Raw genomic sequence first — 144,179 nt, 5'->3', positions numbered from 1 at the left:
GTGCTTCTCAGCAAAGCAAGGGCTGAGACCATGGGTGTGTGCCTGTGTTTCTGCACTTACTCTACTGTAAAATGAGTACCCTGGCTAGAGGTGATGTAATTTGGTAAACCATGGCAATGAAGAAAACATTCCTCAGACACATGGATGGTGGGTTGAGCGTTCCTGAAATATGAATCTAGCCTTGTAAGGAGAAAGCTATGCCGTCCTTATCTAGAGAGTCAAATATAGCTAGTATGCCACCAGGTTGACTGCTGGTCCTCCCTTGAAAATGGTGCCTGGTGCACCTGGGTGGCTCAACTGGTTGAGCATCCAACTCCTGATTTTTGGCTCAGGTCATGATCTCAGGGTCTTGACATCAAACCCCCCGAGTAAGACTCCTTGTTCAGTGGAGTGTGTGCTTGAGATTCTCTCTCTCCATCTGCCCCCACCCTGCACTCACACTCTCTCTCTCTAATACATAAATCTTAAAAAAAGAGAGAAAGAGAGAGAGAAAAGAGAGAAAAGAAAGATAAAGATAAGAAAGATAAGAAAGATAAGATAAGAAAGAAAGAAAGAAAGAAAGAAAGAAAGAAAGAAAGAAAGAAAGAAAGAAAGAAAGAAAGACAATGGTGCCTTAGGAGTTCATTGTTTTGGTACATATGGTTGATGGTTGATGGTTTGGGTGGTCAGGAGTGGCAGCAGCCAACTGAAGGGAAGACCACAAGTTTGAACACATGCATAACTTTCATCCCTGCCACTCTAAATACTCTGTAGTTGGACTCATTGGGTTAGAAGTAGGTGACTGAGGAAAAAAGACTGGCAATCAAGGGAAAGAAATCTCGTCCACCTCTTCAGTGGATGTCCTCTGATGTGCGCTACATGGAACATGAGTATCGTCATATGCTGTACCCATTCTGAGAGATCCATTCATACTTCTCTCTCAGAGATCCTTGCCACCAATTTTTCAGCATTGTTATCTCCAAAGCCCTGATCGGTCCACCAGCCCGTAGGCTACTGCCCATGAGCCAACTATATGTCTATACTTTAGCTGTCTCCATTTTCACACAAAATAAACAACCACAAGTTCTGATCCTATGGAGGATTTCTGTTCACTTCTGTCTTTCAGGCCACCCTGAGTGGGACTGCAGTGTAGCAGCCAAATTCTTCTTACTGGTGCAGACATACTACACAGATAGAAGCATACACTGGGCTTATGCTTTTCTCTCCTCAATCCACAAGTCAGGAAACCAATATGGAAGTTTTTCCAATGACTAAGTATATGTTTTACAACTGGGAAAAATAACCTCAGGATGGGTTCCTGGTCCCTTTGGACACACCTTTAGACAGACAGTGTGCAGGACTCCGTATCACCTGAGCTCCATAAACTCCTATTATGACTCGTGAACTACCGTGTCATTTCGGGTCTCTAAGGATCTTAAGTTCAGAGCCAGTACCCAATAAACCCTGAAGAGCTGAGTTCCATTTTCCTGCATGCACAGTCACCCTGGAATGGCTCTAGGAATATCTGAAAAAGGTTTGTGGGTTTGTTACACAGTTGTTCCTCAAAGGGACTTTACTTCACTTTCACTTAAGGGACTCTGGGGCTATGCATTGACTTAGGAAATGGATAAATCCCACTTTAGGCAATTGTTTTCTTCCTAGGCAGCCCCCCCCCCCTCTTTTTTTGCTATGTATTTCATATGGTTCAAAAAGCATTCTATTAGGCTGCCCATCTATATCACTTCTAAGGAGAAATTGCCAGAAATTCCTGCAGGTCAAAATGCTCTAGTTACCATTTTAGACATGGTGTTATTGTAGTAATTGCATTACCACCTGTTCTCTACAACTTCATATGACATTATTCCCATTGAGATAAAAAAAACCCAAATCCACTAAAATGTCTCTACGTTGTATACGACCAACAGAGAACTGGCAATTCAGAAATCTTCAAAAATGGTGGTGTTCTCCTTACCAATGATTTCCTAATGCTTCAGGGAAGGCAATACCCTCCACATTCTCCCAGAGTGGTGATCAAAAGTGGCTGAGCTGGTTGCATATAACAAATCCATTCTGGCATTCCTATTTCCTGCAACATCAGACTCCTACCTCTTTGGAAAGCAGGCATGGGGAAGAGCTAGCATTTTAACCTTATTAACTGTAAGCCAACTTTGGGTACAGATTTAGATCAGTCAATCCAGCAAACTACTCATGCCTCTACCAAGTGTTGAAGCCAAAATATTATATTTTGAATTCCAGTGGGTACTCGCTTCCATGAATTTATCCTTCTCTGATTATATTTATTATGTTCAATTAACCAACATATAACACATCATTAGTTTTTGATGTAGTGTTCAACAATTCATTAGTTGCATATAACACCCAGCGCCCATCACCACACATGCCCTCCATAATACCCATCACCCTGCTACCCCATCCCCCCACCCTCCTCTCTTCTGTAATCCTCAGTTTGTTTCCTGGAGTGCAGAGGCACTCGTGGGTTCTCTGAGTATATTTTATCAGTGTTTCTCAAGCACCACAAGAATTCACTCATAGCTTACTTTTCAGGTGCCCAATGATAGAGAATGGCAAGGCCATTTTGCTGTTTTGTGGGGTTTTTTGCAACTGTATTTCTTTTTCATTTAGTTTTTTTATTGAGATATAACTTCAAAAATACATCATGAATGGTATGAAGAACTTTAATATAACCTTTACCTAGATTCAACGAGAATTAAACTTTTATCCAAGTCATTATTTTGTTCCTCTTTCTCTACATAAACATATCCTCATTCCCTATTTTTTCTAAATTATTTGCCATTTGAGGACACTGCAGACATCATGTACTGTTACCCCAAAATACTTCAATATGTATTTCCCAAGAGCAAGGACATTCTCTTACATAAGTACTATACAATTACCAAAATTAGGAAATTTGATTTAGATACATGTTAATATAATTCATTATCTGTATTTGAAATTTGCCACTTGTTTCAATAATATCCTCTATAGCTATATTTTCCCACATAATGAAATACATATTGTTTGGAAATAAACTTCTCTTTCTTTTTTTATTATTGCATTAAGAACAGTTGTGAACTACCTTAACAAATTTTGAAGTGCACAATCCAGTATTGTTAACTATACACAGAATTTTGTACAGCAGATCTCTATAACTTCCTCATTTTATACAATTGAAACTTTATATTCAGTGGATAGCTACTCCCCATTTCCTTCTCCTCTAAGCCCCTGGCAACCACCATTCCAATCTCTGTTGCTAGGAGTCTGAGTATTTTAGATACCTCACAGTAATGGAATCATGCAGCATTTGTTATTCTGTGACTAGTTTATTTCATTTAGCGTAAAATGCTCCACATTCACCCACGTTATCATATATTGCAGGATTTCCTTCTTTTTTAAGACTGAATAATGTATTTATATACCATATTTTCTTTATCTATTCACCTATCAATGAACATTTTGGTTATTTCCATGTCTTATCTATTGTGAATAATTTCGCAAAGAACGTGGCAGTATAGATACCTTTCTGAGATCCTGATTTCAATATATAGTCAGATGTGGGGCACCTGGGTGGTACAGTCAGTTAAGCGTCTGACTCTTGGTTTTGGCTCAGATCATGATCTCAGGTCCTGGGATCAAGCCCCATGTTGGGCTCTGTGCTCAGTGAAGAGTCTGCTTGAGATTCTCTCTCCCTCTCTCTCCGCTCCTCCTGTTCTAAAATAAATAAATCCTTATACACACACACACACACACACACACACACACACACACACACAGATGTGAGATTGCTGGATATTTTCTACTGTATTTTCTACCAAATTTCATAGCATAATTCTACTTTCAATTTTTTGAGAGTCCTCCATACTATTTTCCATAGTGGTTACACCATCTTACAGTCCCACCAAAAGTGTTCAAGTGTTCCAATTTCTCTACATTCTCACCAACACTTATTGTCTTTTGTTTTTTGATAATAATTAACTTACCATCCTAAGTGTTAACTGATATTTCATTGTGGGTTGATTTGCATTTACCTGATGATTAACAATGTGAGCATCTTTTCATATTCCTGTTGGCCATTTTCATGCCTTCTCTGGAGAAATGTCTATTCAAGTTCTTTGCCCTTTCAAAATCAGATTACCCATTTTTAAGCTATTAAGTTGTAGGAGTTCCTCATATGTTTAAAATATTAACCCTTTATCAGATACATGATTTGCAAATAATTTCAACCATTTCATAAGTTGCCTTTTCACTCTTGATTATTTCCTTTTCCGTGCATAAACATTTTAGTTTGACATAATCTCACTTGTCTGTTTTTGTTCCATGTGCCTTTGATGTTATATCCAAGAAATAAGTGTCTAGACCAATATCATGAAGATTTCCCCTATATTTTCTTCTAAGAATTTTAGTTTCTTACGTTTAAGTCTTTAATCAATTTTGAATTGATTTTTGTGTATAAGATAAGGTTCCAATTTCATTCTTTTGCATATGGATAGCCAGTTTTCCCAGCACCATTTGTGGAAGAGACAATCCTTTCCCCATTATGTATTGTTAGCAGCTTTGCTGAAGATCAGTTGACTATATACGCATAGGTTTATTTTTGGACTCTATTCTGTTCCATTGGTATATGTCTGTTTTTATGCCTCTACCTTTGCTCTTCTTTCTTAAGATTGCTTTGGCTATTTCAGGTTTTTGTGTTACCATATGAATTTTAGAATTTGTGTTCCTATTCCTATAAAAAAAAAAGTCACTGGGATTTTGGTAAGGATTGCATCGAATCTGTAGATCACTTTGGGTAGTATGAACATTTTAACATTAAGTCTTTCAATCTGTGAACATAGGATATCTTCCCATTTATTTGTATCAATAATTTTTTTCGTTAATGTTTTAGAGTTTTCGATGTACAAGTCTTTTATCTCCTTGGTTAAGGTTATTCCTAAATATTTTATTCCTTTTGGTGCTATTATAAGTGGCATGGCTTTCTTAATTTCCTTTTTGAATCATTCCCTTGTAGTGTATAGAAACATAACTGATTTTTGCATGTTGATTTTGTATCCTACAAATTTATCAAATTCTATTTTCGTTTTCATGAAGTCTTCAGGGTTTTCTATATATAAGATCATGCCATCCGCAAACAGGTAATTTTACTTCTTTCTGATTTGTATGCCTTTTATTTCTTTTTCTTGCCTAGCTGTTCTGGCTAGGACTTCCAGTACTATGTTTAATAGAAATAGTGAGAGTGAGCATCCTTGCCTTCTTCATGATCTTAGAAGAAAACTTTTTTTCACCATTGAGTGTAACATTAGTTGTGGGATTTTCATATACGGACTTGATTATGTTGAAGTGAATTTCTTCTACGCCTCATTTTTGTCATGAAAGGATGCTGAATTTTACCAAATGCTTTCTTTGTATCTATTGAGATGATCATGTAGTTTTTATTTTTTATTCTATTGTTTCCCTTCATTCTATTAAGGTGGGATATTACATTAGTTGATTTGTGTATGTTGAACCGTACCTGAATCCCAGGATTAAATCCTACTTGGTTATGGTGTATGATCCTTTCAATGTAGCATTTTATCAAGGATGTTTGCATCTATGTTCATTGTGAGTATTCACCTACAGTTTGTTTGTTTGCTTGTTTTGTAATATCTTTGTCTTATTTTGATATCAGGGTAATGCTGCAAATACTTTGGACAATTATACACCAACAAATTGGATAACCTAGAAGAAATTAATTCTTAAAAACATACACCCTAACAAGAATGAATCATGAAAAAATAGAAAACCTAAACAGATCAATAACAAATAAGGAGATTGAATCAATAATAAAAAAAAAATTCCCAACAAAGAATAACCCAGGACCAAATGGCTTCATTGGTAAATTCTACCAAACATTTAAGAAAGAAAGAACACCAAGCTTTCTTAAACTCTTTCAAGAAATTTAAGACAAGAGAATACTTCCAAACTCATTTTATAAGGCCATTTACTCTTACGGTATATAGGCTTTTTTTTTTTTTTTTTTTTAAAGCAGTCCTGGGCAATGTTGGGATCTAACTCTTTTCATGGACCACAAGGAAATGTGCAGGGGGTGAAGGCCCAAGAAAATGGACATCAACTTCTGAAGCAACTGAAACACTATCTCAAGGGCAGTCATTGAAAAACTTTAAACAGAGGAGAGTTACTTTCCTCAAATGGAAAAGGAATGAGAACAGGCTCCCTCTTCAAGAGGGAGCTCTGGGAAAATCAGAAGTAAAAATTTCTCAGTCTTGCTCATATCTAATCTCGTTCAATTACTTAGGGTCTCACCACTTCGCTACCAATTCCCTAACTTTAGCGTAAGAGATTTGGTAGTGTTCTGTGTTTACTTAGCATGGCAGTTCTTCATCCCTTATAGTCAGAACCTCGTTGACAAACACAGCAGCCCAAGGTCGACTTCACAAGGAAGGGACCAAGAGATATGATCTCACTCTCCTTCTTCTGTTCTCCCATACAAACTCCGCTCTGTCAAAACCCAACCAGAAACCAGAGGTAAAGAGAAACTTCTTGATATAGTCCATTCAAGTCAGCCTCCTGGACAGACACACAGCAGGGTGGAGAACAGTCAAAATGCATCTGGGAACAGGAAACAACAGATATTCCGTATAGTAGTACCAAAAACTCAACTCAAGCTAACCTCCCTCGGGTGAAGATTTTGAAAAATAACCTCAGGAAGGTTAGAGCACCAGACTCAGAAATGAGCAGAAACCAAGACTGGAAATAGGAACTGTAGTAACAATCCAAAGAGGATGAATTCTGTCACTTTATTCTAGATTTCAAATTCTAGAGTAGATTTACAGGTTTAGCATAGCTTAGTTAATGTGTCAAATTTAGTTAAGAAGGACACCAACACTAATTCAGTACCATCAGATTATACTCAATGGGTAAGAAATAATATCCCAAATGGAAAGCAGAAGAAAAGTATGCTACCTTGCCACAAAACATCAATTGCCTCCTTTAACCACGGAGGGATCCTCTGCTGGACAGCACTGCAGTGGAGCTGGACACCCAGGAAGTTCTGCTGTTCACAGTGTAGCTCCTCAGACTACACAGCACAAGGAAATGGAACACTAAGCAACAGTTCCAAAGTCTCGTCAAGGTAGGAATATTTGGATGCTCTCCCCACACTGAATATCCAGGGCACTTTGGCTGAACTTCTTCTGTGTTTATCAATTTGTTAGATTATTTCAGTTTAAGAATGTGCCACATCATACCTACTCAACCACACATGCTGGTGAGGCAGGATCCTGAGTTGTTTTTATATCCCCCTTGCACCTAGCTTCATGACTTAAGCACAAAGCTCAGTAAATACCAATTGAACAATGAATAAATGGATGAAAAGAGTAACCTCTTGAACCACTCAGAAAAGATCAAGTTTGATTTAGTTTGAGATACAAGTACATTTTATTATGTCTTCCCATTCTTCACCCAGGGTATATGCGTCACTCTTTTAAAATAAAAAAAAAATGATTTAGAAATAATCTAGTCCAGAAAATTACGTGAAAGAAGGCTTCAGTGTAAACTCCTATAGCAAATGGAGACTGTGATTCAAGTGGCCATTTCATTTCCACTGTCTCTGGGGACCAAGGGAAAGCCTTTGGCTCAAGTTTCCCCCTCTCTCAACAGATCTCTCTATAATATTTCCCAAAGGAGCAAAAAGCTCTTTAAATTTTTTTTTCTGCTGCTGAGAAAATCAGCTTGTATGTATCACATATCAGTGCTTACAAGAAAAACATTTGTTAGCTGACTTAAAAACAAGTTAGAATTAGCTACAGTTATGATTCAGTTGATGACCCACTGTAGCTTCTGGCTGGATTTTAAACAATCATCCTTTAAATATAGTCTTGTAACAGGACAAAATCAGTTGTATCCTCATCCTAAATCACTCAATTACTGTAATATCACAAATGAATTTTTTAAAAATAAAACAGAAGAGAAAAGAGCATGCCTGGGTGTACACACCAAAAAAAAAGTTCATTGGGTTGAAAACACATTACATTGGTCACTTTTTACATACATACACTGGCTGTGCCATTTGCTATCTTATCATTTTGTAGTGTTTTCCATGGTATGCTTTTTTGTACATATATATGCTAGCTGTGCCATTTGGTATCTAAAAGGAAGGTTTATGTAACTAAAATACTAAGATTCCAATATACATATAAGGGCAAAAGACCTAAACAAATAATTTTAAAAGAGAAAACACAAGGCAACATATTGAAAACTAGTTGATTCATTAATAATACAGAATAGAACGAAAATTGGAAGGTAACACTTTGACTGTGAAGCAAAGCATCTTTTTAAATAATAAAAAAGAAATAATTGCTAACACCAGCAAAGATCCTATAAAATAGGAGCCCTCAGACACTTCTAATTGGAGTGCAGATTACAATCTGACCTAGCTATGAAGAGCCTCAAAATATTGATACTTCTGACCCATCTATGCTCACCTGAGGAATCTACCCTAAGAAATGATTCTAAATGCCTATGATACAATCTGTAAACAGGTATTCACTTTGCCAAGCCTCTCCTTGATTAAAACTTTTTATAAAAGACCAAGTTTGGTTGCCATCTCCCTGCTGTACCTTTCACCTCTTCACTGATCCCTCTTCCCCTCTCTCAAGTTCCCAGAGTCTTCCATTTCCTATCCCTTTGCTGCCCAGCCCCAACCCCACTTCATAAGGCATGAACTACAGACCAGGAGTGGTATTAGGTTGAGAAGAGGACAGACCTGGCTAGCTTCTGTGAAATTACACCCATTCCCACAACAGCTACTCTGTCTACTGATCTCAGAGTCCTGCTGATACTGAGCCTTGCCAGACTCGCACCTGCCATATAGAAAGGAAAGAAATCACTGATGAAAAACAGGGGATATGAAAATCATTTCCAAGAAGCAGGAACTAAAGTAGGCCAGGGGGCAATCAGTTATACACACACACAAAATCCCTCAACATAGTTTCACCCTGAGCATTAAAAGCATGCCTACTGGGCACCTGGGTGGCTCACTTGGTTAAGCAACTGCCTTCGGCTCAGGTCATGATCCCGGAGTAGTCCCAAGATCGAGTCCCGCATCGGGCTCCCTGCTTGGCGAGGAGCCTGCTTCTCCCTCTGACCCTCTCCCCTCTCATGTACTCTCTCTCTCTCATTCTCACTCTCTCAAATAAATAAATCTTAAAAAAAAAAAAAGCATGCCTACTGGCATCTTACCTAATTGCCTTATCCATTTGTGCAGACCATCATTTCCAAAATCACTTTCTTGATTGGGCATATGTGTGCTGCCTTTGGCATTCTTTGTCCCTACAAAGATTTAAGAAGATTGAAAAAGTGGGATGTAATCTGAGGTTGGCCTTTGGGTTTTAGCAAAAAGGAAGAGGGCCAAAGCTTTGAAGCAAATCAAGAAAAAATAAAAATTTACTTATATAGCCAGAAGCCTAAAATTCACTATGGAGGTATACTGGTGGATATGGTGGAGGGGACTAGGTTGTTTGGCACATGTCTACACTAACCCACACCTAATATTTGCAGGTACAGGGCAAGAGTACCAACAGAGACCCAGCTCATAGGTCATTCACTTCCCTGTCTTGTTCATACCAGCGACTGTATGGTGAAGGACCTCACAAGCATACTCGGGACGTGCAATTCAGAAATCCAAGCTCCATCCACACACCCCTGAAACAACTGTCCTTTGTCCTCAGAGAAGTCTTAGAAAAAGGCACACAAAATCCCTGGAAGTGGATCTGGGGCCAGTCAATACCAGACTGTGGGTACCTAGAATATGGTCTACAACAGGAGAGTAGGTTTTAAACAGACATGTTCCCTTGGCCCCCAAGGCACTCGTCTCCTCATCAGAAGTGAAGCAATAAGAACCAAGACTAGAGAGGGTTCCACTGAAGCACTGAGCCTATGGCAAAAGTCACAATTGTCCAGGTCTAAGACGGTCTTTGGTCTGTTATACATTCATTCATTCTGAGTACTGAAGAAAAAGAACTAAAATGTCCCTACACTCATCATAATGACCCATAGTTATGTATTTCATTCCATTCTTTCCTTCTGACAGTGATGACAATATATTGGCAAGTTATTCAATATGGATTAATGTCCTAATGATGGTTTGGTTCTTGAAGGTTTACCTGGACTTTCTCACATATGAAAATAAGATGATTATCATTGCACCTGTAAATATCAGGCCAAGCTAATAAAAGAAGAGAAGGAATCACTGCCCTCAGTCCATGTACCAGATGCCAGGAAAAAAGGTGGGCGGAAGCAGGAAGGGAGGTAGCAACTTCAGTATCATTAGTTTGTTGTAAATAAGCCTCTATACTGGGGACATTACTATTAAGTGGAAATCACAGCCACACATTTTTCTGGGCTTTGAGGACCCCATATGCTTCACAGCATAGTCAGTGAAAACACTGATACTCATATCCAGAAAATACGATGCGAAAGATTGAGTACGCGTCCCTCTGATATAGAGGTGTATTCCATTACTCCCAATAAATGTGCTAAATTGCTGAACTGGGAGGTCTGCCAGTTCCCAGATAGCTTGGACGTATACAATGCTCCCTGGGCCACAAATTTCTCCTGCCTCTGTTACACTTCTCTCCCACAGTACAGCTATGGCATGATAGAGATTAAAATAAGCAGTTCCTTTACTGTGTTGATGAGCCACTGACACGCAGGAAACAAATGGTGGTTAGACTGAATCCATGAGCTAGACAATCTTTCTCTTGGTAACTGACTTCTCATTTTATTTCTTAATAATAATCCATATACCCAGGCATTTTTTTTATTATTATTACTAACCATGATCACTCTATCCTTGAATCTAATTTTTACACTTAATGTGGCTCTGGAGAAAAAGCCTTTTCTGCCAGGCAGCCCAAGCCTCCTTGCCTTTAATTCATCATGCAGCACTGCACTTCAAGTTCAAACTTGGGGCTGAATTTCCAAGTATTGTTCTGTTTCCACACTCAGAGCAGGCAGTTAAGGCTGGGTTTGCACAGCGGTCACCCTGTTGCTGCCAGGGCTTGTGAAATGTAATCAGGGAGTAATGTTGTGTGTCGGCACTGTGAGGTCCCCAGAGCCAGGTGCTACATAAATACAAGGTATCAGAATATTTTGACCCGTGGTGGTGGATGGTGCTTTGATACATACTCATCACACTGCTTTGCCACAGGCCTTTGCAAAACACCACAAGACAATCAGCAGCTGAGCTTATCTCGCTGTGTAAACCTCGGGGGGAGGCAGGCTGTGTAAACCTCGGGGGTGGGGGGGCAGTCATAGCTGTACTGCAAGCTGACTTCCAGAGAAGCCATGATCATCTCCATCTCTTATTAATTTCCTTTTCACAACCGAAAATATGCAACCCCCAATGCTGCTCCGCATTAAACAGATCCTGATATGCTTCAAATGATCCATAAACTCTCTTCTGTGCTTTTTCTGAGTAAATGAACATTTAGGGAGAAGAAACAATTGTAGTCATATTCTTCCAGAGATTAGGTCTTATTGGTTCAAAAGATGATTCTTGGTTGTGTTCACTTTAAATACTGAGGCATTCAGAGCTCTCCCTAAGAACAGAATTTGTAAAGCAGAAGCATCTGAGTGACCTAGCCAAGGATTATATTCCTCACCTACATAATAGCTAGGTGATAGGGATCTAGAGGCAATTCCAGTCAATATTGAATCTGTAATAACAGAAACACCATAACAGTATCTGCTATAAATGAAATTTCAGATGATAGTGGTACACACCCAAGTTATTTTTATTTATTCATCTTAAAGCCATGTGAATTTTTAAAGGGCAAAACTCCTGGCTTGTTCATGTTTGCAAAAAAAAAAAAATGTACTAGACTAGGCTTTTACTACGTGTGGACTAATAGCAACACAAACTGCTCTGGAGCCCATCACTGTCTTCATCAAATACCTTGGCAAGGAAGAAAGAAAGAGTAAGTGAATGCTTTGGCCAGCATTTCATAATAACCCAAAACAGAGCCAGCTTTGGGATCGGCATTACAATCAATCTTTCAGACTGCAGAAAGGGTAAGAATGGGATCTATGGCAAGACCTGTACCACACTCCTCATGCACTATTTCTGCTTCTCACATACACAAGTACACACGCACAGACTTTTAAACACAAGCACCTATTCCATCTGGAGATTGCAAGTCTTATCTTAAACCAGAATTTCAGGGAAAATGAGTTACACAGTCAGTGGATAGTAGAGTTATCAGCTACTCTAATTCAAAGGTAAATGTGAACATGTGAACCCAGAGAATTATCACCCAATATCAATAACTGGATAGTCCGTTTTTCAAGAAGAGATGGGAATATGAGCATGAGTAGAGATGGAAAACCTCCAGGGAGGCATTTTGGTAGCATGCCAGGAGGTTTAGCAATGGAGGGTACGTTATTTTCCCTTGGGACCCTAGTAATTCCCATATAAATGTGCCCTTCCCAAAGTCCCCTCAATTTAAAATGTTAGCTCCCACTAGACAGCAAAGCTTTGAGGCGAAAATCTAACTATCTACACCTTCTTTTAAATGAATGAATTTTCATAATATATGATTCCAAGAGCAGATGCAACATGACTGAATAGCTGCATTTCCCAGAATGTTGTCCTGACAACAAGTTCAACGTTCCTTCTTTAATCAGAAACCTGACCACCAGATAAATGTGTTAGCTTTCAACATGACCCTTCATTGATTAAATTTTGCCCAACTTAGAAAATTAAATGGAAAGAAAAGGGAAAATAAGATTGGTTTTACTTTGTTTTCAGCTGAAGTGTTTTATTTGTCAAATTACTTCAAATAAAAATATACATGTATAACGTTTAGACTTTATCTGAAATACAGAAAGTTTATTTGTAGTCAAAATGGATTTGAGTTCCTGGGTTCCCAATGGCTTACATTCATTAGATTGGTAATTGTTACTTGCTGTGTGGTTGATCAGATAATTATTGCTAAGTAAGACAACGCGGGTGAAAAAGAACCGATTGAGTACTTAACCAATGACAGTTTAAATCATTAACTGTAGGAGTTACATTCATGTGCACATTAGGTTTTATGAAAGCTGTGTGTATCTTGGGGTGGCTAATGGAAGAAAAAGGTACACCCTTCTGTTAAAACAGAACCATAGAAATAGCCCTCAGTTTTAAAGAATCAAGAATTGAGCCATATAAAGATTAAGTGACTTTTTTCAGAATCACGTCACTAGTTAATAACCCAGGCAGGACTAGAATGTCCTCTCAATAAATATTCTTGGAATGAATGAATGAAACGCAATGCCTTTCAAATAAACTCTTGCGCCACCACTGCAGATTTACATCTTAGTCTCCTAAATAATAGGCAGAAATTACCTCCTATACCAAATAATCAATACGTATATGATGACAGATTGATAGGACAGATGATAAAAAGAGAGATTCAGGGAGATAGATTCCTTAATCCCTAAATTTGGGAAATTATATTATTTTTCCCATTTGGGAAAAAAATTTTGCTCTCTTTGAATATTTCCAGGTGATCTGGAACAAATACTCTGCGTAGGAATAACACGAGTAGTATTTAACCATATGTCTATGTAAAATGTTTCTAATTATCCAATCCTGTTTTCCCAGTGACAATGAGTTTCAAACAAAAAATTCCATGTGGATCTCCTTGCTTTCTTACAGAAACTCCAGAGGCTGCTATTCCCATGGTCCCTTTAGGGAAGAAAATTATCATCAAGGAAAGAGAGTTAGTAGGCTTAGATAAGAGACCCAGACTCTTAACATATTCAGATCACTTTATGATGAAACAATACAAACAAAGACCATTGACGCAGGGCTTTTCAACCCTTCCTTTCACTTACCTTCCTTTTTCCCTTCTTCCTTCTTTCTGTTCGTTTTTTAAGCAGCAAATCACATTTTAAAAGCACACTGAAACTGGAGCTATCCACTGAATCAGTGGCATTCCATATCATTAGGAGAGGCCAGATACTGACGGGTTTCAAAGAAGGCAATTCTTACATTTAGGGTTTTGAAATTCATGGCAGAGTTAATAGCTTAAAAGACAAAGTTTTTCTATTTCAAGAGGAAGGATTTTGAAAGAAGAAAGCATTTATTGAAATGGCAGTTTTGAAAAAAATAAGAGCATTAATTTTATACTATATACAATGAGGTTTAAAAAAAAAATGCCAGATTACATAGGAGCTATTTTCCACTCTTACAAAGAGATAAATTTCAACCAGGCTCGGAGCAGGAAAGGATAGTGGAGGGGACGACAGTAGATGGCTGCTGGTGGAGGTCCCTGCAAAGGAAATCTAGATAGGACTGGGGGGTCTGAGAGCTGGAGAAAAATGTACGCCACTTCTCAGAGCCCCATGAGAGGTGCCAGGGAGCCTTACAGAGAAGTCCCCCTCTCCATCATGGGACCAGAACCATGAGTAGAAACAGTGGCAGATCAGGTACAGGCAGAGAGGATCCGAGAGAGCCCTGCCCGGAGGCTCCACAGCCCAGAGGGTAAGGGAACAAATCTGAAAATTTCCAGTGACTCCCCCAAATGGGAACACAAATGGCTGAGGGAATGAACCAGACACAGCTCTGATGAGAGCATGCTGTTGTGCATGCTGTGAGGCCCTTGAGCTGGTGGTTATGGCAGGTCAGGGACAAGAGCAGCAAGAGAAACTGATGATTCAAGCTGAAAACTTTTGTCCACACAGAAACCTGCACATGGATGTTCATAGAAGCTTTCTTCTTAACCGCCAAAACTTGGAAGCAACCAATATGTCCTTCAGTAAGTGAATAGATAAACTGTGGTATACTTAGAGAATGGAATATTATTCACAACTAAAAAGAAATGAGCTCAAGCTATGAAATGACATGGGGGAAGCTTAGATCCATATTACTCAGTGAAAGAAGCCCATCTTAGAAGGCTACATACTATATGATTTTAACTCTCTGACATCCTGGAAAAGGAAAAACTATGGAGACAGCAAAAAGACCAATGGTTTCCAAGAGTTAAGGAGGAAGAGGGATGAACAGGTGAACACAGCATTTTGGGGGGCATCGAAAACACTTCATGTGACACCGTAATGATGGATATGTGTCATTTTGTGTTTGTCCAAACCCACAGAACGTACAACACCAAGAGTGAGCCCTAAGATAAACTATGGACTTTGGGTGACTATGATGTGTCAGCGTAGGCTCATCAGTTGCAACAAATACCCACTCTGCTGGGAGATGTTGATAATTGAGGCTGTACATGTGTGAGGGCAGGGGGGTACATGGGAAATCTCTATACCTTCCCTTCAATTTTGCTGTGAACCTAAACTGCTCTAAACAAATGGAATCTTAAAGAAAACAAAAGCAAAACAAAACCCTGATGGCAGAAGACTAGCAGAGAGGGCTGCCTGAATGCAGAGAAGAGTGTGGCATCAAAGGTGGTAGTGGACTAGACCTGCATGCACTTCTTCCAATGACAGGATGATTTTTAAGCCCCAGAGACAGATTCAGAGCTAAAGAGAAAGAGAGAAAGGAGCAGAACTTTGAAATACCTTTGTGTGAACTCTGAGTCGACTGAGAACCACAGTGGGGGGATTAAGATATAATTTAAGCTCAATTATAGAACATAAGGTTCCAGTTTGCACATTTGTTCACTGCCTGTCAAATTCATGCCTGCTGTACCCAGCAAATAGATGTAAATGTGCTTTGGCGTTAGTGGGTTAGGGGCCCAGAGCCCCACCAGCTCAGGCTCCTACACATCTCCCACAGGAGGGTTTCTCCACCTGAGTGTTTTTAGCAATTGGGGGCCACATAATTCTTTGTTGTGGGAGCTACCTCATGCATTGTAGGATTTTTAGCAGCATCTGTGGCCTCTACCCACTAGATGCCAAAAGCAAACACATTCCCCAAGATATCATCAAAATGTCCTCTGGGAGTGAAGGGAAGGGTGAGGAACTGCCCCCGGTTGACAACCACTGTTCTAGAATATCCCCTAGGCAACCTTGAGAAAGGAATCACAGAAGTCCATGAAACACAGTTTATAAACAACAGATGTAGCCAATTTCTCATTCACAAATGTGGAGGTGAAGCCAAGGTAGGTAAATTGACTTTCACATTCTGCCTCACTATAAATTGAGAGAGCCAGGATTATAACCCAGATTTCCTGACACTAAATTCTGTGCTTTATCTTCCTGGAATTTGAAATCTGAGAAAGCTAGCAAAAAAAAAAAAAAAAAAAAAAAAAAACCTGGCACATAAGTAGCAACTTCTAATTATGTACTGAATGAATGAATGGCTTAGCCATTTGGGTCATGCCATGTCATTGGACATTTTAGAACCAAAGAAGAACAATGACCCAAGCCTTCCAGCAAGTGGCAAAGACACTTCTAGGGGTCACACTATTCTTTTCAGTGCCAATTCTAACTCATCTGTACATCTATGAGTCCAAAGTAAATGTGGAAACATATTACTGGCCAATTTTTGACTCAATGCTGATAGTCATGCCATATTGAAAGATTTTGAAGATGTGAACATGGAATGACATTATCTATTTCCCAGGGCTCATGGACAATGGGGGAGTTGTTGAAGCAGAAACGTGTACTACAAAACTCCTCTAATGAGCATTATCTGAACTACACACCTTGAACCTTACCCACTGCGCCTATGTACTATCCCTTAGTTATTTCCAGTGTGTTGTCATGTTTCCCCTACAAAATTGCAGATGGCTCTAAAACCGATCATAGTATTTTTCTCTTTCTTTTATGTTTTCCATTATCTTTATCTAGCACAGTACTGGGCACAAAATAGCAGATGCTCAGATTTGAACACTGCTCACCATAATTCTATAGTAATCGCTTTGATTTGTTCAGAAACTGGGCACGTCCTGAGGGCCAGTCTGTCTGCCACAGACAGGCCAAAAGCTGTGATTCTATTTTCTGTCCTTATTTATTAATGTGTAGTTGGATGGCACACTATCTGATATCAGAAGCCAGTGGCAACTTTCCAATCTGTGTCTCTAATAGAGATAAATGTGGAGCAGAGGTGGCAAACTGGCTGACAGCCCACCAAAGGCAGCCCTAGGATAAGTTCTGTTTGGCCATTTATTAAAGGCTACAGAGGTAGACACGGGGTATGCCTGGGCAGTATGAGCAATGTGGCACCAAACCCACCTCACCAGTTACTTAGCTTCTCTGTTTTCTTACATAAAATCAAGTATAAATTATTTAAAATGTTCAACTCTTACAAATGAAGATAGTCATAGAGCTATTCATCAATCAAAATATAAAAAATTAATGTTTTAGTATTAAATGACATTATTAAATGATATGAAAAGCCTTTATTCTTCCTGTCTCTGTTAACTCCACCTCAGGTCGTCAGTGTCTCAGTAGACACATTTCACTATACAAAACACCTGAAACTAACCCCCCGGCCTCACCCACTCCCCGTGGCCCACAGCTCTTCCGAAAGGCAGAAAATGATACGATTTTCTTATGGGTTTTTAGAAGAAGGTCATGTGTACCCAGGGACAAAACTGTAACCATTAAAAAAAATTATTAAAATATAAGTATTCCCAGCCTTTCTTCTCTCCTGCAAAAGAGAATTCTGGCTTTGCCCATTTGGCTCATTCTGTTCCTCTAAACAACAGAGCAAGGATGGTTCCTGGGATTTAGTGTTGGGGAACTCTGGCAATGCTTAAGGGGTGGAACTAGAAAAAAAATCAAGGGAAAGAGGGTTTGCACCAAAACAAGATATAGTCCTGATTTATATATATTACATAATTTATATATATCCTATATATATGTGTGTTTGTGTGTATATCTATATATATTTAAAGGATTGAATGTAACAGAACAGAAAGAGGCAGTGGGTAGGAGAAGAAAAGAAAATCTGGTGGCTCCTGTGTGCTGGCTGTGCTGAGGGTATCAGTTGGCTGGGAAAGGAGACTTAATGAGGAGTTTGGGGCTAACATCAGCCCTTAGCATAGAGGCTAGTAGAATGACAAAGACCGAGCAAGATTTTCACTGCATCCACGCATGTTTTAACTTATATCTCCTACTCTTTCCACTTCCCATCTGATGTCTTCTGAGAAGACTAAATTTGGAACTGTCTTCAAATGCAGTTTTCTTTCAGACTATTTGTCTTTAAATCAACACCTAGGAAATATCTCCATGTAAGACCTTCCATGGAACGTCACAGAAAATGCCACACGTACAAGCGCAATGGGGAGGAATTACGTTTGAATTGTAGAAATGTCTAGGAGTACAGATTTAATCAAATTTCAAAGAAAGTGGCATTGTGAACTGTAGAGGATGACTCTGTTGGAAAGGACTTAACAGTCGCTGCACTCAAGTTGCTGACACAGCACAGCAGGAACTCTTGGAATCTGGAGAACAATGGAGGACTGACCTGGCTCCAACCAAAACCCTGGAGGAAAACAGCAGAGAACTCCCTGTGCCTTCCAGTTCCGTGCGTGCACTGAGAGGCGGCGGCGACGGCAGCAACTCTATTAGCAGATACAGCTAGTGTAGCTCTGTGGGCTAGAGCCCAGCTGCTCTCTCCCTTCTCAAAATTAATTTGCCAAAACATCCAAGAGTCATCTTTGTACTAAATGATGCATGATTAAAAAAACACACACTGGCTATGCCTGTCCTTGCCACATTCATTACCATGATTTGCTAAACATTTATGAGCCCGCCACTATTCTGGGTGGCAACCGCTCAGTAAAAGCAGAAAGGACCCTGGAAATGCACTATGCTGTTCCTTCTGGAAGGCAGAGCTTCAGATTTATTTGTTGCTATTTTCAAGCAAAATATTTCAAAGCAATCTAAAGGCTTGGGAGAGCAGGCTTTCCTAATAACCCTATCAATCCTAAACCCCATAGTATGCCATGGTCTCAAGTGATTTAAAAAAAAAATAGTAACACAGAAAAGTAGCAGCTAAATATCAGGAAATACAAAACAAACAAACAAACAAACAAACAAAAAAAACCCCTGAACAGTAGGGAAGGGGGGGGAGTGGAGAGAGAGAGAAGACTATGTAGGGGATTTAGTCACAGTTTATAAAACATTGATGACTTTTGGCTACTGTGCTTTACTCCTGCAAATGGGAGAAATTCATGCATAACCTATAGAGTAGGATGTCTTTAGAGTGAATGAAAGCAGCTGAATAATACAGTTTCATTCGACTTTGAGACTCCTTTCATCTTACATAACTACCAGGAGAAGCACTGCTGCTCATATCCCTTCAGCTGATTACGTGGTGAAACGAGACTTGTTCAGGCCCCATGTGTTCCTCAGAGATCCTCAAGAGAGGGACTCACCACACTTCCTCTGTCCCCAGAAGGCTCAAGTCTGAGGAGGGACAGATACTGCCCAAGCAATTCCTCCTGACATAGGCATCTCGGGCTCCAATTCCCAGCAATCCCGAGATGCCCTTGTTTCCTCGCCTACACCCTTGTCTACTTTTTAGAAGTAGCTAGCTTTTACTCGGGGGGCCATGAAAGTCTCCACTGTAATTAGAAAGTACAACAGCAAAGTTAGCTCTACCTCTAGCTAGTCAGAGGCTGTGTTAGTCAAAGATCTTTGTTCCTCTCCGTACAGATCATCAAATTCCATTAAAAAAAAATGCAAAGAAGAAAAACCCTACAAGGCAGAACAAGAACTATGCTGAAGAAAAGTCAATAAAACAATTTGCTCTTCAAGGGGCCGGCAGAGGTAATTTCCACTTTGATCTTCCATACCTGCATCCTGGTTTGTACCTGATTTATTCAACTTTTCCACATTCAATTTTTTGATTAAAGCCTGTTTTGTGTTGGTTGAGGGCAAAAGCCTTTAATTATCCTCATGAAGAATGCCTTCATTGGATTCCAAAACAGAAGGGACACCTAAGCCGTGGGACAAGGAGCGGATAAAGGTGTCCGCATTCATAGGGATGACATGGAACTTCTTGTCAACCACTTGAACCTGTGAGGCAGGGAGTACATTAGAAGTCAAAATGAAAATAGCACAGAAGCCAAATGTATGGCTTTATGTTAAGTTATTCAGAGTCCTGAGGATTTTCCTTGCCAGTCAGCTCCAGATTTGCAGGCTTTTGCAATTTTCAAAAAAGGAAACTGAGGCCCACACAAATTAACTCACCCGAGATTGTGCAATCTACCCACGCTTACCTGCGGAGTGCGAGAGCCAGCATTGCCTCCTAACTCCCAGCCACAGCCATTCATTCATTCACCATGAGACGGCAGTAAAGAGCTCTCTTTGAAAGCACTGCATGCTGAGGCAGTGGGCAAAATGCCAAAACATCAGGATGATGTGGTCAAGTGATTTAAAAATGAAATCAATCATCTGTATGTTTAAGTGGCATAATGCCAAATAGCTAACTAACTAAATGTTTAAATGTTTAAAGCTTGGCCACTGCCTAAGTCTTCGTAAACTCCTAGGGTAGCTTTATATGAATTGCTGTTTCCTTGTATTAAATGGCGCTCCTCTTGTCTTTTGGGGAATTCTTCTTTCTCAATAGTTCAAAAGGCTCCGTGCCTCCCAAAAGTGAAAAATGGACTTCCTTTTTCATGATCACTAATATGACTAATTATGGCTGAATCCAGAAAAACACAATTACATATCTGAGGATTGCTTGAGGAAGCAGGACACTGCTGACTTGCAGTGTCATATTCTACATCAGTGATGACCTCTATTATCCTAAATACATGTACACAGTAAAATGCATGTCTTGCATACACGGCTGCAATAGAGTGTGGCATATAACGGAGGTTGGTGTTCAGAGAAGTGATGAGAGAGAGAAACCCCCAGAGGCTCCTGGGGGTAGAAGGCGGTCACAAAGAGGGCCAGAATGGACCCTAAGCAGCAGAGAAAAAGTATCTAGGAGAAAGTGAGAAAGATGATGGTGATCACGAACAGAAAGAAGCAAGTCATCTACCACTGAAAACCCCAGTGGGGTAGCAATGTATATCTACCTACCATCAGTAAAACTGATTGACTTCAGAGATTTGGGAAATCAAACCCAAGTATCAGGACGGCATGCCTTTTGTTGGGGGAGGTAGAGTAGGAAGGGCCCTCTTTTATTCAGCCACTAGAGACTAGATGTATCCAGCAGAAGTTCTAGAATTTGGCAGAATATAGGAAGGAAGCTTAGCCAGCTTAATTAATATGGCTTTATGCTCATTAACCTTAAGTCTATGTTACGAGTGCTTTTCAGATATTCCCACGAGGGTTGGCAGAGGAGAGGAAAATGCTGAGGCATCAGTATTCGTGAGCTAATTATCTGGGGGAATCTGCAGAGGCGTCGGCTGACTCTGATGACACTCATCCCTCTCTAGGTGTTCTGTCTTTAGACAATTCAGCTATGCATCAAATCAACCAAGGTTTACTGAGAACCTACTTTGTCCCAGGACTCTCAAGATGCTGAGATTAAAATGCTGAAACATTATCAAGTTAAAACATGATTATGATCACTGTCAGCTGTTTCAACAATCCCTAAGCCCAAAGTCAGGACAAGCTCCAGGTTGAAGGATACCCTCTGGTTTCTGGCCCTTGTTTGCTTACAGAATGAAGTTTCAACCCTTTCAGTAAATGGAATCTCACTGAAGCTTCTCCCCCAGCTTTTGGGGGTAGGGAGTCTTAGTGTTTTTGTGCAGTAAAATATACCATGAACTTGTAAGACAAAAGAAATACTATAAAAATATATGTGCGGGTTACGACGGATAAATATTAACCTCAATTCGAGTGAGCCCTCACAAATCAGTTAAAAAAAAAAAAAAGTAAACCCCAAGTGCAGTCTTTCTGAGTTGAACATTTTTCTACTTTTGGAATTCTTACATTAGTTCCCTGTGTAAGGACAAATAAAAAATTCAAAATAAGAGGCTTAATTCTCCCTGTTGAAAATAAGGGCAGAGAGTTCCCTCTCTTCCTTCTTCTTGGACCATTCACTTTAGACAACTTGTAAGCACTTTCTCCTCTCTGTGCAACGTATATAAAACCTTTTGAAAACTAAATGGGCCCAAGGGGCACCTGGGTGGCTCAGTCGGTTGTCTGCTTTCAGCTCAGGTCATGATCTCCGGGCCTGGGATCCAGCCCTGCGTCAGGTGCGTCTTGATAACCTAAAAATGTCTTTCTCAAACACCTGAGAGCTACCTCTTTGAAATATAAACATCAAAGGAGACAGCACCCCTATCTCCTAGTTTTTATGGGAGGGTAGGAGCCTAATTTTGGTGGGCACTTTGCTCCACGTTGCAAAATCACCACCCCATGTCATAAAGGTATAAAAAATTTTTCTTCTGGATAAAGCCAATAGGCTAACACAGATGGTCACCCCAATTACCACATACAGTTTGGACAAATATGTGTGACAAATGGTGCTGTCAAGCCCTGTTACTTGAGGATTAGTTATTATCTTGAAAACACGTATGAATGGGTTGTGTCCGCTTGGCTACCGAAAGGGTGAGATTTCTTTCTGTCTTTACAGTCTCCTAGAGGATTGCCTGTGGTGCATGTCCCATTCTGGTCTAATATTTATTCAATAATTAAACTATTTTCTGCCTCTACTACTTTGCGGGAAGGTTTTCTAGGTTGGAAGAAGATTTTGTTTTTTAATTATATTTCCCTCATACCTGTAATTGTTTTTTGTTCATTTTCTCCACTAGAACATAAACTCTGTAAACCCATCTGCCTTTCCCCATTGCATTTCTCTAATCTTTGGCAAAATCAAGGTACTCAATAAATTTTAAGGGATGGACGTGATGACTGTTCTGAGAGGAGAAGCTTGAGATGGTGGGTTTCAGAGGAAAACTGTGACTTTCTAACATAGCGGGGCTTGTCCAAAAACAGTGCCAAGTGAAATGGAGCTGTGAAGAGGCTGCTGGTCTGCAGGCTTCTCTCATACTTCCTCCGCTCTCCTGCCTGACTTCTCAACAAGGAGTAAAATCCCCATAACAAGGGTTAGTCCCACTTGGCACAGCAAACATGTTAATTCTTCTCTGGGACTGCTGAGGGAGATGAAATCCATTCTCCAAAGAGAAGAGTTAAACCGGTCATAACAGGATCTAGCAAAGTAGGCAGTCTAGTCACCTCTGTGTGTCTGGGAATTACGCGAGGATACCACCTCTCTGTAAAGTAATCGTGATAATAACCCCTAACACTGATAAATTTATTCACGACTTGCAGTTGGTTTGATAGCCCTTATCTCATTGATCCTGGAATCACTTCTGTGAGGTAAGGAGGCCAAGTATGATTATCCCACACCAGAGACACAGAAACCAAGGCTCACGGGACTTAGCACTTGCTCAATATTTGGCATGTAGGCAGAGGAAAAAAAAAAAAAAAAAAACCTGATGCTAAGACTCTGACCTTTTGATTTTTATTCTAGCGCCCCTTCATTTATTCACGTTATCTCCTAACCCTAAACAAAAGAGCAAGGGATAGCCACAAAGCCTTTCTTAAAAAGACCCTGGTGCCCACAGCCTCTATCCTATCCTGACTTGCAGAGCCTCCTGTACCACGTCCCCAAGTGTACTACACTGGGGCTTCACTTACATGACCTAACATGAAGAGGACAGGAATTTGCCACATGGGATTCCTGGTACCTCCTCTCATTTGGCTGCCCCTGCCCTGCAGTTGAACCCCATCGCTGGTGGAGCATCATAAGCACGGAGCATATTGTCCTCCCAGTGTCTAGGGTTCCTGGTTAGAGAAGATGGGGATAACTATAAAAACAGCAGCTCTTTAAAGATACAGAGAGGTGGGATCGAAAGACCATGGAAAACAGGAGAGCTGATTTCAATACTTTTACAAGGAGATGAGAGGTTAGCTGGAAAAACAGGAAGGTATTTGTATTCATTCAATCAACAGTCAGTGCACACTGTGTGCCAGGTATAGGCTGGGCAACCATGAAAAGGATGTGGCCCCTACCTGTGGCACTTCACAACTCAGCGTGCTAGACAGAGGAGCAAATGAATCATGAATATCATTCCATTTTATAAGTGCTTCAGCCCAGCAGCAACTATTAATCATCGTCCAACTCGCAGTAGAATATTCATCCAAACAGAAATTCAAAGTTTCACAAAATTCCAGAATCAAATAATACATCTGCCCAATGTAAACACTTCTGAAAGTGAGGAAGATAAATAAATGAAGCAATTATTTATTCTGGATTTAATGGAGGGGCCTAAAAAGTATTGAGAGTTAAATCCTTTAAAGCTACCAAGTTCTTAATAGAAGCCAGGCTCCAGTCTGGGCTGTGGACATAAAAACTGAATAAGACAAAAGGACCCACAGTAAAATGAAAGTAGATGTGTAAACTCTCTATTACAGAGGGTGTGATTAAGTGTTATGACAGAGCAAACCGTATAATGATATAAGAACAGAGAGGAGACATTTAAATAGGGAAGTCAAGAGGGACTGCCAAGATATATGACCCTTAAACTGAGCTTAAGAGTGAGAAGTTTACTAGTTGTTATGGACCGAATGTTGTCTCCGCACCCCCCCCCCAATTCCTATGTTGAAGCCCTAACCCTCACTGTGATGGTATTAGGAGGGGAGAGGTAATTAGGTTTAGATGCGGTCATGAGGGTAGAGTCCCTATAATGGGGGGGGATCAGTGTCCTGAGAAGAAGAGCAAGAGACCAGAGCTTACTTATGCTCTCTCGCTCTCTTCCCCTCTCCAAGTGCACACAGAGAAGAGGTCATGTGAGCACACAGGGAGATGGCAGCTGTCTGCAAGCCAGGAAGAGAGTTCTCATCAAGAACTGAATCTGTCAGCACCTTGATCTTGGACTTCTCAACCTCCAGAACTGTGAGAAATAAATGTCTGTTGTTTAAGCCACCCAGTCTATGGTATTTGGTTATGGCAGCCTGAGCTGGCTAATATACTAGGTTAAAATGAAAAAAAAAGAAAAAATAAAAAAGAAAAGAAAACCATTTTAGAAAGAAAAAAATAAGTGAAGAAATCACAGATGCTCAAGATAGCATGCCAGGTTTAAGAACTAAAAGAAGGTTGGCATGATTAAAGGGTGGGCATACATGTGGCTTAGTGAAAGAAGATGATGCTTCAGAAACAGGAAGCCCAGGAAAGCCATATATGCTAAAGTGGGTACTTGAACTTCACGCAGAAAGCTACTGAAGGATTTTGAACAAAATAGGACTTGTTCAGAATTGCTACTTAGCCTACTCTAGAGGAGGGCTAACAGGATGGATTAAAAGAGACAGGTCTGAAGACAAGGAAGAAGTTAAGTGGGAAACGTGGTGGACACAAGTTCTTTCTTTAGGGACAACCCTTCCCCTAATTTACAAGCCTGGTCAGGAGACATCGTTCAAGTGGGCTGATGGGTTCTCCCTTACCTAGCCGAGGGATGGGCAAGTGACTTCATTCTTGGCCAGTCAGAATACTCATTCACCACAATTTAGGACAGGGCTCAACATACAAGATATGCTTAAAATTTTACTGAATAATTAAAAACAGCATTATAGAAGTGATCAAGTGATCCAGAGAGTTCCTGTAATTCTTGCAGTGTAAGGCTTATAGTTTATGGCAACTGTAAGAGGAAAAGATAAGGAAGCAAATGTTATCATTCAGTCTTCAAGTTAACATTATTAAGTGCACTCTGCATGCCAAGTGTAAAATGAGGTTCTGGAATAGGGTTGGTAGAAATACAAATATAAGTAAAACACAGTTCTTGTCCTTAAATATCATATTTTTAAAAAGGGAAACCTTTATTATTCGAGATCAAAAATTTTTAAAAATGCGTAATTATACAAATAAAGGAATATGGTCATCCAGAGAAATTTGCTAACTAGTAGTTCTTGCTGCAAGAATCAGGAAAGGCTGTGAAGAGAGAGTTTTTGAGTTGACCCTGGAGCAGATAAAACTTGGACAGATGGAGATAGGGACAAAATTAGTATTCAACTGAATCAAGGAGGATTAGGGTCATTAACTTGAATCCCAAAATGGCAGAAGAGAAAGAATTGCACAAAGCATTAAAATTACTAAGGAAAAGGAAACAAGCAGAGGCAGTGAGAGATGACAGTGTCATCATTTGAAGCATTCAAAGTGTAAGGATCATCTATGGTTCAGAAATGGTTCTGGAAAGCAAGGAGGTTCATATATGGGAGAAGGGAGGCAGAGTTTCTACTAAGAGAAGGAAAGGAGCAGGTGGGTACGAGACAAAGCACTGCCTCTCCACAGCAGGAGGAGGATGCAGGAGAAAAGAAACGGAGGAGCCTGTGTGCCGGCCCCATATCAGATCCGTGTGAGCCTCAGACTGGGGATGGCAAGAATGAGCAAATTGTTGGCAGAATGAGAATGAGGTCAGCAGAGTCCTGCTGAGTGGAGCAAAGACACCTCTCCAATTGAGAGTCTGACTTCAGAAATACAGTCATCCATCTTCTCATTAACGCTCGGCCCTCCATCACTCTGGTTGCTCTGTTCACCATCCCTCTTCGCACTAGAAAGCAATCATATACGCAGTGGGGTAGGAGTAAGACTTTCTGCTGCTTTTCTTTTGCCCTGATTTTTAGCTTTAATGTCCTAGAATCAAATGGAAGCAAAGTTTACTGCCGGGCTGTAATTGTTGATGGGAGAAGGTCCTTGGCATAGTGAGCTTCCGCAGTCAGCATTTGTCTTTTCCTGGTTTCCCCAGCTCCTGACTCCCCCTCGAGCCCCCACACCCTTACCAACCTCATCATTCCCAGACTGAGCCATTTCCATCTCCCATGAAGCACAGCTCCTGGCATTCGTTCTAAAACTCCCCACTTAAAATCCCACCTGGCCGGTATTTTGTAACACGGATGAACACCTGCAGATTAGAAGAAATGAGAAACCGAGGGAAAGAAAGTAACATTATGGTGTTCCTGCTAAGCACATCAATACACATTCCACTTCTCACAAAAACTCCCGGAGCTAGATATTGCTGTGTCTTTTCTATCTGAATATTACTAAATGCTGAGGCAGGAATTCCAGAATGAAACCCTGAATGGGAAAAGAAATGGGCAGTATGAAGTCAAATCCAATCCAGTTTAGGAAAGTGAAGTGAAAAGGGGGAGAAACCTATACAGCTTCCCTCACTCTTGGGAACTGGTGTGCGGTGTCTAAGGCATGGATCTGAAGACGAAACCTCATGAAGGTGTGTGGGGGAGAATGATCAGGTTATTCCAAGCCACAGAGCCTCTAAGAGTCTCTGATGGTGTTTTTTTTTCCAAAGGGCCTAAGGACAGGCAGTTGCGTTGGTAACAGAAGGGGTAACCAAAGAGGCACCAATCAAGGATCCAGCCTGAGAGGGCGGGCCTGAAGGAAGCCAATGCATAAAAAGCTGAGGGGTGGAGTAGGAGAGAAGGCACTTTGGTACTGCTGTTTTCTGGGTCACTCCTGGCTGGACACTTGAGATAGATACCCTTACTCTCTTAGAAGACACACCCAAATGACTCATTGGATGCCAACAGCAGGAAATGTGCTCTTGTTATTACCATAGTGTTATCATATCGAATTCTAAATGAGGAATTAGGTCATCGTAGCTTGTTGAAAGGTGATGTCACATGATCACTTTTGTAATTATCAAAGGAGACAGTTGAGTGAATCTAGTTTTCTTTAAAAGACATACTTATGAATTCACTAGTGCTCCATCAACAGTCCCACCAAAATATTTCTAAATTTACCTATAATTGTTTTTGCTCTCAGAATTGATTTGTTAGCCTTTTTCTTCTAAGTTCTTTTAGAGTACTCTGTGGGTTTTTTTTAAAGTTTTGATAAATTTCCTCATAACTGTGCCAAAAACCCCTAATTTGGGAATTATTCCCAATAATCTCTAATGATTATGGGATATTGGTCAGCAGGGAAGGATGAAAAGTTTTTATCTATTTCCCTCACATAAACGAGAACAGAAACAAAGAGGAGCAGTTCAAGCCAAGCAATTGCCCAGGGAGCCAATCCAATTTCTTTTATAATTTTTAATTACACAAGTAATTCAAGAAATATTCTCCTCATAAAAATTTCAATAATACAAAGCAAAAGTCCCCAGTTACCACAATACTTGATCCTACTCTCCTCTTTGGAGGAATCCATTATTATTAGTTTGGTGTTTACCTTCCAGAACTTTTTTTATGCATTTATACATGTATTAGGCAATGTATTATTTAATATACATACTATCACATGCTTTCTTCACTTATGTCTTTGAAATAAAATTCAGTCAAGACATAGTAATCTACCCCCTTCTTTTTAACTGTTATGTATCTTTCTAATTAGGGTAACAGTAGCTACTTTAACAAATAAATCCCAAAATATCAGTGGCTTAGTACAGTAAAAGTTTATGTCTTATTCACCTACCAGCCCATTGAAAGTACTGCAGGCTAACAGGTAGCTTTCCTCCATTCAGGAAACAAGCTCCTTCCATCTGGTGGCTGGACATCTCTGAGGGTCTTACTATTAACTGCATCCAGTCAGGAGAAGAGCCCAGAGAAGGTACATCTACTTTTGAAAAGATGTAACCTAGACGTGATGCACATGACTCCCACTATTATTACACTAATAACTTCAAGGGGGGTCTGGAAATTGCTAATTTACCTATTCTGCCATTGATGCGTTGTTTCTACGTTTTGTTCTTCTGATTAATGGTCCAATGAATGTCTTTTAGCCTGTCTTTGTATGTACAGGGTGCAAAGTGAGGTATATAAGTGATGGCTCAAAGAACATGCACTTTTCTTATCTTAATGGAGATCGACAGATTGCTCTCCAGAAAAGACTATACCAATGCCTACTCTACCAACAATGTATCGCATTCCTAGACGCCACTAACACTGGCTGCTATCAATCATCTACATGTCACCAATATGATAAATAAGCATGATATCTAATTGCTCTAATCACATTTCCAAGATTACATAATTACGCTGAGCATCTTCCACTATGTGTGTTAGCTATTTACATGAATGCGTCTATGAATTGATGAGCCATAACTTTTGCCAATATTCTGTTTGGTGGGAGATGAACCGAAATGTTCAAACGGAACTACTGCAGTACAGTTCTGACTGGGGCCCTCAGATGTGGGATCGATCCCACCTACAAAATGAGCCATGAAAAGGCAAAAGCAAGGCTTTCTAAGTAGGTGGCTGAGAACCAGCTTTGGGACATTTAGATGAACATCTCCCTGTAGACCTTAAAAGAACTTGGAAAGGCCGAGAAAGAGTGGAAATAATGGAAGGGAATTTTGAGGAGAGGTAGGGGAGGTGGAGGAGCAGGAGACACATGTCTCTTGCTCAAAACAGTGAAAAGGTCTTTAACGATGCCCTCCCCTAACATGAAACTGAATCCATGTCTTAAAGGGCTTAGGGACAAAGGGGCCCCATGTCTCAATCCCTCCTGAGAAAGCTAAAGGGAGATTATGTGGTAGCCAGCCACTCAGCAGGCTGATGACAAGGAGGCCTTTCCCAGACCTTCAAGAACAAAGAATTTATTGGACAAGATTTTTCTGGACCAGAAGTGGTCCATGCGTAGCAAGGGCAGGCTTGAGGTTGTCTTAAATTTTGTTCCAGAGGCCGCTTGTAGAGGTAAAGTAATCCTAGTACGGAAAAGCTGAAAGCATGTTACTACGTGCCTTGCGGTTGAGGAAGGAATGAGAAGTAACTTACCTGAAGAATTCATTTGCCGATACCAGAGTGAAATGCGAGGACAGCATCTCTCAGTGACAGAGTGGGGGAGGTCTCCCAAAACTCCACAGATGTGCCCCACGCTGTGCCCATGTCAGTCAGCAAGAACATATATACCCACCTCCTACTTCCCACCCTTTCCCTAATCTCAACCCTGCAGGAGTCACAAGCATCCTAGTAAGTAGAAGAGGAGGAAAGCCAGGTGGAGAACAGTGGAGTTGTGGGGAAGGACTGGCCACACACTAACTCCTATGGGGGTTGACTCAGGTGTTTATGCTTTCCACATCATCTGTCTGGGTTAAAAACCTCAAGGATAGCAGCAAGGACACCGAGGGTGCATAAGCAGAGGGCTCTACCAAATATGCCAAATTCTGACACTAAACTTATCCTGCACTTCACAGTGTGCTAGATTTGGGGAAGATAAAGTGCTACTAAGGAGAGGAGACACGCACGTCAGTTTGCACCCGTGACGGGGGATGGGAGAAGAACAAAGACCCCCTGACTCCTCCCAGAGAGGGAGAGGGCCACGTGCTGTGCTGACGGCTCAGGGAGGCCCGTTCTGCTCAGCCTACTTCTAGGTCCCGTGGGGGACAAAAAGAGAGAGAAAAAGCATTTATCCTGAACAACCTAAGAGATGTGAATCTCCAAGAAAGTATAGTGTTGATGATCATCTGAATCAGTGGACACACAGTGCTTGCCTACATATTTTTTCAGCTTTATTTAGTGTCTTTAAATGAGTTAATACCTTAAACTTGTCCAGCATATAACAAATGCTCAACAAATGATATTATCATTATTGTTATTAAAAATAATAATCAGATTCTGTATAAGCAAAAACTATCTGGTAGATGATTTTGCTCACTGCTTATATAGTCACTGAGATGTGACGTCGTTTCTATTTTGTTAAACAAAAGTGGTCACTGTTGTGGTCTCCTGAGGAAAAAAAAAAGTGTGTGTGTGCACGTGCATGTGCATGGGTATACAAAATTTCAAATGATTCCTGAAAGAAACCAGATGAAACCATATTATCAAAACCGAACCTGTAGGGGCACCTGGGTGGCTCAGTCGTTAGGTGTCTGCCTTCGGCTCAGGTCATGATCCCAGGGTCCTGGGATCGAGCCCCGCATCGGGCTCCCTGCTCCGCGGGAAGCCTGCTTCTCCCTCTCCCACTCCCCCTGCTTGTGTTCCCTCTCTTGCTGTGTGTCTGTCAAATAAATAAATAAAATCTTAAAAAAAAAAAAATGAACCTGTAATTCTGCCAGGTAGACACTGTCATACTACTGTGAGAGCCAGGTGTTGATGTTAACATTATCCCTTCAAAGCCACCTCTTCTTCCCTAGTAATTGTGTGTTTAAAATAGCCATGAAAGAGTGGATATAAAGGAAAGTGAGCTGGAAAGAGCTCTACTATGGGTAATGAGTAGCCAGGGCATAATAACCTTGGGCAGTGAGAAGTGATCCAAAACAGGAAGACTAGTGGTGCCAAAGGAGACCTGGGCGCAGATGACAGACAGCCTCCAGCTAATCTTGAGTTTTCAGCAACTAATAGCAGTAAAACCCAACTCTGTTTAGAGTCATCCTTCCACAGGGAGAAGGATCTGGACAGAGAGGCCTCTACTGGCTGTCTGCTCCCGTGGGGCAATTTAGAGCAGATGGGCAATGTGAGGAACAAAAAGCCTGATAGATGTGCCATCATGGATCTGTTGTGTGGATTTGCTCTTCCACTTTGTTTGCCAAAAATGGGAAGAAAAATCTCTCGGAATTCTCAAGCCTTCCTGCTAATTGAGTTCAGTTTATCTAAATGAGTAGAAATGGCACCGATGTACTGAGAACTACCCATTTTAGGGAGAGCAGTAGTAATCAGCACAATCATCTCTTGACAGTTCAGAAAAATCCTAAGATGCCAAAAACTCAAGTCCTGTCTAACTAGAAAACTCATGTACAGGAAACTAAAGGTCTCCCACCTATGTCTCGGAGGTGAGTATCATGGGACAGGAAAGGGGAATGAGGCACCAGCCAACTAGTAGCTTTAACTCTAACAGAACTCACTCACAGGCACATAGTAGGTATGTCCTTAGTATTCATGTCCCGTATGTGCCACTGGACCCATAAAGGCTGTGTTTTCTTAATATTTTATCATCGTCAGCATCAACTTGCTATTGGATAATTAACAGACGGCAGTTAATCGCTCAGTTTGCAGATGGAGAAATTGAGTATTCTTACTCAGTGAACACACAGACCATCAGAAGAGACCCTGGGTCTTCCAATCTATTAACTCAACACGTACAGAAAGAAGACTCTCTTGGCTTCTTCCTTATGAGCTAGAATAGCTTTCTGCCCAGTCAGAGGACCAGCAAAAGCAAGACTGAGGGACAGAAGGTGTGGACAACAGAGGAACTGGGCCTTGGCCAGCTCTGCATACAGAGTAGAGGCAGTCCGACAAGGTGCCTCACAACCAATGTGTCCTTTCAAAAAGCTCACCTGCCCCATATTGGACAAGATGATCACGGCAGCGCTTTCACTTTATCTACCGCATGATACCCAGTGAATTTTTTTTTTATTTAAATTCCCAGTGAATTTTTTGTGAGTGTTCAACAAATATTTTTTTCCAAGAAAGAAAGGAAAGGAGGGGAGAAGAAAGGAAGGGAAGAATGGATGGAAAGGGCAGAAGAGAGAATTAGATTGCCCGTGGAGTTACCTAGTGCCGCTCTCATTTTTTAAGTGATATAACCGAGACCCAGAGACGTTGACCAGAGAGAGCAAAGTAGTGCCCCCCCATCACTGTTGTGCAACTCCAAAACACATGGAATAGAGCAGTGCTTTCTAAAAACAAAAGCTAAGGAAGGCATGGGAGGACGGAAATGTAAAGAACAGTGTTGACTACATGACAGTCTAGGTTATTTTATGTAAGACACTGGAAAAAGTTATATTAAAAAATAAAGAAACTGGTATCTCTAAACCATACTGCTATGGACCGAATGTTTGTGTCCCTCCAAAATTCCCTATGTTGAAGCCCTAACCCCCAATATGAAGGTATATGGAGACGGATCCTTTGTGAAGTAGTAAGAGTAAGATGAGGTCATGAGGATGGGGCCCTAGTCTGATGGGATTAGTGCCCCTGTAAGAGACACCAGAGAGCTCACGCTCCTGCTTCTGCTCTTGTGCTCGCTCTCTCTCTCTCCCCCTCCCCTCTCTCTCTCTCTCTCTGCCATGTTAAGGACACGGCAGAAAGTACGCAACCAACTGCAAGCCAAAAAGAAAGACTTCACCAGAACCCAAATGCTGGCACCCTAATGTTGAACTTCCAGCTTCCAGAACTGTAAGAAAATAAATTTCTGTCGTTTAAGCCTCCCACGTATGGTTTTTATTGTGATAGCTCAAGATAAGACACACACATATGTGGAATTCGATCCTAGAAAAACAGTTTTTATTTCTGCATTTCTCATTTGTAATACCCTTTCTCATGTCCACCCTCCTCCCTACCACATGCCCATACACACACTCCTGCCATGCACATTCTTCATGGTCCTGCTCTCCATTTTACTGCCTTCTAAAACTTCCCAGATCTTATCCCAGTCAGAACTAACCTACCATCTGTCAGCCTACCCAAAGCCCAAGGGACCACAGAATCGCTGCTATATATCAGACCTGCGAGCTATTCATGAACATGTCTTACTTCAACCCTCGCTAGGCCTTGAGCAAAGGTCCGGGTCCCGTTCATCTTTGATGCCTTGTCCTGCCTAGCATCATGTCTCACTCCAAGCAACTTCTCCATAAATACCTGCTGAAATAAAGGGATCCGACTATTGTGTGCTTACTCGGACCCTAGATGGGCCTCCTTCCAGCCAGAAAAGACTGTCAGGTCCCACTAGGGTTAGTATGCCGCCTTTCCTCCTCTAAGATTTAAGAAACTGCCTGCGGATTCCACCCGTCTTCCGAATATCAAGAAATCGATGACAACAAATGGTGTTGTCAAAGGGCCAAATCACGGGGGGAGCACATATATTGGAAGGACCCATGGATGGTCCACTGACACAGGGCCCACAGAGCTTATCCAAGCAGGTGCTGCCAGGCCTCCCACATGGAGCCAGGTCAGGCTCGGGCAGAGGGCAGCTAGCTGATCTCTGTCTTCACTGTCAGAGTGATGTCTGTGTCTGTCAATAAGGAGAGGAAGGGTGAATTATCTCAGTACTGGGCTGCAAGGCATAGAGAGGAACAAATAGCCACTTGAACTCCTGCAAGATAAGGGGGGAGAGGAACAGCAAAGCAAGAATTAAAGACCGGCAAGCCAGGGGTACACAGACGAGTTGTGCTACCACTGTGCAGGGGAGCGGGATGGAGAATAACTCACTGCATGTGCAATGCATCATTCATTTTAACCCCCGGGGGCAGGTACAACTAGCCAGTATTAAAATTCCAGACGGGCATAACATCACTAGCCTCACTGTATATACTTTTAACATGCTGGCTAAGGATTAGAACCGGGAGCTGAATTATAATCTCGGACATGCCCTAATCAGCGCTTGTAGCGAGGTGCTGTGATCCCTGACAAACTCTTTCCCTCAGTACTCTGTGCCTTTGCCTTCTTAGCCCTACCTCTAGCTCCCAGGCCCCCACCACACCGTCACTCTACCCACCCCTCCTGTGGGGGCCGCCAGACCTTCCGGAACAGCCCACTCAGTTCACGCAGCAAAAGGGATGCAAGTCTTGAGAAGGATGCCGGGAACGCTAGGGTGGGAAGACTGAATGGGAAACAGAGCAAGAGAAACAAGCAAAGTTAATTTAAGGCCCAAGAAAGCGGCTCTGACATTCTCATTTCTGCATTATCTTTTGCCTGGCAGCTGCAGCTGTTCACCCACTTTCATCCCTGACACAAACAGTCCATATCTGCAATTACAAGCATCCGGGGAGCGAGCATTAGTATGCTGCATGCGGGCTGGGAAAAGGTGCAATGCTGGGCTTCTTCCTGCCTTAGAAGTCCCTAGCAGACATGCCCAGGAACAAAGGGAAAAGAGATACAGAAAAGCCGAGCGTCTGTTGGATGCCAGAGCCCAAGTCTGAAGCATGAGGTCAGCTGGTTGTGTCAGAATCAAAGGAGCTGAAGAGAGGAGGAGATGAAATGCAGTTGGTGGCTGAGGCGGATTTTTTTTTTTTTTAATCTGTCTTAAAGAATTAACTACCCACTAAGACCTTTGGGCTAATTTTAGGGGTAAGTAAAATGGTAATAACGGGGAAGGGCAACTCGGCCCAAAGCCAAGCATATGGGGAGACAAAAAGGAAAAACTGAAGAGAAAGGCTATTGAATATTCTCTCCCCTTTACTCTCCTATCGTCTATCAGTTGATATTCTGCCATTGCTTCCCTGCCTCCTCGTTAAAACAGCATGCCAACAGCATACAACAGCACTACAGCCACACAGAACAAGTCAATACATCCCACCCGGGCTTACATCAGTCCTAATAAAATCAAGCCCCTCTAAACATCTCAGCTTTACACAGTAATTGAGTCCTACAGGACCACAGGAAGCTTTGAAAGTCACCCAATTAGAAAATTACATAAGAGAAAATTGATAAGAAATACATCAGAATGTAAATGTCCAAAATAGGCAGCTGGCTCAACCACCTATAAAACACACATTTACTAGAAAGCTACGCAACCAGTAATTTGGGTCTGTGGTTTTGAGCCAGTGTTATATATCCACAAAACACAAACCTCATAAGGAAGCTGTGACAGTGTGAGAGTTTCTGAAGCTTGTAAAAGAAGGTGTTGTTTGGCACTAGGTAAAAGCATTTCTGGCCAGGATCAGTAAGGAGTCAGTCGTGAGTCTATACTGCGTGGGTGCATGTCTGTGCACACACCCAAACACTGACCAGTCCAAACAACCCTCCTTCCTCACTGAGGACCAGAGTCCTGGCTCTGAGAGACTTTGGGAGATAACAGTAGACATTACTAGTTCACTTTTGCATTATCTATTTTCCCTCCTTCCTTACCAACTGAAATATCATTTGTTCTAGTGCAGTAATTTGTCTTATTAAAAAATAATAATAATTTAAGGAAAAAAAGCTCTTCCCACCTTCCTGGCAAATAAGTTGGCTCTGAACAGTGAGATGTTAGTGGAACTCTCGGCTAGGACTACTAGGAAAGCTCTGTAAAAAGAAGCAGTCATTGGGTACCCTTTGTTCAACTGTGATGAAGTAGAGTCATCGTCATCTTGTGACCAAAGGCAAAGGCCTAAGGTCAAAATCCACATGCTAAGGGCGACTGAGCAGGAAGACAGGGAGCACCGGGTTCCCAGTTGGCACCGTGAGCCACAGTACCTGCTCTGCACCATCTGTCTCCACACTTCGTGTCACATACCAAAAAAAAAAAAAAAAAGAGAGAGAGAGAGAGAGAGAAAGAGAATAAGAAAAAATTGTTCTTTGGGTTTTGACTTACATCCAAATCTATTTCTAATTTTTATAGGAGTTATCCATTAAAAACTGGGAGAGATAAAATCCCCCTCAAGAGGAGCCCTCAAGAAGAGAAGCCAAATGAAAAGTCTGATGGTTAGCACACGGGGCTGTATATTGTTCCCCCCAAATTTGTGTCTACCCAGAACATGTGAATGTGACCTTATTTGGAAATAGGAGTTTTGTAGATATATCAAGGTAAGATAAAGTAATACTGGATCAGGGTGAACCTTTTTTTTTTTTAAGGATTTTATTTATTTTTATTTGTCAGAGGAAAAGGGGGAGTGGGAGAGAGGCTGCGGCAGGCAGAGGGAGAAGCAGGCTTCCCGCCGAGCAGGGAGCCCGATGCGGGACTCGATCCCAGGACCCTGGGATCATGACCTGAGCCGAAGGCAGACGCTCAACCGACTGAGCCACCCAGGCGCCCCAAGGTCAGGGTGAACCTTAAATCTGATTTGACTGGGATCTTTCTAAGAAGAGGGAATTTTGAACAGAGACACACAGAAGAGAACAGCATGTGAAGACAGAGGTAGGGAGTGGAATAATACACCTGGAGGCCACGGAATGCCAAAGATCGCCAACAACCACCAGAAGCTGGTAGAGAAGCATGGAACAGATTCTCCCTCAGTCGTCTGTTGTTTTAAGCCACTCAGTCTGTGGTCCGTGGTTCTAACAGCCCTAGGAAACTAATACAACTGGTTTGTCACCTACGGGTTTGCAGAGATGTGTTTTTATATGCCATGTTTCTAGAATGGGAAACTGAAGAATACTAAGAAAACTGAATTCTCATCCTGGGTCCTATGAGATAGGTCAGGACTCAAGACTCCCTGAAAAATTATAGCTGTTTATGGGTTTCTCTTTTCTGGAGGTGACCAAGAAAGGGAAGGAATCCCAGGTTTGCATTTAAAAGTGGAGGCACTGGGCCAGTTGAAGCCAATAATGTGAGACAGCTCAGAATGTTTGGTGAGCATAAGTCAAACACAGGAATTACATAACATGAATCATCTAAGTGATGACACCATAGCACACTGCTTGGTGGATATCAAAATTACATATCCAAAGATAGATTTTAAAATGTACCAATATTTAAATGATCGACAATCCAGAATGTGATAAATAAATATAGAAAATACCATCAGTGGAATACCATAACTTACACAGAAAATTGTTGGAACAAAATGCTATGTGAAAAACCAAGCTGGTTAAAAAAAATTTATATCATGTTTCCATTTGTTGTAAAGAAAAATATTAGATGATAGAGAAAGTGGAAAATAAAGAAACTGATAAAAAAAATAAAGTACCAATATATATCCCATCAGAGAGATACTTAAAATTAAAATAATTTAACTAAATCAACTCTGAGACTTTGCTGGTGCTTCCAGATCCAAGACTAAGCATGCAATAACCCAATACTTGGCAGAGCAAGAACAGGGCTGGTAAGAAAACTATCCCTTCTTCAGTGTGGGTTTAGGTAATGTGAACTCTAAAAAATTAATGTTTATCTTCAAACGCACTTATTAAAGAAAGTCCTCCAATCTAAGACGCAGCAGGCTGGTAGTTTTCCCTGCTGGAGCAGTGGACAGAATGAGAATAAGAGGAAACCTACCTATCTCCTACTCATTGCTCGGGTCCCCCATGAGGCTTATGAATCTGAGTGTTAGTGAACATTAATGTTCATGTGCCTGAAATTCTAGACTGCTGGACTCAGGAAAGAACCAACAAGTCAGAGTTCACTGTGGCTGGATTTTCTGAAGGTAGGCACTGGGCTTGATGACCTGACACAACGAAAATGGAGTTAATTAAGTTCACAAGGACCCCTGCGAACTAAACCAGGACTAGCATTATCCAAACTACTTGAGGCTGCTGGTTCAAATATATGAGAAGAGAAAAGTCTAAGTTATAATGGAAAGTATTCTATTTTTTTTTTAAAAGACACATTTATTCAGCGTCATGATCAGACTATTACATTTAGCAATCAACAGCATGGGTGCAAAAAAAAAAAAATCTACAGATGCCAAGGGAAGAAAGCAGGTCAGTGATGGAGAGAGAGAAGAGATATAAAGAATTAGGTTAAATATAGTATTTTTCTGCAGACAGAAGCTAGAGGAGAAGGCAACAGCATAAGACCACTTAGCCCTGCAGAAATTCTCTAGGTCTGGGCCACACCCTCCTCCACCACCTTCTGATTTACATCAGGCCTTCCCCATACTTGGTGTCTGCGTGTATGTCGGGGTGTGTTGGTGTGTATTTGTTGACTTTTTGCAATGTCTGCCCTGATCTTCCTACCACTACTGAGTGCTGATCTGTTCTCTTTGCTTGATTATATTATATTCACCAACTTCACTGTATGGAAGAAAACTCTGAGGGCCAGAGAGTCGGTGGAAGAGCCAGAAACATATCCAAGCCACCTTAAGTACAGGGTGGTACCCGCCCCCCCCACACACACACACATTTCACGGTTCCTCTCTTGAATCTAGTGAAAGGCCTCTGTTTGCAGGACGGAGGCACTGTCATTGGTAACTGAATTGAAGTTCTCGTGCGAAGGAAAGTCTGTACGTGTCAAGTATCTTACAGATAATAAAGATTGCTTCCAGAGTAATGGAAGGCTTAAGAATAAAAGGAGGTCCAATGTGAAGATAATACGGAAAATATAAGCCAGTTCAGGCAAAAAGTCTGAGGCAATAAAAGCCTTTGTTCTCCCAGATTTAACGTATTTATTTGGCAATACAAGCTCACTTAATGAAGACCTAGAGGCCATCTTATGTGACATGAAATATTAATGATGGTCCTATGTATCACCAAAGGCTGAAAACTGAGAGGATCACAAAAATAGAATATGGAAGAGAAGTAATTAACATCAATAATTTGTACTACTTCCAGATGGTCAAACTAAAGGGCTCTTTTTACAGGTCAGACTATAAACTATGTAAATTGGCCAGTAAGACACATCACTACAGATTGAGACCAGAAACTACATCCAGTGTAAAACTTCAAATAATTCAGAAACCCTAGTTCTTACCTGGAAACACAGAGAACTCCGATGACACATCCTGACTTTTCCAGGCCTCGAGCAACCTGTGGACTTAAAGGGATCAAAATTTTAAAATTTGAAAACCTTCTAATTCCACGGCTGCATACTCCAAACGCAAAAGGCAGCATTCGTAGGCTTCTGGAATGTTACTGATTTCTGCTTCAGGCTATGTCATAGGAGTACACGTGTTTTTTTACCCCACCCCACCCCCACCATCTTTACTGGGGATAGCTGCCCCAGAATGCCAGCTGAAAGCAGTGTCTGGCCATTGATGCTGTACCTGATGTCAAAGTGGGAATACTCAAGTTCAGGCGCCCTGCACTCAAAGCACCACAATGGACTCTGTAGCAGGCAGGCAATTTCCTCCTCACCTCCAACATGAGCAACTTTGTCCACTAGGCCACGCAGCAGGCCATCTCATACACCTGAGTTTCCCTCATGGGAAGGGGTCCTTCACCCTCTGCCTGTAAATCTTCTCTCCTTTAGACTCAGATCTAAGTCCCTGGACCAGAAAGGGAGAGCAGTACCTGAAAGAAGGACGGTGCTGTATTCTCCATCTTCACCTCTCCTCTAGGTACCCAAGGAAACCTGCTTTGAACAGGCCACATCCCCATTGTGCGTGCACTTGGGTAACAGAGTGGACCATATGTCACCTACCAGTCCAGCAGACATGCCGCCCCTGGTGTCCTGAATTCCAGCCATGCTCATAGTTCATTCATTCAGTCAGTACTCATTGCAAGTCCACCCTATGCCATATAGAAGGGCAATAATGAACAAAAGCAGACTGAGTCCCTACACTCATGGAGTTTATAGCCTAGTGGGAGAAGCAGACATTATTCAAAGAATGATACAAGTGGATATAAGGGTACAAATGCAATGACTAATAAGTGGTCCTATGAAGGGCACATATAGAGGAGGAAAACCATCTAGTCACGGAGATAAAAGATTCCTGAGAAAATGAGTAAAGAGTTAACTAGGTGAGATGAGTGGAAGGAGTCCTCCAGACCTCAGGAAGAGCAGTGGAGGAGAGCTCAATGCAGTGAAGAAATTTAGGCCCCAAATAGTACTTTCCCCACACAAGTTGATTCAGTTAACATTACTGACTATAAAGCACTGTGGTTAAGTACCAGGTAGCACTATGTAATTAAAAAAAAAAAAAAAAAGATATAATCTTTGATCCCAAAGAGCTTAAGGTCTAATAGGGAAGACAGGAAAACGAACTTTCATGGGAGCATGGTAACTATGGTGAGGAAGTTACGCATAAGGGCCTAGGGGAGCCTCATACTAAAAGGTCAGTCGAGACGTCCTAGTGAGGGAAAGAAGGAGAGCATGGGATTTCCAGGAAGAGCAAACACCCTGGACAAAGGCACAGAGGCATAAAACAGCAGGACCTACTCAGGGATCCATGGGAAGTGGAATTTGGCTCACCAGAAGGGTATGAGCGGAAGGAGGTCAGGAATGTGACAGGAGATGAAGCAGGACAGGCAAAAAAATGAGAGCCCCTAAAGAGGAGAAGGCTTGTGTGTAAAGCTAAGGTACTGGAACCTTGTCCAAAAAGAAACAGGGAGATAATGGAGGATTAAAAAGAGAGACAATGAGCAATTTCGTCTTTTATTTCCTTTTGCTTTTTTCCCCACTACTTCCAACAGTGAAATGCACTAAGATTTCAAAAAAAACCAAAAAACAAAACCTATAGTGATTGATCCTGACTCTACTTTGTCATTTTCACAGGTTTATTTCCCCTGCTGGATGTTAGCACATAAAATCCCTAGGTGCTTTTCAATGTATGTTACATTTCCTCCGGTTTAGTAACTCAGAGAGTTCTTTGCTTTCCTTTCTCTTAAGTTTTGGTGGGCAGTAAGCCATTCTGGCACGGAGCTAAAATTAATATTTTTAGCAATTGTGTGGTCATCTGTGTGACGGAGATATACGACAGAGTACAGGTTTTTTTTATTTACTCAACATCAAAAATGTAATATTTTAAAATGGTAGCTCTTACTCTTAAAACAAGCTCAACATCTTAGAATATGGACTATTTTTCATTAAATTTTTAGTGTTATTTCTGACACATGCAATATAGTTTATTAAGATAATATTTATGTTGAAAAGCGTAAGACAGGAAATTCTCATGAACCTACTATCCCGTGAATACAGTACGAATAAGTATTTCCCTTCTACCTCATCTCATCCCTTCCCTACTGAGCCAAAGATATTCTGAATTCTGTGTCTATGTTTACCTTGCATTTTAAAAATAGCTTTATTAAATGTGTATGTATATCTAAACATATTAATTTTTGTGTTTGAGCATTATCTTTATGGTGTCATACTGATTATGGTCTTTAAGACTTTTTTTTTAAATTCAACATTAGATTTCTAAGATTTATAGGTCACTGAGTACAGCTATGAGTCCTTCATTTTCACCGCTATACAATATTCCATCATGTAAATGTAGCACAATGTATACATCCGTTCTCTTAAGAATGCATTCTAAACAATTCCAACTCTTGGCAATTACAAACTGTTTCCTAGGAGCCTGCCCTCTGAGCACACATACAGGAGTTTCTCTGGAGTCTATACTAGGCATGAAGTTGCTCAGTTATATGGTGTTTCCATGTTCAGATTCCCAAGCTGATCCCAAACTGTTTTCCAAAGTGATTTTCTAATTTACTTCTTCAAGACCATTATATAAGAAATCCTACTGATCCACATTCTCACCAATACTTTGATTTAACACAACGACAATGGGAATAAAAATGAAAAAAAAAATTTAGGCTGTATTTAGGAGATAAAACATACAAAGATGTGGTGGGTAAGAAGGAGAATTCAGGATAACTTGATATTTACTTATTAATTTACCAATATAATATGTGTACTCTTTCAGTTTAATCATAATTATTTCCTTGATTATTAAAGAGATGAAATACCTTTTTATGCTCACTAGCCATATACTTACATGTCATTTGCCCATTTTTCTATTTGTGTGCGTGTGTTTTCCTTATTGACTGAATTTTGTTTTTTTAAGATTTTATTCATTTATTTGACACAGAGAGAGTACGCACAAGCAGGGGGAGAGGCAGAGGGAGAAGCTGGCTCCTCGCTGAACAGGGAGCCCGATGCGGGGCTCGATCCCAAGACCCTGGGATCATGACCTGAGCCAAAGGCACACTTAACTGACTGAACCACCCAGGTGTCCCTGAATTTTTTATAATATACTCGGGGTATTAAACTTCTGTAGCTCATATGTGAGACGAATATGTTCAACCACTCTGTCTTTTTGCTTTCTTTATGATGTTTTTTGGTAAACAGAAGTTATTAATAGAGTTGAATTAATAATTTCTCTTATAGTTAGAACTTGTTGTATCTTGTTTGACAAACCTTCCCTACCCCAAAACAAGAAAAATATCCTCCTATATTTTCTTCCTAAAGTTTTTCTTTTTGCAAAGTCCTTCTCTCTCTGAGTTGACTCGGGTATAGCATGAGGCAGGAATTCAATTTCAGTTTTTTGAATGGATATCCAGTTGTCCTAGCACTATTTATTGAACAGTTCTTCCTTTCTTCATTGATCGTCAGTGCTCCCCGTGCTAGATGTTTTCTGTGGCCCTTGGCACCTATTGATTTCCTATTCTTGCTCTCCCCAGTACCACAAAGGCTAGAAACCTAGGAATTGACTTTTCCAACCTTCTTTGCCAGCAAGCTTTGAGATGCGGTTTAGATGCTCTCAGAGAAATGCACTTATGCAAATGTGGAAAACAGTGGGGAGGTAGAAACAATTCACTCCCAGCAACAAGGGCAAAGGAAATACAGATGTGGGTCCATAGGAGGGTTTTCAAGAGCCAGATGTACTCAGAATTCCTATGCTGGGGACATACACTGTGGGCACACTGTGACTTCAGTAGGAGTGTCCTGAAGTTTGCTGACCTCTGAGTAGCAGCCAAATATTGACTCTCTGGATGGTTGTAGCTGTGAATTGCAAAACTAATGGCACCGCTGTGGCCCACACCTTTGTCCCTCCAGCCCTTCAATAATCTATATGTCCCTGTTTTAATTCCTCATACTTGAAATATGGGATAGTTCCCATTTTCCCTAATTCATTCTGTCAAAGATCACAGTTCCATTTATAAGTGGATCTCTTCCTAGGCTTTCTATTATGTATCATTGGTTGATCGTCTATCCATGAAGCAATAACACAGTGCCTTAATTATGGCTTCAGAATAAACCTTGGTGCCAATAAACCAAGTGTGTCCACCCTAATCTTCTTCACAAATGTTTTAGGTGTTCTTAGCTCTTTGCTATTCTTTATCTATTTTAGAGTCACCTTTTAAAATCCATTAAAAAAAAAGTCACAATATTTATTGGACTTCAATTCTATAGATAAGTTTTGGCAAAATTTACATGCATCCACATTTTAGAAGCATCATTCTAGTAAAGGTAAGTGTATTAGGTTTTCCTGGGTCAGACTGAATTTTTAAAAGACCAGCTAGAGGGGTGCCTGGGTGGCTCAGTGGTTAAGCGTCTGCCTTCGGCTCACGTAATGATCCCAGGGTCCTGGGATCGAGCCCCGCCATCGGGCTCCCTGCTCAGCGGGAAGCCTGCTTCTCCCTCTCCCACTCCCCCTGCCTGTGTTCCCTCTCTCGCTGTGTCTCTCTCTGTCAAATAAATAAATAAAATCTTTGAAAAAAATTTTTTAAAATTTTAAAAATTTTAAAAATTTAAAAAATAAAAGACCAGCTAGAAAGCTAGGCAATTAGGTGAAATAAAACAGTGACAATGAGAACACAGAGATTTATGTCCAGGAGATAAGGCATACAAAGATATACTGGCTATGAAGGAAAATTCAGGGATGACTCAGGTTTCCTTCTGGGCCTCTGGGTGCTATGCTTTAAGATAAATACAGAAGCAGCCTGCTTAGGAACAAGGACAATGAGACTAGTTGGGGGATGTTGAGTTCTGGTGACTAAGAGATAATCAAATGAATGTGAGTCTGAAACTCTGCAGAGAGGAATAAGCTGTATATTTAAAGTTCTGAGTCAGCCGCATCTAAGTGCCTGTAGAAGTCAGTGCGGAAAAATGTACCCACACTTGGGAAGAAACCTTTGTGAACACTGCCATTTAGAAGGATCGCAAGACAAGAAGCCAATAAGGGAGACTGAGAGGAGTGTCCAAAGACATAATAGGACAACAAGAGGAGAAAAATGTTATGAAGGGTAAAAGAAGAGCGTTTGAAAAGGACATTGTTAACACTGTCAAATAATTAGAGGAAAAAGAAAATATCCATCAGATTTAAAAATATGAAGTTAACTGGTGGAAATAATTTTACTGCTGTCTTGGGGACAGAAGACAAATTGCTGTCCATTGAGCAGTAAATGGCCAGTGAGGAAGAGATATGGGAAAAGTAAATGACTCTTTACGAAGTTTGGCTGCAAATGAAAAGAGATATACCACACTAGCTAGAGGGTGATATGGGGTCAGAGGATATCATTATAAAGAGCATGCTCATATGCTGAAGGGAGCAAACACTATAAAGTGCGTGACGGGTGGCCCAAGGTCTCTGTCAAGGCAGAAGACAAGACTTCAGTACAGATGGTCGTGTAGATGAATCAGACTTTCCCAGTGAGACCGACAGTCTTTCACGAAAATGGGAAAGACTAAAACCATGGGTCCTGATGGAAATACATTTTTATGGGTGGTTTTGGGTTGTGGGGGTGAGTTATTCCTTGTTTTTTCCTGAAAGAATGAGAAGGCAAGGTCCATAAGCTGAGAACAAGAGAAGACAGGGCAGAGGAAAGGCTATGAAGAAAGCGGTGAACATTTGGAACAGTTAACTGAGACAAAAGGGAGCAGCTGCTGACTCGTTGTGTGGGGCATGACTCAGGGCGGCCCTGAGAGTCCGGCTGAGACTGAAGGCTCTGTTCAACCTGCTACATAATTTCCCCCAGTAGAGCATAGTAACCTGGGGACAGACTAGTTTGTCCCAAGCCCTGTGTACATGACTCCACATATTAGAGTGAAATTGGATACATGTCATGTTATCTCACTTGACTTTTCTTGCAAATTGGGGCAGGCTGAGTAGCAGCTAAGACTGCCACAATTACACCCACAGGAAGAAACCAGAGAGAAACTAAACGATAGCACAACAGGTCTGAAAGTGAAAGAATGTATACATAGGAAAATATTCTTTACCTTTGGCTGCTTTGGGCTACACCCAAAGGCACTGCTATGCTGCTAGGAGCAACAATTATTCTTTAAATAAGGTTAGCAAGTTAGCACTATTACTAAAGACAACTGAAAAACATGCAGGGAAAAAAACACCATCCAAAGATGGATTCATACAGGATAGTGATTAACCAACTCAAGCCAGCAGATCAGATATCGTGCTCTTTAAGAAACTTAATAAAACTGTAGGACTTATTGATTTTGCTCTTCCTCTGGGCAGAAATATGCCAAGAATATACACAGAGAAAATAAATAATCTCGAGCTTTCGTAAGAAAGCTAAAGCAAATGTGGAGTTATAGAGTCTCTGAGTGAATTCGGGGATAGGGCTGGTTCAGCATGCAGCTAATATTATAAAGATTCACTACCAGGTGCTGTGTTAACAAAGATGAAACACCTATCATATGACCTGGAGATTTTTTTTCTCTAAAATGTACCCAGGAGAAATGGAGACAGAAGAGCAAGTTATTACTTGATGTACTGATAAACCATCTGTGAAGTAGAGATCCATCAGATTCCCCTTGAGAGGCAATTCTAGAGGGTTCCAGGGGAATGGTTTGATACTTTGTTAATCACCAAGACTCCAACAGCACAGCTGTTACTAGAAAATGTGAGGGGTTTGGGCGGAAAGTTGCAGAGGGGAGCTACGAAGCACCAGAGCTTACCTCGTTGCCCTGAAGGTGAGGTCAAGAAACATCTGCTGCAGTGGCTCATGGGACGGGATTGGCTGAGGTGCTCACCACTCACACTACAAATTTAAAAGTGGTTTCCCAGCTAAAAAGGAACAGTGGAATGGGTAGAAGGATGCATATCTGCTTATAATAGCATGGGCATGTGTGAACTGCAATCTATAATGGAAATCAAGGAGAAAAAAAAGATAAAAGAATGGTGAAAGAAGTCAAATCAGGTGAGAGGCACATGCTAGGAGAAATGTGACTTAGGAGAGAAAATCAAAGAGAGAAGAAATTCCTTTGTCTATATCTACTTTGCTTGCTCTCTCCTCTTGTCTTCTACTTTTCTGTTATGGGCAAATGCCCCATTCCCCCATGTGCCACTGGCCAGGATTCAGCCATATTGGAATAACATTTCCAGAACTTCTTGCCAACTTTCATCTCCTCCTCCTCAAAGGGGGAGGAGCAATTTATCTACCTTGTAGGTACTCTGCTCTTAGCAAGCTAGGAATAGAAGCAAATATCTTTAATCTGATTATAGGCTATGGAAAACTTCTATAACAAACGTCACATTTATTAGGAGTTTCAATAGTGACATATTAAAATTTTCCCTGCCTAAGATCAGAAACAAAACAAGGATGTCAGTTATCACTGACTCATTTACTGGAGGTGCTAGGCAGTGCAACAGAAAATAAAAATACAATATATTAAGTCCAGGAAAGCATCTTAGTTCATCCACACTGCTCTAACAGAATACCATAGACTAGGTGGCTTATAAACAACAGAAATTTATTTCTCACAGTTCTGGAGTCGGGGAAGTCCAAGACCAAAGCACCAGCAGACCGGTGTCTGGCAAGGACCCACTTTCAGGTTCGTACACAGCTGTCTTATTACCGTGTCCTCACAGGGCAGAAGGAGACAAAGAGCTCTCTGGGATCTCCCTTATGAGGACACTAATCCCATTCATGAGGGCTCCACCCTCATGGCCTAATCATATCCCAAAGGCCCCTCCTCCTAATACATCACAGTGAGGGTTAAGTTTCAACATACGAATTTGCAGGGGGCCGGGGGGATACAAACATTTAGTCTGTAGCAAAAAGAAAGTGCTCTTATTTACAGATAATATAATTATGTGCATTGGAAACTTCTTAAACTTCAGCCAATGAATTAATAAATGAATTGAACTCAGTATTAAGAATCAGTACATTTTATATGTATAGATAGATAGACAGAAGCAGCAGCATATAATTAGGAAAGTTTTTTTAATTCAGAACTTTTATAATAGCATCAAAAATCCTCAAGGGGCTCCTGGGTGGCTCAGTCGGTTGAGCGTCCAACTCTTGATTTTGACTCAGGTCATGATTTCAGGGTCATGAGACTGATCCCCACATCAGGCTTCACACTTTGCACGGAACCTGCTTAATTTTCTCTCTGTCTCCCTCTCCCTCTGCACAGCCCCCCACCTTTGCTCATTCTCTAAAAAAAAAAAAAAAAAAAAATACTCAAATACCTAGAAATAAATGAAAAGAAAGTTGTGTAAAACCTCTACATAGAAAAGTAAAGACCACAGTGAAAGAAATTTAAGAACACTTAAATACATAAAAGGGTGTATCACATTTCTGGATGGAGTATTATTATAAAACTTTATTTCTTCCCAGATTCAGTAGAGTCCTAATTAAAATGCAGCTTTCTTTGTAGAAATGGCAAGAGCCAAGAACAGGAAAGACTACCTGAAGAACAACAACAACAAAATGACAGGGCTTATAGTGTCAGATATTAAGATATCATAAAGCTTCAGTAATTAAGGAAGCATTGTTTTGGCATATGTATAGACAATTAGATACTACTGACACAGAATAGAGAATCCAGAATTAAACTCACACTTATATGATCTCCTGATCATATTGTGTGACAAAAGTGCCACAATAAAGTCATGAAAGGATGGTCTTTTCAATTAATAGCACCAGATCAACTACACATATATATGATGAAAAAGCACACCTTCACTCCATTACACATCACACTCAAAAAACTATTCCAGACAGATTCTGGGCCTACATGTGCAAGATAAAACAACTATTCTAGAAGAAAGTATAGGGGAACATATTCATGACCCTGGGACGAGCAAAGATTTATTACACAAGGCACAGGGAAATTACTAGCCATAATAAAAGACATTGAAAAATTAGACTGAATTGAAAACGACATAGCAGTAACTACTAAAGTAGTTACTTTAAGAAACTTGTGCTTTCTTAAGTAAGAAAACATTGAAAAATTAGACTGAATTGAAAACGACATAGCAGTAACTACTAAAGTTGGATATATACATATTCTGAGTCAGAAACTCTACTCCTAGAAATAGACCCAACAGAAATGTACACATATGTGTATAAAGACACACATGAAATGTTCTTGGAAGCTTTATTCATAATAGATTCAAACTGGAAATAACCCAAATGTTCATAGGCAATAGAATGAATAAAGTGTGGTATATTCCTACAAATGGAATATTATAGAACAGTGATAAACCAAATTACTACTACATGCTGTGACCTGGGTGAATCTTACAAACATAATGTTGAGAAAAAAAAAACAAACACAAAAGACTACATATTATGTGATTCTATTTTTATAAAACTCAAAAACATGTATTTGTATAGAAAACAGAACAGTGGTTAATTTTTAGGGGGTAAAATTACTAAGAGTTGACGTGAGGGAGTCTGTGGGGGGCTTGTAGCAGTCTAGTTTTTGGATTATGGGTACGTCTTTTTTATGAGAATTCATCAAGCTATACACTTAAGATTTACACTTGATGATGGTTCATACATCAGTAAAAATAATATACAAAATAAAAATTATAAATATAAGTTAGATTTCTCTCTCTCTCTCTCTTAGACTTCAATGTCTTTATATACTGAAACAAGATGAATATATATAGCACTCTGGCTCTTACAGAATTATGAAAATTTGAAAAATCTATATACTGAGTTGTTGATTGGTGACTGGGTTGTAATGGAAACAGAATGGAAGATCTCAGTTCAAGTACCTGAATTCTCATCTACTGGTTTATAACCTTGAGCAAGTCTTGTAATTTTGTTAGCCTCAGTTTCTTCATCTATAAAACAATGGTAATAGCACCCCTACTTCAACATCCTCCCTTGACCAGTCTGGAAAACATTTTTCTTTTTACATCTTACCCTCAAGTTTCGCTCTTTATGAAATTTTTTCTTGTTCCTCCCAATAGACTTTAACAATCCTTCCCTGTTTCTCCATCTACACTTTGTACATACTTTACGGTATTAGATTTTGTTAGTGCCCACTAGAAGAGAACATCTAGAAGCTTCTAGAAGGATGGTTCCTTTTCAAATTTTGTATCCCTATAACCTAGCCCAATGCCCAATCAGTGCTGAATAAATACATGAATGAATGAATAAATGAACGAATAAATGAATGAATGAATAAATGTCTTACCTATCTAACCAAGGGACTGTAAGTTTTATGGATTAATATGCACAAGGGAAATGTTATATGGATGTAAATTATTGTGTTCCAATGCACAGGAGTAAGTCACAGGATTGTTATTCTAGTTTGTCTTATTCACTCATAAAGGAATAGAGTTCATTTTTGAAGAACCATGATAACTGAAAGTTTTAAAAATTATTCTCAGAAGCTTCGCTGAAACTCCTGAACTCTACAAAGACAGACAACGGACTAAACAAAATAGGAATCCAGTCAGAAGTGACAGTAAAACACTTGTCATGAAGACAGAAGCCATGTTTAAGACAAGCAGCCCTCAGGATTGAAATGCCATCTCACTGTCTAATCCAAAATTCAGCGGAAGGGTAAATAATGTGGAAGAAGACCAGCATGTCCGACTACTATAAATGAGGCAATTAGACTATCTGTTGAACACACATTTATGAAGAGTGGTGCTGGCAAGCCTCTTCAGGAAAATTTATCTGTTTCTTTTGTGCAGAACTGTATAATCAAACTGTCCTCTCTTTGTATAGATCATGGTCTTTCTGGTTTGGGTTTATAGCATACAAGCTAATTTTCACTTTTTATTTTCATAAAAGAACTCTAGCCAAACTATAACACGTCAATATTACCATCAATGCCAACAGTAGCAACAACATCCTGTTTTTCCTCAGCGCCATTTAATCTCACCTTTCAGGACCCAGCACAATAGAAAATGTCTGAGGAAGGAGCCTGATTGACTGTAGGGATTGGATCTGAACTGCAGAACACTTCATCTCCAAGTCAGCAGTTCAAATCCAGCCTGGAGTGAAGAGGATAAAAATATTTCCAGGTGTTGTGTGCTTAAATCAAGTTTAAGCCTTGATGCAGCTCCCGGAGGCAAGGGATCAGCAATCTATTTTAGCATCTTGTTCACCGCCCTGAAGCAAGAACAAGGTCTACAGACCCAGGAGACTGAACGAGCTCTTTATCCCAACATCTAGCGGCATTATTTAGGCCTTACCCAATGTCCTATTAGCCCCTCTCCGGAGGTGCCAAGATTTTCATTTAACCTCACTTCCAAACACTTTCTAAAGCGTTACCTCCCACCGTTGGGATGCTAGAAAACAAAGCTAAGAATTTATAAAGTAAAAGCGACTCAAAGCTTTCCTTCTCAGACAGCAAGATAATTCAGAAAGAACAAGGGGGAAAAAATTTAAGTTCAGATTTACAAACTTTCACGTACACGGCCATGAATACGTAGTAACTTCACTGATAAACTTCAAGATTTTGCCCAGGGAAAAAAATCAGCCTATTATGAATGTAATGGAGTTCCTATAAATATGATACATGACCTGCTAACTTGCATACTGAATTAGATGCTGGAGACATTGCTGAATCACAAACACCTGTTCCTGAGTTTCTGTAAATACATCAGCTATTGAATCAAAGTAATCACCACCAGTAGTAAATCATATCAAACTCAAGTCGGATACACCTTATGGGTGAGCAGATACATCACCAGGCAAATTAAAATCTTGATATATTACCACTGTTAAAATTTGCCAAACAATTACACAGACCCTTACATTTTCAGTATCACCTCACGCAATTCCTGATGTTTTATTCAATTTTATTTTCTGAGACAACCTTATCACTTGACCAAACTGGTATAAGGGAATGGTGGTCAGGCTATGGTTGATCAAATGGAAAGTTACTCAGAGCCCCCATCCTGACCCTGGCATAAACTTGAGCAAGAAACATCAACTATCTGGTCTATCTCTTCATCTGCAGAACAAGAGTGGGAAATGGGGGCAAATGAAGCATTCTGGAAGGTTCCTTCCAACTCTGTATTCTAGAAAATTTAAACATGTTTTAAAAGTCTCCTTCTCTTTTCTAAAAATAACTTAGTTATTGTAAACTAGCTCTATCCATGTTTTCTTAAGAGGTATTAAAATGCTATAATTCTATGCATTTGGTTTTTATTTTAAGAGTGACTGGTATCTATTAATTGCCAAGTGATTTCTAGGAATATATTTACTTTAACTTGCAAATCTACCTTTCTTCCAGATATGTTACAAACTAAAATCTGCTGGAGTCCAAGAATGTCACTTAGTCATCAACAAACAAAATCATTAACCCTTGCTCCAAATTGGCAAATCACTTGTTCACATTTCTTAATTTCCTCATTTACTCAGCCTATCAACCAGTGTTTCTTCAGCACCCACCACGTGCTAGGAACTCTGTCAGATGCCATAGTTATAAAGAAAGAGCTGCTGCCCCAAAGAGCTTACAATCTCTTGAACAGTTTGACAGAAAATAGAAAATAGTCTGTCAACTTAGTTACCCCTGAGGAGGACCAGCCCACACAACTCAATTCAGTACATCAGGAAGAGATGGTAATTATATGGAAGTTTTTTTCTAAGGCAATTATCATCTGTTCTGTGCTCCTCTGGTGTCAGGAATCATAGACACAAGCATACCCTACCTTTTACAGGTGTATGGTGGATTCCACAGTGTGTGTCTCCAGGCTTATTCCAAACCAGTTTGTGTTCACCCATCTGTATTTCTCCTTTTATCCCACTTTCACCTGTGTTATTTTGGTATATTTCATGTATTGTTTTAGTCTACTTGAAATCATTCTAGAAAAAGGCAGGGTATGAATGAGTAAATCCAGACACTGACAAACTTACACAATTAATTCCAGAAGGTCTTGCACAACCTGAATTTTTCGTTAAGTCAAAAAAAAAAGTACCTTTCTTTAATATTTTGATTTTCTTTTTTAAAACTGACCTCCTTATGCTAAGGAACCGACCCTACACTCTAGCTGCACTCTATCATGATTAAAATGAGAAAAAAAGGGGTGAAGTAACCCAGATACCACTGTGGTAATGAGCTAATTCAGAGATAGTCTGCAACTCCTACAGCAGGAGACTTGCAACAAAGGCCAAAGAAGCTCCTGCCAACTTCATACATTAACTTTGAGATATTCCTCAGGCTTGTGTTTTCAATCATAAACCAAAATTGTCTTCATCTCTAAAATGGTGTTACGCCCTTCAGAGTAACCCAGGGAGGTTGTGTCAGGCACTCTCAGGAGCTTGCCGTATGTGACCTCATTTTACAACCCTATGATCTGTGCTCATAAAAGGCTTACTCTGAATGCTTTCAGAAGACTAGAAGCAAAGAGCTCTTGGGGCAAGGACTGTGTCTACACACCCTGCAGCCTTCTAAAACTAGGACAGTATCCTGCATACAGGCAATGCTCAATCAATGCTGAGGCTTAGGAATAGCTCCGGATGACAGCTCATTCAAACAGAAGGCTCCTGACTTCATCAACGGACCCTTTGCCTTGTCCTGGTTATCTCTGAAGCTGTTGTTCTGACCTTCCATGGCTAGAACCAATTCAGGAAAGTATGAGGGCATAAGAAATTTTTGTTCAGTGTTTTATAATGTGTAGATGGGTTTCATCCCTAGGAAATGCTTTGCTGGTAAACTAATGTTTGTCTGAAAGTGTATTTTCTCAGCCTGAAAAGATTCTAACTTCTCTGAGCAAGTTCAGTGAGTGCTGCAAAGATGATGAAGTTATAAATTGGATCCCTTTCTGTGGAAGTTATTAACACTGGGATAAGCTTGGATGGGGAAAGCAGGGGGTAGAAATGAAAAGGAAGATTTCCTATTGCTATAAAGTTTTGTGCTATCCAAGTAAATTATTACAATGCATATCCTTAATTTGATCAAAGAATTATTTCCTATGTCAATTTTCACCAAAGGTATAACGTTCCATTAAAAAACATCATTTGATTCAGTGTGAGCATCACCTATGGAGATTTAAGGCTATGTTCAGACTACTCAAGACTCACATGCTTCAAAAACATTTTAGAAGCTAAAAAGTTAATAATTTTTAAATGCTGATTAGAATTCAAACAATTTAATGGTCCAAAATAAAAATGCATTACTAGTGAAAAGTTCTGATGATGCCAAGAGCACACAGCAAAGATTTAACAAAGCATTAAGGTTAAATCAGGAGGAAACTGAATCTTTTTACAGCTGGGATGGCTCATCATCTGGCAAAAGGGAAGCCCAGGCCCCCCAGCCTGACTCCGGGGAAGGGGGCAAGGCAGCTCTTGTGGAAGAGGTCAGCATGGAGACACAAGCCTGGCGAGACTTCAGGTTTTGAACATTCCATGCCAGCCTTCCAGGGGCCTAAGAGTTTGATGCACAGGTTTTACTGAAGTTTGACTTCCTTATGTTCTAGACCTCTTGGGAGTTTAGTGTCATTATAATCAAATCAATGGGGACTAAGAATTCTTTGCTCAGTCGATACTTCACTTTCCCGTCAAAACGTCTGGAACATTCTATCCAGACCTAATTAAATATCCTGGAGTTTGGAGGTGAGGGTGGAGGCAGTAAGATCAGTGTTTGCACCAGAGAAAAGGATGAATATGAAGCCAAAGCCCATTCTTGAATATTTATTACTAGGCTCACACTGGTGGTCTTGGAAAGAACTACCAGGAGGCACTGTGAGCAATCCATGAGACTTAAGGTCATGCCTGGAAGAAAATGGAGCCGATTTTGAGCAAATTACATTGAAAATGACACCATGGTTTTTAATTTATTAGATGTGTTCACCCTTCTTGTCTCCTAATTCTCACAAAGAAATGATTCAGAATCCAGTGTGTGCATTTTTTAAAAAGATAACTTTTTTACACAAAGTTTTACATACAGTAAATTCTTGATCCTGTCACAGGCATACATTTGTCCAACACAGATTTACTGGGTGACTATTATATGCCAAGGCTAGTGCTGACAGCTGCAAATAAGAGATTAAAAAAATATATATATATATATAATATATACACAATGCCTACCCTCAGGAAGCTTATGTTCTAATGACAAAGAAAGATACTGAAAAAACAACCACAACCATGGGAGGAGGGGTCCAAAGTTTCTATGCAGGGCACAGCTCACAAGGGAACCCACCTCTTCCATGGTCCAGAGGAGGACATGATGTTTAAGGCAAAATCTGAAAAGTGAGAAGAGTTTTCTCAGATCAACAGTGGGACACAGAGTGTGCAGGCTAAGGAAACAGCCCCTACACCCAGAAGAAAGACAAAGCAGCATGGCCTGCAGGCACTGAAGGGAAACCGTGGGAACTAGCACATGAGAACAAAGAAGAGGCTAAGTATTAGGCAGGGCCCAGTACTCAAATGTTGGGAAACCATGGTAAATTATTTCAGATTTATCCCAAGTGCCTCAGAAGCTACCAGTTAGAAAACATTACTTACTCACACCTATTATCATTTCCAGAGGAAAGATAATTACTATTGATGGTACTTTGTGTCTCAAGTCAGGTTTCAAGCATAATTTTCATTATTTAAAATTTTGCAATACATGGACATATTTGAAGAAAAATAATTACAAAGAGAACTTTAAAGGAGTGGGTTCCTATAAATGGAATTCAAGTGCAAATGGTCCCAATGGCTTCTATTTCCTCTACAGTCCACAATCTGTAGTATGGGCCTTCATTTCCACGCTATGGCAGAGACAGAAAATCCACATAATAATAGAATCCGGGGTACTTTAGGTATTGTGATGGTGAAATGAGACTGGAGTATTGAGGATCCTCATTGTTCCACTCAGTTCATGCTTTTGGGGCATAACAGGAAGTGAAGAGAGATCTAATTCAATCAGCCAGAACAATTCTTCCCTCAGCGTAGTCATTAAGTCAGGTGCAAAGCCAGGTGTTTTAACTCTTAACCCCAGGAGCCCCTATGAGCACCTGAGCAGTCACTTGGAAATCCCAGCTTTCACCAGCTGTATTTATGATGCTTTTGTTATTTATTCTTCTAGTTCCCTTCCCCCAGAGGAAGACTCCCAAAGCACAAATAGTTTCCCCATCCTGCTCACAGAGGGGTTCCTTTCCCAGGGGGACAAAAGACTTCATTCCACAGACAAAGCTGAAAAGACAAAAGCTGGCTGAGGAAGAAGGTAAGGATTCTAGCTCAAATCCTCCAGGAGGTGCCCCTACAAGCCTTCCCAGATTCCTCCAAGATCTCTCTTTACTCTGAAAGCCCACGCCAATATAATCCTCCCCTTGAACAGAAGGGATTGCAACCAGGCAGAAGAGGAGATTCAAGGGCCTGAGTGTCTTGGGGACACAGACGACGGGGAGGGATGTAAATGTCTGTCTGGAGCCTGGCTCAGGAGGGACTCCTGACTTTCCAGGGCTAACCCTCTAAACACACCGCCTGTTTGGTTACCTCTAAGAATATCCTACACAAAGAGGAAGGAAGGAAGGAAAGAAAGGAGAGGAAGGAAGAAAGAAAGACAAGGAATACCCACCAGAATGGAGGTTTCTCACCTACCTGGCAAAATTTATGCCAAGACTATCACAATCATCACAAGGGGAACAAAGGCCTAAAATAACGACTTGCCAGGAAATCAAAGCACAAGGAAAAAAAAAAAACCGCATCATGGTAATTAGATACTGTATTTGGCTTCAATGTATCTCAAACTGAAGTTTCCAATACAGTTTTGTTCCCTTCTTGAAAGGGCTAATTACACTGATGTTTCCAAAGAAACATGCGATGGTTACAGTGGTTTTATTAGCATGTTTTCCAGAGAGCTGGTATGAATTAAAAGGCCAGTTTCATTCAAAAAATATTTGGTCGTTTTATTTTCAAACTCTGAAAGTAGGAGCATTCATATTTATAGATCCCTGTGTACACATAGAGATGTGCAGAGAAGCAGCCAGTGTCTGCCTTTGGCTTTACTTCCAAGGAAACAGGAATTACTCATGCACAAATAAGTACAAATAGCTGTCTTTGCAATCATATAGAACAAACTTAGGAAAATACAGCCATTCCAAGTGGTATCAATGTGCAAAGGCATGTATTTGTTTAGTTTATTAGATTTGTGAAATTGTGCTTTTTTGTGTGTGATACAGACTCTTCAGGGAACCAGTACAAAATGACATTTAATTTAAATAGACTGCAAACAACATTGACTGCCATATATTAGCATCAGTAACTCCCCATAATAAAACGAAGGTTTTTCTCACTGGGGCTTTGCAATCAGGGCAGGCAGAGAAAACTCTACAAATGAGGACCCTCCGTAGGAAGTCTCTGCAGTTCTTTCCCTGAAGCCTGAATTTTGAAACCATAGCTGGAACGCTTCAAGTCATGCTAATTGTGATGGTGGCACATGGAGAGAGGTGCAATTTCCAAGACCGGGATTATTTAGGGACATAGAGGCCAGTGTCTTAGTCAGAACTGCACTAGGATGGAAAAGGCAGCCTGAGCTCACTGGGGCCTCGTACTGCCATAGTTCACCCCACTTAGCAGTCACGGGGGACATGCTATATTCCCACAGGATCTCTAAGGGCCAACACTGACACTCATATATAACTAAAAACTGATAGACTCAGGGGAAATTGTCGGCAATGTAAAATCACCTAAAATGTTACATACCAATCATACCTTCCCAGTCCAAAGTTTAGATACTTGCTTTGAAAAGCATCCATCCTCCTGACAGTCTTTGGTTAAAAGGAAAGGAACAAGATGGGCTGCCTGGGTGGCTCAGTCAGTTAAGCATATGACTCTTGATTTCGGCTCAGGTCATGATCTCAGGGTTGTGAGATCGAGCCCCTCATTGGGCTGCATGCTGGGTGTGGAGCCTGCTTAAGATTCTCTTTCTCCCTCTCCCTTTGCCCCTCCCCCCCCAAAAGGGGGAAAGGAACAAGAAATCAGCAGAGCCATGGGGCAGAAAAGATATGGCCGCCACTGAGGGGAGCAAAGGATGGGGGTGAATTAGGTTGAACCAGCAGTGAACTGTTTGATAATGTAAACTGAAATGGCCCAGCTCTTGTAAGTTATAAGAGTGCTTACTTTGAGGTATTCAGTTCTTTGGTGGTGAAGTCAATTTTTGGAAATGAGGACCTGTGTTGTTTTTGCCTTCCCAGAAATCATTCCTCTATCTCCAGTTCTCCTTTGGGAGCGTCCTTCCTTGCACTCAGAGCCACTGTAGAGTGTGCTGAACACTCACCTATTCACCTCTAGCTCTAGGATCAGGCACCTGATCCATTCCTAGTCAGAGCATGTGGGCCTCTTGGTCACAATAATTGGTTCAAAAAGGGGCACACATACACCATACACTGGACTAATAAGACCAGGAGTGTGTCACTGGATTTTTCCCATAATTAAGAGGAAATATCTTTTTATTTTTTCAAATATTTTAATATAAAATAAATTTATATTTATATATAAATTTACATATAAAAAATAAATCTTTTAAAAAATCTAAATTTAAAAAAAAAAAATCTGTCAAGCTCTAGACACAACCTGAGGTCTAGGTTTATCTCCCCACTAGACTCTGAGTCTCTCCAAACGTAAAGTGCTAGGTCATTTCAGACCCAAACACCCAGCTCCTAGCTCAATGTCAGGCAAATTACATTGAACCAAATCAAGCTGATTAAATGCTGTAGGTTGACTTGTATCCCCTCCCCCAAAAAGATATGCTGTAGTCCTGCCAGTATCTTGGTATGTGACCTTATTTGGAGACAGGAACTTTACAGAGGTAATCAAGTTAAATGTGGTCATTAGGGTGGGCCCTAATCCAATATGACTGCTGTCCTTATTTAAAGGGGAAACTTGGACTCAGAGACAGACAGACATGCATAGAAAGAAGACAAAATGAAGATTCACAAAGAAAAAATGGTTATCTACAAGCCAAGGAGAGAAGTCTGGAATGATCCTTCCCTCACAGAGCTCAGAAGAAGGCAACCCTGGGAGCAGTCTTGATTTAAGACTTCCAGCCTCCAGAACTGTGAGATCATAAATTTCTATTGTTTAAGCCACGCAGTTTGTGAGGCTTTGTAATGGCAGCCCTAGAAAACTAAGAGAGAGAATGAATACATATATGAATGTGTTAAAAGAGAATGAAGAAAATACTACAACAATATATGAGGTGGAATAGACTTTCAAGGAGGGTACAATCCACAGAGTCAAATGCTGCAGATGGTGTGGTGGCATGAGGTGGAAAAATGTCCTTTGGACATTTGGTGCTTTGTGCTTTCTGCTTTGCTTCCGAATACTCTCAGTGAAATACACCTTAGTAGAACGGTGAAGGCAGAAGCCCAATTATAAGGGGCTAAAGAGAAGTAAGCAAGTAGAGGGAAATTATGGAAAAGGGAGATAAATCTATAGCCTACAAAGGAGTTTTCTGTAGGATGGAGAACTGAGTGTTTGTGGAATGAAAAAAAGAAGGCAAAACAAGGAAAGGTTAACAAAACAATAATATATAATTACATTGCCTTTCCCCAAATTACCTCTGCTTAGGCATAAACCACAGCACTAATGACAGATTCTACTCTGATCACTGCAAGGCAGGCGACCCTTCTCCCTGACACGTCCACAGAATTTTCCTATTTCTGTCAGCCCTCAGACTACCCTGGCAACTGTCTGTGTCAAAAGACAAGTCAGTAGGGTGGAGGGCAGCCTCCCGGAGGACGCACTTCACACTGGCCCTCGTACTCCCTTCACCCTCTACCTCCTCGTGCCTCAGGTGAGTCTGTGTCCCATTTCTTCAGCGCTGGTTCTTATTAATCCCAGCTACAATGGCAGCTAGCTGGCTGGCAGTGGCTACAGGCATGATGGTCTCTAATATGAACACACAAAAATATGCAGGCACATGGGAATCTTAACTCTTGAAATCCAAAGCCTCTGGCAACGAATATAATCCTAAATGATTCCTTGGGGAGCTAAGAGGAGCTTGGGGCTGATGATATTTTAGGATGGAGCACTGGCTTAGTCAGCCAAGGCTGCTATAACAAAATACTGCAGACTGAGTGGCTTCAACAACAGGAATTTATGTCTCACAGGTCTAGAGGCTGGGAAGTCTAAGATCAAGGTGTCGACAGATTCAGTTCTTAGTGAGGGCTTGCAGACAGATGCATTCTCCCTGAATCCTTACATGGAGAAGACATAGAACTCTGGTGTCTTACTCCTTTTTAAGGGCACTAATCCCATCATTGGGGCTCCACCCTCATAACCTCATCTAAACCTAATCACTTCTCAAAAGCCCCACCTCCTAATACCATCACATTGGGTGTTAGGGATTCAACATATGAATTTGGGCGTGGAGCATAAACATTCAGTCATAATAGGTATTTATGCAACTCTTTTATATAATATTCCACACCTCTCCTACCTGATCCACAGTTGTTCTGTCTTCACTGGGAATTCATTAATTTCCAGATACAATATTCTGGTCTTTGAGATCGCAAAAGCAAGCATGAAAGGAGTCAACAGCCAACTCAAGAAAATATTTGGAGTCAGAAATCCTTGCATCAAATTTCTAGCCCCATCGCTTATTAAGTAACCTTGGAAAAACCACTTAGTATTGCTAAGCCTCAATGTCCTCATCTGTAAAACAGCATGACAATAATGCCTACATCTAAGGGCTGTTCTTACTAAATAAGGTAAGTAAGACATGTAAAGCATTAGTTCTCTCCCGGCTTGGACTTAAGTCTTCTCTAAATACTAGCATTCATTGCAAACCCCAACATAAGCCCCATTTTAGAAAATCAAATCACAAGGTAGTCTGCTCCACTGAAGTTAAAATTTTGTTAATAAATAAAAGTCTTTTCCCCCTGATTCAAGATAAAGCTTCTCAAAATATAAACACACCCCTGGTAAATTTAAGTGAATTGATGGAAGGTGTGAATGACTGATGATAGCAATTTGAGGAGCACTTTTTTTTTTTTTTTAACATATAACGTATTATTTGTTTCAGGGGTTCAGGTCTGTGATTCATCAGTCTTACACAATTCACAGCGCTCACCATAGCACATCCCCTCCCCAATGTCTGTCACCCAGCCACCCCATCCCTCCGACCCCCCTCCACTCCAGCAACCCTGTTTGTTTCCTGAGATTAAGAGTCTCTTATGGTTTGTCTCCCTCTCTAGTTTCATCTTGTTTCATTTTTCCCTCTCTTCACCTAGGATCCTGTCTTGTTTCTCAAATTCCTCATATCAGTGAGATCATATGATAATTATCTTTGTCAATATGAGTCAGTATGATTGACTTATTTCGCTTAGCATAATACCCTCTAGTTCCATCCACGCTGTTGCAAATGGCAAGATTTCATTGTTTTGATGGCTGCATAATATTCCATTGTATATGTATATATCACATGTTCTTTATCCATTCATCTGTTAATGGACATCTAGGCTCTTTCCATAGTTTGGCTACTGTGGACAATGCTGCTATAAACATTGGGGCGCAAGTGCCCCTTCGGATCCCTACATTTGTATCTTTGGGGTAAACACCCAGGAGTGCAATTGCTGGGTCGTACGGTAGCTCTATTTTCAACTGTCTGAGGAACCTCCATACTGTTTTCCAGAGTGGCTGCACCAGCTTGCATTTCCACCAACAGTGTGGGAGGGTTCCCCTTTCTCCGCACCCTCGCCAACATCTGTCGTTTCCTGACTTGTTAATTTTAGCCATTCTGACGGGTGTGAGGTGGTATCTCATTGAGGTTTTGATTTGGATTTCCCTGATGCCGAGTGATGTTGAGCACTTTTTCATGTGTCTGTTGGCCATCTGGATGTCTTCTTTGGAAAAATGTCTGTTCATGTCTTCTGCCCATTTCTTGATTGGATTATTTGTTCTCTGGGTGTTGAGTTTGATAAATTCTTTATAGATTTTGGATACTAGCCCTTTATCTGATACGTCATTTGCAAATATCGTGAGGAGCACATTTTTTTAAAGATTTTTTTATTTGAGAGAGGGAGTATGAGGGGGCGTGGGGGAGGGACAGAGGCAGAAGAAAGAGGCTCTCTGCTGAGCAGAGAGCCTGATGTGGGGCTGGATCCCAGGATGCTGGGATCACCAACTGAGCCACCCAGGCACACCACACATTTTAATCAGGGAGAAATACAGGCAGAGGATGGCCTATGGAACTACATGGAATAAAAGTATTGAAAGAAAAGGTATCATGTGCAAAAGGTAAATTCACCTGCGTGCAAATAATATGTGGCCTCCCTGTGGGTAGGGAAAAACTGAGGAAAGGGTGTGGTTTCTGATCCAAGTGCAGTGGGACACAGCTCACAGGCCACAGCTACTGGGAGGATGGGAACAGGAAAATGTCTCAGAAAATAGTAACATGCCCAATTCCAGTGACCAGTACAGTCATTCCCCTCAAATGGAAAATGGTGCCCCTGCCACACTCAATTCTTCCTAGACTGGGTTCAATTCAGCCTTCTGCAAATCAAGTCTTGGTGCCAAAGTCTGTTCTTAGGAGACTGAAACAACCACCAGCACCATCACACAACAAAAATCCAGTTTCCATGACTTTTACACACACAACTGGTTACACTTTTCCTGACCTGAAGCAGCACATGAGAGGCTGCTGATTCATGTCTATAGTACAACTGATCATCTCTGTTTTCAGCACAAAAAAGACCACTACTACTGTCTAGGGAATTCAGTGACAAAATTCATTATTAGACTACAAGCAGTCATCTGGAACCAACCTCTCAAATAAGTTCAAATTTTTAATAGTGACACTGAGTGGAGAGCTTGAATTTTCAACTGTGATTCCCAGTTTTATCACTTATGAACTCTGTAATCCTGTTTAAGTTCAATTCACTACACCAATATTTATTATCTGCCTAATATGCTACTTAGTTTCTCAGACTGTTTCCCCATCTGCAAATGGGGTAATAATCCCTACTCCTGAGGTTGTGAGAACTCAATTATAAATTGCCTAAGTGACTAGATAACATTTTGAGATGGCAACTTTAGTTGTCTAGGGGTTAGGTAGCTATCTGCATAGTATCGTTTAAAAGAAGCCAGATGAAGGCCTAGCCTACCCTAAAATGTTTCATTTCCTCCTCCCAAAGCAGGAAGTGGGCTCTACGCTTTTTTTGCTTGTAAATCATTTGCCTTCCTGGCTTTTGTTTATACAATCTTAACCCCCAGAGTTGAGGGTGGGGGAAAAAAAAAAAGAAAAAGACTTTTTTGGTTGGAGAAACGTGAAGGGAAAAAAATTGCCCTCAGACCAGATTCCTTTGGGATTAGAGGAGAACTAGAGATCTCCTAGAGGAGTGTGGAATGTGTACTCAGGCTCAACCACTCAAGGCCCACTATGGTCAGAGCAAAACAAAGCAATACACGGCTTCATGATGCCCATATGCAGACGGAACCCTTGGCCACCTCATGAAAGGTCTGTGTGTCCTAAGAGGGGTAGAGATGACTATATACACATATTGGCCATGTGGACCAAACCGCTGGATGTTTAGGAGTTATTTGTGTGGGTAATTCAAGTGACCAGACAGCTTCTTTTCATCACCTGCCAAAATCCAGGTATTATGTAAGCCTCCCAAGACCTTGATGTGACCTCAGTTAGCAAACACTGAAAATCACTGAGCTTAAGCCTGGCAGGATGGAAGCTTACAGTAGAAAGTAAGTTGACTTGAAGACCGTATGATGGGACATGACTACAATGAGATTCCTCTTCACACACATGAGGATGGTTATAATAAAGAAAATGATGTACTGGAGAGGATGCGGAGCAATTGGAACCCTCATACATTGCTGATGGGAATGTAAATGGTGCAGCTGCTTTGGAAAACAGTTTGGCAGTTCCTTGAAAAGTTAAACGTAGTTACCATATGGCCTAGAAATTCCATTTCACCCAAGAGAAATGAAAACATATGTATGTGAATGTTCAAAAACTTGTACACAAATTTTCATAGCAGCATTATCCATTTCCACAAAATGCGCAAAGACTTCAAATATCCATCAAGTGATGAATGGATAAACAAACTGTGATATATCCATACAATGGAATATTATTTGGCCATAAAAAAGAATGGAGTACTGATTCACGCTACCACATGAATAAACTAGTTACACTAAGTGAAAAAAGCCAGACACGAAAGCTCATATACCGTATGATCAATTTGTATGAAATGTCTAAAACAGGCAAATCCATTGAGACAGAAGGGAGATTAGTGGACACCAGGGTCTGAGGAGAAGGGGAAATAGAGGGTGACCACTAATGGGCATGGGGTTTCTTTTTGGGGTGATGAAAATTTTCTGGAATTAGATAGTGGTGTTGCTTGTACAGCTTAGTGAAAACAATAAAAACCACTGAACTGTACACTTTAGAAAGGGTGAATTTTGTGATAGGTGAATTACATCTCAATAAAACAGATCTATGTCTGCCCATTTGAGTTATAGACTAAAATTTACAACTGCTACATATGTAAAGCACTTTTACATAGACCTGGATCAGAGTAGGAGTTCAATAAATGGAACCTATTATTAGAAAGCAACTCAAGGCAGGATCTGATCTTCACAAAAGTGTCAAAAATGCAATTTCCCACTAGGCACAAGCTGGTAGCCATCTTGAAACAAATTAAAATTCTCTCGGTCTCTACTCCCCAAAGCTGAACAAAGGTATTTTGCCTGACATGGGTTCCTGATCTAGGGAAGGAAGTTGTTCCCCTTTCTGCCCACAATGGGCAGAAAACAGACAGCCCAAGAAACCCAAATTAAGGAAATTTAATCTAATTCATCAAAACTTCGCACATTACCATGACTGCAACCCCTGCTGTACTGATACCCAAAGCCTGTCCTAGAAAGGAAAGGATTTCCACTTCGAGTTTTCTGATACTATCATATGGAAAGGAGAGTAGGAGCAGAACTGTGTGATTTCAAGGATTTAGATGTTTTAAAGGGACTGAGAGAGCAAGATTGGACAAATGAAGGCAGTAACTGAGAGTCCGGATAGCACGGCTGACACAAGCTGCTCATGTAGGAATTAGGGAGCAAAGAACTGTCCTCAGAAATGTCCCTTTAAGTTCAAACACAAGCTTCATGCGGATCAACAGAGTGAAAAACTTAAAATGAAAAGACTGGAGCATAACTCTGAGATGAGGAATGGGTCTTTTTCTTATGACTGTTAAATCTACAGTCCCCTTATGATGGAAATAATGTTATTACCCTGGAGGGTGTTCTAGTATGATGTCTGCTGGCTCATATTTTAGTTTAGAGCCAAAGTTCTTAAGAGTCATGACTTACTTCTGAAGGAATGAAAAGGACTTTGTGAAGAATAGAACTAGTCAACATTATTATGGGGCACTGACATAGCAATTTGCTTGCAAATGATTTTAAAAAACGACTGCTAATAATGCACCTTATTGTATATATCTCAACAAAGCCACCTTGGGTAATCAAATTAATGCAAGGCAATGGTTAACAGAAAGGAAACAGGAGAACCTGCAGCACTACCAGCAATGACTGAAATTAAATTAAGTACATAAAATAATCCAATGGGACCACTAGATAGCCGTGGGCAATCAAACAGTCATCAGTCATTTCATGTGGTTGTGTAGTAATGTGTGGGGGCAATAGTATTTACCAAGGAAAAGAACTGACACAAAGACTGAAAATTCAAAAACGGAGGTTCACCTGTGTGCTTAACTGGAGAGTAATGTTATTTTCTTTACCTCTGATCAAATCACAGCACACTCATGCACACAAACCCCATGACCAGAATGACCAATGGAACACCAGAGTCACTGTTGTCAGAGCTACTATAAATCTTCACTTGAATGAAGAAATCATGGTTATTGCTATCAAAGAGCACAATGATAATACAGAAAATGCTTGCAAAAAGTTGAAAAAAATCATGAAACACTAAACACACACAAACACATCATTCACATTTAAATGCTGCCCATGGGTAAAGGGTGATGCAATCAGGTTCCATTGTAGACTCCCAGTCAGGGAATGCTAGTTCCTGCCAATTAGGTAGAGGCCAGATTTTATAGATCTCTGGAAGTGAGTGAATCAAGGCCCTACCTCTCTAATAGAGAAACCCAGAACACAAGGAAATGTTGTAGAATAAAACCTCACACTGAGCCCAATTAGCCATCTAATCCAATCCCTCCAGTTCTCCCACCACTGTCCAGATCAGTAATGGATGATACCCTTCCCCGGCGTGGATGATACCCTTCCCCGGTGTGTCTCCTTGAGGCACAAAGCATCCTCAATTGAGGTGCTAATGGAGATACCCTGTGAGCGTGTAGTATCCATCACTGAACGGTAACCTGATCTCAGTCTCTCCTGGTTGTCTTTTAAAGAATATATAAACCCACATTCAGCCCATTCAACCAGAAGTAGGGGCCCAGATCAGGCAGTGATAGTAATTTTTAATTCACTAATGCTTAGAGCAACCAAAAGCACAGGGGCTAAAGGACTTATTTGGGAACAAGTCTTATTTAAAAATGCACTAGACCACATCAAGGAGTACCACTGGGAAAACATAAGGAGAGGCCATCCCAACCCTGCCCATGAAAGAGTCTCAGAAGAGTCAAGTGGCATAGATCCACCTATGGCCTGAAAACCAGACTGGCCTGCCCAAGTATCTTGCCCCTGCCAGCTCACAAAGGCAATCCTCAAACACCAGCCAATGTGCAAGCTGCCACTCAGAATGATCTCCCCCAACTCCACATTCCCCACCCAATTCCAGCTGCTTTTGCTGTGATAAAATCTTCCCAGCTCTAAATTATTGGCTCTGTAATTCCAATTATGATCCTTCCTTTATGTCCTCAGGTTTGAAACTGACCTTAGTGGATGGTCTTCCAGACTACCTAGAGGCTGTTCCTCCTACTCCCAGTCAGCACCACAGTCATCAATGCCATCAGCCTATTGCATCGCAGCCTTGTCCTGGCCACTCTGTTAGTGTTCTTCTCGGCCATCACAGATTCCTGCAGGAAGTCAGGGAAGATTCAGGCACCAAAAAAGTAGAAGAAAAACAATCTGAAGAGAAAGTGACTAGCACCAATGATAACAAATAACAATCATGGGTTATTATATGTGATGGCTTAGAGCCCACCAGGCGACCAAAGAATGAAGAAGTGAGCAAACAGTGAAGTAGATAGTAAGTATGTATGTACTATGCTTTCAAGAAGCAGAGATACAGATAAAGTACTGTCTTGAGATGGCAGCAGGGTTAAAAGAGGGGTTTCTGAAGACTGTAAGGACTTGAGCATTAGATGGAGGATCTATCCCTAGAAATGAGAAAGGCCATAATTCTCAGACACGCAGAGAAAGGAAAAAATGGGAAACAGTGCAGAGAAATTGACAAAGAAAAATGAAAGTTGAGGGAATTTACGTTCATTCATCTGATATCTTTAAAGTGAGAGACAAGTCATTTTTTAGGAATAAGGAAATCAGTAGCAGGGTCGGTATCTGAATACAGTTGCCAGTCAAAGGAGTTGAATAAATAGGTTCCCAAAGAGCTGTAAGGATCCAGTTTACAACTAGAGAACATGAGTGTGCAGGAAAGACTTTCCTCAGCAATACTCAGAAGACAGATGAGACATAAAAACCAGACAGTGCACCAAAGTTCGATCCAGTGAGGACTGAGATTTCCGAACACTCTGGTAAATGTTTCTGTGAATGGCTATAGTACACAAGTCCACACAAAGGGTGCTCAAAGGGAGGATGGACCCTAAAAAGAGGCAAAGAGTTCATGGCAAAGCTAGAGTTCATGGTGAAGCCAATTCTAGGTTCAGAAGGACCAAGGGAAAGAGGACGAGATCAAAGAACAGGAACTCTCATCAGAGAATGGAGAGAAAGGTGAGTGGAGTTACGCAGTGAAAGGGTTAGGAAGCCAAGGGAATAAAAAGTCTCAGTGGAGAAAGGAAAACCCTTGAAGCAGAGAGAGGAAGACCAAAAGGCTGATATGGATGAAGACAGGAACTTATCCCCATGAGCCCATCACTTTAATAGGGATCTTCAACCCTTAGCGTCTGTATGATGAGAAGCCCTTGGCAGGCTGCTAGAAGAATAGTGAGAAGAGGACAACATTCATTAGCCCTTAAGTCAACTAGATAATCAAGAACACATTGTTGATAGAGTCCTGTGAGTTAACACTGACTTTCTTCTGATACAGCTAAGGAGTCAGGAGTATAACAGTGTGGTATGGGTCTAGAGCAACCCAGGAAGAGCCAGGCTATCATTTTACATCTTCAACTCCTCTTTCTCTCCTTCAATGTTTCAGGAAATAGGTAAATGCTATCTGGATGACTAATTCAATTTATTTAATAGTATGTTTGTTTTTGAAAATGGCATGTTAACTATAGTGTGTCATATCAGATAGAAAAGATATGCAAACCAGATTTTATTTTAAGTTCAATATTACTGTGATTTAGAGAGTATGATTGGCAATTCTGAAGCATGAGAAAAACATTCACTAAAGATTTTAAAAATTATTTCTAAATTCCTCTGTTATTTATTCCATCTGTTCTCTGGGCTGTACATGTATATTTTTAACATGGTTCTACTTTTGTTAATTCTTTGATAGTTTGCTAAGGGAAATACTTAGTGAGTTCAATCAATATCCCTTCTATTGCTAACATTTGGCCTTCTGTTAAAAAAAAAAAAAAGTTTGGATGGTCATTCACTGGAGAAAGAAATCCTTTCATGCACCCGTTAAGATTTAGAGGCAAGAAATCATTTTTAAGGAGTTTGACCTATGAATTTTATTAAGGTTCATACATTTTTGTATCACATGTGGAATACATTTTGTATTCCAATTATCCTTGGAGAATGTAACAGAATTCCCTTCCCCTAGTCAAGGAAAAATAAATTCTTAACTTTGAATTATCCTGGCTAATGGTTCTGCTTCTAACCACGACAAAGAAACGAACATCAGACTTGCTGCTCTCTCATCAACAACTAGAGAACTTAACAAAATATATGAAGCAATTATACACAGATATTAAACCATACGTAGCCCCAGTCTGTGATCCACAAGACGAGAAACAAATGAGCTAAGCCTTGTGATATCCCTGGCTTTCTACCAGGAGGCACTTTTCAAACTGTGGTTCAAGAAGACAAAAATCCAAGCAACCATGGTGGTTTCACTGAGTTGGGAAAACAGAGAAGGGCTGTGGGGACTGATGCAGTGAGATTTGTGGGGCAGAACAGAAAGCCATGCAGAGAATGATCTCCAGATAAGTGCACAGGTGTCCTCTTGGGGCTTTGGCTGCATATCAAGATGTACATGCATTGACTGAGACTTCCAATGGGTAATTAAAGAGTAGGTAAAGAACAACTGCCGGTAAGGAAGCAGTTAAGTTCAACAATTCTTAGATCCCAGAATCTGGGAGATACTTGATTCCTGGTATTTTGTGTAGAGAGATCACTGAGGGATTCAGTAGAGATCACAGATGTGTCACTCCTTAAAAGTAGGACTAAAGTTGCCTTGGAATAAAAGTTATCCTAGATACACTCTAAAAGCTTTGAAATAATTCTCAAAGGAATCTAAAAGTAGCTTACTTGCCTGTCAAACTTTCTATAGGAAGACGAAAATAAACTATGTATCAATATAACATTGTCCACAATCCAATAAAAAATGAAGAGATAGGTCAAGAAGCAGGAAAATAGGATTTTTCATATTTTGGTAAGATAGTAGTCCCTAAATGATTCTTGAAGGGATTCATTTCTGCATCATTAAGAGAGCAAGGTTTAAGATGGCATAGCCAAGGAAAATAATCACTAGATAACTTGTCTCTATGCCTTTGGCCCACAATCAGCTCCATTCTAGGTATTTAAGAAAGTTGTCTCTGAGAAGAAAGACAATGCAGATGGATTCTCGCGTACAAACAGGGAAGAGTTATTTAAACTGCATGACAAATTTTGCTAAAAATACTATAATAGATCAGAAAACTATCATGACATCTCTACAGTATACAACTGTTTAGGTGAAATATATTTATCTTGACATATTTATTGTTTCTTATTTAATTTTTTGGGATGGCCAGAAGTGAATTATTTTTCCTAAAATGGCAGGTATTTGAAAATGACCCTGCATTCTCCCCAAAACAGAAAAGGAAAATAAACATTGATGGAAATGTAAAGCAATAAAAATAGAATTAGGATAGAAAAATAAAATATAAGCCACTACCATCTCACAAAAGGAACAGTGTTGTCTCGGGAAAGTAATACAATTGGCTGTGTTTTGTTTCCTAATAATACGAAAACATTCTACTGAGTCTGTCTGGGTCTGACTTTCAAGCAATACCGTTATGGTTGGTTACATGGTTACTAAGTTACTAAGATTACTGAAGTTACATGGTCTTCCCTAGCAAAATAAATTATTAGAAATGCTTTATAAAATATATTTAAAAATTACAACCATCAACTGAGCTACAAAGGAAAAAAAGAAGGAAAGAAGGAAAGGAAATACAAAGAAAGAGAGAAGGGGGGAACAGACAGAAGGAGGAAGGGAGAGAATACTAAGAACATTTTTAACAAACAATAAATCTGAAAACTCAGATGAAACAACTTTATAGAAAAATATACATTGCCAAAACTGATACCTGAATAACTAAAAAACCTGTTATCCAGTAACAAGTGAAGAAATTATATTAGAAATTTTTAAAAATCTACCCACAAATTAAACATCAAATCCAGAGATTTAAGTTTTTGTCTCCCAAAATGTTTAAAGGACATTATCTTTACCTTAGGTTAGTGGAAGAGGGAAGTGGGAAGAAAATAAAAATCCTTTTGAAAAAAAATTGTTTTTAAAAAAATCGGGCTATTTAAAAAGTGCTAAAAAACAAAGACAAAAAATATTAACTATTCAGATTGAAAAAAGAAATTTTGTCTTCAAATGTTGGCTATGAAAAGATTAAAGCTATTTTTCAAAAGAAATGATGAAAACCAGAAAACAAAGGAATGACATACTGCCAACCTAAAATTCTATATCCAGAAAAAATATTTTGAAACAAAGACAAAATAAATACATTTTCATTACACATTTTGAAAAAAGCATTTCCAGTAGACCTGCAACAAAAAAAAAAAAAAAAGACTAGAGACACCTGGGTGGCTCAGTCTGTTGAGTGCATCCAACTGTTGATTTCAGGTCCGATTATGATCTCAGGGATGTGGGCTCAAGCCCCACAGGTAGGGCTAGGGGCTGGGGGTTCAGCGGAGTCTGCTTGTCACTCTCCCTCTGCTCCTCCCCCTCATCGTGCTCAAGCGTGTGAGCGCGCATGCTCTGGCTCGCTCTCGCTCTAAGTGAGTCTTAAAAAAAAAAACATGAATGACAAAAATAATACAGAAATGGGTGTATTAAAGTGTTCTAAGGTTCTACAGTTTTAAGGAAGTGGTAAAGTAATACTAGCTTATGTCAAAATGAATATACGTGCTTTAATCTCTAGAAACTGAAAAAGAATAAATAAATTATATAGGGGGAGAAAAATGATAAAAATATATTTGAATAATCCAAGGAGAGTTAAAAAAATAAAAAGAAACATAAAGCAGAGGTCAATAAAATGTTAATTTAAACACAAATATATATGTAATCATATTAGCATAAAGGGACTTAATGCTACCATTAAAAGACTAAGATTATCATCTAAGATTTAAAAATGCAATATTTAACTCTAAAATGCTTCAAGAGACAAATCTGAAGTATAAGGACAGGAAAAGGTTGAAAGCAATAGGACGGCAAAAGATACACCATGGAAACCTAAATACAAAGTCAGATGAAGAAAATTTTAAGGCAAGAACATTAGCAGAGATTAATGGGGTATTTTATAATGATAAATGAGCCAATCCACCGGAAAGATATAATAGTTCTAAATCTGTATTCATTCAACAACAGAGCTTCCAAATACCTACTAATAGTCTGGCTATCAATAACAGGTTTATATTTGAAAAAAAAAATCTAGCAAAATAAAGGAGAATTAGTTTTGTAATCTTAAGTGATAGAATAAGTAGCTAAAAAAAATCAGTATGGATACTGATATATGTAGATCATTGCATCCGACAAGTGAACAATACAAAATCTTTTGAAGTGCAGATGGAACATTTACAAAAGCAGACCATATGCTGCCCCATAAAACAAATCTCAACAAACTGCAAAGAATTTAAATAATTTCAGTGTTTTTTTTTCTGACCATAACGGGGTCAAGCTAGAAATAAATCAAATGGCTTGAAAAAAATCACATGAAGATTACTAGAAAATCCCCCATTGCTTGAAAACTAAGCAGCATACTTGTAAATATTCATCAATCAAAAAGAAAACTGTTGGTTTGCAGACTGGTCGTGTACACAGGGGCAAGGAGCTCGAAGAAAGTAGCACACCACTTCACATTGATTGATCGGTGGCCGTTTTTATAAGCAAGGGAATTTACGATGTTTGTCGAGGGCGTCATAACAGGAGTGCATCTCCACAACCACCCCCCAGAATCTTAAAGTTTATACGGAGGCCTTACCTGGGTTCCCTCACAGACACCGTCCCCCAGAGTCTCAACAACACTGTATTCTTTCAAGGCTGCGACCTTGAAAATGGCTCCCACTGTGTAAACAGTGGGCAGAACCAGCATTCCCAAGGGCCGGGGAGGAGGGTCTGGAGCCTCTAATTGCCCACACGCAGCTCCAGGGTCAACCATCCGTGGCTCGTTATCGATAATCATCTCCAACAAAACATGATACCAGAACAGATTTTTAAATTAAATGATAATGAAGACATGATTTATCAAAATTTGAAACTTGAAGGTTGCAACTAAAACAGTATTCAAAAGAAAACTTATAATCTTCAAAAATATACTTAAAAAGAAAAGGCTAAAAAATAAACTATCTGGGGGCGCCTGTCTGGCTCAGTCGGTAGAGCCTAAGACTCTCAATCTTGGGGGTTGTGAGTTCTAGCCCCAGATCCAACATAGAGCTTACTTTTAAAATAAATAAATAAGGGCGCCTGGGTGGCTCAGTCAGTTAAGCACCTCTCTTTTGGCTCAGGTCATGATCCCAGGACCCTGAGATCAAGTCCCAATCGGCTCCCTGCTGAGCCCGGAGTCTGCTTCTCCTCTCCCTCTGCCTCTGCCCCTGTCCCCCCACTCATGGGTGCTCTTACTCTCTCTCAAACAAAATCTTTAAAAAATATCAATCATCTGATCTTTCTATTCAAGAAGCTAAATAAAATAAAGCAAAGCAACCCCAAAGAAAATGGAAAGAACATAATAAAAGATATATCCAAAATTCAAGGAAATTGTAAAATTTAGATGAAATGAACAATTTTCTTGAAAAAGAGAACAGTTCAAAACTAAAAAAAAAGAAACTAAATACTAGTTTGATATCTATTAAAGCAATTGAATTTATTATTAAAACCTTCCCACATAAAGAATACTCCAAGTCTGGATGGATTCACTGTGAATTATTTCAAATATTTAAAGAATTAACACGCATACAAATACTTCCAGAGAAGAGAAATAGTAAATGCTTTCAAATTCATTTCCTGAGGGCAGCCTAACCTTGATATCAATATCTGACAAAACATTACAAGACTGGAAAATCATAGACCATATTATCTAATTAGCTTAGATACAAAAATCCCCAACAAAATACTAGAAAATCTCACCCATAAAAAGGTTAATACATCACCACCAAATGGAATTTCAGGTAGGCAAAGGTGTTTTAACATTCAAAAATGTTATCAGTGTAATTTACCGTATTAAGAGCAAAAAGTAGAGACATTATATAATTATCTGTCAATAGAGGCAAAAAAAAAGCATTTCATGAAAATTCAATACCCATTTATATCTTTAACAAAAAAGGGAACTTCCCGAATCTGACATAAGTTATCTACAACAGTCTAACAACACACATAATGAATAGTTTCTCACTGAAAGGAGGAATGAACCAGGAGACTCACTACCCCTGTTTCTATGCAACCTGGTTTGGAGATTCCAAACAATGCAGTGAGGCAAGAAATGAAATCAAAGGCTTAACAATTAGAAATGGAAAAATAAAACTGCCATCATTCACAGAAGATATGATTGTGTATATAGAAAATTCAGCTAATTAATCAACTGAAAATCCACCAATAATTAGAATTCTTAAGTGAATTTATATAGATTTGATGAAAATCCTCCATGAATATTTCCATTTCTGTATAGTCCTGACATTCTAAGCAAGGAGGCAAGTATGAATAGCAAAGGCCTTGGCAGGAAGAGATAATAAATGGTTCTAGAGAGATTTGGAGATTTATCTCTCTGGAGCCATTTGCTTACTATATTCATGGATAATAAACCTAATCTCTTTCTCCTGCGGGGAGAACAGGCAGGTTTGTAGCAGCCTCATAAGATCGGGAGTTTCCAATGGTCAGTGTTGTCATCTGCCCACAGACCTGGGTGGGCAGAATTCCCCTAGGCCCACTCTGCCTTACCCCCATGAACTTGATGGGGGTAGGGGAGGGGGGTAGCTAAGAAAAGTCACGTAAACATGTGCCGTGACTAATAAATTGTCTTCAACCAGTTTGGCTCGTTTCCTTACTGATCAAAGTCATTGAAAAGTGGCGAGCAAATCTTAGCAACTGTTTGACCCTTTGACGTAATACTTAACAGCAAATGAGTCAAAATAGAAATTAACAAACAATACTATATACAGTGGCACTAAAATATATCAAATGCCTAGAATTATATCTAACAAAATTGTAAAAGACTTCACTAAAATGAGTCATGAAACAACAAAATAAAATTCTAAATAAATGAAGAGATTATCACAGGTTTTGTAAAGTTCAGCATTGTGAATGTGTCAGTAATGTCAAAATTAATCTACAGATACAATGCATTCCCAAATAAAATCCCCCCAAATTGTGCAAATTAACAGGTTTCTAAAATTCTTTATTTCATATACACTCTCAAATGTACAGATAAGCGCAAAGACCCTACAAAACCAAGGCACTATTGAAGAAGATGAGCACTGGGAATCTTATACCCAAAGATACCAAAAACAATTATAACATACAGATAGGTCAGTGGAATAGAATAGAGTCAGTAAGTAGTCTACACACGTTCAGTGACATGACTTCTGAAGATGACACTGTAGTGCAAGAAAAAGAATGATCTTTCAAAAAACTGTGCCAGGTCAATTACTACATACTAAAATACGAATGTAGAACTCAATCTCCCACATTACACAAAAAATACTTCAGATGGATTGTGGATCTAAATGCCAAAAATAACCAAAAGGTTTTGAAGAAAACATGGAATATATATCCATGACTTAGGAATAATCAAAGCTTTTTAAAAATAGGACACAAAAGGCACTAATTCTAGAGAAAAACAATGATAAAATTTAACTACATTGAAATTAAACCAAGCATATGGTCTATAGTGGGTTGAAGAGTAGCCCTCCAAAAAGATATGGCCACATGCTGACCCCCAGAACCAGTGAATGCGGTCTTCTTTCATAAAAGGGTCTTTGCCAATGTAGTTAAGGATATTGAGATGAGATAATCCTGGATTATCGTGGTGGGCCCTAAATCCAGTGACAAATGTGCTTGTAGGAGACACATAGAAAGGAATGTGCCACATGAAGGCAGAAGTAGAGATTGGAGTTACTCAGTCACAAGCCAAGGAACACCTTGAGCCACCAGAAGCTGGAAAAGGCAAGGAAAGTTTTGCCTTTAGAGCCTTTGGAGGGAGTCCAGCTCAGTCAACACCTTGATCTTGGACTTCTGGCCTCCAGAACTGTGAGAAAATAAAATTTCTGCTGTGGTAAGACCCCCCAGTGTATAGTCATTTGTTATAGCAGGCACAGGAGACTAATGCAGGGCCCTCTGAAGTGTGGGGTCCTGTGGGACTGCAGAGGCCATGGGCTGATGAAGCCAGCCCCGATGGAGCCGTTACGATTGTTCAATGACAATTTAGACATCAATGATGACAGTAAAATGAAATGGACTAAGACATATCAAATATGTTTAAAGCCATGAGTTAAAAACAATACTAAAGATCACCTTGAGGTCTGCTAGGTAACTAACCTATTGTTTTAGTAGAGGCTGATGAAATAGAGGAAAAAGTTAAGAATTCAGCTTGCCTCATCTATACAAACTGCATTTCAGAATAATAGTTGAGAAAGGAAAGCTCTTCTCAAATGATGTATTCCAGCTAGTAAATGAAGAAAGAATGATAGAATTATAATATCACCATTTTTCACCCTCCGTTGAATTAAGGATCTAAGCAACAATCATCAAAGCTTGATAACATGATGCAGGAGAAATAACACTTTCTGTTTCTTGATTCAAGTTTATAATCCTGTCTTTGATGGAGTCATGCAACTGAAAAAAAAAAAAAAAGTCGAACCTGAAGCTGATCAATCATCTAGCTCTAACTAGCAATTTATAGGAAATACCAGGGTCAGAGAAGCATGTTGAAGGATGCCTTGAAAATGCAATCAGGAACCAACAGTCTGTGTTTTCATGAGAAACTCAACAGTTCACAGAACATGTTTGCTTGTTTTGTTGTTGGTGTTGTTGTTTTAATAAATAAATTACAAGAGAAACAAAAAGAAAGGAGAGAAGACCTCCAGATTAAAAGAGACACATGGACAAAAAATTTATCATTTCCATTTTTTGTTTTGATCCAAATAATAAAGCATTTTCTTAAAAATCCCAATAGATTTTTTAGGTGGAACTTATTTGATAAACTGATCTTAAAAATTCATAGAACAAAAAGCAAAGAAGATGTATGACAATTTTGAAGACAAACAACATAGCATATGTAATTTTTCTCCCACATCATTAAACTATTATATTGAAAATAGTGAGTATTGGCAGGAATGGGAGTGCAAATATTCAAAAAGTAAGGGCACTAACCACACAGAAGGGCTTTAGCACTGATCCCAGAGGCCCTGGGTGTGTCAGATATTAATTCTTTAATTTCTAGATCATGAGTGGGTTTGAGGAGGCAAGGTGCAGTCGTAGGAAAAACTTACATTCGATCACTACCTCATCCCACAGACAAAAAATTAAAGTCTAAATATCTTAGGAAACAATGTAAAAAAAGCAAAACTTTGAAACTGTTAGAGGAAATACAGAGAATATATTTTGACCTCAAAGAAAAGGAGTCTTAAATAATAAAAAAATCTCTAAAGGAAAAGACTGACAGTTTTGATTATAGTGAAATTTAAACTTCTGCACAAAATGATACCATGTACAAAATTTTTAAAGGCCCAAAGATAGGGAGAAGATATTTACTATCACACACAGACATGTATGTTTAAAGGCAAAAGGTTAGAGAAATGGGGGGGGGGAAGTAAAAATTATAATAAATAGAAAAGCCAAATTGTCAGTAAGTATATAAAAAGATTCTCAGACTCTCTTGTAATCCAGTAAATACAAATTAAAACAATAAAGTACCATCTCATAAACAATAAAATGCCATCTCATCAGGCAAAATTTTTCAGAGTTAAAGACATGTGGGTTGAGTTACATAAAATTGCTGTTTTTGTAGATCGAAAGTGATTACATACTGGCAATTTCACATGGTTGAACCAATATATACCCTATAATCTAGTATTTCCCTTTCTGTGTATAACCCCTCTCAATCAGGGTTCTGTGAGAAAACTGCCCTATAAAAAAATAATTTGGGTAACAATTTTCTCCATTCACCCGGGGTACATAGCTAGTTCCATTCTAGATTCATAGGAGGAATTCATTCATTACATATGAGGGATGCTTGAGCGCAGGAGGCTTTAATTCTCTCCCAAAATCCTAACTAAGAAGGGACAAAAAGAAACTTTTTCATATGTACACAATAAGGCATGCATTAGGATATTCAATGAGCTTTGTTTTAACAGCCAACATTTTTTAAAATGTGTATTTACGAATATATACTCTTATGATGAACAAATTGGTACCATATTCACAAAATAGAATGAATGAGCTAGTTATATATGTGCCCAAACAGGTAAATTTCAGTAGTATAAAGTGAAAAAGCAAGCTGCAAAAAAAAGCATACAGAATATGATACTTTTACACAAATTTTAATAGCATACAAAACAACTCTATACATTGTTTTTCCGTAAACATACGTGTGACAAAAGTATAAAAAGTAATTAATAGGAAGAGTAAGCTGGAATGTCAGTGTAGGCCTTAGCCCTGGGAAGGCAGGCACAGGACGATTTCAACAATAACCGTAAAATGTTATCATGTTACGACTTCCCCTGTAAAAGGGATTTGTACTTCGTTAATTTATGTTCAGTCTAGCTGTTACCTGCACATGGAGGTTTGTGTAATTATTTTCTGTACTCTTCTTTTTAAAACTTTAGAAGAAAAAAGAGAAAGCCTAGCATGATTGAAGATAAGAGCAAGTGCTCCCACTCAATGCAGCCCTTACCATGTGCCGACCACCGCAGGAAGCCCCTTACACGCCTTATCTCACTTAATCCACACCGAAAACCTGTGACAGGTACACCACAGTCTCCTTGTAGATAAATGAAGACCAAAGTGTGGGCAAGCCCACATTTCTAGTCGGTTAGAGTCAGAGCAGTCCCAACTACAAATAATTACCTCCACGGTGATAGAAAAAAGAACAATTGAATTTCATGAAGTTATTGTAGGTTTTCTGAATTCATCCACTTAGTCATTGATTCTCTCAATCATTCATTCCTGCTCATGGCTAAGGCTAAACTCCATCCCTTAACAACTTGTGTAAGCTGGGGCTTTTTAACTTGATGACCCCATCTGTAAATGGAAGGCCCTTCCTTTTGGGTTGATGGCAGGATGAAAAACACATGTGCAGAACAAGCACTCGCTACATCTTGGTAACTATTTACTCATTCACACGCTCATTTGCAATTAACTGTCTTGCCGGGTGTCAGTCACAAAAATTGGCCCTGAGGATGCAGAGATGAGGAATGAATCAGGAACTGTGACCTCACGGCATTTCTAATCTACTGGGTCAGAGGCTCACAGGAATGTGCAATCGCAATGAAGTACCACAGGGGTGAGACCCATGTCTAAATAAGGCACAGAGGGACACGAAGTTAGATCATGCCACATGCTGGAGACGAATAAAGGATATGAGGAAGTCAAGACAGTCTTCAAAAATTAGAGTTGGTGTTTGAGTTGATTCTGGGAAAATTAATCAGTTTTAGCCTAGCTGAGAAGGAGAACATTCAAGCAGAAGAAAGAGCATCAGCAAAAGCAGGCAACTGAGGCCAGGTCTGGCCGGCTTGGTGAACTGTCACGGTGTTGGGGGAAAGATGGGAGATGCCGGTGTTGAGGAAAAGGATTGGAAAGATCCTTAGGGACCAGACCATGAAGGAGCCACATGCCATGCTTCACTCGGTTTGGGATTTCTATCCTAAAGGAAACGGGAAGATACTGAAGGATTTTAAACACTGTGAAGAGATTTTGGGACTGGTGGGGTGGGGGGTTACTATGGCAGCTGAGATTCTAGGCTTACACATTCTTGTGATCATGTAATTCACATTTCCCTCCCCTTGTTAACCATAAAATCCATTAGGGTACTGATTATCAGTCATGCCCAACATGATGAACGTCCCAACACAGTTGATGGTAGGGATCTCAAGAATATTTATTGAATAAATGGAGGAGGTGAGATTAGAAATAGTAGGCAACGGAAATAGTCCGGGGGCGGGGGTTGGGGAGTGGAGATCACCAGGATCTTTCCATGGTGGCAGTGGCAGCAGGGTTGGGGGTGGATAGGAGAGACACAAGGGAGTGTACCGAGTGAAGTAGTGAGAGTTACAGAGGACTCGGAAAACAAGGGAGTGGTGTCAGTCTTGGGAGATTCTATCTTGGGTGACTTGATGAACGGTGGGTGCTATTGACTGAGCCCGGGGAAAAACAGGGGGTGCACAGGCTTGTGCACACGGGAAGTGGATCGTCTACACTGTGATGGGGAGAGGGAAGCCAATGTCAGATTCGATTATTTTCTTTCTTCTTTCACACTCTTGCAAAGAAATAAAAAATACAAGAAGACATTTGAATGGAGATCACTGTTGCCCGTGAATAAAAGGTTCTGATATGTATATTTTAAAAGACTAATGCCACAATGGTGAGCAACATTTGAAGGAAAAGAAATATCATGGTAATTGGGAAGGAATGGAAGAAATTCAAAAAAAAAAAAAAACCAAGACAGAAACCTTTGAAAAATCTTGACATAATGGGAGGAAATTAAGGAGGAAGGAATTATAAATGGGAGATGAAATTTGTGTGAAAGCAGCATGATAAGGAAGAAAGAGTGAAGAATCTATTTAATAATGTTTTAACCTAAAAAATGGTGACTAGGCATTGCTTTAAGATAATGGGTGCTGTCAAACTTCAGTGGGAGCAATTTTCCAGGCCTTTCAGTTAATAGAGGTCTGAATCCAAATTAGGGTGCCCATGCTCGGAGAACCCAAAAGGTATCCTAGTGGGAGTAGAAGGTCTTGCATGTCACATTAAGGGAGCCCTGATCCCACCAGATTTTAGCAACTTTCAAAACGGAAGGCTAGGTGCTGTCTCTGGAATTCTGCTTACCACTAATGGCTCAATTAAGAGATTCAGACCCTTTCTCAATTACAAGGACCAAGCGATGACCATCTCAATATTTTCTTCTGATTTTTTTAAAAGCTCCTGGCCAACCTTCATTTTTCTTCAAAGAATTTGTACACATCTACCTCCTCTGGAAAGGCTGCTCTCTTTTTATGAGAGAAAAATAATTAAAGTTCTCCTTCCCACCTCTAGCTCCCTCTCTGCCCAGCTCCCACACAATGGACGTTCAAGTCTCCCTAGATTGCAGAATAAATATTGATCAGTGCAATCCTGTTTACTGTGGGAATAATGCTCTGTGTTACTATCCATTCCTGTTGCAGGTTATACCTTGTGAATTGGTATCCGGCCATGCCTCGTAGGTGTGAATGTAGGACAAACGGATGTATTTAGTGATGATGGTACAGTTCCTGCCTTTTTCCCACCCTGTGATGTCCTAGCACCTAATTAACGGCATAATTTCAGGATGACTGTCCGCCTGTGTCCGTTTTTACTTTGAATACAATCAGAATAAGCCAGATTCCACTAGTATCATTGTCACTTCCTGAGGTCTGTTAAACACAAAACATGACAATATGGGCCCCAAAGGACACCACATGAAATTTCTGCAGTGATTAAATTTCTGTCTCCCATAGTTTCCCATGGAGAACTTTGTGAGCAAGTGTAATCCCAACTAGCTCAACTCCACACTGCCCCTTCCAGCAACATTAAGAGCATTTTATGAAGTGGCAGGATAGAAAGTATCAAGAGCAGAAGGATCAGGAATTCTCCTTCTTCCCCAGCACTGGGAAGGAGGATTTGAAAGGCGAGTCATCCAATGGGCAGCAGCAGCAAATCTGTCATCTGTGTTTCCCATGGGTTAGAATTTTTAGTGAAGTCACACTAACAAAGCAATTGGCACTGGGCAAGTCTGGCCCTACCTCCAGGACTATAGGCCCTGGGGGTGCACAGTTCAGGACACAAAAATATCACAAACCAAAGACCCTGCATAACTTATCACCACTTTCTACCTGAATTAATTACCCTTTCATAACATCTTATACTGCAGCTTGAGGCGTTGTTGGTTGTATTAGTCAGGGATCTCCAGAGAAGTGGAAACAACAGGGTCAGTATAGATATACATATACATATATATACACATATATTGTATACATATACAGTCTGAGCCCAGAGGCTCTCTGCTTGCAGAATCCCTTCTTGCTCTGGGAAAGTCAGGTTTTGTTTTATTAAGATCTTCAACTGATTGGGTGAGGCCCACCCACATTATGGAGGTAATCTGCTTTACTCAAAGTCGGCCGATTTAAATTTTAAACTTATCCAAAAAAATAACTTCACAGAAGCATCCAGAATAATGTTTGACAAAATATGGGCACTGTGGCCCAGCCAAGACATATAAAATTAACCATCACATGAGCCATGTCGGTTATGTTGTTTGTTTTTATTTGTTTGATTCATTTGTTTATTTGTTTTTCCTGGATGAACTCAGACAATACTTATATTTTTCTATAGAAAATCATCTTAAATGAGTGAGAGGGAAGACCCCGGAGAAAAATCTGGGGAAGTTATTTCCTTGAGTTCTAGCTATACGTCCAGCCCTCTGCTGGATGCCTCATAAACCTCCTTCCACTCAAACCCACACCCACCTTATGAGGTATGTATCATCTTCCCCATCTTTCAGACCCCAAAACCTGGGACTCAGGTAGGTTAAGTGATCCTTCCAAGGTCACCTGCTGGAGAGGAGGGACATAGGAATATTACCTCAAGACTCTCTGACTGCACTGCCCTGTCATACCTCCAATATGGCACACTGTTGATGATGTTCTACAGAAGAGCCCTGACTATATATGTGCACCCAGAATATTTTTACACTGCCGTATTGCCTCTTGAGATATCTGTCCTGCTCTGAGGACAGCAGATATGTTTAGTAGAGCCAAGCCCCACAATCGAGACATTACATGACACAAACAATGACAAAGTTAATGATACATGACTGAGAAATCACAAATTCTCATCTGTGCTCTCATTTGTGACCCGAATAGTTCCTTGTTCATTCACTTTATTATCTCTTTGCTTGTTCCAGATGTCACAAGAAAGTGGCCTAAGGGCTAAATTTGATTTACAGACAAATTTTGTTTGAACCCCCCACCCTCAGTCCTGCACTGTGTTTTGAATGTTACTGGTTATCAACATTTCAAAGATCAAGAGCTTTCACATCTAAAAAAAAAAAAAAATCTATTTCCTGCTTTCCCTGAAACTTCAGGAAATTTGGCAACACTGGGTCACAATCCCCACATGGCGAAGGGACGCGGGAGGCGCAAGCACTTCTCAGCAGATTTTGGCTCTATTTCATCCTAGTGCCACATCCCACTGGCTCACTTTGCTTTTTTTATGTTTCCTTCCTACATATCCCCTATGCCCTTTCGAGTATTTATATTCCACTCTTTGGGGGAAAAAATGTGTGGAGGTGATTCTGAGACTGGGAGAGGATAAACAATTTTCTTCACAATTCAGAATGTCAGTTTATCCAATAGAACCAAGAAATTATTTTGATTCCTTTCTTTTTGGCACATTCTCAGGACCCATGAACCATAGGTTGAACCTCTTGCTTCTGCTCTCTAACCTGAATAATATCAGAGAGCCCTTACTTGAGGACCTCGGGGAAACTTGTTCTTTTGTTGAACATTTGGATTCTTAGGAAACTTCTCATTAAATTGGCCCCCCTACAAAATCTGCCATCCCCTGGTTCTACCTCCAGTTCAGTCCTTGGGGGTCCTCTTCACCTGACAACTCCTCAAATATTTGGGGGCAGCTCTATCTCCTCTAAGCCTTAAGCACCTGGCAAAAATCTGCCTGTGTTCCCCACAGGGGAATGTGCCTGGCTTCAAAGTCTGCGACATGGTCAGTGATGTAGAACTCTATCAGAAGGGGCGGGGGGGAGGGGGGAAGGATGCCTGAAGATCTCCTCTTTTTATATTATTATATCTTAAGAACATGAAAGTTCTGACAACGAAAGATTATCTTCCGAGCTTGCAGGACTGGATTCCCTGAGGTGTTTACGCAGGAGGATGCCTTAGTGGGCAGAAACTGTGTCTCCACCTCTGAACTACATAAATGTTCCGTAAGTATCCAGCTTTGGATACTTCAGCCTTGTTGGTAAGTATGTGTTCTTATAACCCAAACTCAGTTCAAAAGGAATCTAAGATGACAAATTCTAAATTTCTTCTAATTTTCCAGAAGCGTATCCCAAGAGCATATGTGTTTGTGCTAAGTATCTATCAGTGGTAGTCCTATCAAAAGGAGCATTACCCCACATTAGGATACTTGTCAGACAGACTGAGCATCAAGGACATCCCTGGTCAGGGGAGGACAGGTAGAAATTTCTATGGGCAGGAGGGGCACGTTAGACAAGGGAGAGTTAATCACGTTGTATAATTTCATGTGTATAATTTCACATATGACAAAATGGAGTCTAGTCTTTAATACATAGCTGTTATTTATGCAGTGTTTAGGAAGTTAAAAATCTCAGAAAAACAAAGATCATGATCCTTTAAAATAAAACTTGTACACAATAGAAATCAATGTTAGAACAATTTGTGGGTACTCTAATTACACAAAAGTTTCAGGTTTTGATGAAAGGAGAAGAGTTTAGTATGAGTTAGTAAAAGCTTCTTTCTACTTGGAAAGAAAACATCAGAGTGAAGTCTTCTCAGGCAAAAGTTGGGTGACCATAACCTTTCTCTTTCAGTAGATTGTCTTTTGGCTATTGCTAGAAATAAATATCAAAGGCAACTTAAAGATGAAAAAAATAAAATCTATCTGAATTAAGCAGAAGAATCAAGGCACCAAGTTTCCTGAGTGAAGTGTATTGTAGTTCCTGAACCAAAGTGTTGGCTGCTAGGATCTCAAAAAGACATAGCAAACAAACCAGGTTATATAACTTTCATCTTCTGATAACAAATGCCTACCATCAAATTTTAGCTGGAAGGTACTGCCATCTCTGAGATTCAGAGAAGTCAAGGACATATCTAAGGTCACACAGCCAGTAAATGGCAGAGTCAGAATTTAATGTCAACATGTCTGACTCCAAGGAACTATAATAATCTTAACTCTTTTCATAATTGCGGAGAAGTGCTAAGACCAAATTCTAGGACTTTTCTTTTGTACTACAATGGAAACCGACTCTCTTTCACAGGTGCTGGTGTAATATGAGCCTCAAGTTCCAGGCTCCAGCAAGTAAGCCTAAGAGTGGGGGGAACAGGAGAAAAAAGAGCCGGAGCAGCTGCCCAACCCCGGGGAGTGCCACTCACACAGTTTCCAGGCACCGGGAGCTACCAACACAGGGGTCCTGGCTCAGAAATTGATCTGATGACATCACTTAAGCACCGAACAAAGCCCCTCCTAAAAACAGTTCTACTCTTGGAGTTAGTCAATTATGGGAGCCAGTGAGTTTTCTTTTTCACTTAAGGTAGGTCATAAAGTACGTGTAATTTATACAGTTACTTTATAAGCCTCTCATAAACGCTAAGCAAGGTAATGGATATGAGTGTCTAGCTCTTGTTGATGATGTAATAGGCACAGTTCAACGTTAGCTCTCTTCCCCCCTCAAATGTTTCTACTTCATTAAATCCTCACTTAAACTGGACACTATACATTAAGTAGTTATTAGTAATTCCAGTAAATGTGATTAACTCAGTTAATTACCATTTCTCCTCTGCCTCTATAGGGGTTTTCATCTACTTCTGCCCTCTTATGCTTACTTTCAGAAAGAGAGAGGGAGGGAGGGAGGGAGGGGAAAGAAAAAATGAATCAGAACAGAAAACCTCCAGCCACATGCACAGTCTCTCTCTCATCTGCCTCTGCCTATGTTGGAAACATGGATTAGGACTTCTAGAATAAAGTATGCATTCCCCTGTATTCATCTGTACTATTTGGCTGAAAATAACAGAAACATGATTCAAAGAATTAAAAAAAAATTTAAAGGTGATTTACTGGATCATAGCACCAAAGCACAGAAAGGAAGGAGGTAGAGTGTCCCTAGGAACACAGGACTGAAGTAAGGTAAAGCACAGCTCACTGTGTAGCTTACACCCTCTCCGCATCTCATCCACTCCTCTTCTACCCATTTCTCATCTTTCTGTCCTCACTGACTTCATCCTATCAGCTCTTTTCCACATTGTGGGGGATCTGGCAGCTTTGAAGTCATATCTCTGCAGGTCATGGCCCAACGGAAGTAGAGAACTCTTCCTTTCATCCTTTCAACTTCAGTGAAGAGCACTGATTATATAGATTTGGTTCACAGGCCCAGCGGTCAGGCCAGAGAGGGGAAGAGGGTGCTGTTAATAAAGAAGGCATGCTGGGGCGCCTGGGTGGCTCAGTCGTTGAGCGGCTGCCTTTGGCTCAGGTCACGATCCCAGGGTCCTGGGATCGAGCCCCACATCAGGCTCCCTGCTCAGCACGGAGTCTGCTTCTCCCTCTCCCACTCCCCCTGCTTGCGTTCCCTCCCTCGCTGTGTCTCTCTGTCAAATACATAAATAAAATCTAAAAAAAAGAGAGAGAGAGAAGACATGCTGTATGGAAACAAACAGTTGTACCCCGCATCTACTTTCGTCCCTTGGAGCTTGGAGCAAGCCTTAGACTTAGGCGGCTGACACGTGCTCTCTCTCTCTCTGCAGCGAGCGCCATCATGGTCTGAGTCTACAAAGTCAAAGCTGTCTTGCAAGCATCCTGCCAAGACAGATACAGGGACTCCCTAAAACCTCAAGCCCCAAAACCCACAGGGCAGAAGCTCCCCAGGAAACTAAAAAGATGCATTTTTATGATTCCTACTCTTGACCAAGTTTCTAATCCTCTTCCTGGAGGTTCTAGGAAATGAAACTGATGATCGGAAACTATGTCTGCCAAACCTCTATCCCAATACAACAAATCATTTCACTGCAGCTCAGTCTCGAGGGTCTACGTCATCCAACTGTTGTGTTTGTTTGTTTTCATCTCTCTGAGGACTGGCCCCATACTTCCCCCCACCATGCCCCTCCAAGCCTCTTCCTGGAGGAAGCTGAGTGACTAGGGTACCCGAAGAAGCCCAAATGAGTGGCTTTAGGTCACGTTGATATCTGTCAGGACAAGCCAGCCCTATTTTTTTCCCCCATTGTCAGCTCACTTGAACTGTGGGCATAGTAATAAACAAGGAAAAAATGGCCTGTAGCACAAACACATTGTACACCAGCTTTACAATGTAATTTAAAAGAAAGATAAAAGATTTTTTTTTAATTTTTTTATTGTTATGTTAATCACCATACATTACATCATTAGTTTTTGATGTAGTGTTCCATGAGTCATTGTTTGTGCACAACACCAAAAGATCTTTTTAAAATAGAAAATTGATGCTTTTAAATCAAATATTCAAGCACATGATATCAACCTAATACACAACCATGGCAATATTTTTTTTTCCTGTAGAGTTTTAAATATTTAAAACTTTGAAAAAAGAAAAATAAAACACCAATAATCTACCACCCAGCACAATTTCTTTAATTCTTATAGGTGTTCACTCAGTCTTAGACATTGATTTTAAATTGCCTTAACTAGCAGTGCCTGGATGGGTCAGTCAGTTAAGCATCTGACTCTTGATTTCAGCTCAGGTCATGATCTCAGGGTCATCAGGGTCATGAGATTGAGTCCCATGTCGGGCTCCACGCTCAGCAGGAAGTCTGCCTGAGATTCTCTCTCTCCCTCTCCTCCTCCCCCTTCCCCCACTTTCTCTCTCTCTTTCAAATAAATAAGTCTTAAATAAAATAAATTGCCAAATAACTATATTTTTGATACCCCTTAATTTCATTCAAAACCAATCTTAGACAATTTTCTGAAAACACATGATCCCACTGGTAATCATGCATGGTGGCAAAACAACTTCTTTTCAGTGTTAGCATGCTGGTGAATACATACCTTAATCTGTACAATTCCTAGCTTCAGGCAAAAGATTGGGCAAAAATATATAGAACAGAAAGGTGAAGGTCAGAAATATCAGCAGGAGGATTTGATTTCACTTGAAACTTTTTTCAAAGAGGTATATAATCACATACCCATCGAAGTGTGGTTTGCAGGCGTGTGTAGGGCAATAGAGGTCTTTTCCAGTCTTATCTCTCACAGTGTCAAGAAAGAGATTGTAATCAGATGAGGTGTGATATTGATTGTGCCTAGTCTGAAAGCTGAATAAGTGATTAAAAGTTTGAACCATATGGAGGGCTACTTATTTGTATCCTAAAGGAAAGTTCTGGGTAAAAATGACTTGTTCCAGCCGTCTAGGCTAGTCTGCCTGCTGGCTGTGATTATCTGTCTTCCTGCCTGTCTCCCTCTGGAAGGAATCAGAACTTTGAGAGCTGGGATGGCTGTTCCATCATCTCCACCTAATACTTGCTCCTCAGCCCCAAGGACTCAGCGTGTCTGGCTCCAGGTGTGGTCCTCTGCAGGGCACGGAAAGCAAGCACCTCAAACTCATCAGTCCAACACCCACCTCTTTATTTGCCCCATCAAACTGCTCCTCCCCCCGTCGGCCCCATTCTACCATCTCAGTACTGTACAGCTTATTATTCAAATCCCTCAGGCCAAGTCCTATAAATATCCTTAATTTCTCTTTTCCTTTCCTTTCTAAATAGCAAATCTACCTGAGTCTACTTTTAAAACACATCAGAATTTACTACTTCTCACCACCTTACTGCTACTCCTCTGGCCCAGGATGATACCAATAGTCTCCTAGGCAGTCTCTTGGCTTCCACCATTACTTTCGCTCCCTTCCCACTCAACACAGCTTGTTCTCAACACAGAACCCAAAACCTAAGTCAGATCATGTCACTCCTCTGCCCCAAATTTCCCATGGTTCCCCGTCTCCTCCAGAAAAGAAGCCAAAATCCTTTCAGTGGCCTGCAAGACCCTCCATTATCTGCCCCCACTATTTCTCTGATCTTCTGCCACTCTGCCCTTTCTCGAGGCACACCAGCCACACTGACTCCCTGGATTCTCCTTGAATATGGCAGGTATATTCCTGCCTCAGGAATTTTACTTGGTTTCCTTGGTTGAAATATTTTGTACCCAGGTATTTGTATGACTCACTCCTTCACCTCCTTTAGGTCTTTGCTCAAATGCCACCTTCTCTGGGAAGTCTTCCTTGCTTGCTCAATTTAAAATCACAACTCTCTGGCACCCTTCCTACTTAATTTTTCTCCACAACCCCCATGACCATTTGACATACTGTATAGCTTAATTATTTATAACCTATTTGTTTTCCTTTACTAGATTTTAAGCTTTACAAGGGTAGACAGTTTCTGGTTAGTTTGCTGCTTTATCCCTACTTCCTAGCCCATGTTACTAATAATGTCTTTTGAAAGGACAAATTGTTGGTTGGAAAGATAGAGGGAGAGATGGGTGAGGGGGTGGATAATTGAATGACGGAACTAATGAATATATTAGGTCATTTCATTTTAAATTATACATAAAAAAGTAAATCATGTCAAAATATCCTACCCAAATTTCAGGATGAGTTAGTATAAGAACTGACCTCGATGCTAGGCTGTCAGACTAAAAGGCCAGTGTTCTTTCTATCCTGCTAATTTCAAAACACCCTCCTAAACTTCAGATTTGGAAAAGGATTAGGATTAAATACTTTGGGTGAATAATCACCTCTTTGTGCACAGCAATTATGACAAGCAAGCAAGTAAAAATATTTAGGACAAAAAATGTATCCTGATCAGTTTCAGGACACAAAACAGATTAAAATTCCAACCAACTAACCAGAAGAAAAGGGAGAGAGATAGAAAAAAATACATACTGAGGGATGATTGTTCTTGTTTGGATTTCTATACTGATAAAAATTAATCAAATTTTCCATGCTTTGTTTTACTTCACACTGTAAGGATGGAGACTATGTGCAACTCAGTGTCATCCTTTCCAATTTCTGATCAATAATATTTCATGGCCTTTCAGGATTAGTAGATACTACAGTTGGTTTTTCAGGGACATGACTAATAAGCAAGAGGAGCTGACAGATGGCTTTAATGCAGATGACTGCCTGGAAAGAGATGGTCTTCAGAGAACATGTCAGATCTTATCATTTCATGATAGGATGATGTCCTTTATTGGGGTGAAAAGGAGAGAATATATTGGTCTGAATCTTTTGCTCTGTCCCTTTGAGGATAAAGGCAGGAAGCACACAGCCAGGATATCTATAGTTTGTGGTGTAAGCTTGGATGCTGCCCCTGTCCCCCCACTCCAGCCATTAGTCATTCCTCTTTGCTGTACAAGTTGGGGTGTCCCTCCTCTCCGGAGAGCTGCTCTTAGGGCTGTGTTAGGCTGAGCCTTGGAACTAGTGAGTTTGTCTTGACAGGAAGGAAGGATAAAAATTATGGAAATGATTACTGTTTCAAAACTAGGAGAGAAGATGAATGTGATTCATCTTCTTCCCCCCCCCATCATCACGCAGCTCTGGATTGTGTCTGTGAGGCAATGTACTCTACAGGGCGACTGGGAGGAACTTGGACAGACAGGTATATGGAAGTGATTACTGCTTCAAAGCCAAGGATGGGAAGATGGCAAGAAAGTGAGTACATGGAGTTATTACCTTGTGTTTTGTTTTGTTTTTTTAACATTCTGTACTTTTGTATTGGGAACTAACAGAAGTGGGGAGAATTGATCAAGTATATGACTAAATATTATTCTCAAAAATGTGCTGAAGTAGCCAAAAATGAAATGATACAAAATATGGCATCTCTTAAAGTTATTCTCTGGGATGCTTGCTTTAGTCCAAATTTTCATAAAAAGCTTTTAGGCTATTACATTGATTTATCCATTTATAAATGCTACTATTTTGTAGTCTTTGTTAATAACAAAGAATTCATTTTCCCTCCACCTTCCCACTCCCACACACAAATATACTTTTTGTTGCAGGTGTTTGGGTTTATCTTGTATTTTCTCTGCATTCCCACTTTCCCCATCACTTAAGATTCCCCTCACACTGCATTCACAGATATTTAGCAAATTTCAGTTGTGTTCTCACTCAGGTGGAAGAGTCTAATTTCAGCAGACAACTGCTCTAAGAACTGTGGGAAAGGGCCCCTATCCTAGGGCTAATTATTCAGACATTAGTGTAAGCACTTACCCTTCTTGAAACATTCTCCATCACTTTGCTCTAGACAAGATTTCACTGTAAATCTGCTACTTTTACCTATTACACTTATGGGTGGCTCTTGCCAGCCACTGAACAGGAAGATGCTTGTTTACCCGAGGGCTCACCGCAAGTGAGTCATCTTACTGAAAGCTGTCCAGGCCTTCCCTGGTTAGCTTTCAGACCACCGGCTGTCCTTTCCTACCTCACTTCCGATTGCCTTATTTCTCATTAGTCATTACTAGAGGAAATGGGTTACTTTAAAAATACTAATGTAACTTCTCATGAGGGAAAATGTAATATTTTCTATTCGAATGGCAAATGGTGTGGTGGACTGGAAGGAGCAGTGGACTTAGAGTCAGATCTGAGTTCTAGGACCAGACATGCCCCTGCCTGGCTCTTCACCCTTAGCCAAGTCGTTGGCCCTATAGGCTTCAGGTTTTGCCACCAAAAATTGAAAGGATTATATCGGATCAGGTTTTTCAAGTGGTATGTCTTACAGAAAACTAGTGTCACGTAGTAAGAACATTTTTCCAAGTTTAATATTTCATTTCATTCAACTAAAATTTGCTGAATGCCTTCTATATTCTAGGAAAATAACATAGGACAATGATCCTGAGTGCCGTGTGAAGAGGAAAAAAAACAGCAAAAAATACAGAAGACAGGGCAAGGGATGGTAGAAAATGTAATGACAAGATAAAAATACTGGAGAACTCAAAGGTGAGAAGAGGCAGAAGAGGTCAGGACAATATTTGAAAAGATGCTATTCGAAAACTTTCAAGGACTAATCCGAGCCAGCGATCCAGAGATTCAAGAAACCTAGTGCATCCCAAATAGAGTACATTAAAAGAAATTTCAAACTTAAATACATTATAGTAAAATTGTTGAAAATCAACAAGGGGAAAAATATTTAAAGATGTCAGGGGAAAAAAACCACCCAGATCATAAGCAAAGAAATAGACAGCTGACTTCTCAATACATCAGTGGAGTCCTGAATGACACCTTCGAAGTCCTCAAAGAAAATGTCTGCGGATCTAAAAGTCTATATCCTGTGAAACATCTTTCAAGAAAAGAGTAAAAGTTGGGACACGTAGGTGGCTCAGTCAGTTAAGCGTCTGCCTTCAGCTCAGGTCATGATCCCGGGGTCCTGGGATCAAGTCCCACATTGGGCTCCTTGCTCAGCCGGGAGCCTGCTTCTCCCTCTCCCACTGCGGCTCCCCTTGCTTGTGCTCTATCTCTGTGTGTCAAATAAATAAATAAGACCTTAAAAAAAAAAAAAGAAAGAAAGAAAAGAGTAAAAATAAAGACATTTACAGACCTAAGAGAGTTCATCATTAGCACACACCCATTAAAGGATCACCTAAAGTAGGTACTTCAGGCAGAAGGAAAGTGACTCTGAGATGTAAGCTTTGAGATGCAGGATGGACGAAAGCGAGCCAATATTAATCAACATTGATTGTATAAAGCAGTAATAATAATGTCAACTTTTTAAAAAATAGATTTAGAAACACAACACAAAAACCAAAGTCAAGAGGGGGACAGATGGAATTCAACTTCAAAGAGAACTGGTATTACTGGAAGGGGAGTCAATATTCTGACTACTTTTAAACTTCAATGATTTAAGTATATTTGGTACAAGCCTAGGGAAACCACTAAAAGAAAGCAACAGCACATGTAACTTCCGAATTAGTAGAGGGAAAAAGAGAAGACAAAAATTACTCATTCAATCGAGAATAAAAGGCAAGAAAGGAAAGAAAAAAACAACCCCAGAATAGTCCTGGCACGTAGTAGATAGTTTTAAAATATTGGCAGGATGAACGGCTGCATTCATGAAGGAAGGGCTGGGTGAATGCACATGTCGACATTCCTATTCTGAGGATACCAGGTAAGAAAGAAAGCAGTTCCAAGATACCGCCTAGTTTGGAGGTTGTGATTTAGAGGTAAATGAGTGTACTAAAGCGGCACACACCAGCATTTGTCCTGAAATGTACACAGCCCCCTGGAAATCCTCAATGGGAGTCGTCTTTCCCGTATCCCTGAGTTCCATTCCCCTTGAGGCGAGCCGGCTGAGAAGGCACCATCTGCATTCCACAGCTCTGATGTATGTTTGGTGGCACCCCAGGATTTCCCCATTCCCCACATGTTTAGGCAAAAGTCATTTTAATTTTTCACTTCATTTCAGTATTTCTGAATGCTACTTACCACGTAAGATTGCATTTTCAGACTGCCTTGATCAGTAAAGGATTTTCGGTTGTGCCCGGCCACCCTCTCTACTAGATCCCCAGGCGGAACAGCTGCAAAACTTAATCTAGCTTTTGGTAATGAATTCATCCATCTTATTTATATGCAACTCAGGCAGACTAACCCCAACTTTAAAGGAAAATGAATGCTGATCTTTTTAAAGAGAGTGAATATGGATCAGCCTGATCCCTGAGAGGCCTGGAGAGATTGAAGTTGTTCAAGTCTCCCCCCCACTCCCCGGCCTTAAAGGGTAAAGCCGCACAATCAGGAAACGATTTGACCATCCCGTCAATCAAAGGCGCTGCCCAAACCTCACTCAACCAGACTGATGAGCCAAACGGACTTCTCTTGGGATGGTAAAATTCAGCAGCCCTGCTCAGCCTCTTAATCTTTCTGAGCTTCAGTTGACTCATCTGTGAGTTAGGATGCGTTCAAACATAAGCATCTACAACCCTGCTTCTCACACTTTTGGGTGCATCGAAATTACCCAGGGTTGTGTATTGGTTTGTTGTGATTTCAAATCCACTTGTTTATGACTTAAGTGACATTGTTTTGATCTCCTTGTTTATGGCTTAAGTGAAGTTGTTTTGATCTAAGGGAAAATCGAGGAGGCCGTGTCAAGATGACATGGGCAGAAATGTTGTCCTACCGAATGCTTATTGATATGACTGTGCAGAGGAGCTACTATGACTTAATGCACATTTAAATTTTAAATACCGAGAACTGATGAGGACTTACCGAGAGCGTTGTCTGGGCAAGGCCACTCTTTGCTGATCTAAACAGCTCTCCAAAAGATCTTGAGATACTTGCTCCAGCTGTAGCCAGGCCTCTCTTGGTCTGCAGTGGTGTTAAAGCATGCAGGAGACTCAGGAGGGAAGGGACATCTGTTTCTGCTTAGCAAGGCTACTCCTTATAAGCAATGGTGCAAGACATGTGGGGGTCACTGGAGTAATAGTAACCTTTGGAGCAGCCCACCCTGCCTTCCAACGCCAGTGCCATCACCCACTAGAGAAGTGCCCCAACAGCAAGGGACAGGCAGAAGCCAATACACAGCTTTTAGGTTGGAAGGACTGATTCTACCGAGAACGACCATAGAGAAAGATTCACCTCAACGAAGTTTGGACTTTCTTTCATCTCCTCTTTGCCTAGAACAATAGTGCAGTTACTCTATCATTGGTTTGGAGTGTTATTCCTTTATTGGCTCATGAAGAGACATTACCCTATATGCTTTTGGCTTGTGAAATGTTACTATTAAAAATTATAATTCTCGCAGTAAACCTGTGTTAGCTAACTTACTGGCACAGACAGATCTCAGTCTCTGGGCATAATTTGCCCCCTGAAAACACCCAGAGAGCTTATGAAAATACAGACTGCTGGGCTCACCCCCAGAGTTTTTGATGCGCTAGTTCTCAGGTGGAGCCCAAGAATGCGTATTTCTAACAAGGTTCCAGGGGATAGTGATGCTGCTGGTACACAGACCACACTTTGAAAACACTGACCTTTCAATCTCCTTTCAGCTTTATTATTGTACTCTAGAGTAGTGCAAAATTCAAGTCATAGACATTTGTATTTTAATGTTAACTTTATATGTAAAATAACATTTCTAGTTTTTATAAGCATGTGTATTATCAGACTGTGTTGATGCACTGTAGTTAAGAACAAGTTACAATTGCTCTCATCATTTGCCTTTGGTAGTTGACAAAGAACCTTGGCACACATTTTATTTTTCTCTTCAAGTGAACATTTAATATGCACAGTCTCCCAAGTATGCAGTAAAAGTGGCCACGGTGTTCACGGGTACCAGAAAGAAATGTTCAATTTCAGGAATATGCTTGCTTGACCAGTTCCTTACTTCTAGAATGCATTAATTCCTCTGGATGAAGACTGAAGTTCTATTAAAATGCAAATGTCCCAGAATATAATAAAAGTACACAAACAAACAAATCTCATCAGTCCATCACCTATTACTGCAAGTGATTTTCTCAAATCATTTCATAAGCCCCAAATGTGATAGGAATAGGAAGGTGAAGCCATAGGCATGATCCACCAGATGAGGCCTCATCATGACAGCAAAAGGATATGCATGTTGGAAAAGTTCACCAACATCATCATTTCACCTAGGCCTGGACTCATCTATACATTTGGCAAGGCCTTCTGTCAGTGTGCCAAACCAGATGCAGTGATCTTAAGTTAAAGACTATGGAATCAAAATGAATAAAGTTCCATGATTCAGATTTGCCTAATAAAAGATGGTATTCTCAAAACTCATGTGGTTTCCTGAACATGTTACTGGACAATTATATAACAGAGTATAGAATTCTGTCATCTGGACCACGAATTAATTACCTGTGCATTTGGTAGAAATGGTTAGGCCAATGGCTTCTGCAATCATGAATGCAAATCCAGGTCCCCAACCGATCTTTGTAGCACAGAAAGGAGTTAAACACTGCAGATCTCTAGGAATACGCTATAAATGAGAACAAGCAGAATGAAATTTAGCAGCTGTGTGTTCTCCTGAGTGCTTCTTATTACCTTGTTACTTGTTTCTTTCTCTCTAACTAGAAAACATTAGAATATTTGAGAACTCCTGGGGCCTGGAATGTCTTGGGCTACCTTATCCATTTTAACCCAAAATACACTCCCTGTTACAAGCAAGGCAAATTTGCAAAAGGAAAACAAGCCAAATGTAGAGCATAAAAGAAGTTGGAGTATGCATAAATCAGACAACCAAAAACATGAGTTCCCATAAAAATAACATCACAAAAGCCTGCCTATGTATAACTAACAAAGATGGTATACTCTGTGATCTTGCCATGACATTGTATCCACTTAGCATATCATTAAAGCAAGGTATACTTCCAAGATACCAAAATGAGCAGACATTTAATTTGATTTCAGTAAATATGGGTTAGAATCCCTGCTGCTACCTAACTGCTCTAAAATTAGATGCCAGTGACACAATCATAGAAGAAGCATATCTTTAACTCTGGGTAGCAGAGCCTTTGGGTTGCTGAGGTAGAGGGAACTGTTTCTGCTAACTGCCATTTTGCTTTGTACACAACTCTATTACCATGATATAAAGCCTGCAGGGCTATAAATAGCAATAATTGCCTCCACTGTGAAAGAAGTTTGGTGCTGGACTGGCTGAGCTGAAATCCCAGCTCTGCCACTGAAAGACTGGGACTTCAGTGTCTGTCTTCACCTGTGCAATCAGATAACAATAGTAACTACTTAATTGCCTTATCATAAGGATTAAGTAATTGAGAGACTAAAACATGGCAAGCACTGAAAACAGCGACTGGCACACAGTAGGTGCTAAATAAATGTGAGCTACGAAAGCTGATTGCTTCTGCTCTCTTTCTTCTGCAAGTCTATCCATGATAATCAATGTGTGCATGGGCTCCCCTCGGGAATGAAAATCTTTGCTCAAACAGAAAGCACTCATTCAAAGAGAAAACTCTTTGCTAGCAGCCCAGGGCATGGGTACCTTCATACCCATGATACACACCCAGGTACACACAAGAGAAGGGACCAAGATGGAGAAAGGTCCAAAGACGGTCCACGCTCCAGAGCTGGAGCAGGGTCATTCCAGCTGCCCTCCAAGGTCTGCGCGAGTGCCATTCAGGGGCTTTCAGCTCAACCACATTACAAAATAGGGATGCGGGGACTGAAATCCCAGACCCGCCATTTAATTGTTTTGCAGCCTTTGGAAAGGGACTTACCTTCACTGAGCCTCTGTTTCTGAAGCTCTAGAATGGTGATGGTCACCCTACCCTTCAGGGTTAGTGTCAGAGCTGGAGAAGGCAGCAAACACTGTGGAGCCCTACCACCTTTGTTCAGCAGCAAAGGGAAGGCCGTCTCCACAGGGAACCTCTGTGCTGCTGACATGTGAACCATGTATTCTCACTAGGTCGGACTATTTTGCCTCTACCTAGACCTCTGTGCACTTTTTTTCCCTAAGCTTAATGGCCAACAAATTTTATCATTATGGTTAATAATAACAATAGCAACCCGCAGTTTAGCATCTGCCATGAGCTGCTTGCTGCTTTACTCCATCTCTTGATCAGAGGAACTGATGTATTGGGATCTATACACCTATAATCTATTATTTTATATATATGAAATGTATATTTATAGATTATCATGACATATGTACATATCTCATTTGTATATGCTTATAGCTATGTGTGCATGTAATATGGATGCGTGTGCATACACACACATACACACACGTACACGTGCATAATTTTTAAAAAGATTTTTAAATGCCTTCTCCAAGACCTATTCTTTGGAAGCTAGGCAGATGTGGATTTGTGGATTTCAAATCAACTTCCCTCTCTCTGAGTTAGTATTAAAACAACTGGGCGCTCCTTTTTGGATTCACTTGTCTCTTTATTGTCTCCTCAGGCTGAACTTGGTTGTAAGGTCACACAATCTTGTTGAATCAGCTCAATTTGTTCATTTAAAGTCATCCCATCGTTTCCACTGATGTGAGTTTAAGTGAGAGCAATTCAGACCTTGTAAGTTGGTAATGTCCTCAGGTCCTCTAAGGACCTCACTGCCAAACCCCTCGACCTACCCCACCCTCTCAGCTTTTATAGGAATGTTAATGATCAGCTTCTTGATGCTTTCTACCTATTTGTAACTCTCCTGAGTCAGTATTCACCTTAGAATGTCAGGGGCTCAGGCATTAAAATTCAGGCCCCATATAGTCCACCTACTGGTAAAACTAATGTCCATTAACCTCAACCTGAAATCATACAGCTCAGAAAGGCAGAGAGAAAGCTTCAGTTCACTCAGAGAGAGTTAGCTTAAGTCCTCCGGGGCAGATCCTACATTATCTCATGAAGCCTACAGTAAAACCAAAGACCATGCAAAGGCCACAGAATTTATTTTTACTAGAATTGTCTCCTGAACTACAAGGCACAATAATGGGGAAATAGCGGGGGCTTGACTATTTTATGAGAAAAATGTTCTCCTCACAGTGATTGAGCTGTTCAAGCTATAGCCCTACCTTCCTTGTCTCTGTTCCTCCTAAATGTTGCAGCTCTTGAACACATATGCAATTTCTATGTGGGCATATATATTTATGTGTTTGAGAAAAATCTTTAAATAGAGAAAAACATTATCAACAATACAACAAACAATCCCACAACATATTAACTATTGGAAAAAATAGCATTGACTATTGAAAATGTTTTGTCTTATGTGTTTTGGATTTTTTATTTTATAAAACAAAAATGGATCACATTGCAGTCTTCTTTGACCCTTCTCTCTGAATCCATTAGCATGAATTAGCATGTATAGTATTCTAGCCCATTTTTTATACTCTAACATATATATATATGACCATTAAAAATATGGTATACTATGTATTATTTTTTTTAATTTACCTAGATGGTATCATCCTGTATCATTCTGCAAGTTGCTATTTCCACTCAACATTGTGTTTTGATGATGTATAATATACATATTGATATATACAGATCTAGTTGATTCTTTTTAATTGCCCAGGGTCACAGGACACATCAGTATAGGAGAAATAAAACCTGCCCATTTTACCACCCAGGTACAAGAGGCTAGGGACTCCAAACCACAATCGGCATACAATGCCTTTGGGAAAAAAAGCGTCAGTTAACATCTATCAAACCGTAGAATGTCCAAGAGTGTTCATCATGCCCTACACTGAGCTAGATAAACAAAGTCACAAAGGGGTACCTACCATTGCCAAACTCATGAATGAGTTGGGAATGCAAATTTAACGCTCGAGATAATTAAAAGATGATGGAATCGATTTTTAATGGTATTTTTTTAAGGATGAAATCATTCCAAAGCTGGGAGAGATCACCATCGACAGGTTACAGTTAAAGAAGTCTTTCTGGAAGAGGCAGTAGTTGAGACAGGCAATGAAGGGTGGCAAAAAGCATAAGAGACTAGGAAAGACACGATTGATTAGGAACATCATAAAAAAGGGCTTATGGGCTGGAATAAGTAGGGAGTCTGTGGAATAACCCTGAATGAAGAGACAAAACAGCTATTAGGGGAAAGGTGGGCTAAACATGCAGAGAAATCTGGGAACCAGATGACAGAGCATGTGCTTGTTACCAATATGGAGCCCTTTAAGGATATCCATGTAGGATGGACTCTAATTGCTCTGTCTGCAGCTTTTAGAATCTTCCAGGCCCTCTCACACCCCTGTACCTTTGAACACACTGTTCTCTCAGCCAGGAATGCCATTTCTGACCCCGTTAGCTTTCATCTCAGGCAGCATGCCCACGAAGACTTCCTTGACAAACGCCCCCTGCCCAGGATTAGGTACTCCTTCTCATACACTCTTATATATTGGACTTCCTTCTAGCATAGAACTTGTCGAATTGGGTTGTAACTATGTTTAGCTGTCTTTCCGATTAAATTATAAACTCACTAGGAAGAAAGACTTTGACTTATTTATCTTTGTTTTCCAGAATGTAGCACATTGTCTGTTTCATAGATGTGCTCAATTATTGTTTGGATTAATGCCTTAATTAATGATCAAAGAATTATGTATATTCATGTAACTTTCCATATTTTAAAATATTTGTATGTAAATATTATCCACTTAGGCTAAAAAAGAATCATTATTTTGATGCCTTTTGACTTTTAGAATACTTCCCACTAGAAAGAAACCAATTATAACCAGTAGGAACATAAAGAACTGTCAATAATACATGAAATTAGTGATGTAAATTATGAAAGGCAAGTCAAAGTTCTATTTGTCCTGCAACTGGGCAAAACTCAAAACCTTCTCATCTATAGAAAAGAAAAACCACGAACACTTTGATGGAACTGACTATGACACTTCAATCATGCCATCTCCAAATGGATATATTGTTTAAAAAAGAAAAAAAAACATTTGAAATTTCCCATAAAATCTACTTATAAAATATTAATTTGTCCATTTATTCATTTATTCAAAAAATATGTTTTGAGTGCTAGCCCCAGGGATACTGAGTGATTAACAGATGCCCCTATTCACGTGGAGCTTAGAGTCAAGTGGACGGGACATACAAAAACAAAAATAATGAGTAAATAAACAAATGAAATCATCGCAGAGTGTAGTAAGCCATGAAGAAACAAGAAACCAATGAAGAAAATCACAGGGTGGGTAGGCCAACTATTAGAAGTGTGGGCGGTTGTCCCATTTGAGAAGAGAATGAGCAACGCTGAGCAAGGCTCTGAGGCATGAGAACATTCCAGGCAGAGGCAGCGGCCTCTGCAAAAGCCCCAGGGAGGGCAAAGGCTAGGAACGCTCAAGAAACCACCACATCACAGGTAACTAGAAGATGCGACTGAGGATGGGGGCAACATGACAAGAAACCGCAGCGGTGGGCAGAGCCAGAACAGGCAGACCCCACTGAGGGGTATGGATATTTTTCTAGGAAAATGAGAAGCCATTAAGGGTTTGGTTTGGTTTATTTGTTTTGCCACTGAAAGGTTTTAACAGCAGCAGCATAATCATATATTGAGTACTTGCTATGTGGCAGACGTTGGGCAGAGGGAGGATGTGACGAGCATTAACCTGAAGACACACTGCCGAGGTTCAAATCCTGGCTCTGCCACTTGCCAGCCATGTGACCTTCGGCAAGCCACTTAACCTCCTGCGCTCATCACAGGGGTCGTGTGAGGGTTGAATGAGTGAAGTTCGAGAACAGAACCTGACGCACACTAAGTGCTTCATATACGCCTTTATCGAAAGCTTTGCGTATGTCAGCATTTCATATCACACTTAAAATAATATCCTAAGTCTTTCCCATGGCTTACAAGGCCCTACATGATCTGGCCACTTCTCTAACCTCATTTCCTATGACTCTTCCCTTTGTTAGCAGCTTCTAGTCATTTCCCAAGTGCACCAAGTCTGTTCCAGTCCCAGGGTTTTCTCTGTTGTTCCCACAACCTAGAATGTTCTTCCCCTAGAGAGAGGCATGGCTTCCCATTGCTCACTCACGTCTCCTCCATTGCCCCCTTGGTCAAGAGGCACTCCCTAACACCCCCTCACTCTGCCCGCTCAGCCTGCTTCATTTGGTTTTGATCACTGATCAGGACCTGACCCTCTTTTTATATTCCTATGTTGAGTTGTTTATTGTCCGTGTCCTCCGTGTTGGCAGAGACTTTATTTTTACACTGATATCCTCACTACCCAGAAAAAAAAAATAGATGAATGAGATAATGGATAAATCACTACATTATCTCATTTAATACTGCAACTCCATCCGGCATCCTCGTTACACAGGTGAGAAAACAAAGGCGGAGCAAGGAGACACAAGCTGTCCGTGAGGGGCTGCATCCACTCCTGCGGTTTTTGGGGGTTTTTATAAGAATTTATTTATTTGACACAGAGAAAGAGTTAGTGAGAGAGAGAGCGAGCACAAGCAGGGGGAGCTGCAGGTGGAGGGAGAAGCAGACTCTCTGCTGAGCAGGGAGCCCGATGCGGGGCTTGATCCCAGGACCCTGGGATCATGACCTGAGCCGAAGGCAGACGCTTAACCGACTGAGCCACCCAGGCACCCCACCACTGCGGTCTTAATCACCACCAAGCCCCCTCCATGCTTGACTTCACATTACCCGCCCACCCTCGGCCATGCCCACACAAACGAATGAAGACACTTGTCCCCAGCCCACCATGATGTTTCTAGCACTTGACAGCTCCTGGCAGAGAAAGGGGGGCAGTCCCTCACACTTCTGCCACCTTGCAGCCCACCCCAGGGTGATGTCCACGTCAACTCAGCTCTGCTGTGTCCATCCCTTCGTCAGCCATCAGCGTTTCCATCGGTGCCAGCTAAGGAGCCACTTTGTCCCCACTCCCAGCTCTTTCTCCTCTTGATCTTTTCTGGGTGGACCCAAAGATGCAGGCCACATTGGAATGAGGGAGCTGTGAATAGATCATCTCCCTGGGCGCCTTTCCCTAGCTGCCTACAATCTTCAATAAAAAGGCTACCTCATTCTGCCAACAACCTCTTGGTGGTACCTGACCTTCTGTGGTTTGATCTTTTTTCAGCCTGTCTTTGCAATTCCCTCAAACCTGGTTTCCCTTTCAGTGCCCAGAATACTGATTTATTTTGAAAGAACACCATCGGCTGTGTCTTCTCTGCTCCATAAGTTAATCAATAACTGAGTCCAGCCCAGCAGTGGATCAACGAATATTCCCCTTCTGCTCACCCCAGCCTTCCAACTCTGCTTTGCCCTGGGTTATGAGCGCACTGAGTTCCAGGGCCTGGGAGGGGCGAGGCATACCAGGAAGCAGAATGCAAGCGCAGATCAATCAATGTGCAGAAAGTAGGGTAAACCCAACTTCCCTTTGAGGGGAAACCTCTACTCTTTTAGCTCTTTCAAAAGGAAATACAGAAAGAAAAATTCATGCTGCTTCCTCTCCCCTCATTTCCAAGGAACCCTACACATCCTGCGAAGAGATGCTAGAGCAGGATACCTCCACCCCAGCTGAAGGAACTATTTCAGGCTCCACCTCGCACTTGCTTCTCCAAGCCCACAATCTGTGGGCTCACCAGGCTTTTCATCGCATTGGCGTTCAAGCCTGGAATTTCCCTCTCTGCCTAGTCCCATCGGGTTCATGACTGAAGCAGCCGCCATCATATTTTGAAGTATTAATTTAAGTAGCTGCCCTCCCTGTGCTTTCCCCGCTTCCTTCCTTCATCAAAGCAGGTAGCCGGCTCTTTGATTCCTTGCCTTAGGGCAGGTACATGGCAAAGTGCAAAACAAGAAGCCTGTTGGATTTTCTGGTTTGTGTTTCCTTAACCCTAAACCCACTGAGGAGGCGGAGGAAGTCTGCTGGAAGAAGTAGAGGGGCTTGGGAAAAGTAGCAAGTGCAGGATGGGCTTCCCCTGGGCTGAGGCAAGAGGATGGGGGGCACCCAGAGCGACAGCAGAACTACCTGGTCTTGTTCTGGGGTGGCACCTTGCAGCACGAAGACCTCAGAAAGAGATGTTCCATGGGCACCCAAGGGGGCAGAACCCTAAGCACAGAGCGTCCTGGCTTTGGCAAAGCTGCCCACATCCCATGTGATGTGGAAACAGAGGAGCTACCAGATGTCAGGAGACAGTGAGGGTTTGGGAGCAAGGATGCCAGCAGTGAATACAGTGGACTTAAAAGTCAGAAATCTTTTCTTTTGCAGGCATTACACGTGTACAATACCCCTCCCCAGGCTTTGGTGCAATCCCAAGGGGAAGAAGGAACCCCAATGACAGAAAAGGAACGTGCCACCAATTGAACCAGGAATGGGCATGCAGGGTTCCAAATCAAGTCAGTGTTCAGAAAACAGAATGATATTTCTTCGACAATGGAGTTTATTGGCATGAGTTCAAACATAGCTTTAGATATCCCCCTGGCTCTTCAATACGCTTTCTCCCAGATGTTACCTCTTCAATCTACCTGAGACACGCACACATCAAGTCCAGGCACTGGATCCCACGCCAACTCCAGCCCGAAGGCTCACTCCTGCTTTTCTAGGGGGCAGGGGGGACATCTTCAGACAGGCATCTTAACTCCATAAGGGCTACTGTGGTAAAAAGTTAATTTTTTATTTCCTTCATGTCAATTGGCATCTTGAATCCAACATTCCCAGCACTCAGTTAATGCTGTCCCCAAGAGGAAAACCTCAGTTATCCAAATCCTTCTTCCTCTACAGAGGATTAATTTCCTGGGGATTCTTTATGGAAAATGTCCTTCAGATCTCTCTTCTGTATCTCTACCACCACAGTCCTATCAGAACTTGACTACTGCTTGCTAATACTATCTTAGTACACTGTCATAGACACCTCATGAGCACGTACATGGATATGAGTACCAGTGAGATGAAGAACCATGTAGCCTGTATTTTATTATCTGAATTCAAATCTGTACATTCTAATATTTATGATCAGAATTTATTCCAAAGAAAGAGCCTTAAATGTGAAATGCATCTCCATTTTACTATTTTTTAACGTGCATTTGTTATCTTTGCATGTAATGGAGTACGGACATTGTTTTGTCCAAATGCTAACATTAGTTGTGGTAAACCGGCATGGTCAAGAAATTTGTCACAATAACCAGCCTGTCAACCAGGCATTTGGACTCAGTTCAGCTTGGGAAGCCAACCGAGGTCAACGGTTGCTATCTAATAAAGTCAAAGGTCTTTCTAATTAATGCTGCAACAATCACAGAGTGCGTTTACTCTAGGCCAAAAAAAAAAAAAGTGTTGATGCTGGAATTGAGTGGGCTATTCTTCCATGGTGGACCGCATTCGATCAGACAACTTGCCAGAAATACAAATTCCTTTTTCAGCACTAGGCAGCCAGGGAGAGGGGTTTGTTTCAAGGGATGTGAATTCATTAAATTATATTTCAGAAATGTGAAAATGGTAGACTTTGGTGATTAATGGCAGGAAACTTGGACATAAAAAGTTATAAGGACCTGTAAAATATGACACTGCCATCGAACAGACATGGGAGTGTAGGGTGTGTTGGCAAGCCTCAAAACCAGCATCCTCCAGGAAAGAAAAAGAGACCAGCCTTCTCATGCCCAAAGAGCAAGGAAGGAAAGCAGATGCTTCAATGAGATCCACATGCCTCCACTCGTCCAAGCTTGGCTGTAACAAATGACATTTTCAATATTCATAGGGTAGAGAAGATAACCACTACATTCCCCAAATGATTCGTTACCTTTTATTCACTTGCTATCTATTTATGCTGTCGCAAGAAGGTGGCAAAACAGACTTTCTTGAATTTTACATGATTCCCAGTACAGATATATTTGCAATCAACTTCCTATTGATTCTTCATAGCCACCATAGTTTGTACTTGTCAGCGTATCCTTTGTAGTTTGTACCTGGTCTGGGCTCACTCCTTCACCATCCTAATAGACAGATGTTGTATCTAATGTTTTATTTTATGTAACTCCAGAGCTGCAAATGATCCCTGGGCTTCACTTAGGACCTGCTGCTGACAGACTAGCTGTTTTCCTCCCTGGGACTTCCAGCAGCTACACCAGCCAACGCAGCCTGAGACCTATCCCTGCGCCTTCCCTCCCATCTGTGCAACTTGCCCCCCGGGCTTTACAGTGAGTGTTTGAGAACCATCTTCTATGATTCTATTTCACCCTGTGTTACCTGAAGCAAAACTCATTATCTGAAAGTTCCATCATCTCAAACTTGCAGATATGTGTTGGTTATCTGTTCTTTTATCTAAGACTACGTGTTTTAGGCAATGGGGCCTCTGCTGAGTAAGTGCTTTCATGTGGAGAACTTTTTCTATAGCTCATCCACTCCATTCCCTTAACAGAAGTGGGTCCTCTGAAGATGAAAAAACAAAACAACAGTTTTGAGCATTAAAAGATGGAGACACTGGGTATGCTAAGGATCAGAGATTTTAATATAATTAGGGGAAATTGTGGCTCTTCCCTCTCCCTCTTCCACAATGCCTTCTTCCAAGCTCTCTTTCTTAACTGATAATTCTTGAAGTCAAATACCTTATAATACTTTGTCAGAGTGTCCTAGGCTTCTAAGACCAGGAGAATAATGACCCTGGTCAGAAAGCTGGCAGAGTTTTGGAAAGGCACCAATAAATCAAGCTGAATATTTTTGATAAAATGCATAAAGATAAATTGGTAGACAAATGATGGCTAGTTATGGATTTATTAGCAAGGGAGAACTGCAAGGATATTCAGCAAACTATTAGCAATGCTTATCACTAAGGAGTACATTTCCAATGATTTTTATTAACTTATGTGTGCTTTAACAAAAAAAAACAATTTTTTTTTTTTTTTTTTGGCTGGGTACAGTATACTTCTTTATTGATGGTACATGAGAAGGTAGGGCTCCCCAAACCCCTCCCCTTCTTCAGGGGGTCTGGGATGGAAAACGGTGGAGGTCGGGAGATTCTCAGTGTTTTGCGGGATAAGTTGGGGCAGGGACTCCCCAGCAGCTGAGGGCCTCTCTCTCCCTCTTGCTCTCGCTGGGGCTGGTGGTCCAGGGGGCTCTTACTCCTTGGAGGCCATGTGGACCATAAGGTCCACCACCCGGTTGCTGTAGCCGAATTCATAACAACAACTTATTTTTTAGAGCAGTTTAAGCTCACAGCAAAATCGAGGGGAAGGTACAGAGATTTCCCATACATACCCACCCTCCACTCAGCATGGCCTCTCCCGATATCAACATCCCCCACCAGAGTGATGCATTTGTTATCATTGGTGACCATACATCGACACATTTTAACCATCCCAAGTCCATGGTTTACCTTGGGGTTCCCTCTTGGTGTTGTGCAGGCTATGGGTTTGGGAAAGTGTGCGATGACACGTTGCTATCATTATGGTTGATACAGGGTGTTCTTGCTACCCTAAAAGTCCTCTGTGTTCTGCCTGTTCATCCCTCTCCTTGCCCCGATCCTTATCTGTTTGGGTATTTCTTTTTCTCAATTTGCCCCAGTGAGAAACTGTAGTTTTTAATGAGAAAATATGTTTTATAGTGAAATAAAAACGGAATTGGTCTGTAAAATTTGGAAAACCCAGAGAGTGGATAAGATTCCAACCACCACTTGGACTCCTTACATAATTATTCAAGAGAGAATGTAGAAACTGCTGGCATTCGTAATCCTAGGTCCAGAAATGGGTAACATCACCTCTGCTGCATGCTGTTGGACAAAGCAGTCACAAGTCAGCCCAGATTCAAGTAGGTAGAGGCAGACACTCTGCCTCTCAGTGGGGGAATGACGTGTATACAGGCAGGGAAGGAACTGAAGGCAGTCATTTTCAAAAAACACCACATATTCCCAGAGGGTCTGATAGGGAAGGGAAGAAGTCAAAAGTCTCAGAGTCTTGGTTTATACCTGATTCTTTAGAATTGTGGAAAGAAAGTCATGCCGCAGAGTGGTCTCAGCCTAAGAGATGGCAGCTAAGTTTCACGTTCTGACGCCAAAGGGTGTCAACAGGGTGGGTGAACTCAATTTAAAAAATAGGCAAAGGACCTCCATAAATATTTCTCCATGAAAGATATACAAATGGCCAATAAGTGCATTGAAAAAAATGTTCCACATCATTAGCCATCAAGGAAATGTAAATTAAAACCACAATGAGATACCACTTCCCACCCACTAGGATGACTAGAATCAAAAAGTCACATAGTAACAAACGTTGGTGAGAATATGGAAAAGGCAGAACCCTCAGAATACACTAAGGATAGGAAAATGTAAAATGGTGTGTGGTCACTTTAAAAAATGGTCTGGTAGTTCCTTAAACATTTAAAATAGAGTTACCTTATGACCTAGCCAATTCTACTCCTCAGTATGTATACAAATGAAAACATTTGTCTGTAGAAAAAACACATACATAGATGTTTAGAGCAGCATTATTTATTCATAGTAGCCAAAAAGTGGAAATAATTGAAATGCCCACTGGCTGATGAACAAAATGTGGTGTATCCAAAACCAATGGAATTTTAGTTGACCACAAGAAGGAATAAAGCACTGAAAGGCATAAAGCACACAACATGGTACCTGCCACAACGTGGATGAACCTCGAAAACATTATGCTCAGTGAAAGAAACCAGTCACAGGATACCACATATGATCCAATTCATATGAAATGTCCAGGATAGGCCAATATAGAGAGACAGAAAGTAGATTAGCAATTGCTTAGGCATGGAGGGTGGACAGAAGGTTAGTAGCTAAAGAGTATGCATTTTATTTCTGAGCTGATGAAAATGTGCTAAAATTTTGGTGATAGTTGCACGCATCTATGAATACAGAAAAACCGCTGAATCGTACATATAAATGGGTGACGTGTAGGATGTGCGACTTACAGCACAATTCTTTTTTCTTTTTAGAGAACTGGTCAAAATCATGAAAAATGAAAACAAAAAGTGGGAGGTGAGTAATATAAATTCCTTGGCACCTCCAGTTGTCTAGGGCAAAGTGGCTGGCATAGCCCAAGAGTGGTCCAAGGAAGAGTAACCATGGCTGGCGCTTGAGAACACATTGAAGATGTGGGAGTAGAGAAAGGACGAGGTTCATAGAAATGGTAAAAAGAGATCTCAGAGTATGTAAACTGGATCCACTTAAGGAATGTACCTTTCTGTGATCGAGAAGGCACAAAATTCTGATTGTCCATAGCTGGGTCCTATGCCCACCCTGAAACTAGACCGAAGAGAGGAGAAGAGGAAGCCTCCAAAGGAAAAGTGAAGTGCCAGCACCGGGAAGGAAAGGGAAGCTGAGCAGCCGCAAGCAAAACATGCCCACTATGAAGAAAACAGGTTTGAGGATTCCATCTCAGGAGTTTTAAAAGTCGAATGGAAAAATCTGCCTCAAAAGTGACTAAGCTTCTGGTACAAGAGGTATGCAGCAGTTGCCTGGGGAGTCTAAATGGATGGCCCTTGTGGTAGGTAGGCAGCTTTAAAAGAAACCCCAATGACTCACTCCCCCTATATCCATGCCCTTGTGTAATTCCCTCTCCTTGACGACAGGCCAGATTTAGTGACTTGCTTCTGGAGAATAAGATGCGGCAGAGATGATGGGAAGTCACTTTCGACAGTAGATGACTTCCATCTTGGGTGCCTTCTCTCCCTTTCTTGACCTCTTGCTCACTTGCTCACTCGCTCTGGAGGGAGCCAGCTGCCAGCTTCTCTGTGGAAACCTTGAGGAAGGAACTGATGTCTCTGGCCAACCGCCAGTGAGCACGCGGGACCTGTCAACAGCCTTCTAAGTGAGCCTCGGAGCAGATCCTTCCCGCCGCGTCAAGCCTCAAGACAAGAGCAGCCTCAGCTGACACCTTGACTATAGTCTCATCAGACACCCTGAGCCAGAGGCAGCCGAGCCTTGTCAGTTTCCTGCCCCAGTCTGTGAGATAATCAGGGTTTGTCCTTTTTAGCTGCTAGGCTTTGGAGTAATTTGTAACACAGAGATAAATAACCAGCACAGCCTCTAAAGCCCCGTCTCATCCTAATAGTACATGAGTTTGAGAATCTTATTTTATCCAAGGGATTACTACTATGGGATGAGTATGTACGTGCGTATGCATGTGAACATGAGCATGTGTTTGTACGTGCTTGCATGTATTTTGAAGGGGAGGCCAGGAAGGTAATGCCTGACATGGAGAAAGGACAACAATTTCAGACTCCAGTCCATTTGGATGTTGATATACCCTGGCTCTACCTAGCAACACACTGCTTGCTGTGAACAGAACTTGCTTCATCTTTCAAAGAGAAGGAAACTGTTGCTGTGACAATGGTCACAAAAGGACTAGAGCGACCCCTCTTAACCATGTCTCATGCCCTACGAGAGATTGCAGCCAGCGCAGGGTTTGGGCAGGTCAAATGAGCCCCTCCCCCACCAAAATAGTTTAAAGTGTAATCAGCATCACTTAGACTTTTTTTCTGATTAGCATGGGAATGGTCAGAAGCTTCTTGAGGACCATTTATCTCCCTAATGCTATCCTTTGCTCCACAAGAATATGTCAGCCTCCTTTTCTGCCCAGAAATCTACGACTGCCCATGTTAAAACCATAAATTACGCAGGAAGCTCCTCTGTGCAGAGATCAAACCTGGAACACTACATGGCTTTTATTCATGCCCAAAGCATGCAGCCTGCCTTGTCCTGGAGAGAGGGGCCCTCCCACAGCAGGAGCTACAGAAACACTGTTGACATGATCAGAAGCCTAGTTTTGCTCCTGCTTCCCGCCTGCCCCCAGCAATCAGCCTCTCTCCGATTGTCAGCTTGCAGTTACCCTAAAGGCATTACAATTACAAAAGAACAAGAGCGGGCATCTCAGAGCAGCGAGTAAAGGCCCCTCTGGGATTCTTCTCCTCCGGTGATTCTCAAGTGGCCCCTCCAAAGGGCAGAAGCCATCACCTTGGTCACCTGAGGCCTCCCAGGTATGGGTTACCAGAAACTGATCCTGAGTTGGTTGGAGGTCATAGTGGAATTAGGAATGCAGGGGTCCAAGAGTTTTTCAGACATACCATTCAGACAGGCATGTGGAGGGGACCACAGCCTAGAACAGTATTCTGTTCTAGCCTTAGCGAGGATGAGCACTGGGTGTCGGTAGATCGTCCAGTTTGGAAACAATCTCGGGCCAAGGGCTGGAGGGTAGGCCCATTCAGGGAATGACTTCTGGTCTGTGCTCTCCGGCCCCACCATGACACAGCTGAGCTGTCAAGGAAAAAGATTCTTCCCCCGTAGTCTGGAGTCGAGCAAGAGACAAAAGGTCTGGTAATGCAGGTAACAGGAACTCCTGGGGACAGAAGGCCTGCGTTCCAGTCCTGAAGCTTGCTTTGATCAGTTTGCCTTGGTTAAGCTTTTTTTGTTTTTGTTTTTTAATTATAATTAGGCTAAACCCACTCAAATTAGCTTAGGCCGAATCAGGTGTCTGGTGTAAGTCTTGCATAGAAACCAAGGGAAACGAGTAGAATTGAACCACAGAAGAAACTGGATCTTGAACCTAGAAGGAGACCAAGGTTCAAGACAGTTTCTCTCTCTCTCACTCCTTTCCCCTCCCTCCATTTCTCTCCCGCCCACCATCTCTCTCCCTCCCTCCCTCTCTTCATGTTCTCTCATCTAGCTGTGATGTGTGGCTGTCATTTCTGTCTGCTCTTGCATGCCCACACGAGTTGGCCCTCCAAGCACAAATGTCCTCAGGTCAAAACACTGCTAAACTAACAAGCATTGTTGAATTCCATTTCCAAATTTCCTGGTGACAGACGCTGACCGGACAGATGGGTTCAGGGGTCTGATCCTGGTCCCATCAGCTGTGGCCCGGAAGAGGGGTAGGGGTGGGATTCAGGCTCCCATGGCACAAGAGAGCTGTCAGCAGCAGCCTCTGCGGATGGGGACAGGGGTGGTAAGAGAGCAGGCACGGGGAGGGGCCTCTTAGGCTGGGCAGACTGGCCCGATGCCTGCGTTCTACTACACGGCCTGCTTGGATGCAGTTCTTTGAGGAGCTTAAACGTTTAGTCCCCAAACTCCTCCCTTGGGAGTTCTGAGTTCAGTTCAATGAAGGCAAACAACCTTGGGGTAGGATAACGTCTCCTCACTCTGCCCTCAGGAAGAGCAGACGGTGTCCACACCAATGCAGAAAACCTTTGGTCACAAGATAGGGAACTCTAAGGACAAGTCAGAGCATATTGGTCATCCGCTCTTGCACTGCTACCTTCTCTCCCCAGTGCCTAAGCAAGGAGATAGCTGGAGTCTGAGGGAGGTGCTTTAATTAACCTGTTGAGGCCCAGAGGGAATCACTGATAGCATTATCATGGCACTAAATGGATCAGAAGTTCCAAATGTCTTGCTAAGGTGATTGGATCCCCAAAGGCCTAGAAAGAGTCAGTGTGCCGCCCTAAGAAGCCAGCTTACTACTCTAGCAGAGAGCAGATGGGGTGCTGGGGAGGGAAAGGCTCCCAGGCAGCCGGCAGAGGACTCTTCTAAGGTTATTCACACAAGCTGCGAAGACACCTCTCTGGCTTGTGTGGAGACAGGTGCCCCAAGTTACACACTGAGGCCCTTTTAGGGATTTCTTACTCTAGTACATTCATGTTGGTTTACTTCCCATCTTAGCCCATAAATCATCTCTTTTTCACTCTCCTGTCTTCCTGCAAATGGTTGAGAAATTATATGACCCAAAGACACCATCCCTGGACCGAGGTTTCCTTCAGTGTCAGTCACTTTTGAATCAAGTACATTTAGCTGCAGTCTTGCTATTTTTCTAAATTACTGTCTTCAGCAAATGCTTCAATAAAACAGTCTTTTTATTATTCTGATGGAATTCAGCAAACAGTGTCTATGGGACTTTTGTTTTTTGTGAAGTGCTCTGTTGCCAGGATACCCAGGGTGAAGATGTCAAAAGAAGACACATTGAAAGGACAAGCTATCGTGAATATCCCAGAATCAGCCCCTTGCATACTAATCATCCTGAGTTACCCTATGTTGTTTCTCTTTGCTATAGGAAAGATACCAGAGTCCACAGTTTCTAAATAATAAACTATCCGGAGAACAGAAAACATGTATTATTAAGGAGGCCATTGCATCCTTAACTCTCTTCTTTTCCCTCTTTTCCTTTCTTTTAAAATGTGGCACTAGGAACATTAGAGACAAATTCTGGTGTTCTGTTAGTGCAAGTTGGGAGATGAAAGAGAAATAGATTTCTTCATTAACAACTTCAGGAAGAACTTAAAATACAATGACAAGGAAAAAGGAAAGGATGAGAGAAATTAAAGCGACTTCTAACAATAGCAGAAGGACTCTGTGGTCACCTAATTATTTTAAAAGCATATATTGAGCATTTTGTTCACAAGCATTTTATTAAGCACCTTCTAGGTACATAGTATGATACTATGGCCTTAAACTTAAACTAGATGCATTTGGGATGATATGGATATAAGGTCTTGTATCCAAACAAATAGAAAATAGAAAAGGCAATTCTACAAGATCAGAATAAAGAGGCTTGAGATTGCATTGGTAGTAACTCCCAAGGCTATAGGAGACAACAGATCTATGATAAGCAAATGGTATTATGTGGGGGGGGGAGGGGCAATTTAACTTTAGTCTGTCTCAGTAGTAGTTCCTGATCACATGAATATATTGCACCATTAAAATGTGGGTTAGCGACACTAGATGATACATGAGGGATTTTGTTAATGTAGATACAATACTTCAAAAAAAAAAAAAACTTCAAAAAAGTGTTTCAAGAAAGATTCCAGATGAGACCAACAAGCTTGGTGGTCTTGTGGAGGAGGGTGACCAGAGGCAAAGTTCTAGAAGCTACAATATCAGAATAATTATTGAAGAAACTGAAGACGTTTAAGCCAGGAGGAAAGAAGTTTACAATGTTAGTAAAAATGCTATTGAAGTTGTAGAAAGTGGCAAAATCAACTCTAAACACATCCATCTTGACCAAAAGTTGCCTGAGCTCGAACTAGCACACTTCTTTCATTGCACAAAAGAGTAGAAACTTGAATGCTAGATTTCCCAAAGAAAATCAGTTGGCAGTCTCCCCATTGGCCATGCACCACTGAGTCATAACACAGGGCCTGGGCCCGACGGGACCCTTGCTCTCAGACATGGCATCATGATCCAAGTCCGAGGCCTGACCGTGGCTCTGAGGGACTCTTCTCTCTTGGCCAGAGAAGGAGAAAGACAATTCAGAGCACTATTCTCTTCTGCAGGAGAGAGGTTTCTCTCTTGCCAGTAAGTTCTTGAAAGAGCCATAGAGAGTTGGAGGTTGTCATTTTGGATTTGAGCTTTCACCTCAGGGAGACATAAAGCAAACACAGATCCTGAACCCCCACTTAGGGAAATCCATTCCCAGATTTCTGCCCATTTTTTACAATGCTCATCCACAGAAGCTAACAGAATACAAAAATCATTCTTTTTTTAAAACTAAAACATCTTTTCCACAATTTGTGCCGAAACATGCTGCAAATACCAGAAGTGTAGCCCACCCGTGACTTCTTAAGCTGTTTCTAAAGGAAGACATGTGTGCCCTTCCTCCCTTCCTGCTGCCAGCTTGGCTTTTAAAATGATTTGAATACAGATGAGCAAGAAAAGGTACCATCAGGACTCCCAGAAAAACATCAGACCATGAGAAACCATAAGAGTGATAGAATCAACCTCTATTATTCTAGTTATTCAATACTGCATATCATCAGTATTGAGTATAGAAGAAATCAGAATTTTTATATTGAAATCTAGATTAACCTATATGCTGGCTTGACTAGTATATGTTACAGAGTGCTGTAAGGATTAATTACAATGATTATACTTCATGCCTACTACATATCATTAAAATGATTTTGAAAAGAACGTTAAATTAGTTGTGAACTGAGCAGTATTTTAAAATAGCTTCTCAGCTTTTCAGTATACATAAAGAATTTTAAAAGGTTCATACCTGGGTCCCTCTACTTCCTCTTCCTTAATTTTTATCCTAAAGAAATAATCCCAAATGCAGACAAGGATTTGTACACAAACAGGTGTTATTTCATAAATTTGAAACAAACGAACTCTAATATTTGGAGAATAATTATGTAAGCTTTGGAAAATTAATCCAGTGGAATTGCAGTGCAGTAACATTATAACATAGTGTGAGCAAAAAGAAAAAAAGAAGGAATACAAAATTGTAGAAATATGACCACATAAAATATGCCAAAACAGTGGTTGCACATGTATGGTAGAAAGAGAGATCTATTTCCCGTAATAAACATGCACTACGTTGATGATGAGACGATTAAGTACAGACATGTTGAAGGCTTTCACTTCTTGGGCGGTTATCTTTATTCCAAGTGAAGCAGTCAATGGGTCATAGATACAGGGAAAAGTAGACTCTGGTTGTTTCTGGACCTTTACATCCTGCAGACGCAGGATGCCTGTCACTGTACTTACTGTAATTCACGTTTAACCAGCTGAAACCAACTGCCTGGTAACGGCTGGGTCTGGGTCACCTTTTCTCTTGGTCTCCCCAGCATGGCAATCTGGCTTCTTCTGTTTTCAGATTAATTGTCTTCTGTTATTGGAGACTCAAGTCTCAAAGCCCCCACAAGCCTTTCCACAGAAATGCCGTGTTTTCAGAGGAAGCGAGCTTGCTTCAGAAGAACATGAGAGAGGGGCTGAAGCATAGAAAAGCATCAAAACCTCAAGACATGAAATACATCGAGAAACCTCCACCATGCCCCGGAGGGTCGGTGTGCAATTATTGCTGAGGCCTGACTGGAAACAATTTCCATACTATGTTTAAAATCAGCATTCTTGGGTCTCGCCCTAGAATTACTTCTTATTCATCGCCTCTCTTACCTCCTAGCTTTCTTCTTTCACTGAATTCTCTGCCCCATTTCCATCACCAAACTTCACTTAAACCACAGCCAGGTACAATCCATCCCTACCCTCACCTCAGGTGAAAAACTGTGTCTTTAAACAAACGTCATAACTCCTTATGGGGTTTCATGTGCACGTCTAGGTGTTTTCATAAATATGTTGACCCAGTTAATTCTCACAAAAACTCTATGAGGTGCTATTATTTCTATTCTCTGGATGTGGAAACTAGGGCTGAGAGAGATTTAAATTGTCCCATCCGCCATGGAAAACCCAGGGTTTCAAAGAAGCTGTTTCGTTCTAAGCCTCATTTTTCAACTCTACCACAGCGGGTTTTCCATGGGATATTTGTGCTGGGTTCCCTAGAAGTGGTATACCCGTATCATTTACCATCCAAATTGGGATGACTTTTAGAGGGAAAAGAACATTATTCATAATAATGCTGGGACAACAGGTGTAAATTTGGACTAGCCAAGGAAAACCGGGAATAGTTTTCCTAACTAAGGTGGGAAAGGCATAAAACATAGTTAAGGGCCTCCTGCAGGCCACCTTACACACAATCATTTGCGTAAGGACGGTGTCACAATACATAAATAAATAAATAAAACGTTGTCGGTGGAATGGAATTCACCTCACGGAGCCATTTTTGTGTCCCAAGCAACCATCCCTCAGAGAACATGGGCAGCGACAATTCAACCAGTACAGCCACTCACAATGAGCATGCTTGAGAGGAAGCCACACCGTTGGGATATCGTTACAAACAGAAAGTCTGAAATTGACTTTTCATGATTTCCAAACGGAAGAATGGGCTTCCACCAATCATGCAGATCCTTGCTTCGTAAAGCTATTTTTGGGTTAAGATTTAAGTGCTAACAAATGTATCTTTCTGTACAAATGGCATGTATCAATGCAACATTTTTATTCGGTCCCTGCTCTCCGTCACCCCTAGCTAAAAGCACTGTGGGAAGACTGAAAAACACCTGAAACCTACTGCGGGTTGTAGTGCCTGGGGCTGAGGTGAGGGCCGAGCCGATGGACGGTTGGATTTCAAAGGAAAATGTGCATCTCTTTCCTTGTACCAGGAGCTAACCATCAGAATGATCATCAGGAAGACCTGGAATTACCTAGGACTTTACATCAAGGGAGAACAATATCCACAAACAGAAGCAGTTCAGTTCAGCTTTGAAGTGAATGGACATCTCAAAGAAACCCTTCCATGCCCATTCCTCAGAGGGACACGGGAGCCACCAGCCCCCACTGCAGGGTGGGGGGCCTCTGTGCCAGGCAAGCTTTGCTTTCTAGCCAAAGAGCCAAATGAGGTTTCAGGTTGAAACAGTCTCGATGGCTCTGCTTTGGAGGCAAATAAACTACTTGCTGTCAGGTAGAAAAAGTTGCAGGCATGACAGGGGACTGCCATAGAGATAAAGAAGAGGAAGATGAGACATTCAAAATGCCTAAGGAAAGCGGAGGGTTTCAGGGAAGCATATTTGTTACGAGAGTTTAAAATGACCAGAAGAGACCAAGAGAAAACTCTCACGAAATCGAACCAATATTCCATGTCAAAGCTGGGATCTCTAGTTAGATCTCCTGGGGCTTAGGAAATCAACTGGGTGGTATTTAAGTCTCCATGTATTACAGCCCCTGAAGAGTAGCTGTGTAGAGTCCCCACCTTCAGAATAGCTGGCCCAGAATAGCTCCCCGAGCACAGATTGGTTCATTCGTGTTTTCGCTCATGACACGCCTGTTAGCTGCACAGAGGAGGCAACATCACACAGTGGTCAAGGGCCTGGTGTCTGGCCTCAGAATATATGATTTCAAGTCATGGTTCCAGCACTTCTCAAGTGTGTGACCTTGCAGGGGCGACTTGATGGCTCTAGGTTTCAATTTCTCCTCAAAATGTGGGGAAGGGGCAATAACGGGGCTGAACTCACAGGAGTGTTGGAGAATCAAGCGAGTCAATGTCTATGAAATGATAAAGCAGTGCCTGGCAAGTGGTACGTACTCCGTAAGCACTGACTATCATTACGGATAACAGAAACCCGTTGATTGCTTTTCCACAACCAGACCGATTGTTCGTGCTTCTTGTTGTTTCGCTCCATCCTGTTCTGGAAAGAGTGTGACACAGCTCACAAAAACAAATAAAATACAGTAGGATGGCATAATTTTCAAGTGGGGACAAAAGAAGTCAAAGCAAGGGTGGAGCTGAAATTAAGCTAGGATCTTTATTGCTTGTATTTTTCTTTTTTTCATTGTGACTCGACCTCTCCAAGGAAAGACAACAGCAAGACAGAGACACGGGGAGGGGAATCCTCACGTAAGATATGCCCTATATTTGATGTTACAGTCTACTCTTACATAACTTTCAGGTTGATGGCTCATTATTGCTTCCTCTGAAGACAACATTTTTCCTGGTTTTGTTCTCTTTCCTTTGCCTCACTGATCCTTAACGTTCATGCCAGAAATGTAGAGCAGAGAGGAGGAATAGGCTACTAAAGAGGGGGAGGCAGGGAGGAGGTAGAAGCCAAGAACAAAGGCAGACACAGAGCCAAGGGAAGGAAAGGGGTCAGGAAGTCTAAGGGGCTCAAAACACTCCCCACCCAGACCTCAGAAGATGTGCCCTATCTCTGCCAGAGTCCTCTGGGGGCTTGCAGGATCTACAGGGAACTCCCAGCCTGACCTCTGCTTCCAATTAGTGCTGCCCATTAACATTTTCATGAGGTGATGCATTTGTCTTCTGAATATGGTAATGATGTCAGTGTTCTTCCTAGTCTTGGAAGAATTTATTCACCAAAAGTGTCTGCTCCAGGAAGCAATTAGGAGAGCACTGTCTTAAAGAATTTTACTGTGGCCTGAACATCAGGATTAACTTCAGTGTAGGTCATGCTTATGTGTCATATAAACAAAGAAGTTATTGATATTCTAGAACTAGATGACTACAATAACAACTCATGTTTAGATTCATGAAACTAGAGGGGACCTTTTAGAGACCAGTGAATCCTGCTTCCTTATTTTGCAGCTGCGATGGAGTGATCTTCCCCAGACCACCCTACCTTGTTCTTATTAGAGTAGGAGCAGATTCACAAAAGTAATTTTTTTTTGTCAGAAGAGATTAATGGAGCACAAGTCATGATTTCCTTCTTTTTTCAGTTTTATCTGTGCGTGAGCATCTCTCACTGCTCTAAGCTGGGTGTGTCAGGATGTTCACTACAGTTGCTCTGTAGTGGGCCATTTGGGACCTTTCCAGCAGCCATCTGTCCCTGTGGCCATTGTTATTTCTCATAAGAATCAACCATGATTTGAGAAGAGTTTCCACTCGTCAGGGGAAACCATATCACCAAGATGATTACATTGCAAAGCATAGTTTTGTTTGAAATGTAGTCCGTAAACTCTGGCTGGAGGGCCAGAAGGTAATTCCATACTTACATACATGAGCTTTATGCCACCTAGTTTTCTCACTGCTCAGGAAACATGGTGGCAAAAGGAGTGGACTCTGGAAATAGACTGCCTCGGCCATTAGCTACGTGATCTCAGGCCAACCTCTCCAAGCCTGTTTTCTCCTGTGTGAAATGGAGACTCTGACAGTAGTACCTATGGCATATAGTTATTGTGAGATGTGAATGAGATAAGCCAAGCACTCTCATACATGTAGGCATTAAATGAAGCAAAGAAGTTAAGTCAAGCCTGGGGAGTAGACAGACACTCATTTAGCATAAGAAGTTAAGCAAAGGAAATGCCATGCTATGAGGAGATTCACCTTTGTCATGCAAGACATCCAATTGCGTTTTTTAGTTATTCCACTGAGGACAGATATCTGAGGGTCTTCTCCCTCCCTTCCTTTATCCTCATGATATGGTGCTTTTACCGGTATCCTTTTCCCCATTCCTACTCCATTCAAAAAAAAAAAAAAAAAAAAAAAACAAACCTCAAAAAACAAAAAACTGGATGGATTGAACAAAAAATGACTGACCTCCCATGTTTTGAGGCTGGACACAGGAAATGCAGAAACATTAGGAATGGTGAGCAAAGGGGTTAAAAGCACTGCCAAACTGTAGGGTTTGTCCAAGGGAGGAGGGAAGGACATCCAAGGATATGACATGCCCAGGAATCTAGAATGCAACTGTGGGCACAGGGAATAGCCAAAGGAATACATTTTTGCTTCACTGGCCAAATGGGGGGGGTGAAGAAGGAATACATATTGTTTTTCTCCATCCTCACCTCCAAATTCTAGCAGGATGGATTTCTCCATTTAGAAGTGGGAAAGTAGAGAGAAATAGGTACAACATTTGGCAACCATCAGTAATAACTGACTCAGAAAAGAATTATCATAGGATCATAAAATAGTTAGGTAAATGTTTGGTGGGAAACAGGATATTTATACAGTTTCCAAATACTAATTAGAAAGAAAAAGTGGTAATTTTACAGTGGATGCCCCATAACCATACAATCCAAGCTAGCATCACCAATAATGAGACAAACTGACATCATGGGCCTCCTGGTATGATGCACTAGGCTGGACACAATATTACTTACATAGTATTCCTGCCAAAAAGCCAGAGAAACAAATTAAGGAGCATTTTACAAAACAACTATCTAGGTACTCTTTCAAAATGTCAAGACCATGAGAGACAACTACAGGCTGAGGAACTATTCCAGATGAAAAGGGACCAATGAGTAGAATGAGTGATCTTAGATTTGATCACGGATAAAGAAAACATGATATAAGAGATGTGATTGAGGGGCGTGTGGGTAGCTCAGTCAATTAAGCATCTGACAGGTGATTTCAGCTCAAGTCATGATTTCATGGGTCCTGAGATCAAGCCCCGTGTCCAGCTCCACACTGAGTGGGGAGTCTGCATGAGGCTTCTCTTCCTCTCCCTCTCTCTCTGCCTCTCTCCCTGCTCGAACTCTCTCTCTCTGTCTCTCTCAAATAAATTTTTTTTTTAAAAGAGATGTGATTGAGATGAGGTCTAAATATTAACTCTATATTAGGGAATATTATATCAGTGTTAAGTTTCCTTAATCTGATCATTATATGATGAGTAAGTAAAAGAACATTTTTGTTTCTCAGAGATACACACAGAAGTATTCAGGGGTCAACATCATGGCATCTCAAATCCTTTAGCAAGTTTCATAAGAAGAAGGAAGAAGAGAAGAAAGAGGGAAGGGGGAGAAGGAGTAGAAGCGTGGTGGGAAGTTCTGCAGAAACAAAGCAATGGTTGCAAAATGTTAACACTTGTGAATCTAGGCAAAAGGTATATAAAGTTCATGACATTATATTTTCCTATTAAGTTGGAAAAAATTTCAAATAAAACATTTGTGTAAAACATTACATAAATAGAGAAGAAGAGAGCAAGAGATATGTACAAGACAACAAGGTGATTGCAAGATGGATTTGTTATTGAAGGCACCATCCCCTTCCATGAAAGGTCACTGGCTCGGATCGCATTTCACTTGGGGGTGCTTGGCTAATCTCCCCTTTTGGTGCAATCTCCAAGCGTATGACTGACTGTAAATCACTGTGCTTTCACTAAACATAGGCTGCTGATTTTGTGTGGCCTTAATATTTTTGAATTTATTCTTTTTTTTTTTTTTTTAGTAGCACTCTTATGCTGCCTACCAATCAGGAAAAATCTGTTGGAAAAAAGTTTAGGAAGGCAGCAAGACATCTTCAAAAAGCATATATACATGGCTTAAATATTTCTGTTCTCTTGAAACTTTATGTGTACTTTCTTTGAGTGGGTGCTTGCCAGTTGGAGTTGCACATTGTCTTTCCTGCATCAAGCACACTCACACAACCCATACATCACCAATTATTTCCAGATTCAGTTTCTTTAAAGTTGAAAGTGTCTTTCTCCTAGATGTTTACTTCTTTTCAATCATTTACAGGTATCTCGCCCACTGATTTCATATAGACTTTTAAAGCACTTGGCTTTTCTTAAATTCCTCCAAAGCACTCAACTTATTTTTCATCAAGAAAACTCTCTTTCCTGAAAGGTATCATCAGTTTATGTAATATTTAATTAAATTCTATAAGTACAATCTAAGGACAGCTAGACGGAAGTTCAGAAGCAAACACAATTGGCTCTTGTAAGCACATGGGCACACAGCTAACTGAAGGAGCAGAAGCACAAAAGCATGATGCTGAGCGGTCAACTGACTATGTGTAGTCAGGGTGTCCCAAGCTGCAGTCACCATGTATTAGAAGAGAAGAAATGGAAGACCATCGGTTAATTCCATAAGGAGTTGGGCGTCAGTGAAGTGCTTCCTCCTTAGGAGACCTTCAATATTTACGTATTTTCAACAAACAAAAGATTTGTTATTCTGCGAGGGTAAAAACATCTCTTCTGGTGATGAATATTAATTCTCTCTGAAGTTTACCACCTACACCAGAGAAACTAAAATAAGGACTGGTGGTTTGGTTAATGTGGAGCAACGGAGTGCCTACTCCGTGGCAGGAGCTGTTCTGGGGCGGGGGGGGGGGGGCGCAGGGCACAGGTTTCCTTTCCTTTCCGCAGCTGCCATCTCAGTGGCTCTAGTGCTGGGGCAGCTGGGTCCCCCTTCTTTACCCCACTAGAGTCTGCCAAAAATGTCTGCTTGACTCTCTAAGTAAGGAACTAATTCAAGGCTCTCCTTTTTCTCTTCCGGGAGATGAGAAGGATGAAAACGTGGGAGTTTTTTACCCTGTGTCGAGTCAAATGATGTTATCATTTGCCACATGTACAACATGTTGTTTATGGTACAGTCAATTGATCATGACGCCTGAAACCAAGTGATAGATGGGCCGTGGCTGTAGCAGCAGCACAGAAACAAGGAAGAATCGCCATAATTAACATATGGAGGCGCACTGATGCAATTTTGTGTCTTCCTTTATTTAAACAATTTTCTAAATTTAAGATGATTCCTTTAATTAATCATAGAGTGAAGGCTTTTTAGTGTCCAGTATTTATCTCTGCCTTCAAATTACTTAAAAAAGACCGCTGCGGCTGTTAGTAGCAAGAAGCGGGGAGGCGACTGGGAGGATTAAAAACTGTGTCGAAGAACACAGCCATAGGTGTGACACCCTCCCTCCGCAAGCACACACCGGAGGACCTGGAGGCTCCAGGCACAAGATTATCCTCAAGAATGGCTCTTCCTTCCTCTCCGTGAATTAAATCCTACACTTTGCTAAACGCTCAAATCAAGTTTCCCTTCCTCTGAGCAATTTTCTGCCCCTACTCCTGTCTCATGGAGACATAAAGATGCATTTCATGAATACTCTTCAGCAATGACAGAGTTCAAAATCTTATTTTATCAATGAGTAAACCAAGACTGGGAGAGAATGTATAAATAGCACAGACACTGTCATGTGGTAGAACCAAAGCAAAAGCCCAAGTCTCCTGTGTCCCAGCGAAGGGCTCATTCTAGGAGACCGCGCGCTCCTTTTAATCACGTGAGTCCTTATTCATTCGGACTCTGCATAACTGCCCTGAACTTGCTTGCCATCAGAATGCCTCTGCTTCAGGTATGTGGCACATGACCACCCAGTTAGCATGCAGATTCCTTGAGGGCAAGGACGGTGCCTTTCATGTCCTCTGCACGCACCTAGTGAGGAGTCACTGATTTAAGGACGGTTGGGTTTAATGAGCTAAATCTCAGATCAGACTGCGTCAGAGGCTTCCTCCCAAGAACCCCCGGGTCCCCCACTAATCTCACACAGCACATGTCTTCTGACTGCATTTCCAGGCCCCCCCTGTGCTTTTGATTAACTTCTGTATTTTTCAGCCGTTGTATTGCCAAAGCATCCATTTTGTTTCCCCAGGTGGGATATAGAACTGTAGGTAACAGGCAGTTAATAAGCTTAACAGGTAGGGACAGAGGCTCATTAATGGTTGCTCTGTGATTTGTGGCCGGTCCCCCCAGCACCTAAATCTTGAAATAAATATATTCAGAGACTCCGCTATCCCAGAAGAGGACATGGATCATTTTTCTTTCATTAACAATGGAGCCGCTACAGCAACATTTTTATTTATATGCACATTTCCAAGACTAAAAGCTTGTCCCTTTAAACCTGCTTGCACTAAATTTTGATCAGCCCTTGATGGAAGAAGACTTATGGATCGGAGACAACCTGGTAACCATCTGTGCCCAATGCATATTAAAAGAAATGTAAATTCACAAAAGGCTCCCCAGCATATATCAGTTTATCCGCCCAGGGAAGACAGAAGATGATTACATAATCTGGGACAAAAGCTCCAGATTCCAAAGGGCCATGTTAATGAAGAACTTAAAGCAGAGAGGTGTCTTCAAAAAAAAGAAATTTCTAGATAAAAGGTGGATCCAACTTTCCCCTCTCTCTCTGGTTATCTATCTGATGTGCTAGGCACTTTGGAGGTTTGCGTCCAACCATAAGACCACACGCACAACACACAAACACATATAAATACACATCTCTGAGCCCTAGTGAATGAGGGTCCAGGCAGGCGTAATATTTTATGACCACCCTCTAGTACCACACCCCTTCCTTCTCCCTCCCTTGTCCCACTAGCCTATGACCATAGCCTCGGAGCTGCTCTGGCCCCAGGTTGCTAGGTATACAGTATGATCCAAACTGAGGCAATCATCACATCCCTCTCTCCCAACCCTTTTACCTGCACGGACTTAATCTAAACTAATCAGATTCCTTTCTGTGACTTTGGAATTGGCACTGAGAGGCCCGGCTCAACTGTTCAGCAGAACTGAGGGTTTTGCAAAATTGGGAGCTAAGAGGTGGCCCTCTTCCGCCACGTGCTGAAGAAATAGCAAACACTGGTGCAGTGAGAGAAAAAATAAAGCAGAAGCACAGTGGCAGGTGGAGAGCCAGAGCCTGGCAAGTCCCGGAGTGAAACAAAGAGAGAAAGAAATGGTGTTGCTTCCTGACCATTTTCCAGGTGCTAGTCCTGGCCTGCCCTGGGCCCCAGCCTACCCACATGTTCTTCCCTTTGGTGTCAGGCAAGAGCCCCATTCTCTTAGCATCAGTCCACCATTCTGCCTGGTTTGCGTGCAATCACAAAGAGCCTTTGAGGAAGACCCCTGGCCAAGGGAAGGCAGGGCCCAGTCCAGACTTCAGGGCCATGCTGGGCTGGGAACCTGCCCACCGCCTGGCCTGACCAATGCCTGGCCCGTTTCAGAGCCAGATCCTCTCACTGCCTCTGAAAGAATCTTTTCAACGCTCTGCCTTTGCCAGAAGCATGTGGAGCTAGAAGACAGGTACCAAGGCTGAAGGAGAGAGCCTCTGGCAGAAGTGGGAGCAAAACCAGAGATGGCTGTTGACAACTGCCTCATTCCCTAGCTGGTCTCAAACTGTAACTTACTGCGGATCCCCTGAAGTGTCCCTGAGTTCTGCCCTGGGGTCAGGGACAAGGAAGCAAGCCCAAGACCCTACCAGGGGCAGGCGGTCCCACCTGGACACACCAGGCTTCAGTGCCAGGGGCTAGAACACAATCCCGCTGCCACAAAGCCAGAAGGAAAGACAGGTGGGAAACTTCCTTGCTCTCCACCACCTTGAAGGCCTATTCTTTCTTTCAAAGATATTTTATTCACTATTCTAATTTTATTAAAAGCTCAATACCCAACCTGGTCAAAGTTGTGTCTTTCCTTAGCTCTAACACATATTCTAGGATCTGATCACTGAACTGAAACTTCCCCAAGCAAAGCCAAAGCATGTCCACTCCCAGATTTCTCCGAGTCACCCCATCCCCCATCTGCCCCATCGCCCCCCTCCCCCTTCTTCGATAAGCGTCCCCACTCATTCTGCAGACTGCCTGAGCCAGAGGGAATGATTCAGTCCCACCTGGGACACCTTATCCTTGGAGTGCTAAATACAAGTTAAGACTCCTGACTCTTTTCAGCTCTAATCACAGACTAATTTCTCTGATACAGCGACTCTCCAGATTTCTATTCAGCTCAGACCCTTGGTATCAGGCCTTGGAGCTGTTCTGGGCCCTGGCTGCAGGGCAGATCCTGTGATCCCAGCTCAGGCAGTCACCATATCCCTCCCCCTCCAGACCTTTTTACCTGCTTTGTTTTGATTATCTTAAAATCCTGCCAAACCCATTAGGGCTAATGCTTAGCTGAAAGCAGCCACGACCTCCTGTCAGAGCTTGGCACTGCAGAGCCATCCGTGACTAGGAGGAAGCTCCTGATCTTCCCTGAAAGGGGCCAGCAGCCTTTGCTTCCAAAGGGAGGGAGATGGGGAGCAACCGTGGAAAAGGCACCTCCCACCCAAACCGCTGAAGCCAAAGGCTCCCCTCCCCCAACAGCTCAGGCCTCCGTGGGAAGGACAGAAGCAGCTGCAGAACCAACAGCAGCCTCCTGATTCAGAAAGTCCCACCGGCAGCTCTCCGAGTTTGTAATCAAAACAAAAGCGCGCCTGTGTTTTGGCAAGCTTCAGAGGGGTTAGGAGTGGAAGCAAAAGCAAGGTGGTTAAGAGAGCAGTGCTTTGAGCCTACAGCTGCACAGATACACCACAGCAATCTGGCACCATGGTGCTTGGTGACCTTGAGGGGTCACCTAACGGACCCTTGACAGGCGGGAGATTCACAGTTGATTTACCCGCAACGAGGGTGCCCTCAGGAACTCGGCGCCCAGTCAAAGACCCTCACAGCCTGTCCTTCCGTGGCTTAGTGTTATTCCACTTTTCTTTAATATTGAACAAAAGCTTCTGTAAGCCTCTCCTTCATTCTTGGCTCTGAGAATGTCCTTCCCTCCCCCTACTCAAATCTGGCACATTCTCTAAGACCAAGCTTTAGGGACTTTTTCTCAAAGCCTGTCTTGGCTACCTACTGGAGCCTTCAAGTCTCCTCCTACAGCCCTTTCAGATGGCTGCGCACAATTTTGCAGACATTTTATACTCCTTTCCATTGTTCTCCATTATTACGTCTGTGTTATCGCTGCATCCCTCCGCATCATAAGCTCCTCGAGCCCAAATCATTTCAGCACACCCTTGGATTTCCATGATTGATTAGAAAGAAAAATAAATAAAACAGCGACAATACACAACCCAGGGAATGGTTTCACACTCCTTACCCGTTTGTACTCTGAGTCAAGAGAACACAGCACTCTGTCATTTCCAAAGGTCACAAAAAGTTCACGTGATCTTGGTCAGCCGACGGAGGTCTGGCAAGCCTTGTCCATATGGGTGTCCTTGCTGTCTATTTCTGTGTGGTCGTCCCCTCAGTGAGGGAGTCAGTGATACAAACAGTGGTGCCTTCCACTCCGTAACTGCAGCATCTTCCTCTAGTCCCAACTGCGGAGTAGGTCTGGGTCTCCCGTTTTGGCAGCCAAAGGCCTTATCTGGCTCCTTGCAACTGCAAGAGAGGGTAACAGGACCATGAGCCTCCTGCAGCTGCAGGGATGGACCACAGGCAGCCGGTAATCACTGGAAATGATCACAAGGACTCTTCCTGTTTGCTTCTCCTTGAGTGTCCTTGGAGGGCCAGGCCCTGTTGAGAGAGAGTTGGGGAAATTGGAAATGAGGCTTTGAAATGAAATTCTGAGTAGAGCTAGCTGAGTAGACCCTCACAGATAAAAAGCCCTAAACAACAGAAAGACAGCATGCCCCCACCTCACTCTCCAGGACCCAGACAGTCATGCCTGGCTGTGGCCTGTCAGCAGTCCCACCTTCCACCTGCCCTAGGATGCAAGGCACAGGGACAGACAGTCATGCCTGGCTGTGGCCTGTCAGCAGTCCCACCTTCCACCTGCCCTAGGATGCAAGGCACAGGGACCCTCATGAGCCTTGGAGACACTGATCACTCCCAGGGGTTGAGGAGGAAAAGAAAGAAAATCCATTCAAAGTCCAATTCCAGCAGAGTTCAAATAAGAGGACTTAGATTTTTTTTAAAAAGTAAATTTAGAAGGACCTAGGACCTCAGTCATTGGCTAATTTCTCTGTACTCAATCCATATGGACAATATATGTTTAGGCTCAAGTGTTTCTAGATTGGGGTATGAAGTGAGGAAGTATTATATCTTTTATTTCACCCTGAGGAGGACAAACCAACTCCTAGGGGCAGCGTTGTTGGGGAAGAGGAACATAGCATTTAAAAAGAGAGAGAGAGAGAGACAGAAAGAAATAGAAAATGAACACATCCAAAAATGCCTCCAAGACTTCAGTTATATCTTTGTGTGTATCTTTGACAGAGCTCTTGGCTCTAAGAGGCCTAGCCAGGCCTCTTTGACTCGGACCTTCTTTTTCCTAGAAATGCCCTGTTGTCTGCTCCCCGCTTTCCTCACGTACCACACTCCAAGACTTCTGCACACCGTTCGGCTCCTCACCACTCACACACCAGCCTAGCAGCTCCACGGCTGTCAGGAGAATTGCCTGTTATCAGGCTTCTGTGAGATTAAATTTAGTCATTATCTTGGAAGAGAGTTATCTCATGTTGACAAAATCCCTCAGAGTTCACTGTAGAGAACTTTAATTTCCACATTCAAATGAGATTTGAATTTGATCAGGCATCAATTAAACACTGTGCATTACTCAGTGACCTAGCTTCTGAAGAAGAGGCACTGCCTGCTCTCTGCTCATTCAGCTCCAGTGTTTTGTTTCCTCCTAAAACCATCCCCGGAGGCTATAGGTCAGAATCGGAAATAATGGGCAATCCATATGCAATACTACATGTGGGTTTGATTACTGCTTTTAAAAAGAACCTCAGCATTCTCAATTATAGGCTGACTTTCGTGGGTCAACTCAGTCCCCACGGGAACAACACCACGTGGCATTTAAGAGCAACCCGACAGGCCTGAGTCCAATTCTGACTCCATCACATCTAGCTGTGTCAAACCAGGCAAGACAACAAACCTCTCCAAGCTCAGGGTTCTCATCTGTCCCCTGGGAAATAACAATGACGTAACAAATACAAGCTTAGTACAAGGCCTGACAGAGAAGAAGCACTCGATAAACAACAGCTGCCACTTATCCGTATTCATCATTTTCTACATTTAATTATTTATTTAGTCAATCGTCAGATAGTTGTGGAGCGCCTACCAAGCCATTGTGGAAGATCATGGGGATAGAGAAATGAAAGTATGTGGTCTCTGCTCTCAAAGAGCTTATGGTTTGGGGGTGAGACATATTTCTTAGCAAGTTTATGAGATTGTGTGTACAAAGGGTTAGGAGAGTATTGGAGCAGGAGCATCCAAATTTGGCTGAATAAATCAAGAAAGGCTTTATAGAGGAGGTAGCTGTTGAGCTCAGATCTGAGAGATCAGATCTGAGAGATCAGTGTGTGTTGGGGACACAAAGGCAGGGAGGCCACTTCCCCCCAGGAGATAGCTTGTGTTGAGTGTCAGAAGATTCGGAGAATACAACTCACCTAGGTCACTGCAAGCTGGCCCGTCACACCTGGTGAGGAGAGGTAAAGTAAAGGTGAAGGAGCAAGTAAGAGCTGCCTGACAAAAGCCCACTGGAGGCTCTCTTTAAGGGAGAAATTATTTTAGTGGTTTGTACATTGAAGATAAGGCCCTGCTCTAACTTATTTGTACCCAGAGCAAAGACCTGCTGTGATGGTTAATTTTATCTATCAACTTACCTGAGCCACAAGATGCCCAGGTACCTGGTTAAGTATCATCTCTGGATGTGTCTGTGAAGCTGTTTCCAGAACAGATGAGCATTTCAATTGGTAGACTGAGTAAAGCAGATTGCCCTCCCCACAGAGGGTGTTCATCAACCAACCCACTAAAGACCCAAACAGAACAAAAAACAGAAAGAAGTTGAATTGCTCTCTCTACCTGACTGCTGAGCCGAGACATCAGTCTTCTCAGACTGGGACTTAGACCATCAGGTGTCCCTGGTTCTCAGAACTTTGGACTCAGCCTGGAATTTACACCACTGGTTTTCCTGGAATTCCCGCTTGCAGACAGCACATGGTGAAATTTTTAGCCTCCATAATCATGGGAAACCAATTCTTCTTTGGAAATCGTATATATATTTATTAAACATAAACATAAATATATATATTTGTTCTGTTTGTCTGGAGAACCATATCTGCACAGAGCAGATGCTCAATAAGTGTTACCTGAAAGACAAATTAATGAATGGAATATTCTAGGATTATTGTCTTATTTTCAGGAATCAGATCAAATTTTGATGGAGAAAGGATTAATAAGGAGGATATGGAAGTTCCTACATAAATCTGTTCCAAAGCCTTCTTATCTTCCACTGGAAAAACCCCAAGACCCGTTGGATCATCTCACATGTGTTCGATCACAGGACATACCCAAACACATCTTTCTAGCTCTGTGACTATCCCACAATCAGTTTATACTCAGGCGACATTGGCTCTTGCTGAACATCATCATTTTCACCTCCCAAAGCAGGGGGCACTTACTGTAGAGTTTGGCTATGAATCTCTATCTCTGGTGGAAGCAGTCAGCACTTTTCAAAACAAAGAATGTAAACATATGGTTCAGGAATTCAGAAGAGCTAGAGCCAGTCCTCAAGTCTGTAAGCACATCTGATGTGGGAGCAAAAGAAGGGTTGGCCTGGTGGGTGGGGAATGGAGGACATCTGTGAAGAAAGTAGGCTTCTGCCAGGTTCCTCTAGGGAAAGGGAACTATGATGGACGTAGGTACTTCCCCTAATCCTCTAGGCATTGCATTTTTTTAGTAATCATTTTGCTTTCCACTCACCATGCACATCCTTATGGGTAGAAACATCTAAATGTATATTCAATACTTGGCTTATTGTTGACACTCAAATATTGAACAATGGTGAAAACCGTGCACATACAAGCAGCATTTAGATGGCTAATAAAGGGGAAATAAACATACCACACACCAGAAGAGGTTTCGTGAGGTGCCAGTCATGGGGACTCATCCATATACTCCCTGGCTGTTCAAGATCACACAGTAAATACAGTACACCAGAAGGCATGAACCACATGTTCTCCATATTCACTGTTTTTGGTAGGCACTAAAAGTAACTTCAGGATCTAGGTGAAAGGACAGGGTAACATGGCTGCATAACCCGTTAATTATGAGGGGGAGAAGAGCAAGAATGCCTTGCTCAGTGGAGTGTCCCGTGAAGGGTTTGTGAAGAGCTCTTTCCCAGGGAAAGAGCAATTTGGGTGCTGTTCCCATTGATTCTCTTTTGCGTTTCTTTCTAAGCTCTTCCGTGAAGAGGATTCTGAACAGAAATTAACCTCCAAGGGAAAAGTAGCAGCATTGATAATAAATTTTTTGTAACTCCATTTGTAGCTCCATCCTTCCTCTGACCTTGCGCATGAGTTAGGAGAGAGTCCCAGACAGAAGAAATGCATTTTGAAAGCTGGAGGGTCCTTTGTTGCTCACTTGAAAGAGTTAAGTCTGGGTCTCTCAGGCCGAACAGATTTCCCTGCCCATGCTCCATTAAAACAACCGGGCTGCTTCTCTCTGTGAAATGACCATTTTTGTCACTTGGTGAGACTCCTTTTTCCTCAGAAAGGTCTCCCTGGCAATGTTAGCACGCACGTGAACTCTCATTCTCACGTGTTGGTCAAGACCACGCTTGTTAATTAGAGTCCATGGTGACTTGGATGCATGGTCAAAATCACTTTGCATTTGTCTCATTAACAACTTCACACTTGGAATCAGGCTTCCTGTGAGTCTCAGCTGCCTGGGGAGGGTGGTGTGGGAAGAACTAGAAAGGGTCCACCACCCTTGGCCAAAGATATCTGCACCGCCTAGGAGCTATGGGACCAGAAATTTTGCCATTTTCAATCTGTTTTTGCAGAGTTAGCATAACCTTCCCAAGGATTTCTATATTTTGTATTCAGCAAATATATCTTAAGCATCTTTCATGCACAGGCCTTGTGGGAGACGTGGCAATACAGTAGCCTGCACAACAGAGTCTATACGGACGATGGGTTTATATCCATAACCATAATCTAGGATAAAAAGTATAAAGGTCTTAAGAGAGCTTCAGATAAAATGCTATAGGAATTCAAAAGAGGAGGTTATTGATCACTTCTGACTCAGAGGATCTTTTGGCATTTGAGCTGAGCCCCATAGGGTGGGTATGATTTGGACCTAACTGGAAGCCATTCTAGAAGCACTGAAATTTACGAGCTTTTTTCCTATTTTTTAACAGTAAATATTTAAAAATAAATAAGTAATTTTTTTCCCCAGATTCATTTTCTCTGTGGCAAGAGAGGTCTGGGACCGGCAACCGTTTCATCAGGTACCTCACCAAGCATTTCAAATAAAAGGGCACCAAATCAGTGGGAAAACACAAGCTAGACCAGTGAACTTTCTGGATTCACATTTTTATTTGTACTAGGTGAAACTTGGATATAAGCGATAGAAACAGATGTTTCTCGTTAATGTCTTTGGGGGTTTATGACCAATGGAGATATGTTCAAACCTTATCCCAAAGTAGCAGGGGGCCCAAAGCCCTGCCAATGGCTGAGTGTGGGGGCTTGGGAAGGGACTGTCTTCAGGCTGGGAGTAAATGTAGGAAAGGTGGACTAGCTCTGGCCAAGGGTCCAGCTTTCTAGGGCTGTCAGTCCAAAGACAGAAGGTCTGATGTCACAGAGAATCTGGGGCACAAGGTCAAATCTGGCAGTTCCATGAGATAATGAGACTACTCACACAGCCTTTTTTTTCTTTAATCTTTTTTTTTTTTTTTTAATTTCTGGTGATGGTAAAATATATGTAACATGAAATTTATCATCTTAATTATTTTTAAGTGTATAATAGTGTTATGGTCATTCACACTGTTGCATAACCAGTCTCCAGAACTCTATTCATCTTGCAAAATCCTAACTTTATATCCATTAAGCAACGACTCTCCATTGGAGTTATACAATATTTGTCCATTTCGTGACTGGCTTATTTCACTTAGCATAACGTCCCCAAGTTCATCCATGCTGTAGCTTATGTTAGAATTTCCCTACTTTTCTTTTTTTAGTGCCTTTTTTTTTTAAGATTTTATTTATTTATTTGAGAGAGAGAGAATGAGAAATAGAGAGCACGAGAGGGAAGAGGGTCAGAGGGAGAAGCAGACTCCCCGCTGAGCAGGAAGCCTGATGTGGGACTCGATCCCGGGACTCCAGGATCATGACCTGAGCCAGAGGCAGTCGCTTAACCAACTGAGCCACCCAGGCGCCCCTAGAATTTCCCTACTTTTCAAGGCTGAGTAATTCCATTGTAGGTATATACCTCATTTTATTTATCCATCCATTCATTGTTGGACATTTGGGTTGCATCTACTTTTTGGCTATTGTGAATATTGCTGCAATTAATGTGGGTGTGTAGATCATTTTTCAAGATCCTGCTTGCAACTATTTTGGATAAATATCCAGAAGTGAAATTATTAAGCCATATAGTAATTCTATTTTTAATTTTTTGAGGGACGACCATACTGTTTTCCATAGCAACCATGCCATTTGACTTTGCCATCAGTAGTGCACAAGAGTTCCAGTTTCTCCATACCCTGCCAACACTTGCTATTTTTTGATTTTTTGAAAGTAGCTATCCCCATAGGTATGAGGTGACATAGGGACTTATAAAATTGTGCCCAATGGACAAGCCTGCTCATGCAGGGAGGGAGCTCTTAGAAGTGGAAGTTGGTGCAATGTCCCTTAGCAAGCCTACAAGGTAAGGCAGAAGGGAGGCTCCCCAGGGAAGTGCTGCCGGCATGGGTAAGATGGACTGGGCCTGCTCTGAAGCTCCTGAGATATGCATGTGCCACCACCACCATGCCTAACCCTTTCTCTTCGGCCTGATATCCAAGCAGAGAGCAGTGCCACAGTCATTGTCAAAGGAATCCCAACTAATTGGAGGCAATGCAAGAGACCGAAGGTAGAGCTGGTTCTATCCTGAGTCTAAAACATTCTTTAGGTCATAGAACAGAAACTTTTTCTGTGACATTGCATAATACAATTAGCCTATCATATTATATAACAAATTCTTGGAGGGAGGAGGGTACTGAATATTTGCTAGAACACTGATGTGGGTGTTTTGGGGAACCATCTGTTATTGAACTGCTTTGCTGGGCCATTCAGAGAAATTCCCAAGATTCCAAGTGAAAGCTTCAACTAACTGAAGCATGACTCCTTAGAGTGTAGCTGGGCTCCTTTCTTGCTGGCGTCTCTAACCCTGAGATCACACTGAAATTTCCCCCAAAGGTCACATTTTCTGTTTAATAGCTCACCATCTCTCACCATCTCTACCCATGGCCACAATGTCCAGATGCTAGGATCCATCAGTGTAATCTGAAAACATAAGCATCCAAGCAATTCTTCCCCTGGTTCATAATGATATTTTGGGATACAATCTGCTATTTAAAACAGCTGTTGTTGATTTACTTGGGACACATGCTGACTTTACGTCAAACAGAATGTCATGCAGACTCCTCCAAGGAGTCCTAGGGAGAAAAAAAGAAAGAAGAGCATAGAAGATAAGAACAGCATTTATAAACGTTTGCCTACATTCAAAATTCTCCTGTATAAATTTTTTCAGATACTCTTGGAAATAATGTGTCTATCTAACTGATTTCAGATTTCCTATTTCATCATCCATGCTCCTTCGTTGATGTGAGCAAAAGAGAAAAGGGGGAAATTTTCCCTATTGACAGTGAAGCACTAGTTACACTGAGGAAGCCTTTGATAAATACTGAAATAATAATGAAAAACCAAAAAAGACAATTCTTTATTTTCAAGGAGGCACCTTACCTCCTCAAATCTTCTCTCTTCTGTGTAACCTTCCTTTTGTCCCCTAATCTCAACCAATTTCCATATTCTTTATCTTTCTGAAATTAAACCAAATTTCCTTAGTTTAACGAAGATTTGTTATGCACATAGGTTTATCAAGGACAAAGAACACATCAGAGTGTGAGCACTTTGACAACACAGAATGCATCTTTTAGCTTCCAGTCACAAAGCTTGGAAGATGTGGGTTCTTCATAAATGATCAGTTAAGTTAAATGAAGCATGTGGTTAGTACTCCAGAAAGAGATATCCGAGGGACACCCCAGTGGAAGTTTGTTTCTCCTTCACCACCATGTCCTCTTTTCTGCAGACTGCTATCTGCTCCTTTGGCTCAGTCCCATTATCACCTCTCCTGTCTTGCCATTGGCCTTCACTAGCCTCCCACCTTCCAGAAACCAGACCTCTTTGCTCTGCCTCAAGGTATCATATCCATCTGTGCACCAGGCCCTCAGTTCTGTTTTCTTTGCTATGCTGGGACCAAGCCTCAACATGGCTTACTCTTTGTCAGCTCACTCTCCTCTATTCTGAAGTCTAATTGCTTCAACCTGCATCCCCATACTGACACATCTGTGTTTCAGGAGGATGACCAAAGAAGAAGAACCTAGATTTTTTAATAGTTTCATCAAAAAGCCAATTCCAAAGAACATACAAGTGGTCAATTCTGCTTGTGATCTATGTACACTGACACATCTCGGAGTCCTTAGAGAGAAAAAACACAGGAGTTATAAAGAATCAGCCACTAAACAAATATTGCTACTCAACTACGGGAATAAAGAATAACATGTTGGAATTAGCCAATACAGCAGGCATCTTCTGCCTCCATAAAGAAGACCTAGTCTCCTTATGTATCAAAAGTCAACCATAACAAAACAATTTTTAAAGAAATATAAAAGATGTGGTGAATTAACAAGGTGCAAAAAAAAATGGCTATGGAGCATATCTTAAGTCTGTTCAGGCTGCTATAACAAAAACCACAGGCTGGGTAGCTTTTAACAACAGAAATTTCTTTCTCAGAGCTCTGGGGGCTGGAAAGTCCAAGATCAAGGCACATGGCCACATTTTGGTGAGGGTCCTCTTCCCGGCTCATAGCCAGGACCTTCTCCTTATGTCCTCACACGGTAGAAAGGGTGAGGGAACTCTGTGGGGTCTCTTTAACAAGAGCGCTAATTCCATTCATGATGGCTTTACCCTCATGACCTCATTGCCTCCCAAAGACTCTACCTACTAATACCATAATTGGGGAGGGATAGGATTTCAACATATGAATTTGGTGGGAGGCAGGGAGGGGGGCAGGGGGACAGGGGACACAAACATTCATACCATAGCAGAGAACTTACTGTATGCTATGTTTATCCTAGGTACTGAAGATCCAAAGGTAAACTTAATCAGGAACTTGCATTTATTGGGTAGACAGAGAAAAGCAAGTGACAACAAAAGAGGTGTAACTTCAGATACTAATAGATGCTTTGAAGAAAATACGATCAGGTTGAAGGATTGTGGTAAGACAGCGGGGGGCAAGGACTATTTCAGACAGCATGGTGAGGGAGAGATTCTACGTGAAAACTCTTGTAAAGATCTGGAAGAAACCCTTCAGACAGAGGGAAGAGAAATTGCAAGGATCCCGTGGAAGACATAAGCCTGGCATATTCCTGGAACTAAGAAAGCTCATGTGACTAAACAGACTATGTAATGGGCACAGAAGTAGGAAATTAGATCAGAGAGGTAGGTAGAAGCCAAATTATATGGGACTTGTTGGCCTGATAAAGAATTTGAATTTTACCATAGATGTGATAGTAATGTGTTAGAGAATTTTGAATGAGAAGTGACAGGATCTGACTTAGGTTTCCAAAAGATCATTGAGGCTGTGGTATGGAGATTGGATTTGCGGCAGTCGCAAACTGAAGCAAGACAATCCATTAGGAGGCTTTTGCACTAAATGAGAGCAGATGGTGAAGCAAAAAGAATAATCATCTTGAAATTGAGGAGTAGCTAGATTTGAGATGTAACCTGAAGAGTGGACAGGACTTGCTTATGTGTTTGATCTAGGAAATGAAGGAAGCAAAAGATTAAAAGGCTACTCCTGTAATTTTGACCGGAATACCTGAGTAGATTTTTTTGGACATGCTGAGTTTGAGAAATGTATTAGACATTGGAGATGCCAGCAAGGCACCTTGATGTGAGTTTGGAGCTCAGAGGAAGGGCTGGGGCTGGAGACAGGAGACACATAAAATTGAAAGCCATGAAACTAGATGCAATCACCTGCAGATATAAAGACAGAGATCTGAGACGTGAACGCCAGGGCACCCCAGAATAGTGGTCAGAAAGAAAAGGTGGAATCAGCAGAGAAGCCTGAGAAGTAGTTGAGGTTTTAGAAGGAATATCAGGCACTTGTGATGGCTAGATGCCACGTGAAGAGTGTTTCAAAATCAAGAAGTGAAAATGTATGTCAAATGATGCTGAAAGTTCACAAAAGATGAGGGCTGTCAGGTGATTTGGTAATAGGTAATAAGTGACTGATGACTTTGCCATGATGGTTTCAAAGAGTAGTGAGGACAAAACCCAAGGGAATGAGTTAAAAAAGGGACTGAAAACTGATCAAGTGGAAGCAGAGTACAGACAACTCTGTGGGAGTGCCGTGTTGTCAAAGAGAGCAGTGTAAGTAGGCAGTAGGTGGAGCAAGACGTGAAACTTGGGTTCAAAGAAGTTTTTTGTCCGTGTGGTTTGTTTTTGTTTTATGATGAGAAATATTATAAGTGCAAGCCTGTGGGAATCATCTAGTAGAGAGGAGAAAATTGATGGTAGATGCTATGGACTGAATGTTTGTGTCTCCCCAAAAGTCCCATGTTGAAGCCCTACTCCTTAATATGACGGTACTGGGAGGTGGGCACTCTGAGAGGTGATTACGTCATGAGGGTGGAGCCCTCACGAATGGGATCAGTGCCCATTTAAGAAGATGCATGAGAGAAATTACCTCTCTCTGCCATGTGGGGGTACAGCAAGAAGGAGTCCGTCTACAAACCATGAGGCGGGCCCTCAGCGGGAACTAAAGCTGCCAACACCTTGGTCTTGGACTTCCCAGCCTCCAGACTCTGAGAAATACATTTCTGCTGTTTAAGCCACCCAGTTTATGATATTTTTGCTATAGCATCCCAGACTGGCTAAGACAATAAGGAATTGTTGGAGTTTAAGTGAGAGAGGATAAGCTCCAGTTCCTAAATGGATAGAAGACCTGGCTTTGAGAGGACACATTTTTCTACCCCAAGTGCTTTTCTTTCAGAATACATATACGAATTGCTTCCATTTTTTCCCCTCCTTCAGTAGAGACAACCCTGTGGGCTATCTATGAAAGATAGGGTTTTTTTTTTTTTTTTTTTAACCTTTCACACATCAGGAAACTGAGACAATATGGTTAAGCAACTTGTCTGAAATCAAACAGCTAATATAAATATTAGAGCCAGGACTCATACACTGAGCTTCTGAGGCCCCATCCCTGGTTCTTTCTGCTTTTCCACACACCATGTGTGCAGTGGTAGGCAATGGAAGTGCCGCTCTCGGGAGGCCAATTCAAAGCCATTGGTTTAATATCTTTTGGAAATTAAGTAAGGCAAACTTTTGACAAATTCATTCAAAACGAGTGTTTTCCACTTTGATCTGCACCTGTCTTTTCCCTAGCTAGCCTAGCCCAGAGACTCAGAGCTGACAGATGGTCGTTACTCTTATCAAGGGAGCACTCCTATCTCTTCTCTTCTGCCAGTCCTTCCAGATGCATTTCCTCTCAAATGACCGTCTTATCAAGGATATAGTTCATTCTGCTAACAAAGAGCCAAGGGACACACTAGAAATATATTAGACAGCAGAGGGGAGATGGTCTGGAATTATCAATTCGCTGGGCCTAATGCTCAAATGCATAATTAGCACGTTGACAATTGTTCTGAGTTGGGCACAGTCTTATAACGGTCAGATCAAGGCATAGTCCACAGTACTCAAATCTGGCATTTGCAGTTTTCCTCTCCTTAATAGAAATTAGGAAATTAGAAGCTTTCTTTCTTAAACAGATTTTTCTCTTTCCTTTTTTTTTTTCTTTTATATTTCTGCCACTACCTAACTTGCCCTTTAAAAATACGCTTATATTCTTCCAAGGATGAACCAGAGTGAGAGAAGAGGATATGAATCTGAAAGGTGGTCTTCACTGTTTTGCCACATCTGCTTGAAATTCCATAGCTGGCACTGAATCCTAGAGATTACCACAATGACTGATGAGTCACACAGCTCCCAGTCTTAAATGCATTTGTGAAAATGTTCAGGGATTCGACCCCAACTTCTCAACATCCAGAACAAGAGGTGTGAGAGCTCCCAGACATCAGCTAGCTCATCTCTTGCCAGGTCTGGATTTTTCCCTTCTGGATAAGATTCTAGCAGATGCTTTAGCTAGTCTTGTTTTAAATATCTTAAATGATGGCACTCCCTCCCCTTCCCGCTGAAATTCTATTTCACAGTCCAGTGGATCTTATCGCCAGACTGTGTTTTCCAGAAAGTTGCCTAAAATTCATCTTTTGTTAATTTCTTAACATAACTCATATTTACTCACTTTGGCAACTCACCTGTGAGCAGCCTCTCTCCCTCATTGGCAATTAAGCCAGTAACTCTACAAATGAGCCATCACCAGCCAGTCGCTCCCCTCTATTCCTTTTTCCCTGCTGGATAAACCTGGCATACGGAGAATCTCAGGGGACTGGCGTCCAGTGGTTTTCTCTCCTTTTTCCTCTGTGTTCAGTTGTCACCTCATCACTCTTCAGTGGTTGCATGGACTGTTCCCATCCACCAGGCTTGGCTGGGGACTCCGTCTCAGCACAATGCAGTTGTTCCCCGGATTCCTCCCTGGCCCTGACTCCACGAGGATTCCTAAACCCCGCTCTCACCGATACAGAGCGGGGACAGTCTGCGGAAGGTGCACACTGCAAAGACAGTCAAGGCGGAAGATGCCACCCAACTCCCTCAGGGAGCTCCACGCTTCCCACCGCTGCAGGGTCTTGTCCATTCTCGTTGCAGCTCCTCACTGCTCACATTCCCCAAGGCTTTTTCTTCTGCGCATCCTCCTCACTAGCCACGAAGTCAGGCCCTTTTGCTTTTCACTTCCAAATTCCTCTGAAGTTACGGTCCCCCATGCCTGTTTCCTGCCCCCCTGACATACGTTATCACACTCATATTTTTCTCCTTTGATGAAGACCAACCTGCGGCTGGTATCACACAGATAGTATTCGTTTCACCTTTTCATGTATCAGGATACAGAGAGAAAACGTGGCCAGGTGACTTGCCTGCGGTCAGGCAGCTGATACCAGTATCAGAGCAGAACTCACACCCTGAGCCCCCAGTGCCCCATCCGCGGTTCCTCCTGCTTTTCCACACCACATGTGTGACAGTGAGAGACACGCAATGGAACTAGGCTCTGCTCTGGATTCCGTCGTTTTTCTAGGAAGGTGCCTTATACCTAAATATACTTATTTTACCTGCCGGGAAGGATCAACTTTGTAACTTCCTTTTTATAAGAATTGTGTATCGTGGATGTTGTTTTGATGATTATCAACAAAAGAACAGTTTTCTGCAAAGTTAAATTTTTCCCCCTTTGCACTAAGGCCAAATGTGTCTCACTATCTGGAAATGCTTAATTACATTATATGATGACTGGAAAGTAATTGAACAGAATTTACATTTTGAATCCAAGAAAATTACGTTAGGCTAAGGATTTTTAAAGACCATTTTTATTTGGCTCTGCTCTTGCTTGAACTAAACACCCACCCAGCCATAATCAAAAAAAAAAAAAAAAAGCTGCTTTTGTCTTCATGAACTGATGTCACTTCAATTGTTCTGCTTTAGAATCCACAGGACTAGAGCGAAAAACAACACAAAGAACAAGCAGTAACTGGAAAGTGAACAAGTCGGGAGGATGTGACTAACATACCTGCATACTGCTAACTAAATCGCTTCGCATTGCCACACAATATGAACTATGGTCTGCTTCAATTTCCACACTGTATTTTAAGTTTTGCTTCACTACTCTGGTTTAATTTCTAAAAAAACACAGGGTTTCACAGTTATAGCCAACTGCTTATCCCAGGCAAATTAAATTAAGCCCCTGGCATGCAACTAAAAGTTTGTTTCGCCTAATTGAGCAGCTAATGGGTATGGATGAATTTGAGGTACAGATAAAAATATTGTTTTCAAAGAGCCTTTCTGATTAGCATGCACTGAAATGGGCAAAGAAAAATATTTATGCAGTCATTTTTATAAGCATGTTCAAATCCATTGGTTAAGCTCCAGGGAAGATTTCAGAGGGTTCTGTCCTGTCTTTACATGAGGTGATCTGCTCGTTGCTAAAAGAAGGCTAAAACCCTTCACCAAAGACATCTTGACATTCTGCTGTATCGACGCCGGGCCATCTTTAATAATGCCTGCAGGACGCGTGCTCTTCCCATTACCGGCCTGTGCCTTCCCTCAGTGACTGAATGGGTCTCCGCTCCGAAGAAACATCATTGTTTCATCTTATAAATGGCCTCATCTAATAAATGACCCTATGCCACTGTGCCACAGTGTTAGTGGGATGGAGGAGGGAGGAAACAAATAGTTGGGGAGGTTGCTCTGAAATATTAACGTTCTGGAACTTGTTACATTAGTTCCCTATCGCTTTGCTTGTTTGCTGTTAGAGTATTGAATGTCTGGGCAGATGACAATTTCTCCGGAAGAATCTCCTTCTGTGACACTGTGTCCTTTTCAACAACATTAATGACAAAACAAATATGTGTTTTATTTTCCACATCTTATAATTATAAAAGAAATGCAAAAAAAAAAATCCCACAATCCTTATCCAGTTCACATGCCATTTGAAAGTCAATTAAACAAAACTTTAAAGAGCTATTTTCAACGACAGCGGTCATTCAAATTGCATCTATTATTTGCCTCAAATTCCATCTATTATTCCTGTACATATATGATCTTCTGAGGGTTTTATGTTTGTTTGTTTACTGTAATTTTGGTTTTCTTTTTAGATCTCTTGCCCATTTATAATGAAAGAATGGAGGAAATGCTTCAGGTAGAGATTAGCTTATGCCAGACACACAGAGCAGGTGCCAGAAGCATCATTTCCCGAAAACTGAAGTAAAGTTGTTGTGGGGATAATCCTCCAGGAGATGCATGCCTCAGTGGTCCTCCATGCATTTGGTTCAGTTGGTCCATACGTGAGCCTGTCGCATCACATCACACTTACTGTCTTCAGTACGTCCTTGACCTTCAGTGAGCTCTTCCTGGAAGTGTTCTGTCTCCAAGCAATCTGTTTTCCATACCTCTGTCCAGAACTGGTCATCAGAGACCAAAAAATGACTGTCTTATGACTTGGCTGCTCATTTGCTGAGCTAGGAGCAGAGCATCTTAACAGAGACTTTCAAGTTTAAAATTGTTATGAAATTCAATTGAAATGTATCCCCTCCCCTTATCTCAAATTCCTATGTTAAGGTCCTTATCCCCAGTTCCTCAGAATGTGACCAAATTGGAGATAGGGTCCTGACAGAGGTAATCAAGTTAAAATGAGGACATTAGTGTGGGCCCTAATCCACTATGACTGGTGTCCTTATAAAAAGGGGCAACGTGGAGACAGATACATAGAGAGGATGACGTGAAGTTACAGGGAGAAGACAGCCATCAACAAGCCAAGGGGAAGGGCCTGGAACAGATCCCTCCTCTACAGTCCTCAGAAGGAACCAATCCTGCTGACATCTTGATTTCTGACTTCTAACATCCAGAACTATGAGACAATAAATGTCTATTGTTTAAGCCACCCAGTTTGCAGTACTTTGTTATAGCAGCTCTAGCAAACTAATACAAGGCACTCATTTCCCATGCTCATTTAATAAATATTGGAGACTGACCTGAAAATGTTTCTGTATCTACCAGTGGAAATTCCTCACTCTGGCTATTGAGCAAACTTTAAACAAGAAATTCTGATTTTTCTATGCTGCTCATCAATCTGCCTCAGATTAAATGTGTTCTTATTCCTGGCTTGAGTAAGAAAATTTTACTTTTTTTGCCCCTTTACAGTTATAGAAATTTTCTTCCTACAGACTAATATTAGTCTAGCAACTCATTTCTATCCACTTTGAGATCAAGAGTCCAATCACATTCTCTTGTGGGTACAAAAGCAACAGATGCTAATTGCACATCATTTTGTTATTCACTTACTATATCAAAATGCATAGCAAATAGAAACTTCCCTCTATATAACATATATACGTGAACCATATGCACATACACATACATACACATCAATATCTATATCTATATATGTGTGTGTGTGTGTGTATATATATATTCTTCCCCTTTCCACAAATTCTAGCTATGTACCCTGAAAGCAGTCCACCCTGGAGGTCATAGGTAGAGTTCTCACCTGGAATGGAAGGGGAGAAAGGAAGGAATTTAACATGTATTTACCATCTATTATAAGTATATAAAGTTAAGACACATATTATCTTAATTAATACTCCCATACCCTGTGAGTTATGTACTGTTGCTTTTACAAATAAAACAAAATGAATTCGAAGTGGTAATGATCACTCACATTTGAGTGTTCTGGCCAGAACAGACACCTTCTCATTTCCCTAAGTCTTCACTGCAATTACACCCATGCACACATATGCAGGCTTCCTCCCAAGGTGGAGGGAACTTCCCAAAGATGCGGAAAAGGGCACCATTTGGTCCTCCATGACCATGGCAGTTTCCTCCTTGAAAGTTTCTGTGTCAAGGCCATTAATTGAGGCCAGGAACACCTGGAGGCAGGAGATCTTTTCTCCGTACCTGTCAGGACTTGGTTCCCATGCCATCCATCTCCCAGACCCAGGGAGTGTTTAATGAAGTTGATTTGGATCAGTGGAGATCGGTGTTTAGGCCATCCTCCAAGACCTCTAAAACGTCCGGGAAGCATGCCCATTTTTGGCAAGGAGTCCAGTGCTTATTGTGGTTTTATTTTTAAATAAACCTCTCTAACATTTTTTTCATTGTTTATTTTATTGAAAGCTCTTTCAGTTATTCAAATCAATTCAATCAGAATTTACAGAGCACCTATTTTGTGCCAGGCATAGCTGGGGTATAAAAAGATCTGTGAGATACTGCTCCTAAGAACTTGAGGAACTAGGAAGATACAGTAAACCCACAAATAATACTAAGAAGCAAAAGTGAAAGCTATAAAGGAGTACACTAAAGAGGTACAGGAATTTAGACAAAAGAGACTTGCTTCTGATTGGAAAAAGTCTGGAAAGACAACATAGATAAGGAGTTAGCATTTGATATGGTGAGCAATAAGAAAAAGATTCCTAAAAAGAAAAAGAATTGGGGGTTATCAAGGAAGACTCAAAAGGTCACTCTGCTGGAGAATGGGAGCAAAGGGCAGGCCAGCTGGAGAAGAGGCTGGAGAAGTAGATGAGGTTCAGGTCTTGTCAGGCATTTGGCCATGGGAGAGCATCTGGATTTTCTCCTAATTATAGCAGGATCTCTGAAGGGTGTTAAGCTGGGCAGTGGCATGAGGCCAACTGGCATTTTGAAAAGAGAAGTCAAGTCAGAGTCCCATGTGGAGAATGTGCTGGAGCTAGGAGTTGAGTTAGGAGACAATAGCATTAGTCCACTTGTGACAATGTATTTTATATAAGGGTGAAGCTGGGAGATATAAAGGTAGATAAATTTGAGATGTATTTTGGAAAAAGAAACAACAAGAATTTACTAGATGAAGGTGGAGTGGGGCATTTAAGCAGACAGAACGACATAAGCAAAGATTCAGAGGAGAAAAATGGTGGGTCTACGTGGGCTTCAGGGAGACTAGAACAGCATAACTCTTCCTTGCAACAGAGTCGTGGGGCATGAAATAGTATTATCCTCACTCGTTGGTTCCAGCTTTATTTCCTACCCCCCCCACCCTCCACACATGACTCATAAAAATCAAAAAAGAAAATGTTGCTAGAGATGACAGCCCCCTGTGCAAACACAGAGGTCAGTATTCCCCAGGATGTGTAACAGTTGTTACGTGAGATGCTTCTTGAAAAAAAAGTGGAGGGGCTTTGTGGTCAAATAAGTTTTGAAAATGACTTTCATAACCCCTTCCTGGAAAATGACAAAGCACATTAACATGCTAAAGACTTTGAGATGTCCTCCAACACAGAGACCTACTCAGCTTTGTTAACAGTTAACCTATTTTTTTTTCTAAACTAATAGGGTTTTGGGTTCCTCGGTCCATAGAAGAAGCCTAGGGATCCTATGTGACCACTGACCTGGCCCACAGGACCAGCTGCATAATTTGCAGGGCCCAGTGCAAAATGAAAAAGCTGGACCCCTTATTCAAATGTCGTTAAGAATTTCAAAACAGTGACAGCAGAGCAGTAACCCAAGTATGGGGCCATTCTAAGCATGGGATTCTGAGGGACTGCACTGAGCTATCACAACCATGAAGTCAGCCTTGAGGACTCATTATCTTCAAGTCACAGAGGGGAAAGCAAACCCCGAAAAGTGAAGTGGCCTCTCCATGATCTCACATTGGGACAATGGTGGCACCAGATCTGATCCTGGGCCTTGTGATCGTTTACAGCATGCCAGACTGGCTTCCACAAGGTAAACCAGACATTTTGGGGGTGGGTCTTACTGCTACATTTGTAGTTGACGTCACTCCCCATTCAGGCACAACACACCGTCTCTGGTCTTGACCCTCCTTCAACAGACTCTAACCACCCTGAGGGACCAACTCTCACAGCGCTTACCACTAATTTGCTACTCAAGCTAATTCCACTGCTCTTTCTAGACATCTCTCTGCTTTATTGCCACTGGTCCTAGAACCTAATTACTACCCTAACAGCAGGGCTGGGGACAAAGTAGAACTTTTAAAAATATCATGAATTGCCTGACCAGAGATAAATAAGAAAGCTAGGTTAGCAGAGGGAAGGAGGAAACCATGATTATCTGACTCTTGCCTTGCTGGTGAGAAAGAAGCAAGTATTTCCTATCCATATTACATAAAACATTTAACACAGTGTTTTGTACATAGTAGGTGCACAAAAAAAGAAAGTGTGCTTTCTTCCTTAAAGGTAGGGAAGCTAGAGAAGTCTATGTGGAAACAGAATGAGCAGATGTGAGCAAGTCCAGTGCCCTGTGAAACTAGGTGACGCCGAGTTCTTCAAGAAGAAAACAAGGGAGGACTTTAAAGGAGACGTTAAGGATGAGCTCTGGACTAGGCCACCCACGTATTTCAGGGACAGGAAGGCAAGGATGCAGGCAGATAGAACATGGGCCTTAAAAAATACACACAAACACACACACACACACACACACATACACACACACCCAACAACAACAAAAACAACCAGAGGGGTTTAGAGAGGAAATGAAGGGTACAGAGAGTTTCTACCGTTTTGTCTT

The sequence above is a fragment of the Callorhinus ursinus genome, unplaced genomic scaffold (assembly GCF_003265705.2).
Source record: "Callorhinus ursinus isolate GAN/ISIS: 27379988/994484 unplaced genomic scaffold, GSC_fseal_2.0 scaffold3, whole genome shotgun sequence".
In the NCBI taxonomy this organism is placed as follows: domain Eukaryota; kingdom Metazoa; phylum Chordata; class Mammalia; order Carnivora; family Otariidae; genus Callorhinus; species Callorhinus ursinus.
Note: the sequence above shows the minus strand (reverse complement) of the source record.